Source organism: Macaca nemestrina, chromosome 1, assembly GCF_043159975.1.
Source record: "Macaca nemestrina isolate mMacNem1 chromosome 1, mMacNem.hap1, whole genome shotgun sequence".
Taxonomy (NCBI): Eukaryota; Metazoa; Chordata; class Mammalia; order Primates; family Cercopithecidae; genus Macaca; species Macaca nemestrina.
This window is the reverse complement of record NC_092125.1, coordinates 214064589-214208767: the sequence shown is the minus strand read 5'-3', so window position 1 is coordinate 214208767 and position 144179 is coordinate 214064589. Positions and strand designations below refer to the sequence as shown.

Below are 144179 nucleotides of genomic sequence, written 5' to 3'. Positions count from 1 at the left end.
ACCACGTCCAGCCTAGACTGCTTTCTGCATATACTTTTACAGACTTCCCCCATACACCCCCACTCCCACTAAAATGGTAATCTACTATTTACAATTTATATTTATATTTTTACTTAATAGGTTATCAGCACATCTCTTTACATATTAATAAATACACTTCATTCCTGAAGGTTGTATAGTATTCCATCATGTGAATGTACCATATTTTAATTCATCAATTCCCATAAGTTAAATATTTAGACTGTTTCCATTTTTCACTGTTATCAACAGTCCTTTGACGGGCATCCTTGGACATGCACTTTTCATTTTTGGCCTTTTCAAAATTGTATGATATTACGTTATCTTCTTTCTCTGCCTTTTGGACAGTGGTTCAAGTCTTAAAATTTGGATCTATGCTGACCCGTTTATGAATCTGCTTTAAGCCAGAAGGTTGGAACAATTAGCTAAGCAGCAACAGAAAAGAAAACTTTTGTCCAACTCAGAATTACTACAGTGTACCTACCCCGGAGGTTATAGAAATCAGACAGTGAACCTCTAGGACTACATGTTCTTTGAATCTAGAATAATTCTAGGGTCTGGACCCATTTCCCACTGCTGTCTCTAAACTTTCTATCCCTCCCACCCTTATCTGTGGTTAAGCTCTGGTTCAGACTTCAGATTGGACTTCTTCTTTGACCTCCTTCTGATTGATCTCTTAGTTTCTGACCATCTCCTGGGACACATCTGGCCTGTCTTGAAGATTCCATTCTTAACTGTTCCCTCAATTCTATGATCCTGACACGGACCCTGACCCAGCCCTAACCCCTGGCCCTTCCAACACTGTGATATGTATGTCATCTTCTCTCTCTGTCTTTTCGGCAGTGGTGCAGGTGCCAAACTTGGATCTCAGCTTAAGGCTAAGCTAGTGGGCAAAAGGAATCCCACCTTTGCACTTGGCCCAGGCTCCAGTGGAACACCAGGCTCTCACTTGGCAGAGATGTCTCACCTGTTGTGAGACGTTCTTGTCTTTATCCTCCATAACCTCTTTCCCTCCATCCTTCATTGTTTGGATTAAGAATGTTAATCTTGGAAGAAAAGGGTTTTGGTAAGAGTTGTTATTACTTATTCATGGGAGTAGATGCATGAATAAGATGCATGATATATGTCTTTGGCTGACAAATCAAAACGTCTGAAGTCTGGACCTTGTCAGGCACTACTGCCTTCAACCATAGATGATCAACTCTAATCAAACAACTGGCGGAGAGACATTTTATCTGGAGGAATTGAGCTCATCTGTTCCTCTAGTATTTCTTAAACTGTGGTTCATGCATCTCCAGTTTTCTGTGAGCTTCTAAAAGGTACCTCTGAAAAAATCTGGAGGTGGGTGGAGAAGAGGGTTCCATAGACAAACCAGTTTGAGAAATAATGCATCCTTCACTTGACCTTGGAGATTCACAATGGACATTAGAGCATTAAAAGCTTCAAGAAATCCAGCAGTTAAAACACCTGCTTGATTTTGTTTAATCCTGACTTTAACTTATTTGCCTGTGGAACTCTTTTCATACAAAACACTTTTCAATGCTATATGCAACTCTGGGATTCTGAGAGACACAGTTTAGGAAATGCTGAGGGATCAAGCTAAGCCGTTAGAAAGTTGCATTTGACTCTGGGCTTTCTAAACACTCTCACTGAGTTGTATTTTGGGACTATTCTGCTAGCTTCCTTCAAAGGATGCATCAGGAAATAGGATTAAGAAACTTGTTACTGGCCGGGCGCGGTGGCTCAAGCCTGTAATCCCAGCACTTTGGGAGGCCGAGACGGGCGGATCACGAGGTCAGCAGATCGAGACCATCCTGGCTAACCCGGTGAAACCCCGTCTCTACTAAAAAATACAAAAAACTAGCCGGGCGAGGTGGCGGGCGCCTGTAGTCCCAGCTACTTGGGAGGCTGAGGCAGGAGAATGGCGTAAACCCGGGAGGCGGAGCTTGCAGTGAGCTGAGATCCGGCCACTGCACTCCAGCCTGGGTGACAGAGCGAGACTCCGTCTCAAAAAAAAAAAAAAAAAAAAAAAAGAAACTTGTTACTGCATTTGCATTTGGGTTGTGGCTTGGGACACTATATGACAATATTCAGTGTCACCCATACAGAGCATGTGAAAATTTTCTTTTGGGGCTAAGTATTGGAAAAAGCTTTTTGCTTCCTCTGACAGCAGATTGTGTCTGTCCACACTACTCAGACATTCTGAACTACATAATTGACTCTATTTTCCATTTTTGATTTGGCCACCAGGAAGCTCAACCATAGCTACTGTGAAGTATCACATTTGGCATGTAGTGCTGCATTCCATCTCCATCCTCAGTCTATATTTTCTATCCTACTTTATGGTTTACCCTTTCCTGATGCCTGATGTTTGATTTTTGTATTTGCATTTCACTTGAATATATTTCTTTTTTATTTTTTTTTAAGACAGAGTTTCTCTCTGTCACCCAGGCTGGAGTGCAGTGGCACGATCTCAGCTCACTGTAACCTCCACCTCCTGGGTTCAAGTGATTGTTGCACCTCAGCCTCCCAAGTAGCTGAGATTACAGGTGCCTGTCACCACATTGGGATCATTTTTATATTTCTAGTAGAGATGGGATTTCACTATGTTGGCCAGGCTGATCTCAAGCTCCTGGCTTCAAGTCATCTGCCTACCTTGGCCTCCTAAAGTGCTGGAATTACAGGTGTGAGCCTCTGCACCTGGCCTCACTTGTGTATATTTCTTATAAACAGTTGTGGAAAGAGGAAAGGTAGAAAAAGAAGAAGAAAATAAATAAAGAAGGCCAGGTGCGGTGGCTCACGCCTGTAATCCCAGCACTTCGGGAGGCCAAAGCGGGTGGACTACCTGAGGTTAGGAGTTTGAGACCAGCCTGGCCAACATGGCGAAACCCTGTCTCTACTAAAAATACAAAAATTAGCTGGGTGTAGTGGCGCACACCTGTAATTTCAGGTACTTGGGAGGCTGAGGCAGAAGACTCGCTTGAACCCAGGAGGTGGAGGTTGTAGTAAGCCCAGATAGTGCTACTGAACTCAAGCCTGGGCAACAGAGCAAGACTCAGTCTCAAAAAAAAAAAAAAAAAAAAGAAAAAAGAAACTCGGAGAAAGAATTGGCAAATATAGGAGAGTAGGCAGAGGTAGGGGGAGACTGTAGGTGTGTAACTTGGCATCCTCTGGCTTTCTCAATATTAAACCCCTGGGCCTTTGCCTCCTTCGACCCATGCTGTCCTGGATACCGAAAGCTTGGAGACAGCGTGTGCCTTTCTGAGAACACTTCTCCACCTGTCCTCTGCTCGTCACATTCCAGGGAGCACAGACCTGAGGTCTGGACCACTGGACCGTGTAAAAATTAATCATCCCAAGCATGGTCTGTGATCCATTAAACTGCTATCCCGTGGTGAAATCAGCCCAAATACAGGAGGTTGCCAAACTGGCCCCTCTTTTTTCCCCAAAATGTCCAGTCTTGGCCTTTCCAGAGTCCTCCTGGGAGGAAGACACTCAACTCAAAATAAGAGAGGGTCCTGAGCCCATGGGCTTTGAGTGGAGGTTGGGAGGGTGTTTTTGAATAGACTAGCATGTTGGACAGACCTGTGTTCAAATCTTAGCTGTGTGTCTACCAGCAACCATCTTATTTTGTTTCTTCATCTGCCTAATGGAGATTAAAATAGTGTTTGTGTCAGGAATCTTATTTTGGTTATGAGTTGGAAAATTCCACTCAAGCTGGCAGAACCCACAAAGAAAGGGCATTTCCTGGCTCATGTGACTGAGAAGTCCAGAGGTGGTGTAGCTTTGGGTGGATTTTGACCACATGGCTCTCGCAAGAGCTGCCATTTGTTGAGTGCTTCATGGGTTAGTCATTGACTCCTCCTTGGTGAGAGGCGACTTCCTGTGGCTCTTCTGCTGTTTTCCTTCCTGCCTTGATTTCTTTATCTGTAGAAAGGGGATAGTATTGTCTACTTTATAGAATTGCATGAGGCGTGGTGATAATGTGTGGGAAAAGCACCGAACATAGTGCTTGGCGCGTAAGAGTTTCTCAGTCAATGCAGTTTCTGGATTATTCAGGATCAAGAAGAAAGCTTGAGGGAGGACAGAGACCTCCCTGCCCTATGTCTTCTACCCTTGTTATCTTGGGTGAAGAGGGAGGGGACCATGCTTTGTGTCACAGTGCCTCCCAGAAGCAACATTCTCAATGGGGACCTGCATGGAGAACAGCACCCTAAGCTCACTTCTCCTTTGGCCACAAGCCATGAGTGTGATCATGTCCCCTCAGGGGTAGAGGGAGCCCCAGACACCCAGCCCTTGCTACCTCTAATACTCCTGGCTCACAGTAACCTCAGGACTCCAGACTTCCAGGTCACTCCTCACATCGGGCTTGCGAATCTCCAAAAGGCTCTGTCACGTTCTGTTCGGTCCCCTTCCCCGCCCCTCCCTGCTAACCTTCCATGCTGCCCTCTGCAGTCCACCTCCATTATCAGCAAGAATCCCGACATGCTGACTTCTCCGAGGTCCTTTCACTCTCTGGCTCTCACAGAAGCCCAGCCCCACCAGGACTCTGGCCTGCTGCCCTCTCCAGCAGAGGCTGCTTTTCTCCTCACAGTGCTGGCACTGCAGGTGGGGCAGGTGCCTTCCTTGCTCCCTTACTGCCATGTACAGACCCTTCTCTCTCCCCTTATCCTAAAACCACTCCGCTTGACCCTCGTGTCCTCAGATGACACATTCCCCCACTCCTCCTTGTCCTTGTCTTTTGTTTGTTTGTTTGTTTGTTTGGGACAAAGTCTCACTCTGTCACCCAGGCTGGAGTTCAGTGGTACAATCTCGGCTCATTGCAATCTCCGCCTTCCGGGTTCAGGCGATTCTCCTGCCTCAGTCTCCCGAGTAGCTGGGATTACAGGTCTGTACCACCATGCCCAGCAAATTTTTTTTTTGTATTTTTAGTAGAGACAAGGGCTTCGCCATGTTGGCTAGGCTGGTCTTGAACTCCTGACCGCAAGTGATCTGTCTGCCTTGCCCTCCCAAAGTGCTGGGATTACAGGTGTGAGCCACTGCACCTTGCCTTTGTCCTTGTTTTCTGCTGACTTCTCGCTCATTCTCCCTCATTCTTACATGGTCTGGGTTCCCAGCTAACCGTTGCTTTCTCCCCTGACTCCAGCCTTAATTCATGATGATTTCACATGTGGGTGATCTCCAAACCTCAGGCCCTCAGTTCTTCCCCACTGCTCCCCCAGTGATCTCGACCTCCACTCAACCTCAGCCCCTTGCTCCAATGAGCACATTTTGTTTTCACCAATAAGTCGTAGTATCAGCTTCATGCATCCAGCTCTCTACCTGCCACTTCCTATCTTTCTAGCCCATTCTCTTTTTCCTCAAACTCTGACAGTCCTTGGACATTGGCACCCCCAGTGTTCCTATGAGAGTTTCATGGCCCCTCGACCCTCAATGTCCTCATCCCTTGCCTTCTCCAATATTTAATAATCCCAGTGATTACAATCACCAACTCTTTGATACAAACCAGTTCTCCACACTTTATTTATTATTTTTGAGAGGGGGTTATTTTTATTATATTAGGTATATATATTTTGAGACAATGTCTTGTTCTATTGTCCAGGCTGGAGTGCAGCGGTGGATCATAGCTCACTGCAGCCTCCACTTTCTGGGCTTAAGTGATTCTCCCATCTCAGCCTCCTGAGTAGCTGTGACTGCAGGTATACCTCTGTGCCTAGTTTTTTTTATTTTTATTTTTGTCTTAGAGACCGAGTCTCACTGTGTTGCCCAGGCTGATCTCGAACTGCTGGCCTCCTCCCACCTCTGCCACCCAAAGTTGTAGGATGATAGACATTAACCACTAAGCCCGGCTTGGCCTCACTTTAAAATTTCAACTGGGATCTTCCAATGAGCCTTCAATGCTGCTAGGCAAGTACCCACTCTGTCCCTAGACCATTCACTGTCCCTTCTCCACTTTGTTTTTTCACATCCTCTGCTCTCTCCTCAAAGCCCCAACGCCTGAGAGGTAACCCATGAGATAAGAGAAAAAGATGGTGTTCTGGGAATCAAAGAAAGGAGGGAGTGATCAACCAGGTCAAATGCTGCTTCTATTTCATAAGTAAATCAAGGGCTAAAGATTGCCCATTGAATTTAACATGGAAGTCATTGGTGGAATGGTGGGAATGAAAGCCTGATTTGATAATTTTAAGAGAAGAGGAGTGTATACCCAGCATTTGTACATTTCACTGTATGTAAATTTTGCCTCAAAAGAAAAAAATGTAAACAAACATTGTATAATAGGTAATGACACGCATACTAAATAATTTAAGGAGAAGTATATTGGTATCTGCAATTTACTTTGAATTGCATAAAAAAATAAGATGAGTTGATGAATGGTTAGAAGGATGATTAGATATGCAATAAAGCAAATATAATATAATATTGATGGTAGAATCTGGGTGGTGGATATACTGGTATGAACCATAAACTTCTTTTTTTTTTTCACAGTCTCACTCCATCGAGCAGGCTGGAGTGCTAGTGGTTCCAGGGGTTGGGAGGAGAAGGGAATGGGGAGTTATTGTTTAATGGGTGTAGAGTTTCAGTTTTGCAAGATGAAAAGAGTATGGAGATGGATGGCGGTGAGGGTTGCGCAACATTATGAAAGTATTTAATACCACTGAATTATCCACTTAAAAATGGTTAAAATGGGCTGGGTGCAGTGGCTCACGCCTGTCATCCTAGCACTTTGGGAGGCTGAGATGGGCAGATCACTTGAGGTCGGGAGTTTGAGACCAGCCTGACCAACATGGCGAAACCCCATCTCTACTAAAAATACAAAATTAGCCGAGTGTGGTGGTGCATGCCTGTAATCCCAGCTACTCGGGAGGCCGAGGCAGGAGAATTGCTTGAACCTGGGAGGCAGAGATTCCAGGGAGCCAAGATCACGCCATTGCACTCCAGTCTGGGCAATAAGAGTGAAACTTTAGACTTCAAGACAACAATCGTTACTAGAGACAAAGGACATTTTATAATGAGAAAAGAGTCAATCCATTAAGAAGATCTATCAATTATAAACATATATGCATTAACAATGTAGACCCCAAATATGTGAAGCAACAGTTGCCAGATTGAAGGGAGAAATAGACAATTCAAAAATAGTAGTTGAAGACTTCAAAGCCCCACTTTTAACAATGGATAGAATAATTAGAGGATCAACAAGGGAACAGATGACTTGAATAACACTAAAAAGCAAATTAGACCAAATAGACATCAATAGGAGTCTCCACCCAACAATTGCAGTATATAAATTCTTCTCAAGGGCGCATAAGACACATTCCAGAATAGACCACACGTTAGGCCATAAGACAAGTCACCGCTTTGAGAGGGCAAGGTGGGAGGACTGCTTGAAGCCAGGAATTTGAGACCAGCCTAGGCAACATAGCAAGACCCTATCTACACAAAATTTTTTTTTAAAAATGTAGGCCAGGCATGGTGGCTCATGCCTGTAATCCCAACACTTTGGGAGGCTGAGGCGGGTGGATCACCTGAGGTCAGGAGTTCAAGACCAGCCTGGCCAACATAGTGAAACTTCGTCTCTACTAAAATTACAAAAATTAGCCGGGCTTGGTGGCAGGTGCCTGTAATCCCAGCTACTTGGGAGGCTGAGGCAGGAGAATTGTGTGAACCTGGGAGGCGGAGGTTGCAGTGAGTCAAGATCGTGCTGCTGCATTCCAACCTGGGCAACAAGAGCGAGACTCCATCTCAAAAAAAAAAAAAAAAAATTTAGCCAGGTGTGGTGGTGTGTGCCTGTAATCCTAGACACTCAGGAGGTTGGAACTGCTTAAGCCCAGGAGTTCGAGGCTGTGGTGAGCTATGATCATGCCACTGTACTCTAGCCTGTGCGACAGGGAAAGATCCTGTCTCTAAATCACAAACAAACGAAAAACAAAGAAAAGAAAAGCAAAGAAAAAGCTGGGCGCGGTGGCTCATGCCTGTAATCCCAGCACTTTAGGAGGCCAAGGCGGGCGGATCACGAGGTCAGGAGTTTGAGACCAGCCTGGCCAACACAGTGAAACCCTGCCTCTACTAAAAATACAAAAATTAGCCAGACATTGTGGCATGTGCCTGTAGTCCCAGCTACTCGGGAGGTTGAGGCAGGAGAATTGCTTGAACCCGGGAGGCGGAGGTTGTGGTGAGCCAAGATCATGCCACTGCACTCCAGTCTGGACAATAGAGTGAGACTCTGTATCAAAAAACAAACAAACAAACAAACAATCAAAAGTCACAATAAGTGTAAGAGGATTGAAACCGTAAGTTATGTTCTCTGACCACAATGGAAGAAAACTAAAAATCAATAATAGAAGAAAATTTGGGACATTCACAAATATGTGGTAATTAAGCAATGCATTCTGAAATAGCCAATGAGTCAAAAAAGAAATCACAGAGGAAATTAGGAAATACCTTGAGATGAAAGAAAACAAAATCACAACACACTAAAACTAATAGTATGCAGCTAAAGCAGTTGATTAGAAGGACATTTATAGGTGTAAATGTATACATTAAACACGAAGAAAAATCTCATATCAATAACCTAAACTTCCACTTCAAGAAAACAAAAGAGGTAGAGGAAGAAAGAGAAGGAGGAGGAGAAACTAGATCCAAAGAAAGCAGAAGGAAGGAAGTAATAAAGATTACAGTAGAAATAAGTAAGATTGAGGCTATAAAAATAATAGAGAAAAATTAACAAAATTAAAAGATGCTTCTTTGAAAACATCAACATAATTGACAAACCTTTATCTAGATTGACCAAGAGAAAAAGAAAGAAGACCTAAATTACTAAAACAATGAATGAAAAACACAGCATTAGTAATAAAAGAAATAAAAGTAATATGTGGGAGTATTATGAACAATTGTATACCAACAAATTACATAATCTAAATGAAATGGACAATCTCCTAGGGAGACACACATTACTAAACTGACTCAATAAGAAATAAAAAATCTGAATAGATCTATAACAAGTAAGGAGATTTAATTAATACTTTAAAATATTTCTTATTAAAAAAAATCCAGGAGCAGATGGCTTCCCTGATGAATTCTGTCAAATGTTTAAAGAAGATTTAACACCAATTCTTCACAAACTCTTACAAAAAATAGAAGGGGAGAGAATACTTCCCAACTCATATTTTGAGGCCAGTATTACCCTAATACCGAAACCAGACAAAGATATCACAAGAAAAACGAAACAAAATAGACCAATATTCCTGATGAATATAGATGCAAAGTTCCTGAACAAAGAGCTAGCAAACCAAATCCAGCAATATATAAAAAGGATTATGCACCGTAACCAGGCGGGGTATATTCCAGGAATGCAAAGTTGGTTCAACATATCAAAACTCAATTAATGTGATACACTGTTTTAATAGAAAAAGAAAAAAACTATATGATCATCTCAACAGCTACAGAGAAAGTAGAAAAATCCAACACACTTTCAAGATAAAAACACTCAAGATGCTGGGCACGGTGGCACATGCTTATAGTACCAACTACTCAGGAGGCTGAGATGAGAGGATTGCTTGAGCCCAGGGGTTCAAGTTCAGCTTGGGCAACATATGGAGACCCTGCCTCAACAAAGCAAAAACAAACACAAACAAACAAACAAAACATTCAGGAAACTAGGGAACTAGAAGGGAACTTCCTAAATCTGATAAAGAGCAACTACAAAAAAAAAAAAAAAAAAAAAAAAAGCCAGAGCTAAGATCATAATAATGAAAGACTGAAAGTGTTCTCCCAAAGATGAGGAACAAGACAAGCATGTTCATTATTGCCCACCCCTTCCTTCTCCTTCCTTCCTTTCTTCTTTCCTTCCTTCCTTCCTTCCTTCCTTCCTTCCTTCCTTCCTTCCTTCCTTCCTTCCTTCCTTCTTTCCTCTCTCTTTCTCTCTGTTTCTTTCTTTCTCTTCTTTTTTTTCTACTCTGTCACCCAAGCTAGAGTGCAATGGCATGATCTTGGCTCACTGCAATCTCTACCTCCCAGGTTCAAGCGATTCTCCTGCCTCAGCCTCCCAAGTAGCTGGGATTACAGGCATCCACCACCGTGCCCGGCTAATTTTTGTATTTTTAGTAGAGACAGGGTTTCACCATGTTGGCTAGGCTGGTCTCGAACTCCTGACCTCAAGTGATCCATCTGCCTCGGCTTCCCAAAGTGCTGGGATTACAGGAGTGAGCCACCATGCTCAGCCACATTATTGCCATTTCTATTAACATTATTGTGGAAGTTCTAGAAGAGCAGTTAGGAAAAAGAAAACAAGGAAGAAAGGAAGAGAGGAAAGAGGAAGGAAAGGAAAGGAGAGGAAAGGCAAAGAAAGTCGTGTAGATTGAAAAGGAAGATGTAAAACTATTTCTATTTGCACATTACATGATCTTTTATATAAAATATCCTAAGGAAGACATTCCCAGACACTCCTACATATATATTATTATAGCTAATAAATAGGTTCAGCAAGACAGAGGATATAAGATCAATATACAAGGCCGGGCGCGGTGGCTCAAGCCTGTAATCCCAGCACTTTGGGAGGCCGAGACGGGCGGATCACGAGGCCAGGAGATCGAGAGACGATCCCAGCTAACACGGTGAAACCCCGTCTCTACTAAAAAATACAAAAAAAACTAGCCGGGCGAGGTGGCGGGCGCCTGTAGTCCCAGCTACTCGGGAGGCTGAGGCAGGAGAACGGCGTAAACCCGGGAGGCGGAGCTTGCAGTGAGCTGAGATCCGGCCACTGCACTCCAGCCTGGGTGACAGAGCAAGACTCCGTCTCAAAAAAAAAAAAAAAAAAAGATCAATATACAAAATCAATTATATTTTTATATACTAGAAATTAACAACCTCAAAATGAAATTTTTAAAAAATTCCATTTGTAATAGCATCACAAATATGAAATACAAATACATTTAGCAGAAGAAGTGCAAAATGTATACTCTACAAAACACTGTTGAAGGAAATTAAAGAAAACCTAAATGAATGGAAAGATATCCTATGTTTATGGATTGGAAGACTTAATATTGTTAAAATGTCCACACACCCCAAATTAATCTACCAATTCAATGCAATTCCTATTGAAAACCTAACTGGCTTTATTTTTGCAGAAATTGACAAGCTAATCTTAAAATTTATGTGGAAATTCAAGGGGTCCAGAATAGGAAAAACAATTTTGAAAAAGAAGAATAAAATAGGAGAAGTCCCACTTCCCAATTTCAAAACTTACCACAAGGAGCTGTAGTAGTCAAAACCATGAGGCACCAGTATAAGTATAGACTAACTGAATAGAGTAGGAAGCCCAGAAATAAACTAATACATTTATGGTCAATTGATTTTCAACAATGATGCTAACACAATTCAATGAGGGAAAGAATAGTCTTTTCAACAAATGGTGCTGGAATAACTGGATATCCACATTTAGAAGAAGTAAGTTGGACATAATTTACCAAAATTAGCTCCAAATGGATCAAAGACCTAAACATAAGAGCTAAAAGTATAACATTCTTAGAAGAAAACATAGGTGTAAATCTTTATGACCTTGGAATAATCAATGGCTACTCAGATGTGACATATTAAAAAACAAATGACTTCATGAAGATTAAAAATGTTTTTGGGCTCAGTAGCTCACACCTGTAATCCTAGCACTTTGCGAGGCCGAGGGGGATGGATTGAGTGAGCTCAGGAGTTTGAGACCAGCTGGGGCAAATGGTGAAACCCTGTCTCTACCACAAGAAATACAAAAAATTATCCGGGCATGGTGGCGTGTGCCTGTGGTCCCAGTTACTCAAGGCTAAAGTGGGGGGATGGCTTGCTCCTGGGAGGCAAAGGCTGCAGTAAGCCGTGATCCCACCATTCCCTGCAACCTGAATGACAGAGTGAGACCCTATCTCAAAAAAGAAAAAAACAAAAATTAAAAACGTTTATGTTCCAAAGGCACTATCATAAAAGTGAAAAAATAACCCACAGAATGAAAGAAAATATTTGCAAATTCTATATCTGAAAGTCTAGTATTCAGAATATATAATAAACTCTTACAATTTAACAGTAAAATACAAATAGCTCAATTTAAAAATGGGCAAAGAATTTGAACAGACATTTCTCCCAAGAAGATATGTAAAAGATCAATAAGCAGGTGAAAAGATGCAAACCCAAAACACAATGAGATATCATTTCCCACCCACCTGAATAACTATCATCAGAAGACAGACAATAATAGGTGTCGGGGGAAATGTGGAGAAACTGGAACCCTCATATCATACATTATTGGTGAGAAAGCAAAATAATTCAACCACATGATTTGGAACACATTTTGCCATCTCCTCAAAAAGCTAAAAATGGAATTCCCATATGACTCAGCAATTCCATTCCTAGGTATATACTCAAGAGAATTGAAAACATGTTCATATAAAAACTCGTACCTGAATGCTCATAGTAACATTATTCATAATAGCTGGAAAGAGGGAACAACTCAAATGTCTATCAACTGGTGAATGGATAAGCAAAATAATCATCTATCAATACAATGGAATGTTAATCAGCTATAAAATGAATGAAGTATGGACACGGGCTACAACATGGATAAACCTTGAAAACATTATACTAACTAACGAAGGCAGACACAAAAGACCCACATATATGATCCATTTATAGTGTCCAGAATATGCACCTACATAGAGTCAGGAAGTAGATTGGTGGTTCCTGGGGGATTATTGAATTAGGCTGGAGAGATTTGGGGAGTTATTGCTAATGGGTTTGAGGTTTCTTTTTGGGATGATGGAAACATTCTGGAATTAGATAGTGATGATGGTTGTACAATCTTGCAAATATACTAAAAAACACCATGTGGTATACTTTGAACAGGCGACTTTTATGGTATGTGAATTATGTCTTAATTTTAAAATAAGCCTAATTCTGCGTTATTGGAGAAGGAAGAGACAAGTATGGAAAGGGAGAAATCGCTAAGAAACCCTGGTTCCAATTAAAATTGGAGATTTGTGCGTGAACTCATGGCTTTCAATAGACGTAGATGGATAAATATGGAAATAAAGATAGATTTAAATGTGTGCATGCAAGTGTGTGTGTACATTCCTTATCACTGTCCACAGGGGCCTGGGAACAGTGACATCAGAAATGAGCACAGAACTTGGTTTCTAAATTCCATTCTTGGCTGGGCACAGTGGCTCATGCCTATAATGCCAGCAGTTTGGCAGGCTGAAGCAGGCAGATCACTTGAGGTCAGGAGTTTGAGACCAGCCTGGCCAACATGGCGAAACCTCATTTCTACTAAAAATACAAAAATTAGCCGGACATGGTGGCATGCACCTGTAGTCCCAGCTACTCAGAAGACTGAGCCAGAAGAATCGTTTGAACCCAGGAGGTGGAGGTTGTAGTGAGCCCAGATCACACCACTGCATTCGAGCCTAGGTGACAGAGTGAGACTCCATCTCAATCAATCAATCAATCAATCAATCAATCAATTCCATTTTCTACCGAGGATTCTATCAAGGAGTCCAAGGAACCAGGATAACTCAGAAACATGGCTGATTTCAAGGCTGGAGTGGAGACAGTGCATGATGAATCTGAAACATGTTGTGCTAGAAAGTAAGGAAGTACTGAAAGAATTCCGTCCCACTGTTCAAATCAGAGTCAATTTGGTATCAAAATAAGTAATGATAATAATGGATTCGAACTCGTGGAATAAAGTAGAAAACTATGAGTCTATACACATGTAAGTCAATAAAATAATACATTGAAAATGTCAGGAGGGGCCAGGCGTGGTGGCTCACGTCTGTAATCCCAGCCCTTTGGGAGGCCAAGGTGGCGGATCACCTGAGGTCAGGAGTTTGAGACCAGCCTGACCAACATGGCGAAACCCCGTCTCTACTAAAAATACAAAATTAGCCAGGTGTGGTGGCGCATGCCTCTAATCCCCGCTACTCAGGAGGCCGAGGCAGGAGAATCACTTGAACCTGGGAGATGGAGGTTGCAGTGAGCCAAGACTGTGCCACTGCATTCCAGCCTGGGCAACAAGAGTGAAACTCTGTCTTAAAAAAAAACATTTAAAAATGTCAGGAGAAATAGGGTATTTAGGCAGTTTCAAAGTACTTCTCTACACAATACTTACTTATTACAAAAGGAAAAAGAATAACATCATAGTGGAAAAGTCAGACAGACAGAAACTTAATAATAATGAACATCATAAATAATGGGATGGATCTAAAAGTTACTCTATCTAGGCCAGGCGCAATGGCTCACACTTGTAATCCCAGCACTTTGGGAGGCCAAGGTAGGCAGATCACGAAGTCAGGAGTTCAAGACCACCCTGGCCAACACAGTGAAACCCCGTCTCTACTAAAAATACAAAAATTAGCTGGGCGTGGTGGCAGGCACCTATAATCCCAGCTACTCAGGAGGCTGAGGCAGGAGAATCGCTTGAGCCTGGGAGGCAGAGGTTGCAGTGAGCCGAGATCACACCGCTGCATGCCAGCTTGGGCAACAGAGCTAGACTCCATCTAAAAAAAAAAAAAAAAAAAAAAAAGTTACTTCTTCTAAGAGGATACAAGGATAAGAACTCAACATTGCTTCTGTGGCATTCCTGCCAACGATGCAAAACCTAAATAAAATCATAAGGAAACATCAGTCAAACCCAAATCGAGGGACTTTCTATAAATTAACTGATGTGCCATCTTCAAAAATGTCATGCCCATGCAAGTCAAGGACAAACTGAGGAACCGCTCAGGTTTAAGGGGAATCTAAAGACACTTTACCGCGAAACACAACATGAGATCCTGAACCGGATTTTTTTTACTATCAAGGACATTGTTGGGACAGTTAGTGAAACTTGCATGAGGCCTCCGGATTAGATGGTGTTCATGTCAATTTCCTGATTTTTCAGGGTTCCTTGTGGTTGTAAGGAATTGTGGAATGTCTGTGTTTGTAGGAACTACATCCTCTAGTATTTGGGAGTGATGTATCAGGTTGGTAACCTATTCTCAAATGGTTCAGGGAAGAAAGTTATGTGTGTCAGTAGTGCACTAAAGTCTGTTATGCTCCACATCTTTCCAACTCCACATGCAGTGACCTCATGTTGGCAGCATGAAATTGCCTGTAGTGGGAGTATTTACATCATGGAAATTGGCAAATGTTACAACTCCAGCCTTTTTCCCTCTGGGCTGCCAGTTGTAAACATTCACCAGCACACTGTTCTCTGTACCATCTTTCTAAATTTTTAATTAATTTGTGATTGTTTCAAAAAATTATTAACTTGGCCAAGCATGGTGGCTCATGCCTGTAATCCTAGCATTTTGGAAGGCTGAGGCAGGAGGATTGATTGAGGCCAGGAGATCAAGACCAGCTTGGGCAACACAGTGAGACTCCGTCTCTGTTAAAAATATATTAAACTAAAAAAAGAGAAAGAAGTTAATAAGTACTGCTTTAAACCTTCTTTTGAACAAGGCTTACAATAAATGTATAACAGGCATTTGTATTTTAACCTCTCTCTATGCTTTCACTTGATACCTTTTTTTTTTTTTGAGACCGAGTCTTGCTTTATCGCCCAGGCTGCACAGTGGCACAACCTTGGCTCACCCAACCTAGCCTCCCAGGTTCAATCCATTCTCCTGCCTCAGCCTCTTGAGTAGCTGGGATTACAGGCACATGCCACCATGCCTGGCTAATTTTTTGTATTTTTAGTAGAGACAGGGTTTCACCATGTTGGCCAGGCTACTCTCGAACTCCTGACCTCAAGTGATACACCCACCTTAGCCTCCCAAAGTGCTGGGATTACAGGCGTGAGCCACCACGCCCAGCCCTATTCTTGATAATCCTGTGAAGTTGAAATTATCACACCCATTGTAGAGACAAGTAAATGGAGACTTGGAGAAATTGCCTGGCATATTCCTTGGCATGTAGTAGTTGCTCAATAAATGATGGCTGACCATCTCCAGGTACAAAAGGCAAATCTCATACCAACAATTTACAACTCTAAATCTCATGTACTTGCTTTTTTAAGATAAACTTTTAAACATTAGTTTTAATCACACAAGTACTGCATCTGCATGAATATATATTCAATCGTAAAATTTAACACAGTAGACCAGGTGCAGTGGCTCATGCCTGTAATCCCAGCACTCTGGGAGGCCGAGGTGGGTGGATCATGAGGTCAGGAATTTAAGACCAGCCTGGCCAAGATGATGAAACCCCGTCTCTACTAAAAATTAGCCGGGCATGGTGGCGGGCGCCGGTAATCCCAGCTACTCGGGAGGTTGAGGTAGAGAATTGCTTGAACCTGGGAGGCGGAGGTTGCAATGAGCTGAGATTACGTCACTGCACTCCAGCCTGGGTGACAGAGCAAGACTCTGTCTCAAAAATAAATAAATAAATAAATTTAACACAGTAGGCAATGTGCAGTGGCTCATGCCTATAATCCCAGCACTTTGAGAGGTTTGAGCTCGGGAGTTTGTCTCTCTCTAAAAAAAAAAATCCTGGCCGGGCGCGGTGGCTCAAGCCTGTAATCCCAGCACTTTGGGAGGCTGAGACGGGTGGATCACGAGGTCAGGAGATCGAGACCATCCTGGCTAACACGGTGAAACCCCATCTCTACTAAGAAATACAAAAAAAAAACTAGCCGGGCGAGGTGGCGGGCGCCTGTAGTCCCAGCTACTCGGGAGGCTGAGGCCGGAGAATGGCGTGAACCCGGGAGGTGGAGCTTGCAGTGAGCTGAGATCTGGCCACTGCACTCTAGCCTGGGCTACAGAGTGAGACTCCGTCTCAAAAAAAAAAAAAAAAAAAAAAAAATCCTGAACCCTGTCTCTCTCTTAAAAAAAAATAAAAAAAATTAAAAAATCAATTCACTAAAGAGAAGCCTAACTTATCCTTTATCACATGCACTAACTTCTCCAAGGGCCCAGTCTCAGTTCCCTTTACAGGAGCAGCCTTCCTCATCAGTCCGGTGTTCTCCTCCAGGTCTTTTTCTATGCATTTTTGTTTTGCTCTGAACCACATTGACGGCCGGGTCATGGCCAGCTTTGACAATCTGCAGCATTAGCATTTTCCCTGGGAATGAGCTCTTCCACCTTCTCCCTTTCTTCTATCCTCAGATTGTTGACCTTGATTTTTCTTCCCTCTTTCATAAAAAACACACAAAGTCATTTCACTGGCAATTGAGCCACCCTCCTCTGCACAGAGGCCTCGGGAGATTTATTTCCATCCCAGAGTAAAGTCCTAGGATATAGTCTTGGCTTCAGTCTCGGTCCTGTGTTACAGGAAGAAAAAAAAATACCACAGTTGTTCAGTTTTTCCCTGACAGTGACCTCGTGCTCCAAAACAAACAACCATTGTTATGCCCAGACTGTTTGTTCCCCAAAGAAGACCACCAGAGTCCAGAGTCAAAGCCAAGCGGCAAGGATCTTCACTACAAGTTCGAACCTGGTCCCTCCTTTACACAGTATACAAGAGGGCCCTGAACAATGCGAGCGTTTGCTTTTTATAGCCTGAAAGTTGCAGGGGAACAAAGAAATTCTTTTGGCTCCCGCGCTTTCAGTAACCTTGAACGGCTGTCCCCTTATCGGAGACTTTCCAGGTGGTGTTTGTACTGGGCTCAGGGAGTTTGAGAGATATATGGCGGTATCTGGTGGGATGGGAGGATGGGATGTGTTTGTACTAGGCTCAGGGAGTTTCGAGCCCGGGGGCTGAGGAATGTGCCCAGCTCCTTTCACCATGACTGAAAAGGGGAGGAAAGAAAGACACAATGTTTTCCAAATGTGATACAGAATTCAAGGGGGAGAGGATGAGAGGGTGAGGGAGTGAGGGGTGGAGCTTGGAATATTTTCCTTTCTTTGTTAATCTTTTGTGGGGACTGTCTTTACTCTATAAGGTCAGCATTACCCATTCATCTCCAAGACATTTGTTTCCTAAAATAACTGAGTCAGCAACGGAGCGACCTTCCTCCAGCAAGTGCTGAGGCATAGGTCAGAGCTCGTGGTTGGCAGTATCAGTTTTCTGCCAAAAACGCTATTTGCTTGAAAAACAAATGGGTCTGTTGTTTGTAGTAAGAACATAGAATTAAAATAGGCCAGGCGTGGTGGCTCACGCCTGTAATCCCAGCACTTTGGGAGGCCTAGGCAGGCGGATGACTTGAGCTCAGGAGTTTGAGAGCAGCCTGACCAACATGGAGAAACTCTATCTCTACTAAAAATACAAAATTAGCCAGGCATGGTGGCACATGCCTGTAATCCCAGCAACTCAGGAGGTTAAAGCAGGAGAACCTCTTGAACCCAGGAAGGAGGCAGAGGTCGTGGTGAGCCAAGATCACGCCGTTGCACTCTAGCCTGGGCAACAAGAGTGAAACGCCATCTAAAAAAAGAAAGAAAGAAAGAAAGAGAGAGAGAGAGAGAGAGGGAGGGGGATGGAGGGAGGGACAGATAGAGAGAGAGAGAGAGAGAGAGAAAGAAAGGAAAAGAAAAAAAGAGTGGCAAAAAAAATGGAGAAAAATGATTTAGTTCATTGAGAAGAAAAACCCTTTTTTTCAGAAAAACGAGTTCCAAAAAGAGAAAAACAGAGGCCTTTTAAGTATATGCATAGCTTTTTAATTCCCTTTTAATTAAGCTGACTTTTAACCATAGTGCTCTTTAAAAAATAAATCCTTTTAGATTTCTTCTTACCTGACTTTAGCCATGCCAAGCTGCCAATATTCTTAGCTTTTGAACTTTACCAGAGGTAACCTCCTAGGTGCTTAGAGAAAGGAAAATTTAAGACAGTCCACGGAGAAGAGAATAGACAAGGTCACACAGATATTAAACCAGAAACAACTTGCTTTCTGGGTGGGGAATTGAACCTGACCGCCACTCTGAAAGTGCAAAACCTTGGGTACTGAGTTATAGGATGGGACAGTTTCCATATCATTTTCCAGAAGAGGTCTAGAATACTTAATTTTGAGCTGGCAAAGGCTTTTGACTATTTAATATGATTTTTAGAGCTAAATATGGTATGAACCCTAAAATTATTGTTCCCTGAAGGCAGAGACCAAAAGAAAGTACTGCCATGTGGTTAAAAGGTCAAACTCCCAATGGCATAAAACAACGTGGATATTTCATCCAGTTTCTTGTTTGTTTCAGGGACCTGCAGCCAAGTTTGTTACTGACCAACTTGCTGGGTTGTCTTGAAAAGTGGGCTTACAGATGTTCTAAGCCCATGTTTTATCTTGAAGTACCCCTTGACACTGAAAAATGAATTCATAGCACAAAATACACCGGCTTAAGACTAGCCTTAGAATTCTCTTTTGCATTAATTAAAACTTTACAGGGGAGATAAACACTTATTTATTTATTTATTTATTTTTATTTTTTACCATTCATTCAACCATTTGCCCAGAAAGAAAGAAGCCAGAAATTTAACTGGTGAGAAATTCTTACCCTTTTGCTGGCATTCCAGGGTTCTGTGTTCCCTTTCTTTGAGAGACCTTAGTGATCCAGCTTGCAGCACCATCGCCCTGGGGGCCAAGCCGCGTTATAAAGGAAAAAATTTTTTTTCCTTCTGGCCAGAGCAAAATATGTGTGATAAAATACAGACAGGCCGGGCGCGGTGGCTCAAGCCTGTAATCCCAGCACTTTGGGAGGCCGAGACGGGCGGATCACGAGGTCAGGAGATCGAGACCATCCTGGCGAACACGATGAAACACCGTCTCTACTAAAAAAAAAATACAAAAAAACTAGCCGGGCAAGGTGGTGGGCGCCTGTAGTCCCAGCTACTGGGGAGGCTGAGGCAGAATGGTGTGAACCCGGGAGGCAGAGCTTGCAGTGAGCTGAGATCTGGCCACTGCACTCCAGCCTGGGCGACAGAGTCAGACTCCGTCTCAAAAAAAAAAAAAAAAAAAATACAGACATTAGCCACTTTGCTTAGCACCCAATATTAAACTGGCAAGTCTTACATTTGCCCTCAGATGGGCCCCATCATCTTAAATCCAACCTCCCACTTGGAGTTTCAACACATGGTCTCTGGGCAAGATCGTTGCCCTGAGGAACAGAAAAGATTAAAAAAAAAAAAAAAAAAAAAGGAAAAGAGAGAGAGAAAAGCATTGCCTGAGGCAGGGTGGGGAAGGTGAAATGATCAGGGAGGCCAGAGAAAGACCCACCCATTGCAGCGACAGTTCAGGCGGCTGTGGCTGTAGCAAAGGGATCTTTTCCAGCAGTCCCATTCGCTTTCAAGTTTTTCCTTTCAGGGAGGAAAAATCTCCCCATGCCCCAGATTCTGTACGTTCCTAATCCTGTCACCCACAGCCATTAGCAAAGAGTACAAGGCAGATGAATCCAAAGAGAGTAACAGTTAACACCCTGTAGTGGCAAACCTGTTCTTAAAGGGACTTTACCAAGAGGGACCTCTAATCCCCCAAATTTTAGAAGGGACTCTAACCCTCCTAAGTTGGGTCTTCAACACGAGGTTGGTCACACATTCCTGCCTTTTATTAAGAGGGCCCTCTAACCCATTCTGTCTTAGGAGAGACTCTAACTCCCATAAGTTGGGCCTTTAACCCAATCCCATTTTTCACCCCGGTACCCCATTACTTACCCAAAGTCGTCCAACCAGTGCTCCAGTCTATCTCCTTTGGGTTGGGGGGTCTCCTTAGTATATGTTACAGGACCCCAGCACTTGCCCAAAGGTAGCTGTTGGATCAGGGTTTCTGCACTATAGTTGTGGTGGCCAGAAATATATTACAGGAAAGGGGTCCTGACGCAGACTCCAAGAGAGGGTTCTTGGATCTTGTGCAAGAGAGAATTCAGGGCGAGTCCACAGTGCAAAGTGAAAACAAGTTTATTTAGAAAGTAAAGGAATAAAAGAATGGCTGCTCCATAGACAGAGCAGCCTCGAGAGCTGCTGTTTGCCATTTTTATGGTTATTTTTTGATAATATGCTAAAGAAGAGGTGGATTATTCATGCCTCCCTTTTTGTTTTTGTTTTTTGAGACGGAGGTTTGCTCTTATTGCCCAGGCTGGAGTGCAGTGGTGCAATCTCGGCTCACTGTAACCTCCGCCTTCTGGTTTCAAGCGATTCTCCTGCCTCAGCCTCCCAAGTCGCTGGGATTACAGGTGCCTGCCACCACACCCAGCTAATTTTTTTGTATTTTTAGTAGAGACGGGGGTTTCATCATGTGGGTCAGGCTGGTCTCGAACTGTTGACCTCGTGATCCACCCGCCTCGGCCTCCCAAAGTGCTGGGATTACAGGCGTGAGCCACTGCGCCCGGCATGCCTCCCCTTTTTAGAACGTATAGGGCAACTTCCTGACGTTGCCATGGCATTTGTAAACTGTCATGGCGCTGGTGGGAGTGTAGCAGTGAGGATGACCAGAGGTCACTCTCATCGCCATTTTGGTTTTGATGGGTTTTGGCTGTTTCCTTTACTGTAAGCTGTTTTATCAGCAAGGTCTTTATGACCTGTATTTTGTGGTGACCTCCTGTCTTATTCTGTGACTTAGAATGCCTTGACCGTATGGGAATGCAGCCCAGTAGGTTTCAGCCTCATTTTACCCAGCTCCTATTTAAGATGGAATTGCTCTGGTTCACATGTCTCTGACACTAGTTCTTGCCGCTCAGTCTCCTAAAGTGAGTCCCATGGAACAACCATTGAAGGAGATGTTTTGCAAACAAGAGATTCTGTGGGAAAAGCCCGGGAAATGACCCTGTAACAGGATTTGCTACCACATTTCTTCTTACACGAGTACATGCATTTGAATTGCCAAGGAGCATGTGGGGTCAATGTGTATTATATTGTTTCCCAAACTTATCTGATCATAGAACTTCCTCTTCCCCTTTTAGGCAGAGCATCTTCCATAGCTAAGTGGAAGCAGAAAGTTTTCAGAAACTCATCTGTGGTTTCATCACAGCTGAAGACATTCCAGCTTTTCACCACATGGTTGCAGACCACCACCAGAGTAATCCTGGTCTCTGAAAGCAGCCAAAGGGAAAACCAAGCTGATACACCCTCCCCAGCAGGAAAAGTCCCTTTCTTCATAAGTGGAGATGATGGAGTTAACAGGCTGCCATAGGACAATGCAGCTTCAGGATCCCAAGAGATGGCTGGGGCTTCGTCTAGAAGGGGAAACTGAGCCCAGAGAGAGAAAATGGCTTGTCCTAGTCACCCAGCTAGAGCTACAACCCCTCCTTAAGGCCCAGTACCAAGGGGTTAAGCCTCAGTGAAATCCAGATTTCACTGAAATTTATAAACTTTATCTTGTTTAACTTTTTTTCTTTTTCTTCTTTTTTTTTTTTTTTGTTTTGAGATGGAGTTCTGCTCTGTCACCCAGGCTGGAGTGCAGTGGCACAATCTCAGCTCACTGCAACCTCTGCCTCCTAGGTTTAAGGAATTCTCCTGCCTCAGCCTCCTGAGTAGCTGGGATCATAGGCGTCCGTTACCACACCTGGCTAATTTTTGTATTTTTAGTAGAGACGGGGCTTTGCCATTTTGGTCAGGCTGGTCTCGAATTCCTGACCTCAAGTGATCCACCCGCCTCGGCCTCCCAAAGTGCTAGTGCTGGGATTATAGGCGTGAGCCACCGTGCCCGGCTATCTTGCTTAACTTTTAAGAAATATATATACACAGAGTTTCTGTACTCTTCATTTCATGGCACTAGCAACTGCCTGTAAAAGAAGGGTTGCCAGATGAAATCTACAGTGGCCAGTTAAATTTAAATTTCAGATAAGCAACAAACAATGCTTATACTAAAAAACTATTCATTTCTTTTCTGTATTTTTATTTGCTAAAACTTACAGTCCTACTTGGGTCCGAAGCCCTTAGGAAAAATTTAACCATGGTGTAGTGAAAAGCACGGAAAAGGATTTTTTGTTGTTGTTGTTTTTTGTTTTGTTTTGTTTGAGACAGGATCTCACTTTGTTTCCCAGGCTGGAGTGTAGTGGTTATGATCATGGCTTACTGCAGCCTCTACCTCCCAGGCTCAAGTGATCCTCCCTCCTCAGCCTCCTGAGTAACTAGGACCCCAGGCATGCACCACCACACCAGCTTTTTTTTTTTTTTTTTTTTTTTTTTGTAGAGACAGGGTTTTGCTGTGTTGCCCAGATTGGTCTCGATCTGCTCTCAAGTGATCCTTCCACCTCAGCCTCCCAAAGTGCTGGGATTACAGGTGTGAGCCATGCTCCCAGGCAAGAAGTTTTGATATTAGGTTAACATTCTAATTTGGCCACTTACAGGCTTTGTGACCTTGGACAAGTTACTTAACAACTCTGAGCCACAAAGAGTTGTAATCAAAATTAATTGAAACATATAGAAAAGCTCCTAGCACAGTGTCTGGCATGTAGTTGGCACTCAAAAATGGACAGTTATTATTATTATTATTATTTTCTTAGAATAACACTCCTGGACAGGCCCTTGTCCTGGTCAAAAAGATGTAAATGTAGATCTTAAGGGAATGAGTTGAAAAATGTGCACTTGGCTTGGCAACCTGACCATATACTTCACCTTGTCTCCCATTACAACTGGAAAAATCCATAGCAAAATGAAGAATGTGGGCTTCGGCCTGTGTGGCAGGCACTGCTAGATGCCCACCTGGGGTAAAATCAAGTTTTGTGGAACCTGAAATTTATGCATTTTTGGGTGGGTGGAAGGAGAAAAATAATGTACAACTAAGTATATACAATTAGATATAACGCTGGGCGCGGTGGCTCACGCCTGTAATCCCAGCACTTTGGGAGTCCAAGGCAGGTGGATCACAAGGTCAGGAGTTCAAGACCAGCCTGGCTAACATGGTAAAACCCTGTCTTTACGAAAAAAAATACAAAAATTAGCCAGGTTTGGTGGCGTGCGCCTGTAATCCTAGCTACTCAGGAGGCTGAGGCAGAATTGCTTGAACCTGGGAGGCGGAGGTTGCAGTGAGCTGAGATTGTGCCACAGCACTCCAGCCTGGGCGACAGAGCAAGACTCTGTCTCAAAACAAAAACAAAAACAAAAGCAAAACAAACGAACAGAAAAACCAATTCGATACAAGGCACTGGAAGGGGGCCTGACAAGCAAGATGCCCCGAAGCTTGAGCTTCATTCGCTTTTCAGTAAACCTACTCTAATGCTTACCCGATACCCATTCCCCACTGCTTAATTCTTAGCAGAACACAAATTTTATTTGGGTGGCACTGTTTCCACCTTTAAAATAATAATAAACAGCCCTCCATTTCCCAGGTTCTCTTGCAGTGAGACATGGCCAAATGACCTACTTCTGGCCCACTCAATGTTAATGAAGTCTATTACAACTTATAGAAAAGCAAATGTTTCCCCGATTAAGAGGGACAGGCTTCTCTGGCACTCTCCTTTGTCTTTGCTCTTTCCCTTTCTCCTTTCTCAGAATGACGACAGATTCCAGGAGATGGCAGCCATCTTGGTACCATGAGGACAAAAGCCACAGGTTAATATGGTTTGTCAGAAAGATAGCAGATGCATGGATCCCGGGTGGGTGGCATTATGGGGCCACCATACCTGCAACTGAATGGCCTATCTCCAGAATTCTTGTTATGTGAGAAAAATAAGTCCCTTTGTTCCAACCACTACAGTCTGATTTCTGAAACGTGGAGCCAAGTACAATCTGAACTGGAACAGCATCAGACATACCTGGATTCAAATCATGACTCTAACACTTACTATTTGGGCGACTTTGGGCAAGTTATCCAAATTCTCTGCAATTTAATAGTATTTACAAAACAAGGGTTATTATGATGATTAAATATTAAATTAATATTATAATACATTAATATATTAATATTAATAGAATAAATGCATTAAATATTAAATACAGAACTCAGAAGCAGACTTGTTTCTATGACAGATTGATATATGATAGAAGTGGCTTCAGAAATGAGTATAGAAAGGACAGGTTGGTTATTTAGTAGATGATGCTGGGGAAATCCACTCACTCTGTAAGAGAAAAAGTTGGATGCCTAATTCCTACAATATGAAAAAAAAAGTCCTTAAAGAGCTTAAAGACCTACCCAAGAAAGATAAAAACTATAAAGCTAATAGAAGAAAAATGTAAGATCATATCTTGGACATTTTGACATGAGTATGAATTTTAAGAACAAGAGTCCAAAACACAAATTTTAGGGGAAAAATTAATGGATTCAGCTACACTAAACGTTAGCAATTTTTCTTTTTTTTTTTTGAGGCAGAGTCTCAGTCTGTCACCCCGGCTGGAGTACAATGGCATGATCTCAGCTCACTGTAACCTCTGCCTCCCAGGTTCAAGCAATTCTCCTGGCTCAGCCGGCCGAGTAGCTGCGATTACAGGTGCCTGCCACCACGCCTGGCTAATTTTTTTTTGTATTTTAGTAGAAACGAGGTTTTGCCATGTTGGTCAGTTTCAAACTCCTGAACTCGTGATCCGCCCGCCTCAGCCTCCCAAAGTGCTGAGATTACAGGCATGAACCACCGTACCCAGCCTAAAAATTAACATGTTTTTTAAACAAAGGATACCATAGCAAAATTAACAGATAGGTGGACCAGAGAAGAGATTTTCAACCTAAAACCAATAGGGAATTAGTATCTAGAGTTTAGATTCTAGGCCTGCACTGTTCAATATGGTTGCTACCAGTCATATGTAGTACTGAGCACCTTATAATGACACAGTCAAAATTGAGATGTGCTGAAGTGTGAAACATATAACCATATTTCAATGTCTTAGCATGCACGAAGGACTGTAATGTATCTTAACAATTTTTTGTATTGACTCTATGTTGAAATGATAGATTAGACACATTATGTTAGGTGAAATTATATATGTGTATATATATATTATTTTATTTTATTTTATTTTATTTTTGAGGTAAGTTCTCACTCTGTCACCCAGGCTGGAGTTCAGTGTTGCAATCTCAGCTCACTGCAACCTCCACTTCTTGGGCTCAAGCAATCCTCCTACCTCAGCTCCACTATGTAGCCGGGACTACAGGGACTACAGATGCGAGCCACCATGCCTGGCTAATTTTTGTACTTTTTTGTAGTGACAAGGTTTCACCATGTTGCCCAGGCTGGTCTTGAACTCCTGACCTCAAGCAATCCTCCTGCCTTGAACTCCCAAAGTAATAGGATTACAGGCACGAATCACCATGCCTGGCCAAAATATATTGTTAAAATTAATTGTATGTTTCTTTTTATGTTGTAAATATGGCTATTAGAACATTTTTATTACATATGTGGCTCACATTATATTTCTATTGGACAGCACTGTTCCAGACTATATAAGAAACTCCTAAATATCTGCCAGAAGAAAAAAAATGGAAATGCAAGAGGAAAATGGACAAAATGTATTAACAGATGATTCACAAAAGGGGAAACCTAAATAGCTAATAAATATATGAAAAATATTCAATCTCATAAATAATCAGAGGACTACAAACAAATACAATGATGAGATTTATTTGATAGCCAACACATTGGCAAAACTTAAATATAGTTTCAAATGGTAACAAGTATATGAAAAAAAGAGGATCTTCATGCACTGCAGATGGGAGTCTAGACTGGCAAAGCCATTCCTGAGTAATTCCAGTTGTACTAATGAAACTATGTTTGTGTGTATGCAAGGCAGATATTCAGTAGGTGTGTACCAGTACGGCACACCAGCAATGCCTGTTCCAAGTTGTCAGTGCTGCGCCTTGACAGATGTTAAAATTTTTATTTATTTTTTGAGACAGAGTCTCACTCTTGCTGCCTAGGCTGGAGTGTAGTGGTACGATCTCAGCTCACTGCAACCTCTGCCTCCCAGGTTCAAGCAATTCTCCTGCCTTAGCCTCCTGAGTAGCTGGGATTACAGGCACGCTCCACCACACCTGGCTAATTTTTGTATTTTTAGTAGAGATGGGGTTTTGCCACGTTGGCCAGGCTGGTCTTGAACTCCCGATCTCAGGTGATCCACCCGCCTCGGCCTCCCAAAGTGCTGGGACTGTAGGCGTGAGCCACTACGCCTAGCCAGTTGTCAAATATTTTGACCTATCGCACACATATACCCTATGAAACAGCTATCCCACTTCTGAGAATGTACCCTAGAGGAACTGTCTCACATACATCTGTAAGATAACCAGATAAATATAAATAACTACAATGAGAGATTGACCTGATACCCATCAGATGTGCACACACTTAAACCCAGAATTGTCTGTGGAACAAGAAGACGGAGGTTACCTAGGTGGCTACCACTAGGGGACTGTTCAGTAAAACCTGGCCTATATATTTGATGAACTATTATGTAAAATCTAGAACTCATGATCCAGATTTACATAACACAACATGAATACATATCAAGAAGAAAGTGTTGAGGAAAAAAGTAGGAACAGAATGAGATTTATAGTGTGGTTCTATTTGTGTGAATTAAAAAAACCCAAAAATCAATACCATACAGTAAAAGATTTACACATATATCAAAATAGACAAATGGAAGATGTTAGATGGACTTAGGTTAAACAGAATCCGTTTGAGTATTTATGGTGAGGAAGAAGGACAGAAGTGGAAATGGAGGGTGAAGAGGAAGAGGAAAAAATAAAATAAAATAAAATAAAGCAAAAGGGGGATCGTTTACTCAGGTTGCCATGTTTAGCAAATAAAAATATAGGACTCCCACTTAAATTTGAATATCAGATAAAGAACAGATAGCATTTTAGTATAAGCATGTCACCATACTTAGACATATAAGTATGTCTATAATATTGACAGTGGTTAAACAAGTGACTAAATTCAAATTTAACTGGGAATCCTGGATTTTTTCTGCCAGCCCTAGACTCATGACATTGGCAAGTTCTCTCTGCCTGGCTGAGCTGTCCAGGTGGTCATAAGAGTGATGCTCATCAGATCATAGCTGTTGTCAGTTTGGTCCTGCTTCCCATCACGGCAGCCCTGGATGAACCCTGGCACTGCTCACACCTCTCCGATTGTGTCCCTGGATATCAACAGGCTGTCTCCTCATCAGAAGGGCAGTATGAATCAAGGGTCTCTTGGGCCATTTACAGCAATTACCACACCCTGCCCTGTGTTAAAGACCAGTCTTTAGGATTCCCTGGGAAATGCAGTCCATCACCTGTCACTTACGCGATACACTGAAAAGCACCTGGGGAGAAGGTCGAGAGTAGGTGAGGGGTGAAATCACAGGTATGGCTTTGGTTCAAATCCTAGCTTTGCCATTTATTAGCTATCTGACCTTAGGCAATTTATCTCCTGAGCTTCTGTGTTTTCATCTGTAAAATGGGAGGAAAAAAATCAATATTTTGCAAGTCTGTTGTGAGGATAATCAGAAAAAATAAGAAGAATAAAAAGAAAGTATATGTACAGGGCACAGTAGAACTACTGAATATATATATTTTCTATAATGCTACATATATACACATACATATATGTCTACATACATACATATATACATATATATGTAGCATGTATAAAAAATATATATATGTGGCATGTATAGGAAAAAAAAACCCTGGAAGGAAATCTAAAATGTTGACAGTGGTTACATAAATAGTAAATGACAGAGATCATGTAAAGTGCTTAGTGCCTGATATTCACTCAATAACTGTTAGTTCTCATTTTTTGTTACTGTTTCTTGAGGTGGGATCATGAATAATGGTTATTTTTTCTTTATACTTTTTTTGTATGTCCCCCACATTTTCTAAGATGAAAGCATAATTATGTTTGAACCAACACACATTTGTAGGGCAGCTACCGTGTCCTGGGCACTATGTTGGCTGCTCGGCATTGACCCTGAACAGACAAGACTATAGTAGGAAGTGCAGGTTGAGATGACAAGATGATGTCTTTATGGTCGCTGTTCTTGCTTCTGCTTTCTGTGTTGTAAAATCTGTAGACCTCATACAATACAGGAGATAAGCAAAATAGCCCCCATGGGCTCGGTATCTTCATTTAGGTTTTCAGATTGTTCCTTCCCATCATATGCCCTCTTTCTTTCCTCTTTACTATTCTTCTCTTACAGAGCACTAGAAAGAGGCATTAAAAACCATCTAGCAGGGCTGGGCATGGTAGCTCAAGCCTGTAATCCTAGCACTTTGGGAGGCTGAGGTGGGTAGATCACCTGAGGTCAGGAGTTCAAGACCAGCCTGACCAACATGGAGAAACCCCATCTCTACTAAAAATACAAAATTAGCTGGGCGTGGTGGTGTGTGCCTGTAATCCCAGTTACTTGGGAGGCTGAGGCAGGGGAATCACTTGAACCCAGGAGGCAGAGGTTGCAGTGAGCCGAGATCATGCCATTGCACTCCAGCCTGGGCAACAAGAGTGAAACTCCATCTCAAAAAAAAAAAAAAAAAAAAAGCCATCTAGCAGGCTGAGTGCAGTGGCTCATGCCTGTAATCCCAGCACTCTGGGAGGCCGAGACAGGCAGATCATGAGGTCAGGAGATTGAGGCCATCCTGGCTAACATGGTGAAATCCCATCTTTACTGAAAATACAAAAAATTAGTCGGAAGTGGTGGCACATGCCTGTAGTCCTAGCTACTCGGGAGGCTGAGGCAGGAGAATCACTTGAACCCAGGAGGCAGAGGTTGCAGTGAACCGAGATCGTGCTACTGCACTCCAGCCTGTGACAAAGCAAGACTCCATCTCAAACAAAAACAAAAACAAAACAAAGAACAAGTTAATGCAACGATGTCACATCTGTGTTCAACTCTGTTTAGAAAACACAGGTTAGACTAAGCATGGCTTTCTTTGCATCTGCTCTCTAATCTGCTCTCTCTAATCTGGCTGCTACTTATTTTTGTAGTCCTTTTTGAGCATTCAACAGATATTATAGTTATTGGGGGCTTTTTTATGAGTCAGACTCAGCAGACAGATGGAAGGAAATTCTAAAAGTCTGGGAAAAAACATCTTTATGTGAGAAAAAATTACAATTGACTAACATCAAGTACCCTTTCTGGGAGTGTTTATATTCAGAAAGAGGTTTCATTTCTTTTTACCTGAAAAGAACAGCTATAATAGTGGAATTTCGGCCAGTGTGACTTGTCAGGAGAGGAGGTCTATTTGGGGACAGGTATACCCTCCCAAAGTCACTCAAATCATGCAATGGAGGCAGCGCTTTCCTTGTCCGGGCAGAGTTCTTTCCAAAGGGTAGGCCCCAGTGGCAAGATGCTTTCCAGCTTTATCTTGAGATAAGAAGGAGACGGGACCCCTGATGGGACTTGACCCTTGTGTAACTTTGCAGAAAAGAGAAGAGAGCAACAGTGGGAAGAACTTGACCCATTCATGGCCATCTGGGTGGTGGAGCAGGTGTCTCCAGGTGTGTTCAGGTTGCCACGTCAATAAGCACGTCAGCCTGCACCTACCCTGCTGTTTCCAGAGAAACCCTTTCCTCTTCCTGGTGTCCTTTGCTCTGGGATTCAGCTTCCTCCACCATGACTTTGAGTAAGCACAGATCCCACAGAAATCCTTTGCCCTGGACTCTTTCTCTTAGTGTTTAGAAGCACATGTGTAGGTGGGAAGGAAAGACAGTGGAAAGGAATGTCAGATGACTGACTTCAAAGTGTCAACCCAAAGGCCTGTTTCTTCCTAAGTAGGTGGCCATGGCAAATGCTCTACCTTCCCAGGCTTCAGTTTCTTAATCTGAAAGTGAGGATAACGATAGACTCTTCAGAGGGTTGTAGGAGGATTAAATGAAATCACACATGAAAATGCTTTAGCACAGTGGTAAATGCTTAATTAATAGTAGCTTGGATCATTATTCATGCCCTGAAAATTCAGGATATGAGACCAATCAATTCTTAGGGAGGCTCATGGACCTGGCATGCACCTGTCTCCCACCACTGGCTCCCTGGGAGGCCCAAAGTCTACTTTGCATATTTCCTAGCAGAGAAGTCGCTTTATCTGTGGGGTAAAGTCCCCCACTGCAGGAGGGAATTCAGGAGGCGGAACAGAATGGGTGTTGGATTCCGATCTCTGTGGATGACTCACCTGCTTTGGCTTGGAACTTGCCTATGCAAAATGGGGATAATAAAACATTTCCCCCTTCACTGCCCCACCCTTGTCTCCCAATTTATGAGGCTGGCAGGAACTGATTAGCTTGTAAACTGTTCTGGTCTCCCTTGGAGAGAAACATCTGATGGAGGCAGTGAGGATGGTTACAGTTTTCAGAATTGAAGATTTCAAAGCAACGCTTCCCAATACGTGGAAGTGAAGACTTTGTTATATCTGAACTCAGGCAAGTGTAGGGTACAAATAGTACAGTATTACCTGGGAAGGTCGATCTTGGAGAACCAGTGGTCTTAGGGTTAGTATTTGTGCCTGAATCTATGTGGTAGGATAAACGATTCTCAGACCCTTGGCAACAAGTAACTTTTATTCAAAACTTTGTGGTCAGGGCACAGGCTCTGAGTTGGACTCTCAGGTTTGAATTCCAGCTGAACTGTTGCTAGCTGTGTGATCCTGGGCCAGTGTGCTAATCTTTCTGAACCTCAGTTTCCTCATATGTAAAATAGAAGTAATAACAATATCTAACTCATAGGATTGTTTTCAATATGAAATGAGTTTAAAAAATCCAAAGCTTGAACAGAGTGCCTGACATAGTAAAGGCTTGGTAAGTATTAGCTTTTATCCATCTATACATCAGCCTATCCATCTATATCATCATGATGTGGACTGAGCAGTGCTGTGTAGAAGAATCTGGGATTTGAAACGGTTATACCCTGAGTTCCAATCCTGCCTGACTACTCAGAAGTTTTGTGACCTCTGGGCCTTTGCACATACTGTCCCTCAGTTTCTGTATCTAATGGCCGAAAGATGATCATACCTAAATAAGCTGTATAAAATACAAAAACATCTTTAAAGTGTCAAAGAGCTAACAAGACACTGAGGAAGACTGGCTGAGATCTGGGAAAAGACACGATCTTAGAGAGGTAAGCCCAATATCCCAGGCTGCTTTTGTCCAGAAACGTTGGCTGGTGTTGAATAGGCACTAAATGATTGAGCTGTAATTTTTTTTTTTTTTTTTTTTTTTTTTGAGACGGAGTCTCGCTCTGTCGCCCAGGCTGGAGTGCAGTGGCCGGATCTCAGCTCACTGAAAGCTCCGCCTCCCGAGTTTACGTCATTCTCCTGCCTCAGCCTCCCGAGTAGCTGGGACTACAGGCGCCCGCCACCTCGCCCGGCTAGTTTTTTGTATTTTTTAGTAGAGACGGGGTTTCACCGGGTTAGCCAGGATGGTCTCGATCTCCTGACCTCGTGATCCGCCCGTCTCGGCCTCCCAAAGTGCAAGGATTACAGGCTTGAGCCACCGCGCCCGGCCGATTGAGCTGTAATTTTGTCAGCCTGTAGAGATCTGAGAGGGAACTAGAGTAGGATTTTGAATCGCATAAAAAGTAGAGATTCTGGTAAACCATTCTAATTTTTAGCTGAGATCCAGAAAGCCCATACTTCAGGAAAAAGGGTGAAATGAAAGTAAACCAACTCTAGCTTGAACTGTGGCTGGTCTTTGAGTCATCAGGGTAGCCCAGAAAATCTCAATGTTTTGAATTTGATTAAATCATCTGAGACAGTCAGTGGCCTCAGGTGTTTGACAGAAGCTAATGACAATCTCCTTTGGAAGAACAGAACATCATCCTTAGCCTCAAATTATTTTAATAATTATGTTTTAAAACACAGTATACAATAAGCAATGAAAGATATCTAGGCACGTGAAAAGACAAGACATTGCCTTGTCACGCCTGTAATCCCAGTACTTTGGGAGGCCAAGGTGGGCAGATCACAAGGTCAGAAGTTCAAGACCAGACTGACCAACATGGTGAAACCCCGTCTTTACTAAAAATACAAAAATTAGCCGGGCGTGGTAGCGCATGCCTGTAATCCCAGCTACTGGGGAGGCTGAGGCCAGCGGACCACCTGAGGTCAGGAGTTTGAGACCAGCCTGACCAACATAGTGAAACCCCGTCTTTACTAAAAATCAAAAATTAGCCAGGTGTGGTGGCGCATGGGTGTAATCCCAGCACTCTGGGAGGCTGAGGTGGGCGGATCACCTGAGGTCAGGGGTTTGAGACCAGCCTGGCCAACATGGTGAAACCTGTCTTTACTAAAAATACAAAAATTAGCCAGGGCTGGTGGTGCATGCCTGTATCCCCAGCTACTGGGGAGGCTAAGGCAGGAGAATCACTTGAACCCAGGAGGCAGAGGTTGCAGTGAGCCAAGATCATGCCATTGCACTCCAGCCTGGGCGACAGAGCAAGACTCCATCTCAAAAAAAAAAAAAAAAAAAAAAAAAAAGACGAGACACCATGAGCAAGAGTCAACAGAAACAACTGACAGCAGAAACAGATCCATAGGAACTACTGTTGATGGAATTAACATAGACCAATCAGAAAACAACCATGCTTACTACATTCGAGGAGATACAAGTTGGAAGATGTTGTCAGAAAACGGGAAAGTGATAAAAAGTGTTAGCATATTTGAAAAAGAACCAAAGAGAAATTCCATAACTGAAAAATGTAAGAACCAAAACTAAGAATGCAATGGATGGTTTTAGTGTTAGATTAGACACAGCTAAAGAAAAAATAGCAACGAACAGTAAAGGTCAAAACAAGTCAAAAGACAATCTTTTAAAGTAAAGTATGGGGAATTAAAAAGGCAGGAAATAGAGAAGTAAATGACATGAAATGTCTAACTTAAGATTAATTACAGTCTCAGAAGGAAAAAGACAATGGATTTCAGGTTATGTTTGAAGATAATGACTAAAAAAGGTGCCAGAGGCCAGGTGGAGTGGCTCACACCTGTAATTCCAGCACTGTGGGAGGCCGAGGTGGGCAGATCACCTGAGGTCAGGAGCTCGAGACCAGCCTGGCTAACATGGAGAAACCCTGTGTCTACTGAAAATACAAAATTAGCCAGGCATGGTGGCACATGCCTGTAATCCCAGCTACTCGGGAAGCTGAGGCATGAGAATTGCTTGAACCCAGGAGGTGGAGGTTGCGGTGAGCTGAGATCACACCATTGCACTCCAGCCTGGGCAACAAGAGCGAAACTGTCTCAAAACAAAACAAAACAAAACAACAAAACAGGTGCCAGAGATGAGAATACATTTCTTCACAGACACAAGAAGCCCAACAATTCTCTTTTGTTTAAAGAAGCCCAAGAATAAACAGGAAGAAATCCACACCTACTGATGAAACTGCTCCAGTGATTCCTATTCTTGGAACATTCTTGCACAATGCCCATTCTAGCTGAATCTTATCCAAGGGTACATCTTATCTTACATCTAAAGTAAACTAAAATACTTCACGTTTCTCCTCCTCTCCCCAATTTTGAGTTAGGTGGACCCTCCTCTTTATTCCCAAAACATCCTAGGTTTACTTGGATTTTCTAGCAAATCATACTTTCCTCAATTTTTTTTTTTTTTTTTCCAGAGACATAGTCTTTCTCTGTTGCCCAGGCTAGAGTGCAGTGGCATGATCTTGGCTCACTGCAACCTCTACCTCCCGGGTTCAAGCAATTCTCCTGCCTGAGTTGGTGGGATTACAGGCGCACGACACCACACCTGGCTAATTTTTGTGTTTTTAGTAGAGACGGGGTTTCACCGTGTTGGCCATCTTGGTCTTGACCTCCTGATCTCGTGATCCACCCTCCTCAGTCTCCCAAAGTGCTGGGATTATCGGCATGAGCCACCGTGCCTGGCCTGACATTGCCTGTTTTATCTTGTCTCTTACACCAGACTGAGAGCTCTCGGAGGGTAGGGAATGTGTCTTTATTGTGGTTCCCCAGCATCTCAGCACAGAGCCTGGCGCACAGAAAAGTACTAGAAAATGTCTGTCCAAGAATTAAAGTTGTCTAAATTCTTTGAGCCTCAGTTTTCTCATCCACAAAATGGGGACAACAAAACCAACCTCATGCATTCTCTACACGATTGTGAGAATTAAATCAGAAGAAACTGGTGTACCAGACATTTCTTGACATAGTAATGATATATAGTTGAACTCTCTAAGCCTCTGTTTTTTTGTCAAATGGAGACAATAATACCCATTGGGTCATTTTTATTATGGGCTGAGACAAGCTATCAAGCATGTCATAGTTGACAGCGAGGGTTAAATGAACTAAAAGGATGCCCATTTGTTGAATTCCTCTGATGTGTCATTGGCTGTGTTAGGAGATTTATATTCATTATCTCATTTGCAAGTAGATGAAAACATGAAGCATATAGTTCTTTTCTTCACTCTTAGATGCCTGAGAACTAAAAGTCTTACAGAGACCTCATCATAGAACTGTCCTGGAGGAAGAGGAAGGAGAAAGAGAAAACATGTTTTATATCCTGGGGGAAGCTCTTGATTTTTAAGCTCTGCTCCAAGCTCTGGGCTGAAGTAGAGAGCGATGACTTTGCAGAGCAGGATTACCTCTTGTATGCTCAGTCAATTAAAACATTTTTTTTTGGATGATGCAAAAGTCTGCAAGGCCATAAAGCCAGAGGGATGGTTAGTAATTCTGGCCTAATGTTACTCTTCCTATAATCAGTAACCTTCCCAGAAATAAATATCCAGTTCAATAAAATATCCAGTTCAGTAAAAACCATCCCCTTCTAGAAACAAGAAGGGGTACATGGTCAAAATCTCATGAGGCTGATTTGAAAGAACCCAAAGCCCTGTTCTCCGTTGTTTTAGGCCAGCAACTGCTGGTGCACATTTTGTGTAGGCATTGTGTGGCACACCCATCTGATTTTTACAGCACTTACAGGTTGTATTAATTTGTGTTTTACTAGATGCTAAAGTTTCAGAAATCCTAAAATTTCAGAGGTTTAACACAATAGAAGTTCATTTTTCTCTCACTTTGTCCAATGAAGTTGTTATTAGTCAATGGATAGTTTTCCTCCATACGGTGACTCAGGGATCCAGGCCTGAATGATGACACACATCACTTCTGTTCATGTCCTAGTGGCAGAAGTTGGTCCCATGGCTGCACCTGGGTGCAAGGGGACTGGAAAATGGAACCCAGGTTTGGACAGCTGCTTTTAAGCAACAACTTCATACTATGGAAGGGGAGGCATCCATTTTGGGTAGACAGCAATAACTTTTAGAAATGTATTATCATTATCATCATCATCATCATCATCATCATCATCATCATCATCATCATTATTATTCCCTACCCCCATTTTTGGGTGAGGAAACTGAGATTTCAATGTTTAGGTAACTTACCCAAGATCCATAGCTAGTAAGTGGTAGAAGCAGAATTTGAACTCAGGTAATCTGGTGGAAAATCCCATGTGCTTGGTACTGTAACCTGATAGCACACAATGATGAATAAGATGTAGTCATTCTCCCCAGAGCCCCGCAGGGAAAAGGTTATGTCACACATGCCCGTAAGAAGTGCTTACACAGTCATTCTAAGTCAGAGCTTAGCTTCCACCTTCAAAAAGAAGCTTTCCCTGCTGCCCTTATCTTCTAGCCATGCAGCACCCCCCGACACTCTGTCTCATATACCCCATGTATTTTCTTCATCGTGCTATCACCATCTGAAATCATACACACATTTTTTTCTTTGTGTGTTGACTATCTCCCCAACTATAATATAAACTCCCTGAAAGCAGGGACCTGTCTATCTTGTTAGTATCCCAGTGCCCACCATAGAATCTGGCATAGAGTAAATCTTTGATCAATTTTTGTGAAATAAATGAGCAGATATATCTACCAAGTGCTGCTGAAGCAGATACATTCATTTACTCATTCTCACGTTCATTCTCTCACGTACTTGTGGAGTCACATACTCATTCATTCATTCATCCATTCATCTGTAGACTCTCAAAAGTCAGGGCCTCATCTGGGGATAAAGAGATGATAGTTCTTGGTCTAAGAGTAGCTTGGGAAACCCTGAAAGACCTCCTGTAGGTGGTGATGTTAGAGCTGCAGGGAGTATTTTTGGGTTGGGGAAAGGGGTGTCATATTACTTCTTTGGACACTTACATTTTCACTTGATCTATTCCCAAATGCATTGCTCTCACTACCTTTGTAAACTACCGTTGTTGGGAAGAAGACCAGCCTGGCTACCATTTTATGACTGCAAAGCTCCTGAATGTTACAAAGAATCTAAGGAATACGTAATAGATTCACCATGGCACAAAGTGGGCTGGTCATTTCTGTCTCAGAGGGGAGCAATGGCGGGTTCCAGCTTCATAGCAAAGTGCTGGTAGCTTTTGTTAGTCTATAATTAAGTGACTCAGCCACCCATGTGACGGTCAGCCCATCTCAAATTCCTGATGCTACAGCAATGCCAATGTCACAGCTGTAAGCATGAGTGGAGTGTCCCCAAGGAACAGTACTCAATGTGTTCCTTAAAAATCTGAGTTGCATTCTCCAGTTTTCTTTTTGGACAAGCCAAGCCAATGAGTATGGTAGCGGTAGCTATGCCAATTCCTTGTACCAATAAATGTGCTTATATTATGTCACGAATGACATACCTGACAGAATCAAAGTTAGGTTTGGCTGCTGGAGAATGAAATAGTTGATCTTTTCCCATGAGAGGGTACTCCAGCCCTGGCATTTTTGAGGTCTGTTGCTGATGGAAGCTTAGAGAACAGGCTTAGAGCAAAGAGCCAGGTGTTCCAAAGGTTGTTCACATCTTCTTTGGGATGCTTTTTATTAAAAAAAAAAAAAAAAGAAAAAAAAGAAAAACTTTATAGTAAAATTTCCATGTGTGAAATTTAGAAAAATACAAACATGCAAAAAATGCACACACAAAAAAGTAAAAATCATGCCCATTTCTGAGAGTCCAGAAGTAATCAACTTAATTTGATGCCTATTCTTTCATTCTCTCTCTCTCTCTCTGCATGTATGTATGCGTGTGTCTTTTTCCAAAAATGGGAGCCTCACCTCTTTGCAAACTTCTGTTTTCACCCAATAACACATTGTATACACCATTTCATTTCATTTGATCTGTCATCCTCTATGAGACTATTTTTGTTGGTTACTGATTATTCTATGATACGGAGGCATCCTTGTTTATTTGAAAAAGCCCCTTTGGGGTGGGCATTTAAGTTGCTTATCATCTTTCCCATGAAAACATATGACTGAATGATTATTTATGAGGCTAGGTATTGAGTCAAATGATGTGGAGCTTTAATTTAATTTAATTTTTTTGAGACAGAGTCTTGCTCTGTTGCCCAGGCTGGAATATAATACCATGATCTTGGCTCACTGCAACTTCTGCCTCCCAGGTTCAAGTGATTCTTGTGCCTCAGCAGCCCAAGTAGCTGGCATTACAGGCATGTCCCACTACCCCCAAGTAATTTTTGTATTTTTTGTAGAGATGGGGTTTCACCATGTTGGCCAAGCTGGTCTTGAACTCCTGGCCTCAAGTGATCCACCTACTTTGGCTTCCCAAAGTGCTGGGATTACAGGTGTGAGCCATCATGCCTGGCCTGGTGTGCACCTTTTAAATCATGGCATTTTTTTTTCACCAGCAAAATGGAGAAACTCTAGTAATCTAGCTGTGCAAATTGAAATAAAAGTTAATTTAAAGTGTGTGTGGGTGGAGAGGCTGAGTGTAATCTTATGAGTGTAATCTTATGATTAGCTGTAAATACAAAAATTAAATGCTCTTTTCTTTGAATAGATCTACTGCAAGGGGGTCATTTTGACCGCAATATTTTCTTCTAATGGAAAACAATAGAGATATTCACCTGGGAAGTAGTAGGTAGTGGAAACACCGGATTTTCCCTCCTTTCAGGATGCTTAGGTCTATGCTTTCGCATGTGAACATTTTTGTGAACTTTTAAGTGGGCTTGGAAACCTTCTGCTTTATTTGAGAGATCCTTTCTCTAGGACTGGGTTCTCCTAGACTTTACTGATATAATACATACCCATTTATTCCTTTCATCTTCTCCAAGAAGAGAAATGCACACAAAGGCAAAGGAAGCAGCTTCTTGGGCTATCAGCAGATGTGTCTTCTTCTTTTTTTTTTTTTTGAGATGGACTCTTGCTCTGTCGCCCATGCTGGAGAGCAGTGGCCCAATCTTGGTTCACTGCAATCTCTGCCTCCCAGGTTCAAGTGATTCTCCTGCCTCAGCCTCCCGAGTGGCTGGGATTACAGGCACCTGCCACCATGCCTGGCTAATTTTTGTATTTTTAATAGACATGGTGTTTCGCCATGTTGGCCAGGCTGGTTTCAAACTCCTGACCTTAGGTGATCCACTCACCTTGGCCTCCCAAAGTGGTGGGATTACAGGCATGAGCCACTGCCTCCAGCCCAGATATATCGTCTTCACAGGACATGCGTGTTCTTGAGGAGGGCTGAGAACGATTCCCAGCTACTGTACAGGACCAGTGGCTTGTATCAGCAGTCACAGTGAGATGCAGGGTTTTCATGGCTATGAGGAGTTTACTCTCTCAACAACCATGTCCACCTTCATAGTCAAAGGCAGTTCTTTCCCAACCCAGTCTTATGATAGGATTTCCTCCCATTTATAGGATACACACTATATGCCAGGCAGGTTGCATTCATCAACTTGCAAGGTAGACATTTGTATTTCTATTTTGCAGATGAAGAGAGAGAAACTGAACGAAGTGAATGACTTGCCCAGGGTCACACATTTAGGAAGTGGATGAGCCAGGATTCTGATTCAGCTCCATCTGATTCCAGAGCCCCTAAACGCTCGCCTGTGTGCCTCATTGCCACTGTGACTTGTTACTATTCCTGTAACTTTGAACTCATCAGAGGTGGGTAGATTTTGACAAAGGGATTGTTATTTTTCGTTGTCTGTGTTTTATGGCTCCAGCAATGCCATTTTTCTGCCAATCATATATGTTAATGTTCTGAAAAACTTGGTTTTATGGATATAACCGAAGAATCCTGAGGACATATAAGCAAATCTCTTTATCTAAAAATGTGGGCTGGGGGCGATGACTCACACCTGTAATCCCAGTGCTTTGGGAGGCTGAGGTGGGAGGGTGGCTTGAGGCCAGGTATTTGAGACCAACCTGGGCAACACAGGGAGACCCTGTATGTAAAAATAATTTTAAAAATTAACCAGGCATGATGGTGTATGCCTGTAGTCCCAGCTACTTGGGGGGTTGAAATGGGAGGATTGTTTGAGCCCAGGAATTCAAGGTTATAGTGAGCTATGATCATGCCACTGAACTCCAGCCTGGGTAGCAGAATGAGACCTTGTCTCTCTAAAAAAAAAATAAAAAATAAAAAATAAATTTGGGCTTCTGGTTCTGGTTGCCATGAAGAGAGGGACCTACTCATCCTTCAGGAATGAGCTCTGGGCTCTCTGGAAGCTTTTCCTGATGCTGCCGTCCTCCCCTCCAGTTCTGGATCAGATGCCTTAGAACTCTAAATCTGTCACTTGACAGAGGCATCATAAAGAAATGTTCAGCTTTGACGTCTGCCTCTCCCAGATACAAGGGCCTTCTTATCAGTGCTGTCTGCCTTGAGTGCCCAACAGATGAGTCTGGGCTTATCTGGCACAGTGATTTTCAGCTTTTCACTTCCTGCATCTGTCCATTCCACTCAACGACCATTTCCGGGGCCTCTTGGGTGCCGTAGATAACTAAGACAGAGTCTCCACCGCGGAAGATACCTGTCTAGTGGAGGCAGGCAGATAGTAAATTTGAACATTTAATAGCAAAAAATTGAAAGCGAGTGAACAAAAGCTACATGTATCATCAACATGGATAAGTTTCATAAATATACAATTTGGCCAGGTACGGTGGTTCAGGCCTGTAATCCCAGCACTTTGGGAGGCCAAGGTGGGTGGATCACCTCAGGTTAGGAGTTTGAGACCAGCCTGGCTAACATGGAGAAACACTGTCTCCACTAAAAATACAAAAATTAGCAGGGCGTGGTGGCATGCGCCTGTAATCCCAGCTACTTGGGAGGCTGAGCCAGGAGAATCACTTGAACCTGGCAGGCAGAAGTTGTAGTGAGCTGAGATCACACCACTGTACTCCAGCCTGGGCAACAGAGTAAGACTCTGTCTCAAAAAAAAAATATATATATATATATACACACACACACACACACACACACACACACACATATAATCCTTTATAAACAATAAAAGTCATGTAAGACACATCTCCCTTGGTCTCATTTATATAAAGTTAAAAATGCTAAACAATACTGCATATGATTTAGTGACACAAACCAATGTGTGATAAATACCAGAGTGATGACAGTGGTTACCTCCAGGTGACAGGGAGGAACTCCTGTTGGAGAGTGGTGGATAGTGGGCTTCAATTGTATATGTGACATCTGATTTCTCAGGGGAAGAGTGGGAGACATGTGAGTGGACGTGGCATTATCCTCTTCTTATATTTGTAATTACTAATATTTCACTTTAAAAGGTAGGCTCTAGGCCAGGCACGCTAACACCTGTAATCCCAGCACTTTGGGAGGTTGAGGTGGGTGGGTCACGAGGTCAGGAGTTCAAGACCAGCCTGGCCAACATAGTGAAACCCCGTCTCTACTAAAAATACAAAAAACTAGCCGGGCGGGGTGGCAGGCACCTGTAATCCCAGCTACTCGGGAGGCTGAGGCAGGAGAATCACTTGAACTCGGGAGGCAGAGGTTGTAGTGAGCAGAGATCATGCCACTGCAGCCTGGGTGACAGAGCAAGACTCCATCTCAAAAAAAAAAAAAAAAGGTAAGCTCTAAAGAATTACACACAAATATATACATGTAGTCTCATCCTTGTTTTATATTTTAAAATAGTTTTATGTTTGTCGTGGAGAAAAGGTGGGAGGAAATATTAGGTTAAACCATATGAAATTGTCACTTTTATAGGTTGAAAATGGTCAAATACCAGCAATTTCATATGGTTCAACCTAATACATCAAAATGGCAACAATCATTTTTTCTGAGAGTGCAAGTATGGGTGATTTTGTTTTCTTTTAAATTTTTAAAGTCTTTTTTGGTTTTCTATCATGAACATGTCTTTTTTTTTTTTTTTTTGAGATAGTCTTACTCTGATGCCCGCGCTAGAGGTCAAAGGTCAATGGCGCGATCTCAACTCACTGCAACCTCCGCCTCCCAGGTTTAAGCAATTCTCGTGCTTCAGCTCCCCAGCAGCTGGGACTACAGGTGCGCGCCACAACGCCTGGCTAATTTTTGTATTTTTAGTAGAGACAGGGTTTCACCGTGTTGCCCGGACTGGTCTTGATCTCCTGACCCCAGTTGATCCACCTACCTCGGCCTCCCAAAGTGCTGGGATTATAGGCATGAGCCACCACTCCCGGCCGACATGTATGTTTCATATCAGAAAAATATCCACATATATTGGGAGAAAAGAGAGAAAGTTGTTGGGCCCACCTTGCGGATGGGACTTCATGCCCAGCAGTGTGGGATGATGAGGGGAGAGAGGGCTGTGTTCCAGTTCCTGCTCTGCTAGTAACCAGCTAATGTGACCAACAGAATCACTTTACCTTCTTGGGGCCTCGATCTCTCCATCTATAAAACAGTAGAGTTGGAAAAGGATCATTTTCAATGTGCTTTTCTGTTCTATGAGCCTTTTCTGCTTTATGCCAAGTCTATTCCCTTAGACGTGGGGGAAAGTCGAGTTGAGGGTGGTTCATCTCCACATTACAAAATATGTCTTTCTGCTACCCCTTCATGTGGCCTGTAGAACAGACTTCCACTTCCCATCACCTCCTAGTTAGTTCCTTTGTGCCCCAGGGTGGGGTCCTGGCACAGGTGCCGATGATGCAGTTGTAAGTCATGAGTTTATACAGGATGACGATGACTGCAAATACTGTGGGCCATTAGGATCTCTGGCACAGAGATACCAAACAAAGACATTGCTATGGAGCTGTAAAAGATAAATCCTGCAGCTCGAGGTCCAGCAAGTTCACTGAATGAGCATGAGGAAGAGGAGTCCTCCACTGCCACCCCATGACCGTATTTTCCCCATTAAGGGCCACTGATGAAATGGATCAAGTGAGGGTCACATAAAAACAATAGCTGATGTTTTATTGTCCTTGAGAGAAATGCAGAATGTTCTCCCTCCCTCCCTCCCTCTCTCTCTCTCTCTCTCTTTCTCTCTTTCTTTCTTTCTTGACGGAGTCTTGCTCTGCCGCCCAGGCTGGAGTGCAGTGGTGTGTGATCTCGGCTCTGCCTCCCAGGTTCAAGCAACTCTCTGCCTCAGCCTCCCAAGTATCTGAGATCACAGGCACCTGCCACTATGCCCAGCTAATTTTTGTATTTTAGTAGTGATAGGGTTCCACCATCGTGGCCAGGCTTGTCTTGAACTCCTGACCTCGTGATCCACCTGCTTCAGCCTCCCAAAGTGCTGGGAATACAGGTGTGAGCCACAGCACCTGGCCAGGTTTCTAGCAATTTGTAGTGGCTAGGAAAAGGAATGATGAAGGATATTAAACCCTTCATTTTACACATATGAATAATTTAGTATATGTAATATAGTTTGGTCTTATAGACATTTAGGAGAAAGTAGAGAGAATGGGCAGTGGTGAGGAAGGAAAAAAAAAAGTCCAGAAATTAAGGGAAAGAGGAGGAGGGAAACTAACACTTATGGTGCCAGGGACTTTGCTGGAGTTGTGATATCAATACCTCAGAACAACGGAGAAGAAGCCCCAACTGCTCTCATTTTTCCACAAGAAGAAACTAGAGCTCAGAAAGATTATGGAAAACAATGCTGACCACACAGCTTGTAAGAAGTGGGAAATGGACTCAATTCTGTCTGACCACTCCAAAACTGGTTGTTTTATTTTTTATTTTGGTCCACCCTATGCTAAGTGGGTGAGATAAAAGGAGCACTGGAAATGCAGAGGAAGAGCACTAAGTTGGAGAGGGAAAGTGGGACAGGCAGAAGCACACGGAGGATGACCAAGGGCCATCAAGAACAGGAACTGCAAGCAGAAAGAGACAGGGAAGGCTGGGCACGGTGGTTCATGTCTGTAATCCCAGCACTTTGAGAGGTCAAGGCAAGCGGATCACCTGAGGTCAGGAGTTCAAGACCAGGCTGGCCAACATGGTGAAATTCTGTCTCTACTAAAAATACACACAAATTAGCCAGGCGTGGCGGCACGTGCCTGTAGTCCCAGCTACTCGGGAGGCTGAGGCAGAAGAATCGCTTGAGCCCAGGAGGCGAAGGTTGTGGTGAGTCAAGATCGTGCCACTGCACTCCAGAGTGGGCAACAGAGCAAGACGCCATCTAAAAAAAAAAAAAAAAAAAGGAAAGAAAGAGAGAGAAAGGAGTCAGAGAATTCCACGCGCGCGTGTGTGTATATGCAAACACACACATGCCCTCGACATCACTATCACTATCACCACCACCACCATCACCACCACCACCACCATCATCGCCACCACCGTCACCACCACCACCGTCACCACCACCACCATCTAAGCAGAAGCAGAAACACAGGGTGACTGAAAGAGGGAAAAAAAGTCTTGTTGAGTAACATTCTTCCCTGTGCCCTACTAGGATACTGTCATGGAAGGTAATTGATATGGTTAGGCTCTGTGACCCCACCCAAATATACTTTTGAATTATAATCCCCATAATCCCCACGTGTCGAGAGAGGGACCTGGTGGGAGGTGATTGGATCATGGGGGCTGTGTCTCCCATGCTGTTTTCATGATAGTGAGTGAGTTCTCACAAGATCTAATGGTTTTATAAGGGTCTGATAGTTCCTCCTTTGCACACTTGCTGTCTCTCGCCTACCATCATGTAAGACGTGCCTCTTTCCCTTCTGCCATGATTGTAAGTTTCCTGAGGCCTCCTCAGTCATGCAGAACTGTGGGTCAATTAAACCTCTTTTCTTTATAAATTACCCAGTCTTGGGCAGTTCTTTATAACAGTGTGAGAATGGACTAACACAGTAATCAAACCATGTTGCATTTTCACAACATTAGGAACAAATGAGGAAATGAAAGACCTGGCCTTGGCTGGGGGCGCAGTGGCTCATGCCTGTAATCCCAGTACTTTTGGAGGCCAAGGTGGGAGGATCACTTGAGGCCAGGAGTTTGAGATCAGCCTAGGCAATACAGTGAGACTCCATCTCTACAAAAAATGAAAAAATAAAAAAATCAGTCAGGTGTGGTGATGTGCCCCTGTAATCCCAGCCTCTCAGGAAGCTGAGGTGGGAGTATTGCTTGAGCCCAGGAGGTGGAGGCTGCAGTGAGCCGTAATCACACCACTGCACTCCAGTCTGGGCAACAGAGCAAAATCCTATCTCTAAAATAAAATCAAATGAGGCCGGGCGCGGTGGCTTACACCTGTAATCCCAGCACTTTGGGAGGCTGAGGCGGGCAGATCATGAGGTCAGGAGATCGAGACCATCCTGGCTAACATGATGAAACCCCAACTCTACTAAAAATACAAAAAATTAGCTGGGCGTGGTAGCATGTGCCTGTAGTCCAAGCTACTCAGGAGGCTGAGGCAGGAGAATTGCTTGAACCCCTGAAGCGGAGGTTGCAGTGAGCCGAGATCGTGCCACTGCACTCCAGCCTGGGTGACAGACAGAGCGAGACTCTGTCTCAATAATAATAATGATAATAATAATAATAATAATAATAATAAATAAAATAAAGACCTGGCATTGGTACCAGAGATTGCCCACCTGAATTCATCCTTCTTACAGGTTCTGCCAGCTAACTACTTGTACTGAGCACCCCCAACTGTGCTAAGGCCACTTGTGGAGTGGGTTTGGGTGGCGAGCTGAGGGGATGCTTTTTGTCCTGATTATTTGATGTCTACATGTGTCCCCTGTGCCCATCAAATAGAGTGAAATATTATGAATTCAAATTCTAGTAATCCTGGCTGGGCACTGGGGCTCATGCCTGTAATCCCAGCACTTTGGGAGGCTGAGGTGGGCAGATCACTTGAGGTCAGGAGTTCAAGACCAACCTGGTCAACATGGTGAAATCCTACTGTCTCTACTACAAATACAAAAATCAGCCGGGCGTGGTGGCAGATGCCTGTAATCCCAGCTACTTGGGAGGCTGAGGCAGGAGAATCACTTGAACTGGGAGGTAGAGGTTGTGATGAGCCAAGATCATGCCACTGCACTCCAGCCTGGGCAACAGAGTGAGACTCCAACTGAAAAAACAAGAATAAAAACAAAAAAAAACTCACCAAATTCTAGTAATTCTTAAACTGTGACAGTTTGAACATGGCTGATTTGATATTTAATTTTGCTTAGAGAACCTTGTCCTCAGAAGAAGAGCAAATTAGCAATAAAATCAAGATTGATCAGAGAGCGATATGGTGAGAAGGGCAAGAGAGCAAATGCTAAGAACTGTAAGACTTCAGAAATGCCTGTTTCTAGGGGAAAGCTACATGCTTACTGCAAATTCCTTTTAGCTAATAAAGTAGATCCCAAGATAACGCTATAGGGCTTCAATGTGAGGGAAAGAATGGATTTTGTTAGTCTAGAAAAATAATTTCATTAGCCAGTTGTGGTGGCTGATGCCTATAATCCCAGCACTTTGAGAGGCTGAGGTGGGAGGATTGCTTGAGTCCAGGAGTTTGAGATCAGCCTGGGCAACATAGTGAGACCTCGTCTCAAAAAAAGAAAAAAAGAAAAAGTAATAATTTTATTAATTTTGCAGGGCGCGGTGGCTCACACCTGTAATCCTAGCACGTTGGGAGACCAAGGTGGGCAGACCACCTGAGGTCAGGAGCTCAAGACCAGCCTGGCCAACATGGTGAAACCCCGTCTCTACTAAAAATACAAAAAACTAGCTGGGCGCCGTGGCAGGCGCCTGTAATCCCAGCTACTAGGGGGGCTGAGGCAGGAGAATCGCTTGCACCCGGGAGGCAGAGGTTGCAGTGAGCTGAGATCATGCCATTGCACGCCAACCTGGGCAACAAGAGCAAAACTCCGTCTCAAAAAATAATAATAATAATTTTATTGATTGTAATGATGCACACAATACATGAACCCAATACCCTCATTTAAAAATAGATATGAAACAAGGATAAGGTAGGTTTCACCCTTTCCTCTCTTCTTACTCTGATCCATTTGCTATGTATCTTTCCAGACCACTTCTACATTTCTAAGTATGCAGATAGAGGCAAGAAGATTGCTTGAGTCGAGGTATTGGAGGCTGTAGTGAGCCATAGTTGCCCCACTGCACTCCAGCCTGGGTAACAGAGTGACAGCCTGTCACTAAAAAAGAAAAAAAAAAAAAGTACACACATATACTTGCAGCAAACACTGCACTGAATGGATCATTCGGTCCCATGCTTTTCATTTGACCACATTCCTAGGAGAGCTAACCATGTGAGTTCATCTAGATTGACATCATTTCTCCACCATCTCATTCTTGTTTTGTTTTTATTTTTTAATTTTTTATTTTACTTTAAGTTCTGGGATACATGTGCAGAACGTGCAGGTTTGTTACCTAGGTATACATGTGCCATGGTGGTTTGGTGCACCTAACAACCCGTCATCTATCCACCACCTCATTCCTGTAAGCTGCTGCATTGCATGTAATAAATAGCTGTTCCATAATTTAAGAGGCCATTTTCCTATTGATGGATATTTAGGTTGTTTCTAGTTATTTGTTTTTACATACCATCTTGCCTTAAACACCCTTCTGTTGACTCGTCCTCTTGTTGACGCTCCGCGGGCTCCTTCCGCATCCTTTGCACCCTCTTGGGCCAATGCCTAACCCTTCTGCAAGGGTGCTACAGGATACCAGCCGACCAGATGGTTACAAATTCCTGCTGTCTGTCCCAGACAGCCCGGAAAGCGAACAAAAAGCCGTAATTCTTCTTGTAGCTTCTCCAGTCTCCAGCAAATCAGCTTCAAAAGCACAAGAAGCTATTAGCTACAAATGCCTGCCCCGAGGGAGCTAGGGACTTCTCCGGGGTCCCGCATGTGCAGCTAGGCTCAAGGTTTAGCTTGTAGTGACCTTTTCCTCATTTTAATGGTTAAAAAAAAGGCCAGGCGCAGTGCCTCACGCCTATCTGAGCACATTGGGAAGCTGAGGCGGGAGAAGCCTGAGCAACATAGTAAGACTCCATCTCCATAAAAATTAAACAGAAAATTAGCGGGGCGTGGTGGCTCACGCCTGTAATCCCAGCTACTAGGAAGGTTGAAGCAGGAGGATGACTTGAGCCTGGGAGGTGGAGGTTGCAGTGGGCCGTGATGGCGCCATTGCACACCAACCTGGGAGACAGAGCAAGACTCTGTCTCAAAAAAAAAAAAAAAAATGTAAAAAACACACCCCTAGGTAGTTTTATATGCTAATGATACCTGTGATGCATGTTAGAGCATGTAGATGCTGAGCGCATGTGCCAACTGCAGGCCTATCTTTGCATGTTTGACCTCAGCAGTATTTTATGAATATGCATGTACAGCTCCCATAAAGGCAATTGCCCTTAAGGTACTAGGGGCTGCCTCTCTCTTTTAGCAGCCTGCTTTGCCTCTCAGAGTGTACTTTTGAAGCAGTTACACTGTCTGGGGTATATACCCTGGGGTTCGTCGTCTCGCACCAGGAAAATTTAGGTCACGGACACACCCGAGGAGTTTAGGAGCTGAGGTTTAATGGGCAGAAGAGAAAGGAAAGAGAAACAGCTCTCTCCGGAGAGAGAGGGGTCTCTGAGTGGAAAAGACTGGCTGGTAGTGATGCACTGCATTTTATAGTCCAGCTTGAGGAGGCGGTGTCTGATTTACATAGGGCTCACAGATTGGTTCAATCAGGTGTGACATTTACATAGCAGGGAAGGCTGATTGCCCCACCCTAATCTTATTATGCAAATAAATTGTCCTTGGTGGGCTATCTTATCTGCTCCTCCCTGTACACTTGGCTGGCAGAGAAGAGGTGATGAAGCCGCCATCTTGAACATGTCTAGTCCCTAGTTCCCTGTGGCATTTACCCGTGCAAGCTTCCAGCTTGTTTGTCTATGTCTGCAGCTCCACTTTACAGGCTACTCTTTGTTAGAAAATGATTTGGGGCTGCTTTTCATTAAAAAGAAAAGCCTTACCGAGGACTCCCATGCTCTTACTGTCTGCCTAAGTGATTTCTTCTTAACTCCTGTATCACTTTTGCTTTGCAATAAACTTCTTTGCCTACTCTTTGGAGTACTTTGGACTCACTCTCAAATTCTTTTACGTGGCGAAGTCAAGAACCTGAACCGGCCAACTGACAACACTTGGACATACCTTCTAGTGCACGTGCATCTAATTTGCTTTAGGACTATTTGCATCTCAGAGTGTACTTTTGAAGGAGCTACATTGTCTGGGGTATATACCCTGGGGTTCATCGTCTTGCACCAGGAAAATTTAGGACACAGATAGACACGAGGAGTTTAGGAGGAGATGTAATATTTCTATTTTGAGGACAGATCATGAGATGCAGACACAAGACATTTAAAATGTTACCAGATACAGGCCAGGCACAGTGGCTCACACCTGTAATCCCAGCGCTGTGAGTGGCTGAGGCAGGCGGATCACTTGAGGTCAGGAGTTCGAGACCAGACTGGCCAACATGGTGAAACCTTGCCTCTACTAAAAAAAAGAAAAAAATTAGCTGGGCATGGTGGGATGTGCCTGTATTCCCAGCTGCTCTGGAGGCTGAAGGAGGAGAATCTCTTCAACCCAGGAGGCAGAGGTTGCAGTAAGCCAAGATCATGCCACTGCACTCCAGCCTGGGCAACAGAACAAGACTCCATCTCAAAAAAACAAAACAAAAAACAAACAAACAAAAACAAAGTTACCAGATACAGTCCAAATTGCCCTCCAAAGTGGTTAGATAAATTTACCTCCCGGCCGGGCGCGGTGGCTCAAGCCTGTAATCCCAGCACTTTGGGAGGCCGAGGCGGGCGGATCACGAGGTCAGGAGATCGAGACCATCCTGGCTAACACGGTGAAACCCCGTCTCTACTAAAAATACAAAAAGAAATTAGCCGGGCGTGGTGGCGGGCGCCTGTAGTCCCAGCTACTCCGGAGGCTGAGGCAGGAGAATGGCGTGAACCCGGGAGGCGGAGCTTGCAGTGAGCCGAGATCACGCCACTGCACTCCAGTCTGGGCGACAGAGCGTGACTCCGTCTCAAAAAAAAAAAAAAAAAAAAAAAAAAAAAAAAAAAAAAATTTACCTCCCAACAGCAGTGCACGAGAGTTCTCATTTTCCTATGCCCTTGATGGCATGTTCTTGAAAGTGCTAAAGCTGCATTTCTTCACTAAAATTCTGTTAGTCACACTTTTTACTAATTTATACTTTCATCCAATAAGGTTTGATTATTATTATTATTATTATTGAGGCAGGGTCTTGCTCTGTCACCTAGGCTGGAGTGCAGTGGCACACTCACACCTCACTGCAGCCTCAAACTCCCAGGCTCAAGTGATCCTCCAGTTTCAGCCTCCCGAGTAGCTGGGACTACAGGCATGGATCACCATGTCCAGCTAATTAAAATTTTTTTTTGTAGAGATGGGGAATCTCACTTTGTTGCCCAGGCAGATTTTGAACTCCTGGGCTCAAGCAACAGCCCCACTTCGGCCTCCCAAAGTCCTGGAATTACAGACATGAGCCACTGTGCGGGCCAAAGATTCTTTTAATTAACTCTAGTGAAGTGGGCAGAGCATTCATTTTATTTACAAGTACTATACTCCTTCCCTTTGGCCTTTAAATATAATTTATAGGCAGCATTGATTTGCACTTAGAGACACCGTCTAACACAGGTCTCTGCTGAGAGAAGAGAAATTAGTCCATTCAAAATCTGTGTGTGGGCTAAAGGCTAAGGGCTTATGCAAGAAAAGGTTTTTTTTCGGTTTGTTTTTTTTTTGTTTGTTTGAGACGGAGTTTTATCTTGTTGCCCAGATTGGAGTGCAATGGCGCAATCTTGGCTCACTGCAACCTCCGCCTCCCGGGTTCAAGCAATTCTCCTGCCTCAGCCTCCCCAGTAGCTGGGATTACAGGCTGGCCTCGAACTCCTCACCTCAGGTGATCCGCCCACCTCTGCCTCCCAAAGTGTTGGGATTAAAAGCATTAGCCACCACGCCCAGCCGAAAAGATTTTTACAAGAAGGGCAAGTGTTCGCTTTTCTATCAATATGTTAGCAGTCTGTATTTCCACATGTTTGGTGGTAAGAAACCTTTCTTCCTTGGTTTCTAAAGTTTGGAAGTCTTTGCCCCTGAGTTCATGAGATTGCCAGAGAAATGATTCAAACAACTTCATTAAATACGTACTTACTTCATGCCTGGGGCTTTACGTTTTTATTTAACCTTTACAACTCTCTTTTCCATTCTTATTGTCATCAGAAAAATGCAAATCAAAACCACAATGAAATACCATCTCATGCCAGTTAGAATGGCTTTTGTTAAAAAGAAAAAATAGCAGATGTTGGTGAGGCTGTGGGGAAAAGGGGAACATTTTTACACTGTTGGTGGGAATGTAAATTAGTTCAGCCACTGTGGAGAGCAGTTTGGAGGTTTCTCAAAGAACTAAAAGTTGAACTACCACTCGACCCAGCAATCTCATTACTGGGTATATACCCAAAGGAATATATATTGTTCTATCAAAAAGGCAGATGCACCCGTATGTTCATTGCAGCACTATTCACAATAGCAAAGACATGGAATCAACCTAGGTACCCATCAACAGTGGATACTCGGCAGGCTGAGGCAGGAGAATGGCATGAAACCAGGAGGCGGAGCTTGCAGTGAGCCGAGATCGTGCCGCTGCACTCCAGCCTGGGCGACAGAGCGAGACTGTCTCAACAACAACAACAACAAAAAAAACCGTGGTATCTATACACCATGGAACACTATGCAGCCGTAAAAAAGAACAAAATCCTGCCCTTTGCAGCAACATAGATACAGCTGGAAGCCCATTATCCTAAGTGAACTAACGCAGAAACAGAAAACCAAATACTGTATGTTCTTGTAAGTGGGAGCTAAACATTGGATACACATGGACACAAAGATGGGAACAACAGATTCTGGGGAATGCAAGAGTCGAGAGGCAGTTGGGGGAAAAAGTTAAAAAACTACCTGTTATGTACTTTGCTCACTACCCGGGTGACAGATTCATTTGTAAAACAAACCTCAGCATCATGCAATATAGACAGGGTTTCACCATCTTGGCCAACTGGCCAAGCTGGTCTCGAACTCCTGACCTAAGGCAGTCCCCTGGCCTCGGCCTCCCAAAGTGTTGGGATTACAGGCATGAGCCACTGCGCCTGGCCTCGGTTTTTTTTTTTTTTTTTTGAGACGGAGTCTCGCTCTGTCGCCCAGGCTGGAGTGCAGTGGCGTGATCTCGGCTCACTGCAAGCTCCGCCTCCCGGGTTCACGCCATTCTCCTGCCTCAGCCTCCTGAGTAGCTGGGACTACGGGGGCCCGCCACCTCGCCCGGCTAATTTTTTTGTATAAAGTAGAGACGGGGTTTCACCGTGTTAGCCAGGATGGTCTCGATCTCCTTACCTCATCATCTGCCCGCCTCGGCCTCCCAAAGTGCTGGGATTACAGGCATGAGCCACCGCGCCCGGCTTGGCCTGTCTCAGCTTTAAAACCTAAAGTCCTGCATCCCAAGAAAACCTCTAGTCCAGGCAAACCTAGGTGGTCACTCTTGGATGGAGTTAGGATTTCCAGTGGTCTTGGACAGAAGGGCGACCTCTCCCTTGAGCTACGAAAGAAGGCGGAGAGATGAAGAGCAGGATTAAACAAACAAGTGTGCGGGCTTTGGAGCCAGGGCAAAGCTCTGCCTCTTAGCTGTGTGATCTTCTTGAAATTATTTAACCACTCAGATTCAGTTTCCTGTAACTTGCGGATAATTAAACAAGAATGAGCCGTGTGAAAGTGCCTATCCAACTGTAGTAGGCTCGCAACAAGAGATTAAATCGTTTTTATTCATCCCCGGTCCTAACTGTTGCCGCTGCTCTGTGTTCCACTCTTCTATCATCTTTAATTTCTCTCCTTGACTGGTTTCAGCTTTGTTCTCTCTGGTTCCTGTCGGGTCGCTCCTGCCACTCACGTTGAGTACCATCCACCGCTAGAGGGCGGAATAGAACAAACCAAGATGGGTGCCCCTCTAGCTCTCTATGGCGTCTGCTCGCCGAGCCCCGCGAAGGAGGCGGGGATTCCGTCATGTGACCGGGGTGCCGGGCGCCGGCGCAGGCGCGGTTGCTGCGTCGTCGTCGCCGGGCTCAGTTGCCCGCGCTGTTTTGCCTTCTTGACGCTTGAGGCGGCCGCTGGGGGGTCCTGTGGCTTTCCCTCCTGCCGCTGGGGACTGCAGGCTAAGGCCATGTCCCGAAAGCAGGCGGCGAAGAGCCGGCCGGGCAGCGGCAGCCGGAAAGCCGAGGCCGAGCGCAAGCGGGACGAGCGGGCTGCTCGCCGGGCCCTGGCCAAGGAGCGGCGGAACCGGCCGGAGTCCGGCGGCGGCGGCTGCGAGGAGGAGTTCGTCAGCTTCGCCAACCAGCTGCAGGCCCTGGGGCTGAAGCTGCGGGAGGTGCCGGGGGACGGGTGAGGCGGGCCGGGAGCGAGGGAGGCGGCGCCGGGGGACGCGCCGGGCTCGGCCTGGCGACCGTCACCCGCTCGCGTCCATCCATTCATTCGGGCTGCCCGGGCGCCTCCCGCGAGCCAGCCACGCTCCGAGTGCAGGGCGTCCAGCTGCGAGCGAGGCGGACAAGCCTCTTGCCCCGAGACGCTCGCGGGGATCCCAGAGGGTCCTAACCATGGCAGACGTCGCGAGCGAAATAGAAAGTGGGTCCTGAGACCGTATACGGGAGCAGAGTCACTGGGTTGTGGCCAGGAAGGGCTCTCTGAAAGGTGACATTTAAGCTGAGTTCTGAAGGAATGAGATGGAGCCAGGCATTGGAAAAACAGTCATCATGAGGATAAGACCGATCGAAGGAGTTTGAGTAAGCCCCGCTTGGTAGAACGCTTTGCCTCCTTTGAGTCCTTGGTGGTTGGGTGATGCCCCCATTTACATTTGTGAAATTAGGTCGCCTGTTGTTTACTGAGCTGAAGGCAGCTTCTCTAATTCCTGCTTCCATGGGCCTCAGTTTCTCTGTAAGCAAAGGTGCTTACCCAAGCCTTCTTGGGACTTAGACTGAATCCAGGTCCAGCTTTCTTTAGGGAATGCGGAGGGAGAGAGTGGGGAGGAGGAAGAAAATTACCTTCAAGAAAGAGGATATGCTCCGGGAACATGGATGGAAGAAGGAAAAGGGTCAGGAAGAGAGGAGAACTGTGAGCATCCCCATTGCAGGGGCAGGTAAAAGGTTATCTGGTTGTCAGCTGTGTCACTTTGGAAGACGGAGTGTTAATAACAGCCTGGCTTTTGTTTTTTTCCTCCCAGTATTTGAGTGCTCAGGTCCTGCAGAGGGAAGACTAAAATGAAATTAAAGACCATACGGAATTGCCTTAGTTCATTATTATTGTTGATTTGTAGAGACGGGGATTTTGCTATGTTGCCCAGGCTGGTCTCGAACTCCTGGCTTCAAGCGATCCTCCTGCCTCGGCCTCCCAAAGTGCGGAGATTACAGGCATGAGCTACCACCCCCAGCCAGGAATTGCTTTAGATATTAACTGCAGAAGAAGCTGTTTTAAAAAATTTCACATTACATTGCAGCTTATTGATTAAGACCGAACTGGTCCTATTTCCCTTTCCCACCGTTCCTATATATGCTCATTGCTTCAGGCAAAAAGAGTTCACCACACTTTGCTGCGTTGCTGTTTTTGCTTAAGATGCAGTTGGAACTTGATTACCTTTATTCACCATCATCTGGCATAGTGCTTGGTACATGGAAGGCAGTCAGTACATTTTTGCTGAATGAAATATAAAAATAATAGAGGGAGACCAGCTAGCCTAAGCATAAGCACAAGACACTGTTATAGAAACAAAAATACCATTTGAATACAGTGGAATTGCTGTGGAACATGGGGGCTTTTCCTTGCAAATGATTGAATTGTTTGTGTCTGCTGTGCTGGATGTAGTATTCTCAATGTCAGGGTGCCCGGAAAACTTAAGTACTCAATAGAAGGTTACTTAGGAGGAGGAATCGGCACAAGGAGTTGTAAATTCTTGAGCCGGCTTTCATAAGGTTATGGGAAACTTTGGGGGTATTACTTCTCTCTATCCCCATACCCCCATACACAGCATACTTCTCAAGTTAATTCAGCACGCCTTAAGTAAGGTGCTGGGAATATGTTGATTACTAAGATAGTTAAGGACTTTATAGCCGAAGGTAGAAACATGTAACAGTGGGTCTCAGCTTTTTTGATGTTAAGATCTCTTGGAATGCCGGGCGCGGTGGCTCACGCCTGTAATCCCAGCACTTTGGGAGGCCGAGGCGGGCGGATCACAAGGTCAGGAGATCGAGACCACGGTGAAACCCCGTTTCTACTAAAAATACAAAAAATTAGCCGGTCGCGGTGGCGGGCGCCTGTAGTCCCAGCTACTCAGGAGGCTGAGGCAGGAGAATGGCGTGAACCCGGGAGGCGGAGCTTGCAGTGAGCCGAGATTGCGCCACTGCACTCCAGCCTGGGCGACAGAGCGAGACTCTGTCTCAAAAAAAAAAAAAAAAAAAAAAAAATCTCTTGGAATTCTTAAAAATTATTGAGAAACCCAAATAGCTTCTTTATATGGGTTATAGCTATAAGTATTTACTATATTAGAAAGTAAAACAGTTTTAAAACACAAGAATACACACACATTCCATTAGCGATCGGAGTGATAACTTCATGCATCAGGTAGCCTCTGGAAAACACTGTGCACTTGCGAGAGAATGAGAATGAAAAAGGTACATTACATCTTAGTTTTGAACTCATGGATACTCTGAAAGCATATCAGAGGCCTTCCCACATCTGTCCCTTGGGCCACACTTTGAGAACAGATGATACAAATAATTAAAATATAGTTTGATATATTTTTATTAACAGTGACTGATTATAATGGTACTATTGAGAAGGAAAAGGCAGTAGCCTCTGAATTGGCCAGGAAGGCCTTCTCATTCATTCGGTAAATACTCATTAAATTCACTGCTAGCTGCCTCTCAGAGGGTGTCATAGTCTGGGTCATGAAGGACCAATAGGAGTACACCAAGAGAACATTCCCATCTGAGGAGGAGTGTATACAGAGGCACAAGGACGCGATGTTTTTGGGAGATCTACAGGTTGTTCAGGGTGACAGTAGTGTAGGGCACAAGGGTAGAAGTAACAGGCAATGAAGCTCCAGAGACCAGCTGGACTGGAGTGCTCATGTCTCTCTTCCAAGGTCCCTGTTCTTCGGACAGTGTTGGATAAAATGATCATATTTCCTCTTGTGTGGGCTTCATGGAGCTAAGCACCTTGTGTTCACAAGTCCTTCACATGAATTCCATTAGCTGGACTGTGGTTCAGCCCTCGTCAGTATCATAGTCCCTTCAAATGTGGTGATGACAGATTTTATCACTGCAAGGGATGGTGTTTCCTGTGTATGTGATGGGCTGGCAGGTGTCAACAGATTCTTCTCCCCGCCCCCCAGACAGAGTCTTGCTCTGTCACCCAGGCTGGAGTGCAGTGGCACGATCTCGGTTCATTGCAGTCTCCACCTCCTGGGTTCAAGTAATTCTCCTGCCTCGGCCTCCTGAGTAGCTGGGGTTACAGGCACCCTCCACCACACCCGGCTAATTTGTTTGTATTTTTAGTAGAGATGGGGTTTCACCATGTTGGCCAGGCTGGTCTTGAACTCCTGACCTCATGATCCACCCGCCTCGGCCTCCCAAAGTGCTGGGATTACAGACGTGAGCCACCGCGCCCAGCCAACAGATTGTTTTATTAATATTTATTAAGGACTCAGGGTGAAATACAATGAAGTTAAAGACTATTAAAAAAATAGTTGACATCTCTAGCGTTCCCTCTTTTCATTCAGATGTGATTACAATCTGGAGTAGCCTGATAGAGTATCTGTGGGCATGTTCATTGTTGACAGTATGGTACCTGTAGCATTCTGGAACCCAAGGGGATTTAGGGATGAATTAGCCAATATCCTGTAATATAGCCTTTACATGGGTTGAGTCAGCTTAGCATAGATTAATCAGGGAGCTACTTAGAGGGTTTTGTAGTGCTTCCTGGACCAGCTTCATATCTGGCGTGTTGTCTGAAAGGTGGACCCACATAAATTGGATTCATTTTTCAAAGCAAGAAAGAAGCAGTTTAACCTTGATGTTGTCCTTAAAAACATGATTGGCTGTAGTGTGAAAAGAATGTATAACTCTATTTATTAGGCCACACAGTATTAACATCCCTCTGAACTACATCTAGTTGTGTCTTACTAAATGTAGTTCTGAGTTACGTTACTCATTAGCAGTGTTCTAAAACGGAAACACTGAAGAATCACTAATTTTAGCTATTTATCTGTTACTAACAAGTAGTTTATTTTTTAATTTTAGTTTTGTTTTTAATATTGTAGGATCACAGTAGTAGAAGGGCATTCACACATCATTTCGTCTAGTTAGTGCCTGTGTCACCTGAACGGCACTGCCATCTTTTGTGCCTCAGTGGTTTTCAGTTGGGTGCCATGCTAGAATATCTGGGGAGGAACTTTTGAAACAGTTCAGGGCCTGGGCTCTCCCCTAGATCAACTACATCAGAATCTTAGAGTGGGGCCTGGTTATTGATTTTTTTTTAAAAAAGAATTTTACAGATGATTTTTATATGCATCCATAATTGAGAGTGACTGATTTAGAGTCTAGATTCTTGACTAGTGTTTCTCAAACTTCAGCATGCAACATAACCACCTGGAGTGCTAGGGAAAACACCTGGAAGGGCTACATTGCTGGGCTCCAACCCCAGAATGCCTGATTGAGTAGGCCTGGGTGGGCCCCAGAATTTTCATTTCTAACAAGTGCCCTGGGGATGCTGATGCTCCTAGTCAGGGAACACACTTTGAGAATCAGTGAGCTAGATCAGTGCTGTCTAGTGAAAACAGAATGTGAACCACCTATGTGATATTAAAATTTTTCCAGTAACCACATTAAAAAGAAACAGGTGAAATGAATTTTAGTATATTTTATTTAAGCTATTATATGTAAAATATTACTATTTTGACATACAATTCTATAAAAAATTATTAATGATCTCTCATTTTTTTTTTTTTTTTGGAGACAGAGTTCACTCTTGTTGCCCAGGCTGGAATGCATGATCTCGGCTCACCGCAACCTCTGCCTCCCAGGTTCAAGCTACTCTCCTGCGTGTCAGCCTCCCGAGTAGCTGGGATTACAGGCATGCGCCACCACACCCAGCTAATTTTGTATTTTTAGTAGAGATGGGTTTTTCCATGTTGGTCAGGCTGGTTTCAAACTCCTAACCTCAGGTGATCTGCCCGCCTTGGCCTCCCAAAGTGCTGGGATTACAGGCGTAAGCCACTGTGCCCAGCCAATGATCTCTCATTTTTTTTTTATATGACCTCTTCAGAATCTAGTATTTTACACAGATAGCACACCTCACTGTGGATTAGCCACGGCAGGTGCTCAGTATACGGCAGGTGCTCAGTAGTCACACGCGGTTAGCAACCCCTATTAAAACAACACACATCTAGATAATTGCTGTGTATTGCTAGTTATAGAAATTGGCAAAATCCTGAGTCTATATAGTCTTCCTCTATAGAGCTAAGGTGAAATTACCTTTTATTTGCCAAAATCTATGTCTCTGTAGGAGCTTCCAGGTTTTAGTTTTATTATACAGGTATAATTTTAATTTCACATGACAGTTGGAGGTATTGATCATGTCCCCCTGAGCCTTCTTTAGGCCAAACATCACTAGTCGTTCTTCATATTGTATTTAAAACCACATCATCTTACCTGAACACGTCTCTCTCAAAATACAGTAGCTAGAATGGTACCAGGACCCTAACTGTGGTCTGACCTCAAATAATAAAACCTTCTCCTTTTCCACATATTTACTATTATGACTGCAGCCTAGAGAGCACATTAGGTTTTTTGGTGCTTGTGTTGCAATATCATCTAATACTAAATTATTGCGCACTCAAAACATTTGCATGCTCTTTATGTAATTAGTTGTTTTTGTGAACTCAAATGCAAGACCTGCCTTATATCCCTATAACACAGTGGTTCTCAAACGGGTGGTTTTGCCCTCCAGGGGACATTTGACAATGTCTAGAGACATTTTTGGTTGTCACAGCTGATGGGGAGGGAGGTAGTGATGTTCTACTGGCAGCTAATGGCAGCGGCCAAGTGTTCTCCTAAACTTCCTACAGTGCACAGGAAGCCTCCCACAACAAAAAAATGATCCTGGAATGCCAATAGTGTGGAGATTGAGAAGCCCTGCTGTAGGTAATGGTGAGATTGTGAACTCAGGAAGTGGCCCAGATCTCATAGAGGCCCTTTGGGCAACGGTGCTTTGTTCTCATGAGTTTCTTGAGAGCTCTTGTTGGGCTCCCCTAGGGAAACCCAGGTCACTGCAGTGTTTGTTCATTACCTTGTAATCTTGTCAGAAGAGGAAGTGATTTGTCTATTTTGACTTGTTTTTGGTGAGCTCAAAGAAAGTTTGGTAAGTATAGAAAAGCATGTTAAAAAATGTAACAATTACTCTTAAATATTACCTTTAATTGTACTACCTAGGGGTAACTATGGCTATTATTTTGGTGTTGACATTCAAGTGAGAGCCACGTTATTTGGACTTGGATCCTGGGCCTACCACTTACTAGTTTTGTGACCTTGGGCAGGTTTCCCGTGAGGAACGGTAATAGGACCTTTCTCAGCGTTGTGAGGACTAAACATGTTTAATACATACATTGTGTTTAGAACAGTCCCTGGCACATTGTAAAAACTATTTAAGTGATTGTTTCTGTGTGTTTTCTTGGCATACGTTTGTGTGTGTTTCTGTCTGTGTATGTATATAGTGTACAGATGAGTATGGTTGAGCTCATGTGGCATATACATACAGTTTTACACCTTTTTTGGAGAACATTTGCTCATGTTATTAAAAGTTCTTACCATACGACTGTAGAATACCATGAATTTTGGTACATTAAATGTAAAATAACTACATAAATTTGTGATAAACCACATCTCTTAAACTAAATTCAAGAATAGACTAGTGGTGGCAGATACTGATTAAGAAAAATTGGAGAGAAAAGCTTGACATTTAAATTGTTTTATCGATTAGCTTACTTTTCCCCATGGTTAAAAAAAGACTACCATTGTCAGATTTTAGCAAGACACCTCAGTCTAGCCTATAGAACTCTATATTCCATTCCTTCTGGAATGTCGTTTTAGATTGTTGGAAAGCTTCTTGGTTTTTAATTTATAGAATCTGTCTTAATTCTCCCTTCCCCTGCAAAAAAAAAAAGAAAATATATATATATATATATATTCATATTCTTATACATTAGAAGAGATTCCAGCCTTTCTATAGCTTTCTGTTGAAAATACACTTTTCTGAGTTGAAAAAAAAAAACCCTTTTTTCCTACACATTTAGACATGAAATCTTTCTGAAAGTGATGAGTTTATATTTTGGAATCACAGTGTCATAGTTTTTCATTTGGAAGAGTAAACAGTTGGGTGTAAAACTGGGCAACTGTTTGGCTTCGGAATTGTTTATTTCCATAGTTTTAAGGACACCAGATTGTGTTTGTCTTGTTTGAGTCTCTGTGTATCTAAGCCTCTGTGTTTGTGATAATTTGGAATTTAGAAGCCTTTGAGGGGTTTGAAAGTAAAGATAACTCTTACAGTTTATTACCAGTATTTTAATTTTAGAGAAACAAAATATGGTGTTTAAAGTTTTCATTTGGCAGGAATAACAATGGCATTGTTGCTCCCTGGGTGATCAGTGAGGAGGCGAGGAGGAAGTGTCTTTCCATAGTACAACTGTTTGTTGTCCAAGTGCTTTCCTTCTCATGACTTTCTCCACTGTGTTCTTAGGACTCAAACAGAGTATTGTTCAGTTGTTAGTATCGGGAGCTTGACAAATTGCTATTTTTTGGGTACTGTTTGTTAAATGAATGATTACTTAGCTGGGCAGCTGTAGTGGAACTTGTTTTAGAAAAGAGGCTCTAGATAGGACATCATTTTGGAAGAGGATCTGCAAATCATAGCCCTTAGGCATGGAATGACCTGTAAGGTCTGGACCTTGTAGTCAGGTGGTTAGTGTATCACCAGCTCCACTTGTTGAAGCAGCTGAGGCCCAGGGAAGTTTAATGACTCTCCTGAGTCAGCTAGCTGGTACATGGGGAATAGAATCCTTGTTTGCTGCCTCTTAATAAGGTAATGTGGTTGAATATGCCCTGGTGCTGTCCCCCGTGGTCTTGGAAGAATCCTGGACTGTTAGAGTTGAGTCTTCACTTCTGTGTGCCCAAAATATTTCCATGGATGATCTGGCATGAAGCGTCATTGTTTTAGATGAACTGAGTTCATTTTTGAAAGGTCTTGACTCATGTTGTTGTTTTGACAGCAATTGCTTGTTCAGAGCTCTTGGTGATCAATTGGAGGGACACTCACGAAATCATCTCAAGCACAGACAGGAGACAGTGGACTACATGATAAAGCAACGGGAAGATTTTGAACCCTTTGTAGAAGATGACATTCCTTTTGAGAAGCATGGTAGGTTCACCGTGGAACATTGGGTCCTTCAGGAGTAATGCATTGGGTAATTAAGTCCACTGGCATCCTCCACCCTCCCATCCAAGGGTTTGGTTATATAAATCACGACATTCATTTATTCAGCAAATAATTGTTTGCCTACTTGGTCGGCGGCAGCATGCTAGGTAGCTGGAGATCAGTAGGTTTAGCGGTATATGCCCTTAATAAACATGATGATGTTAATTGACCTGAAAAGCGATTCATGACTTCTTCCTCAGTGGGGTGGGAACAGCAGGCTATGACATAGCTTGTATAGATTGATCCTATTTTTAAAAGGTATACAGACACAGCAGGAAAAGTCTGGAAAGATACTGTTTGTTAATTCTTAGCTTCACTTATTTTTCAGAAATTACTCATTCTCTTTAAACTTCTATAGAAGGGAGATAATAATAGCATCTATCTCATAGGGTTTTTGGTGAAGATTAAATTAGATAACAAAATTAAAATAAGCCCTTAGTAAGCGTTAGCCATCTGGGGATCGTGGGACTATGGTATTTTAAATTGTCTTCTCTAGACTTTTTCTGACTTTTAGATGATCATGTATTACTTTTAAAATTAGAAAAACCAATAAAATCATGTTAATTTCTCACCAAAACCCCAAACACAATCTGTTTTCTTTGAGGCAAATCAGTTAGTGATTTTAGTTGGTTCCTGTTTAATAGGCATAGATCTTACAGAAAATGCATATGAACTTGTAAACTTTAATTTCAACAAATATTTACTGAGAATCTACTGTGCTCGCTGCTGATATGTTTTACAAATGGCATTTTCATCACAGGGCTCATAGTCTTTTCTGTCTGTTGTCAGGAAAGGGGATTGATCCTTTTATTTTAACGAGCTAACTCTGGAGGCCATGCCGAGAATTGATGGGGAGGGAGACTGAGCAGGGAAACTAGTTAGAAGGTCTCCACACTGGCCAGATGAGAGTAGAGGAGGTCTCCCTCACGGCAGCTACTGAGGATAGTGAGTAAGGCCCAAACCAAGCCACACTTTGGCAGTGTAATTGACAGGACACATTGGAGGTGAGGAGGATAGAGGGAGGAGACAAGTGATTCTGAAGTTCCTGCTTAGGGAATGGGTAGATGACTGTACCATTAGCAAGAGAGAGGGCAGCAGGAGGGGAATATTTGGGAGGAAAGCTATCAGTGATCCCAAAACCTTTGCCATTCCTCACTAGGAAAGAACTTACTCAGTAGGCATCAGACACGGAGCAACCAAACTTCCAGTGGGTGGTTTGTACCAGTCACTGAGTTCAGATGGTCTCTCTTCCTGGAATTACTTTTTGGTTATCAGATAGACATAGTTTACTGGATAGTCAGCAGTTTACAAATTAAATGTATGTATATGGGACAAATTTTGTAGTTGAGTGCTGTATGAAATGAATTGTGTCATTAATCCTGTGAAAACATCATTTTGGATGAAATGAGTTTTTAGTTTGTGATGTGAAACTCCACTTTGAACACTGTCAGTGAAGATCACATGGTGGATTTGGGAGTGTTACAGGATAGGGAACTCAGATCTTCAGTTGCCAATGTGATAGTCACTGTAGATGGACAGTGGAAAGGTGTTTTCTTGAAATGGCACTATGCATACCTGTTGCTTGGAGCTGCTTAAGAATTTGAGCATCACAGAAGTAAGACGTCACTTTGACGGCCAGAGCAGAAATGAAAAGAAACGTGGAAGTCTGCACATTGTCGTTGTGTGTCAGTTAAAGGCTTGGCTTATTACATTGATCAGTCTTGAGTCAGCGTTACCTGTTTTTAATGTCAGTATGCCTACCTTGTTGTACTGTGAGATTCTCGAGCAGGGACTGTGTGTCTTTGTTTTGCGGTGTGGCAGTGCCCGGCATCTGGTAGGCATTCATAAAGTATTTGTTGAGTGAATAAATGAATGGTTCACTAGACTATTGAGGACCTCATCACCCTTGCATCTGGCTGTATCTTTAGGCTTATTCTTTTCTTTTAGACTGTGGCTTCAGAGAATCAGCAACATGTTTCCCCCAACTGTACAGATATCCAGATCAGAACCTGAGTATCTTAATGTTTATCTTCCTCCCTCCTCATACCCCTTCATTACATCTTATCACTCTACTTCAGTAGTTTTTCTTTCACTGCTACTGCCCCATAAAATCAGACCTCTGTGGCCATTTGCTTAGATCTCCTGAATACTGTTTGGTATCGTCGTCTCTTGATTCCCTCACTCTGTTTTCTACATAACAGCCAGAGTGAGATCTAAATGTGTTTTTCCTCTGTCTAAAACCTGTTGGTGACTCCCCTGTTGACCTCAGGATAGAGCCCAGACTTTTTAGTTCTTCATGATCTGGGATTTTCTTATTTCTATGTCCTCATCTCTTGCCATTCCCCCCAGCGTTTTCTCACTTCCTCCACCTCTCCATCTCAGCATTCTCAGTTCCTGCCATACTAGAGTTTTCTCTCTCTCTCTCTCTCTCTCTCTCACATCTGTCTCTCCTCTACTTAGAACATCATCCATTTCTCCTGTCTTTTTTTTTTTTTTTTTTTTTGAGATGGAGTCTCGCTCTGTCGCCCAGGCTGGAGTGCAGTGGCGCAATCTCGGCTCACTGCAAGCTCCGCCTCCCGGGTTCACGCCATTCTCCTGCCTCAGCCTCCCGAGTAGCTGGGACTACAGGCGCCCACCCCTGCGCCCGGCTAATTTTTTCTATTTTTAGTAGAGACGGGGTTTCACCATGGTCTCGATCTCCTGACCTTGTGATCCGCCCACCTCGGCCTCCCAAAGTGCTGGGATTACAGGCGTGAGCCACCACGCCCGGCCCATTTCTCCTGTCTTAACTCCTCCTTGTGCTTTGGGTATTAGCTTAGTTGTCTCAGTTGAGAAGCTCCTCTGATACACCTTACCTCCCCCTCCTCAATTCCTCAATTCTTGTATCACCTGGAGTTAGCCAAACTGTAGGGTTTGAGAGCACAGTCCTTGCATGACTTCCCTCAACTTTTGGTACCATCTACAAGTTGGGGTCTCCCAGAACCTCCCTTAGATTCCGTAATATGGTAGTAGGACTCACAGAACTCACTGAAAGCTATCATGCTAACAGTTATGGTTTGTTACAGGGAAAGGATACAGATCAATACTACTAGCCAAAGGAAGAGATGCATAGGGCAATCTGGAAGGGTTCCAGACACGAAGCTTCTGTTGTCCTCAGGGCATATTCTCATGGCGTCTGTGTGTGACAGTACACACAGAATATTGTCACCTGGGGAAGCTTACCCCAACTTTGGTGTTCAGAGGCTTTTGCTTATTGATTTATTGTCTAAGTGGTTGAACTCAGTCTCCCCTCTCACCCTATCACCACCACAAAGGTCTGATGCCGGATGTGGTGGAGGGGCCCATCATGAATAACAGATACTCTCATCACCTTTGGGAATTCCAGAGGTTTAGAAGTGACCTCCCAGGAGCCCAGCATAAAGGCCAGACCTCTCTTTGGGCAAGGCCAAATTCTTACTGTACATGCCCTTCCCGAAGCACTTGTGCATCGTTAGTGCCTGTCTTGTTTGCCCCTCACTGGTTGTGAACTCTGCGAGGGCAAATTGATGGAGTGGCTGAGAGCCAGGACCTTGGCATTGGGCTGCCTAGGTGAAACCTCAGCTCCACTGTGTACCAGCTCTTTGACCTTGGCACAGTTTTCAGCTATTTTGCATCTGAGTTTCGTCATGTATAAAATGGTGTGTATAATAGTAGTTGTCTATGAGACGTGATTAGACCAGTGCTTGACACATAATAACCATTCAGTAATGCAAGCTGCTAAGATTACTGTGTTGATTGGTATGTTCCCAGTGCCTTTTATTGAGTTAGCATATTGGAAGTAATCAGTAAACATTTATTGAAGGAAGAAATAAATGGATCTTTACTTTATGAATGACTAGTGTTCTTCTCAGTAGCAGTCTTTGTATTGTTCAACTAGCTGAATTCCTAGATTCTGACAAAGTTAATGGGCTTTTCCAGATCTATATCCTTGTTTCTCATTATTTGGAACTCAGTAAATACCAAAGCATGTTTGCATTTGGATTTTTCCACTATAAAGACGTCGTTTTTCTCTCCTATTTCCATGCAGTGGCCAGTTTGGCAAAGCCTGGTACTTTTGCTGGCAATGATGCAATTGTAGCCTTTGCAAGAAATCATCAGTTGAATGTAGTGATTCATCAACTTAATGCCCCTTTGTGGCAGGTAGGTCACCTGTTTAAACATTTATCTTAAGCTCTTGTTTCTAAATCAGTTTTGGGAATATCCGAAGATGATGGGGCTTGACCTGTGAACATGGAATTATGCAGAGTGACTGGACTGTGAGCCTAACCAAAGACAATATTGTTGTGGTGGCTCAGAAGTAATCCCTGTGCTATGTACAAATGGAGTCCAGAGTATAATTTAGAAATCTTTTAAAATGCTATACATATTCAACAGTCAGCTAATTGGGCAGGTTGGGGACAGAAAACCTAGTGTGGAAACACAGGCCACCACCCCCTAAAGTCAGTGCTGCTTATTGCTTTGTACCTCAGCTCCTAAAGACTGAGCATGTGGTTTCTGTTAATTCCCCACCCACCCTGCCCTGCTCCACCACTCCCCGATTTCTCACTTTTACTAATTAAAAAGTTAAAATACAGTACTTGTAGAAAAGTTAGAAAATTGAAAAAGCTCATAAAGGGAAAAAATTTTATTAAAAATTACATTTAAAATTTTATTGAATCACCCAGCGAGAGATTGCTGTTAATGTTTTAGTGAGTATTCCTGTCATTCACACGCACTTAGCTATAAAACATTGATACATAACTGGAAAGGAACATACCACGATGTTTTTACACACTTTTAAAACACACACACACGTATCCATATCCACATACATGTGGACACTTCTGTGTTATTAGCATAAAGGTAACAGTGCCCTTTTTTTCATATGATACCTGCATATATTCCTTTGTAAATTGCTCCGTCAGTCTTTGCTGATTAAAAATAGGTTTATAAGGATATAATTTACACGTAGCAAACTTCATCCTCTTCCAAGTGTACAGTTCTGTGTGTTTTGACAAACAGTCATGTAACCACCACTACTATCAACACACAGACTACTGTGGAAAAAGTCACTTCCACGCTCTTTGTACTTTGTAGTCACTGGCCCCCTCCCCCAATACCCAGCCTCTTGTAGCCCATTCTCTGATTTGTCCTTATAGCTTTGCTTTTCCAGAATGTCGTATTAAAGAATGCAGCCTTTTGTCCCTGGCACAGTGTCCTTTTAACAAAATTATGCTACAACAAAATAAGATACTCCAGGGAAGGTGAGAAATTTTACCTTATGGGGATAGAATGAGCAGGAGTGAAACAGTATCTGCTTGTGTTCTTTGGGGCAGTGTTGCGGATGTCCTGACATCAGGATACCAGATAGAGCTATCATATTTTCCATGGGGCTCTCTTTTCTAAGGGTGATGTTTGAGCAAGAATACTGGTTACTCCTTTGTTCTATTTTTTGTCATTAAACTTACACTGTTTTGCAGAAGTTATCAAAACCATTTGAATACCCAGCATAATGACCCTCACCTTGAAGGAGAATACTCAGTACCAACTCCGTAATCAGCTTGCCTTTTCCTCCACTGATGACTTTTTTCCCAAAGTTTCTTAGTTACCTAGGTAGTTGTGGAAGACAATTCTGCATAGGTAAAAATTTTTTTCAAATATATTTCTGTAGTGTTCTGTTTCATAAATTCCTGAACATTGAAAGTACATCTTCTTGAAATAAATTTACTAATATTTCCATTGGATCCCCCTATGTCTTCCTGCCCCAGTGAAGCATCTTGCAAAATTTAAGAACTGAAACTGCATTGGTTGCTACTGTCATGGTTATGAGCTCTTACATTAATAAAGAGTCGGCTTACACTCGTACCATGGAGTTATTGAAACCTACATTTTTTTTCTGGTTATAATTGGAATATGTGTTCCTGTGAACAGTCTAGATGTATGTAACATAGAATGTGAAAGTCCTCTGTAATCTGCCCATGAAAGTCACAGTTAACAATTTGGTGAATATTCTTCCAGTTATGTTTTCTATTCATCTATGCTATTCATGTATATATATCATTATAATTAAGTATGTAAGTGCTTTAGGGATTATGTCATTCCAAGATTCTAATAAACTGTTTGCTTTCACATTGCTCTTCCTGGGAGACAAATGGTGCTCTCTGTTTTGTGTGTGTCTAAACCAGACTCTCTGCATTTGAGATCTACGTATTCTACTGGAAAAACCTTCCACAGTACTGACATCTAGACTTGTGTGCTTCCTGTTTGTTCCATGGCTTTTGCTTTGTTTTTAGACCATGGATACTGTTTAAATTAAGGGTAGTATCTTACTACCTGTGATTTTCAGTAAAAAGAATGTGCTGATGTTTTGGAGTTTAAACAAAGGAACCGTTACTGGGCTTTCTAAGGGACAAAGTCAGAACGAGAGTTTGTGTGGAGGTGGCGAGTTTTATTTGGGGTATGCCCAGACCTTAGGGCTTCTGTTCTGCACGACTCTTGGGAGCCCCATTCTTGTGCTGTGCGTCAGGGGGTTAGTTCACATAGAATACCTTGTGGTGGCACCTCTGGGATTGAGAAGTGCAGGCCATACTACTTCATGTAATTGTGCTTTGAAGTTGATGTAGGTGGGAGGTTTGGGTTTGTTGATAATGTTTCTCACTTAGGTGGTTAACAGAAAATGCTATTTTCATTTTAATGAAAGGGGTGGATTTACCTTGAAGCTAATGAAGTGTCAGGCCACTCATTTCTAGGACTCGCTTTCTAGGTCTTGGGAGAGGTTCTACCAATTTTATATTTATAATTTTGCATTTTTTTTTTCTCAAAGAGAGCCTTCAAATAGTTAGGGCTTCAAGCTCAACAAGTCTGGATCTGCCCCTGGGCTTTCCCCGTGGAAGGGGCTTGTGCATTAGTGGGGCTAAGAGGTAATCAAGCCTCTGAAGCTTAAGCTTATTTAACTTCATTGCAAGTCTGTCCCTGGTTTTTGAATTTCTTACATGGATTTATTTCCATAGAGTTACATATTAAATAAGCGTATAGAAGCATACACGCGTAGGAAGGAGGTAGTTTGGAAATTGCTTGTGACATATCCCAGGCATGTTCCCAATTAGTGTCTGCATAGACCTGCTGACTGGGCTTCCTCAGCAGGCCAGGTGGGTGTTTCTCTCCAGAGGTTGACAGTGTTCAGATCCTCACTAGCGTGGCCCCTTCTTTTGTCTACAGATTCGTGGTACAGATAAAAGCAGCGTAAGGGAGTTACACATCGCATATCGGTATGGAGAGCACTACGACAGTGTTCGGAGGATCAATGACAACTCGGAGGCACCTGCACATCTCCAGACGGATGTGAGTGAGGCCTCGGTTTTCTCTTGTATTCTCAGCCCTGCAGGAAACAGGTTGAGAGCTGGATATTTGGCGCTAAAAACCCGTGATGTTTTTGTGGAAAGTTGGCGTTAAGAGTCTGTGGGCCTGATTTTAAAAATATTTTTTATTTCTTAGTTTAGGTGAGAGTGATAGATAAAATTGCTTATTATTTTGCTTTTTCTGATAGTTGATAGTTATGATTGTGTGTGTATAAGATGTATGGAATTTTCAAATTATTTTTATGTTTTAAAATTAATCTACACTTTTTTTTTTTTGGAGACGGAGTTTCGCTCTTGTTGCCCAGGCTAGAGTGCAGTGGTGCGATCTCGGCTCACCACAACCTCCACCTCCCCGGTTCAAGTGATTCTCCTGCCTCAGCCTCCCGAGTAGCTGGGATTACAGGCATGCGCCACCACACCTGGCTAATTTTGTATATTTAGTAGAGACGAGGTTTCTCCATGTTGGTCAGGCCGGTCTCAAACTCCTGACCTCAGGTGATCTGCCCACCTTGGCCTCCCAAACCACTGGGATTACAGGGGTGAGCCACCGTGCTTGGCCTAATCCATGCTTCTTATCTGAAATCTGAAAACTATAGTAAAGGTAGAGAAGAAAATAAAAAACACATAAAGTCAACTCAGCTACCTGAATGTACATTTTGTTACTGTTTTGGTAGATTTATTTTCAGTCATTTAATGCATTAAAACATGGTTGACTTTGTATTTATATAGCTTTGTTTCCTGTTTTTAAAAATTAACATTATTGCAGAAATCTTTTCTCCTGTTTTTACACATGATCCAAAACCATTGTTTTTTAAACAGTTTTATTTATTTTTTGAGATAAGGTCTCGCTCTGTTGCCCAGGCTGAAGTGCAGTGGCACCATCACAGCTCACAGCAGCAGCCTTGTCCACCTGGACTCCAGCGATCCTGCCACCTCAGCCTCCTGAGTAGCTAGGACTACAGGTGTGCACCACCATGCTTCGTTAATTTTTAAATTTTTTGTAGAGATGAAGTTTCACTATGTTGCCCAGGCTGCCCTCCAACTCCTGGGCTCAAGTGATCCTTGTACCTTGGCCTTCTAATGTGTTGGGATTACAGGTGTGAGCCATGGTGCCTGGCAATTTTAATTCTTGAATAGGTCATATTTGTCCATGGATTAGAATTCAAAATATATAATGGGATATATAGTGAAAGTCACTCTCCTACCCTTGTACTTCAGCCACATTGTTCTCCCTGGATGCAGTCAGTGGTATTAGTATATCATAAAATCTCCTATGGTTTACATATCAAGCAAATATATGTGTATGTGCACATATTCCACTTTTGCCATTTTTATACTCTCCCTACCACTAGTTGTAGCATCCTACACATCCCACACATACATCCTGCACTGTGCTTTTCAAATTCAGTGTGTCTTGGGATTTAGTTCATGTAGTACATAAGGAACTTCCTGTATCCTTTTTAAAGGCCCCGTAGTGTCCTGTTCTATAGATGCATTATAATATTTTTGACCACTCACTTACCAATGGGCTTTTAGGTGGCTTCTAATTCTTTGCTATTACAAGCAATGTGCAGTACCTTTTATGTACCTCATTTCACACATGTATCTGTGGGACATATTCCTAGAAGGTCCTTGCCACATCAGAGGATGTTGATAGGTATTGTCAAATTACTTTCTAACAAGATTTCACCAGTTTAAGCTCCCACCTGCCGTATGTGGCTCTTTTCTTGCACGATGCACTTTGTCAACATAGTGTTAACACATTTTTAAATCCTTTTCATTGTTAAGGGAAAAATTGTTTACTTAACCTAGTTTTAATTTGCGTTTCTCTTATTTATGCATCTTTTCCTGTGTTTAAGACATATTTCTATTTTCTTTTTTGTAAATGGTGTTCATTTTCTTTCCCCATTTTTTCCCTATTATGTTGTCTTAATGATTTTGGGGAGCTTTTTATGTATTAGGGAAATTAGCCTCTGTCTGTGATATGAGTTGCAAATAGGTTTTCGCATTCTGTCATTTGTCTTTTTCTTTCTCCTGTGGTCTTTGCTATGAAAGAATTTTAGATATTTTCATGGTTAAATTTGTTAATGATTTTATTATATGCCCTTTGGATTTTGGGTCGTAACTAGGAAAGTCTTTCCCACTCTGAAGTTAAAAATAATTCTCCCATAGTTTATTCTAGTACTTTAATAGTTTCACTTTATTGATTTATTTTTTGAGACTGGGTCTCACTCTGTCGCTGAGGCTGGAGTGCAGTGCCATGATCATGTTTCACTGCGCCCTCAGCCTCCCAGGCTCAAGCGATCCTCCTGAGTAGTTGGGGCCACAGCTGTGCAACACTATGCCTGGCTAATTTTTTATTTTTTGTAGAGACAGGGTCTCACTTTGTTGCCCAGGCTGGTCTCTAACTCCTGGACTCAAGCAACCCTCCTGCCTCGACCACCCAAAGTGTTGAGATTGCAGGTGTGAGCCACTGCACCCAGCTTATAGTCTGACTTAAAAAAAAAAATTAAATCTTGGCTTCTTTTGGAATTTATATTCATATAAGGGTGTGAGGCTATGGACCCAATTTTATATTTCCCTTGTGATTACCTAGTTGTACTGAAACCATTGATTAATTATACATCTTTTCTGCACTGATTTAAAATGCCACTGTCTTTCCATATACTCAATTCCCGTATGTATTTGGGTCTATTCCTAGACATTTGGTTCTGGTCCACTGATCTCCCTGTTCACATGTTGATGCCTCATGGTTTTAGTTGGTATATTTTAAAATCTGGTAGAATTTTTCACTCATAATTAATTTTCTTTTTTAGCGTTTCCTTATATATTCTTGCCTTTTTTAAAAAAAACAAAATGAGGCCAGGCGTGGTGGTTCACGCCTGTAATCCCAGCACTTTGGGAGGCCGAGGCGGGCAGATCACGAGGTCAGGAGATCAAGACCATCCTGGCTAACATGGTGAAACCTTGTCTCTATTTTATACAAAAAATTAGCTGGGCGAGGTGGTGGGCGCCCGTAGTCCCAGCTACTTGGGAGGCTGAGGCAGGAGAATGGCGTAAACCTGGGAGGCGGAGCTTGCAGTGAGCAGAGTTGGTGCCACTGCACTCCAGCCTAGGTGACAGAACGAGACTCCGTCTCAAAAATAAACAAACAAACAAACAAATAATAAATGTTAGAATCAATGTGTCTAGTTCAAAAGAAATGCTATTAATTTTTTTTTTTTTTTTTTTTGAGACAGTCTCGTTCTGTTGCCCAGGCTGGAGTGCAGTGGTGCAATCTCACCTCACTGCAACCTCCGCCTCCCAGTTTCAAGCAATTCTCCTGCCTCAGCCTCCCAAGTAGCTGGTAGCTCGCCACCACCCTTGGCTAATTTTCATATTTTTAGTAGAGATAGGGTTTCACCACGTTGGCCAGGCTGGTCTTGAACTCCTGACCTCAAGTGATCTGCTCGCCTTGGTCTCCCAAAGTGCTGGGGTTACAGGTGTGAGCCACTGTGCCCGGCCCTATTGAGTTTTTTAAAATTGGAATCTCATTAAGTTAATAGAGTAATTTAAGGAAAAGCTGACATCTTTCTGATGTTGAGTCTTTTATTATTTAATTGACTTTGTGATCCATCGGAACATTTTCTTCATATAGATCTTGCCCATTTTTTGTTGAGTTTATTCTAAGGAGGTGTTTTGTGCTTTTTGTGTATTGTAAAGAGATCTTTTATATTTTCTAGTGGATTATCATTTGTCTATGAGAGCTGTTAATTAAAATGTTAATTACATACTTAGGTATTCCACAGAACCCCTCTCTTTTTAAAAATTAAAGCAAAATTCCCATAACATAAAATTAATCATTTAAAAACATACAGTCCAGTGGTACTCAGTACATCCCCAGTGTTTGTTGTACCACCATGTCCTCCGTCTAGTCCCAAAATATTTTCATCACCCCAAAAAGAAAACCTCATGCCCATTAAGCAGTGACTCCCAATTCCCCCTGTCCCCTAGCAACCACCAGTTTGCCTTTCTTCTCTGCGAATTTGCCTATTCTGGACATTTTATGTAAATGGAATTATATGTGACTTTTTCTTTGTGGCTTCTTTCCTCAGTATGATGTTTTTGAGAGTCATTCATGGTGTAGCATGTATCAGTACTTCATTCTTTTTTTATGGCTGAATAATATTCCATTATATGGAGAGATGATTTTTTGTACATCTATTCATCTGTTAATGAGCGTTTAGGTTGTTCCCACCTTTTGGCTGTAGTGCTGCTGTGCGTATTTGTGTACAGTATTTTTACAAATGCTTATTTTCAGTCTTTTTGTATATACCTCGGAGTGGAATTGCTGGGTCATATGGTAAACGTAAATTGAACTTTTTGAGGAACTGCCAAACTGTTTTCCACAGCAGCTGCACTGTTTTTCTTGCCAGGCTTTGTTTTCTCTTCATCCTAACATTTTAGTTTTTTTCTTAAATGGTCATCCTACTTAGTATCTTAAAGTTTTTGTTTTTTGATACGGAGTCTTGCTCTGTCGCCCAGCCTGGAGTGCAGTGGTGTGATCTCGGCTCACTGCAAGCTCTGCCTCCTGGGTTTACGCCATTCTCCTGCCTCAGCCTCCCGAGTAGCTGGTACTACAGGCACCCGCCACCACGCCCAGCTAATTTTTTGTATTTTTAGTGGAGATGGGGTTTCATCGTGTTAGCCGGGATTTCATCGTGTTAGCCAGGATGGTCTCTATCTCTTTACCTCGTGATCTGCCCACCTCGGCCTCCCAAAGTGCTGGGATTACAGGCGTGAGCCACTGCGCCTGGCCAGTATCTTAAAGTTTGGAATTGCATTTTCTTAATAGCTAATGACATTGAACGTCTTCTCATGTGCTTTTCAGCCATCTGTATATCTTTGGAGAAATGTCTATTCAAGTCTTTTGCCTATTTTTTTTTTTTTTTTTTTTTTTGAGACGGAGTCTCGCTCTGTTGCCCAGGCTGGAGTGCAGTGGCCGGATCTCGGCTCACTGCAAGCTCTGCCTCCCGGGTTCACGCCATTCTCCTGCCTCAGCCTCCCCAGTAGCTGGGACTATAGGCGCCCGCCACCTCGCCCGGCTAGTTTTTTGTATTTTTTAGTAGAGACGGGGTTTCACCGTGTCAGCCAGGATGGTCTCGATCTCCTGACCTCGTGATCCGCCCGCCTCGGCCTCCCAAAGTGCTGGGATTACAGGCTTGAGCCACCGCGCCGGGCCAGTCTTTTGCCTATTTTTTAATTGGTTCTGCCTTTTTGTTTTTGAGTTGTAAGAGTTTTTAATATATGCTAGATGCTAGAGTCTTACCAGGTATATGATTTGCTGTAATTTTTTTGGTTTGCGGTAGTTTTTTTTGTTGATTCTCTTGTTTCAGTTACAGAATTATATCATTTACAAGGACAGATTACTTTTTTCTTTTTAATTTTATAATTTATTTTAGCTAATTGCTTTGGCTGTTACCTCCAAAATATTGTTAAGTAATAACGGTGGGAGTGATGACTGTGTTTCTTCCTTTGGTGGGAATGAAGACATCATTCTGTGGATTTACAGTGGTTATTTAACCATACCCATACTATAAAGCCTTTCGGTGGTTTTGTTATTCACTAGTATAAGTAACACTGTTAGCCCTTTTACCTAAATCTTTTCTTTTCTTTTCTTTTCTTTTCTTTTTTCTTTTTCGAGACAAGGTCTAGCTCTGTTGCCCAGGCTGGAATGCAGTGGTGTGATCTCGGCTCACTGCAGCCTCTACCTCCTGGGCTCAAGCCATCCTCCCACCTCAGCCTCCTGAGTAGCTGGGACTACAGGTGCATGCCACCATGCCCAAAGAATTGTTTGTGTTTTTTTGTAGAGATGGGATGTCACTTTGTTGCCCAGGCTGGTTTTGAACTCCTGAGGTGAAGTGACCCACCCCTATCAGCCCTCCAAAGTGCTGGAATTACAGGTGTGAGCCACTGCACCAGGACCATAAATCTTGTCTCTATTTGATACTATTTCCTTTGGCTAAATTTCAAAACTGAAACTACTGGGTCAAAGACTCCTGTAACTCTTTGTCAAATTCTTAGCGTTTAATTTTATAATAGAATGCTTTGTATTAACATTCCGAGGAATATACTGCACGTTGCTGGAGTCCACTATACTTTTACGTTCAAAAAATAGAGCTGTCTTTGCCCATTACCTATCTCCCTGCATTAATGGGAAGCAGAAGAAGGTGGTTGAGCATCTACAGAGGGATGATTTTAGCTTTTCTGATGTAAGGCCCAGGCTGTAAAGGTCTCATGGATCCCAAGTGAACTGTTCTTTGTGGCTTTAGGATTTGGATTGACAAGTTTCCCTGGGTGCTTTTTGAGATTAGAGTGTCTTTTGTTGAAGATTGTGAACATAATTTGATTCTCAACACAGTTCCCTGATTATTATTTGTTTCCTTTAGTTTCAGATGCTTCATCAAGATGAATCAAATAAAAGAGAAAAGATCAAGACAAAGGGAATGGACTCTGAAGACGACCTGAGAGACGAAGTAGAGGATGCTGTCCAGAAAGTTTGTAATGCAACTGGATGTTCAGTTAGTATTTCTGTCATGCAGGAATGATTTAGAAGCAAGTGTTGCTGTGCCTAGCTTACGTGTTGCTGTGCCTAGCTTATGTCTTAGTTTCATAGGACCTCTCCAGCATATCAGCACCTTGTGGGGCAAAATAGGCCCATGAGATTTATAGTTCGATTAGCATATATGGCTTAATGAGAGCTGTTTATTCATTTCCCTGTTGTTTGCTAGACTTCACCCAGTACTGCTCAAAGTTCTCAGGGAGTATGCGGATTTAATTTTTCCTGACTAGTGTTTACAGTAGTACAAATGTAGTTTTATACAGGGCGTTCATTTATAAATGTACATTAGATGGTTATTTCAAGGGACCAACCTTATTGAAAATTGACATTTTCTAAATGGAAAAGGTCCTGAAACCTTGTCTTAATTCTCACTATTACATCTTTATGTTTATGATTATTAATTCTCACTATTACATCTTTATGTTTATGATTATTGAAGTAGAGCTAGGCAGAAAAATATACTGAGAGTTTTGAAGTGATTTTTTTGTTTGTTTGTTTCTTGGATAGGATTTTAATTTAATAGTCCAGAATCTGGAAGCTGAAAATTATAATATTGAATCTGCAATAATTGCCATGCTTCAGATGAACCAAGGGAAGAGAAATAGTAAGTCCATGACTGATATTTATAGGCCTTCAAAATGGTTGTGTTGGTAATTTTCCAAATATTTATTTTTAACCAAGTCACAGGTGGTAACTGTTCTGTCATTCATTTAGGAGTTGTTTATTGAGCATGTTCTGTATGCAGACATTTTTTACTAGGTCCTGGCCCTGCTTCAGGGGGAGTGTAGTTCAGGCGTGGAGGGTGGATGGTGGAGACAGGTAAACTGGTGTGATAGTACATAATGGGGTGGGAGTACAGGGTGCTGGGGGACGCATCAGGGAAGAATTACCCTGTTTAGAAATAAGATGCCCTTAGAAGACCAAAATGATAACCAGAATTGTTTTCCTGGTGGAAATATTTAGATTTCTATTAACTTGTGATAATTTTGATTTTTTTTTTTTTTTTTAAACATGAACCGAGTTTAATTTTGTGACTCAGAGGAAAGAAACGAGATGTAAAGGCCTGGTGTGGTGGCTCACACCTGTAATCCCAGCACTTCGGGAGGCCAAGGCGGGCGGATCACGAGGTCAGGAGTTCGAGACCAGTCTGACGAACATGGTGAAACCCCGTCTCTACTGAAAATACAAAAATTAGCTGGGTGTGGTGGTGGGTGCCTGTAATCCCAGCTACTCAGGAGACTGAGGCAGGAGAATCGCTTGAACCTGGGAGGTGGCGGTTGCAGTGAGCTGAGGTCACACCACTGCACTCCAGCCTGGGCAACAGAGTGAGACTCTGTCTCAAAAAAAAAAAAAAAAAAAGAAAAGAGATGTAACATCTTATTACCTTCTCAAGTCATTTATTTAAAATGGTATCAATAAATACTGATTGCCAGATGTTACATGTCAGATACTGTTTCTGGCATCATAGTTCTCCATGTGATGAGGTATTTTATTATCCACTATGTATTGGCTGTACTTTTAGAAATCTGTAAGTAACTTGGTCTTTGAGACTTTAAACAGCACCCTCCAGTGATCTGTGCTGTGTACCTGCCACTTGTGCAATGAGACTGGGGAGCTACCTTTTAAATGTTTAATTTTAATTTAAATGTAAATGGCCACATATAGCTAGTGGCTAATACATTGGACAGCACCGCTTTAGAGCCTGTTTATGTTCTCGGTTTTGGGTGCAAATGGAAGACTTTCCCGTAAAAATTCATGTTAAAACATAATTTATCTAAAAAGCACTCTGCTGTTGGGAAGCTGATCAAAAGGCTGGTCAGTGGGTTATTTTAACATTTATCTTCCCACTTTTACCAACTTTTTCTTCCTATGTTTCCCACTGTCTTGACATTAGAATTTGTCTCAAGGAAACTTACTTCCCCTGTGGCCAAAGTAGGGACCCAGGTAATTTTGGAATCATTAATACAGTAATCACCTGTGTAACTCTCTCAGGTTCTCAGTTTTAATGAAATATCTTTCTTTGGAAGATGCAGAAGAGAATCTTGAGCCCACTGGTCGAGTGCTGAAGCAGTGTGGCCCTTTATGGGAGGAGGGTGGCAGTGGTGCCAGAATCTTTGGAAATCAGGGCTTAAATGAAGGCAGCACCGAAAACAATAAGGCACGGGCCAGCCCAAGTGAAGAAAACAAAGCAAATAAAAACCAGCTCGCAAAGGTGTGTAAGATGGGGTTGAAAGGGTAGGTGGTGGGCAGGTGTAATTCTGTGGCAGTGGTGGGAGCTTGAGATAATCTTATTTGTATTTTCCTTCTAATTTATAAGAGTAGTGTGGAAAATCTGGGGAATGCATAAAGATACATCAAGAAGCAGAATGACCTCACTTACCCTGTTTGGTGTATGCAGTGACAATTGGAAGGAAATATACTCTGAAATTGTCCTCAGTGTACAAATGAAAAGCCTCCTTTTCCCACCTACCATTACTGTACGTGTGGGCTCTTCCCATGTTTATCCATGTTTTTTATAAATGCTGTGATCTACAATGAACACCTTTGTGTATAAATCTTTGGGGTTTTGCATAATTATCTTGGATAAAATCCTAGAAGAAGAATGAACAGGTTAAAGGTCATGAATACATGAATCTTTTAAAGGCTTTTGGTAAATTGTCAAGTGCTTTCCAGAAAGGTACATCTCCCTCCCTGCCCTTCACTTCCACAGGTAGTATGTGACATCTTCCATTTCACTGAATTTGGAATCATTTTAAAGATTTTCACCAAGAAGTTCTGAGCTCAAAATGCCACAGTGTACAAAGCCACAGCAGAGGCAAAGATGCAATAAGCTTCTGAGGATTTTGTCAGAATTACCTGGGGCATTAAATTATGTGGGGAAAAGTGTCCTCTGACACGTGTGTGTGTTACCTCTTGCTGGATGAGGGCTGATTTCTTTAAGGGAAGAATGGAATTGATTTTGTTTGCTAGTTCAGCAAGGAAATATGAATTTAAATGTAAATTTGAGCGGCAGTGGACAGTAAATCATCTTTGGCATCTTAGATTGTTTTTCCCTGTTGCTGCTGAAAAGCAATCTGTGCCCTTTGCCACCATCTCCCTTCTAGCAGGTGGCAGCTTGAGCCTCCGTGCTGCCTACTCACCACCGCGGCCTTCTCTCTCAGGTCACAAACAAACAGAGGCGAGAACAGCAATGGCTGGAGAAGAAGAAGCGGCAGGAGGAGAGGCACCGCCACAAAGCCCTGGAGAGCAGAGGTAGCCACAGGGACAACAACAGAAGCGAAGCAGAGGCGAACACACAGGTCACCTTGGTGAAGACCTTTGCTGCTCTCAACATCTGACTCTGGCCTCTTGGGAGTTGTAAGAAGCGGCTGGAAAAGGATTGCTGTGTGCCAGACTTTCCAGCGAGGCCGTCCTTTTATGAAACGAAACACAACCAACAAAGCCCACACATGAGCTCCCACACTGAGTTAGTGTCCTTCGAGCTGCCTCTTTTTTTGTTCAAAGTTTTATTAGTGATATGTTTTGTTTTATGAAAATGCAGTGAGGCCATTCATATTCTGTAATACAAAATTAAAATACTGAGTTTTAGGGGCAGATAGGTCAGAAAAAAACCTGTTAAGTGGTGGCTTTATTTGCCCGAAAATCAGACTTCAGTGACCCTAGGATCTTTCCTTAACATTTGGGGTGAGTTTTGCTGTAATTGTTCATGAGTAGTTTAGAATAATTTTTAGAAATTGAGAATGACAAGTTTCCTTAGTTTCTCTTTCATTTTCAAACAGATACTAACATAGGGTAGCTTATAAATGATCTCCAACTCAGGAATATGCTTTGATTTACTTTCTTCTAATCCAAGTTACTCAGAAAATAATTCAGGAATTGTTTTCCCAAAGTTACATGAGGGTTGTGGCCTGCAATCAGGATGGAAATTAACCGCATTTCTCTCCTTCCTGATTCTGATGTTATTTCAGATGGGATGTAGGTGCTGTTAGTTCATTTGCACTCAAGCCATATGATAAATGCAGCTGACTGTTAATTAGGCCTGGGCCTTGTTGGGAAGTTGACAGTGGTGGTGTTGGGTTTTTGGTATTTGTTTCCTGACATTGGGGAGATGGCATGTTACTACTTGTGATACAGTTCTGGAATTCTGATAGTATGTAGAGCAGGGTCTGTAGTTCTAACAGGAGAAGAAGAACTGGGGTTTTGCCTAAGAGGAGTCTAAATAATTATGTTTTTATAGAAGAAGCCTGGAAGAATAAGGTTTTTCATGTTCGCATTTTAAATGAGGATTTTCTTCCCTTCTGTTGTAGACTTAGATGCCTTCAGAGAGATACATGGTAACTTGACCTTATAGGTTGCTAAACTTAGTATTGTGGAAATTAAATCTTATAAAATGCCACATGTATTTCTTTTTATTTAAGCCCTGTTTGGCATTTAGAAGTTGGGAAACTCCAGCATCTGCTGGGAGTTGTTGGACCAGCAGAGTTGGTTGACTTAGGTTGGACCAGCAGGGAAGAGAATATACTTTGGTTAAGGCCTTCGAATGACTCTTCAGTTCTGAAATAGACAGACTTGAGCAATGGAGAGATGTCATTCCTAAAACTGAGTTGGTGGATGTGAACTTAACCATAACATCTGAGGTGGCCCATCGTGGATAATCTTTGTCTTTTGGGACCTAATACTTGGGCAAATAATTGATGCTGAGTTGAAAGTTAAATATTAGTTATCTTCCCCACCCCTCACATTTCACAATTAGAAAAATTCGGAGGCAAAGTGATAACTAAAAAGTTTGGTAGTTCCTGGAGTCGTCAGATTGTCTTTATCAGCAGGCCATTTGCTTTCTTCAGTTTCACTGCTGTCTTTTGATTTTGTTTTTGACTTTGGTGGCTTTTTGTAGTTGGAGCATCAGTAGTCTCTTGGAATTGCTCCTAGGACATTGTGATTTGGATTCTTCTTGGGTACAGTACATTGTAAAATTTAGCAGATTAAAAGTGCACAGCATTTTTTCTGTGCACATCGCAGAGCCCTGAGCTTGAGGCTGTGTTGCTGTACTCATTCCAAACGAATGAAAGATCTCTGTTGCCTTACTCTATGGGAGTGGGATCGAGAGTGCGTCAGGATCTGTGGTTGTCTTGGTTTTCAACACTGGGCAGACTCCTGACTGGCTGAGTGTTTCTGAAGAAGATGCTTTCCTGTCTGTCTTGTGCTGCTTGAGGTCAGAGGCCAGATCCTCTCAGAAAGACAAGATTGTATGCCAGAAATTCAGATTAGCAGTCAGCTTAAGAGAGACTCATTGTCAGAAGTAGTAGAATTGCTTTATTTACATGGTTAATGAAGGTGGCCTTGGGCCCTGTTGGGTTTTAGAAGTTTTAGAAGCTGCTAAAAAGTTATTAAAGAATATTGGTAACATTTATTTATAAATTACCTAATTCTGATAATAGGCTTCAGCATTTCTGGAGTATAATAACGGTGATTTAAAAAACTAATCAAATGGCTTTAGTAATTTTCTTTTATTACTGTTTCACAGCTTTTCAGTTACAGTTGGTCTGGGGTACATGCATCCAACTTCAGTGATACCTTCTAGCTAATGGTTTCAATTTAGACTTCACTGCCTCAGTCTCATTGGGTACATAAGGTAGTTGGAATCGATATGCTTAGTTGCCTCAGTGGGCACTGGAAAATTACTTCACTGGCAGCCCGAGTGGAGGCCCAGTATGTTTAGTCCTGGGATGACTGTTGTCAGCAGCTATTACTCTAGTACAGGTACTCTGTGAACTCTTTATTAGGAACTGAATGTGTCTTAACCTCTGTGTTATATCTTGTAGACATTTATGTTACATGAGATTGTCTTGGTAGCTTGTAGTTTGGTCAGGAGAAAGGGGATGGAGCAGTGGTACATAGCTGCTTACTGCTCTTAAAACTGTATATAAAGGTTTTATGGATTTTAAAAAGTTTTTTTTAGAGGTCAAAATAAATACAATTTTAGTGGCAACAACTTTGAACTAGAGAGGTAGATGTATTAAAGCAACATAGAACCATAACTTCTAGATAATATAGTTGCCACTAGGAGATATTAGAAAGTTAGAATGTATATGTATATTTAGTTTTTCAATAATAATGAACATACACTTTCAGGAGCAAAGTATGCTTGAGAAATTGTGGCAGAAAGAATTTTAAATGTTAGTTGACGTTGTCTGTAGTTTCTTTATTAAGCTCTGAAAACACTTCCAATGCCAATTTGATTCTGAGGGCTTGGGAAGTGGGGTCTCCCTTGTGGAGCAGCTGGAGCTGACTGGGAGGGAGCCTTTCCATGGGTAATTTATTATGCCTGCCCTGCTTGCCCCAGGGAGCTTCAGTGTGAAATGATGTGATTTTCGGGGGTGGGGGTGGGAGGTGGGGTGGGAGGAGGGCCACCTTCCGTCGGGGAGAGAGTTGCTCACATATTACACAGGTAGCATCAGATGGACTTCGGCGCTGAACTGTACTCGTAGTGAGTCCCCGTAGTCAATGTGCAATTTCTCTAACTCTGAGAAACTCTGTAGACTCTGCCTGGGTTTTACTGGGTCAGCATAGAATGCTATCAGTTTACCTCTGTGAAATATTCAGTCAGTTGAAGGAGACTTGGATTCCTAGTCAGAGGTGACTAAAAATTACCCTGACCAAAAGGATCTTTGCCAGGGGAAGACAATGGAGCTTCCTGATTTTAGTGTGACATGTTAGTGGCCCTGTCCGACTCCCGTTTTGGGTAGATGCGTAGCTCTTCACTTTCTTACCTCAAGGCTCTGTCTAGCCATGTTAAATCTTTAGACTCAGACTCTGATGCAGTTTTTCTGTTTTGCCATTCTCGTTGTTCACAGCTTCATTCATCACAGCTTTCAGAACAAGTGTTGCTAAAACTCTGGGGCCTTTGACAGTTGTTCTGAGGTGATGTAATAATGGCACTTTTTATAAGATGTGTTTTCCTGGCTCTAAAGTAAATTTTTTTTTTTTTTTTTTTTTTTTGAGACAGAATCTTGCTTTGTTGCCCAAACTGGAGTGTAGTGGTGTAATCTCGGCTCACCGCAACCTCCACCTCCTGGGTTCAAGCAATTCTCCTGCCTCAGCCTCCTGAGTAGCTGGGATTACAGGTGCGTGCCACCATGCTTGGCTAATTTTTATATTTTTAGTAGAGATGGGGTTTCACCATGTTAGCCAGGCTGGTCTCGAACTCCTGACCTCGTGATCTGCCCACCTCAGCCTCCCAAAGTGCTGGGATTACAGGCGTGAGCAACCCTGCCCGGCCAGTAAATTGTATTTTTTTTTTTTTTTTTTTTTTTTTGAGACGGAGTCTCGCTCTGTCGCCGGGGCTGGAGCGCAGTGGCCGGATCTCAGCTCACTGCAAGCTCCGCCTCCCGGGTTTACGCCATTCTCCTGCCTCAGCCTCCTGTGTAGCTGGGACTACAGGCGCCCGCCACCTCGCCCGGCTAGTTTTTTGTATTTTTTTAGTAGAGACGGGGTTTCACCGTGTTCGCCAGGATGGTCTCGATCTCCTGACCTCGTGATCCGCCCGTCTCGGCCTCCCAAAGTGCTGGGATTACAGGCTTGAGCCACCGCGCCCGGCCAATTGTATTTTTTTTAATGACATCATTGAAGATCTAGATGGCATAAATTATGACGTCTGCCATCGCATATTAGTAAGGAGACAGTCATTTTTGGAATGTGGAGAGAACACGGAACACCAGTCACCAAGTGTATGGAGGATGCAGAGCTTACCGTTCTCCACTGATGGGGGCCTCCGGAAAGAGCTGTGCCTTGTGGTTGGCCTGGCCGTCTTCCGTCCCGAGGTGAAATTCCTTTAAAACCTCAGACTCTGACCTATGTCTTTGAAGCAGCTGCTTTGTAGCATCCCTCTCTTTACTGTCCTCGTTAGGACTGTTTTGTGGTTCCGTGAAAATGTTTAGCATCCTTGCAGAATTACTTGAGAAGGGGCTGGTACCAGTGTAAAGAGTCTATTTCTGTAAAACTACGAACTTTTGCATAGGGAATTTATTCTAAGCAGGGCATAGCCATGATCCAGAGCTGCTGCTGCTCATTGCCAGTCCTTGTGGGCGGCGGTGATTGCTGGACAGAGCCTCTGTAGCCTGACTCTCATCCTTGGTGTGTCAGCCCGCAGCAGGCTGCCAGCCGTCCATGACAATCATGTGAGCTCAGCCACAGACCTCAGCTGGCGGTTTGATCCCTGGCAGTTCCCTCGAGCAGTACTGGTGAGAAGCTCCCCACATTTTCCCACTCTTAACGGTTCATTTTTCATAGTAGGAAGGGCCCTTGGCCTTCCCAGTGACTCTTCCAGAGTCTCCACCAGCACTGAGCTCAGAGGAAAGAAAAGGGCCAGGAGTCAGACGTCACACCCGGGGGCTCCCCTTTCCCATGCACAAGTGTTGGCGTGCGCCAGTCCCCTTTACAGAGGGGTGGGTGTGTCCGTGGAGAAGGGGCCTTCTCTTTTTCTAATTGCACTATACGTGTTCTAGCTTCAGTCTGGAGAAACTTAAGACCTCCATGGGGTCATGATCCATAGACTTAGCAAGTCTTGCCTTATCTATGGAGCTCGATGGTGAGAATTGTGACCATTGTCTGATGTCCATAGTTCCTTCCCCCTAGATCGTTTCTTTCCACAGATTGTGTTCATCTGAACCATTTTATTTTTTATTTACCAAAGTACTGTACTTGGCTATTTGCAGTGTTTTCAAAACCAAATGTTTCTTTTTTGTGTGTTTTTAATCTTCGATACTTGGTGCAATAGAAGCTGCAAAGATGTGCCACTTTATCTATGAAATGGAGTTTTGTATACCAATAAATTCTAGTTTAAAAACAAAGTTTTAAGTTGTTTTTATCAGTATCTGACCACCGTTTGAGTGGGCAGGGAGACTGAGTGTGCTGGGAATGTCCTTTTTAGAGACGTTGTGTGGAAGGTTTGCGTGTGTGCGTGTGCTGGATTGAGTGTTCTCGGTGTGTAGTCCTTTGGGATCTGACTAAGCTTAGAACAGCTGATTTTTGCTTTAATGCAGCTAAGTGCAGCCACCACACACAATGGCAGGGCCATTCTTAAGGACTACACACTTCAGATTTCTGCCTGATATCTGAGAGCACCTCTTGATAGTTTGAAACTGTTTAAATGTGTAGCAGTTGTCTGTCAGCAGCCACTTTGGGCTCCTCTAGAACTCTCAGTGTTGTTTGACCCCATTCCAGGAGGAGGCTCCCTGCCAAGGCACAGACAGCACCATCTGGGGCACGACTCACCTAGAAGGGTCCACAGGAAACCAGAGCGAGGGGAGTCCTTCAGTGCGTCCAGCCGTGGCCCCATCCACACAAGCGCTCTGGCCAGTCAAGGACTGGCTCTGAAGACCTCACCATATCATGGTTTTGACTTTGAGACTCCCATTCTCCCGTTCATTTTGTATTCAACAAGCAGCCTTCTGAATTGGCTCCCTGATGCCTTGATGTCAAAAAGGACTGTATGGTTTCCTGGATGAAAGGCAAGAATATTCCAGCTCCTGCAAGCAGATTCTCCTACAGTCTCTCAAGCGATCTTCCCTGTGTGGTTCTTCTTCACTCCACAACTGAGAGACCCATCATCTCTGGATAGACAAACACTGTCTGGTTCCTGAGCCCATGAGGCCCAGATTCCAGACCCCGTTAACCTGAGATTCTTCCAGAAAACCTGCTATGGTCCAACGTGATGTCCCAATCTAGGTGCTGCCCGCACATGGAAAAACTTCCATGGCCTCCTTAATCCCATTCCAGGGATTCAGCTGGGGCCAGGTGGCCGCTTCTAGGGATTCGAGGGGCTTCCTGTTTGGGCAACGTTGGACCAGGTGACCTGTAAGATCCTGTGTGGGAGATAGGATGAGTCTTTAAGGACAGAGAAGTGTTCTTGAGCCAGGTAGGGACACGTGGCTGTACCTTTGTCCCTTCTTGGTAACTGCTCATGGTCACCTTGGAGAAAGCCTGCCTGAAAACCTGGGTGTTTAGAGTTGCATCAGCCAGACACCACCCCAGGCTTCTGGCCGTTCCCTTCCTCCAATGCACAGACACAGAGTGTGTGTCTTGAGATACAGTTCATAAAAAGCCCTGCTCCAATATGGTTTTGGCTGGACAGAATGGTTTTTGCTGACGGAATGGGCACTCTCAGACCATTTAGATGCAGAGATTTAGAACTTGGTTGCAAAGGCTTGAGGCCAGTCCTGTCACTTCACAGATTCTGGCTTGGCAGAAGGAAACATGTCCTACCTTCTGGGAGAAACTCGTCCGAACCGCCCTATGGCAGAAGGACTTGGGTATCCCCAGAGGATTGTTTCTATTCAATTTATTCATCCATCCAAACATCCAAGAATCCATCGAGTGAGCCTCTACTCTGTATGGGTCCTTATTTCTGGGCGTTGAAACAGTCATAGATCCTGCCTTCAAAAAGCCTCCAGTCCAGGAGTGAAAGTGGACATGTCACTGACCCAGGAGACAGCATATGCCGTAAAGGAGGCACTGATGAGAGGGCTGTGAGTTCAAAGAATTCGGGAAGGCTTGGTGGAGGAAGTGATATTTGGACGAGGCACGAAAGGGGAGACAGGACGCAGAAATGGGAGCGAAGGCATTTTGGACTGAATGGCCAGTGCAAGCGAAACCTAGGAGTGGGATGCTCCAGTGTTTAGGACAGAGCTTATTAGGGATGCACAATGAGTTTGGAGAAAGACTGGGAACTTCTTCAAACACCTCTCATGTGCCTTTCTCTACTGGAAGAGTAATGCTGTGCTTGCTGAATGGATTCTCAAGATCAGGCCTGGGTGCGGTGGCTCACGTCTGTAATCCCTGCACTTCGGGAGGCTGGGGCAGGAGGCTTGCTCACACCCAGGAGTTCAAGACCAGCCTGGTCAACCTAGCAAGATCCTGTCTCTATGCATGCACGCACAAAATTACTGGGGTCTGGTGCCGGGTGCCTTTCTGTAGACCCACCTACTCAGGAGGCTGAGGCAGGAGGATCACTTGAGCTCAGGAGTCTCAGGCTGCACGGAGCTATATCACACCACCACACTGCAGCCTGGGTGACAGGGTGAGACCCTGTCTCAAAACCCCAAAATAACAAAGATCTGCCTGACTGCTTTGTAGTGTCTGGAGCCGGCCTGCGTGTGCATTCTGACCTGGGAATGTTACAGGTAGCTCTTGCCTGGAAAAATGCTGCACCATCTACCTCTGCCTCTGGGGGACATTAGCGTAGAATTCAACTGAACAGGTACCTGTTTGGCATCTACTGTGTGACAATTGCAATTGGAGAGCAAAAATACAGAAGGTGGCCAAGCACAGATGGAGCAGCTAGTGTGCCCCGGGCCCTCTGGATACATCGTCTCATTTGAACTTGAAAACCACCCTGTGAGGCTGATGGTTCTATTCAGGAATAAATAATGGGCCCAAGATCACAGCTTAGTAGCAGAGACAGGATTTGAACCCAGAGCAGTCTGCCGCCACCATGCAAGGACCCAAATAACGGGGTAAGCAGTTCTAGGAAAGGTATAAACACAGCTTGGCAGTTCAAGGAGGGTGAAATCTGCTCCAGTTGAAACTGCATCATGGAAAAGGTGACATTTGGGACTGGGCAGGGTGGCTTATACTTGTAATCCCAACAGTTTGGGAGGCTGAGGCAGGAGGATCGCTTGAGGCCAGGAGTTTGAGACCAGCCTGGGCAGCATAGCGAGACCCAGTCTCTACCAAAAATAAGTTGGCCAGAGTTGATGGCACACACCTGTTGTCCCAGCTACATGGGAGGCTAAGGTGGGAGGCTTGCTTGAGCCCAGGAGGTTAAGGCTGCAGTGAACTATGATTGTGCCACTGCAGTCCAACCTGGGCAAGAGTGAGACCCTGTCTCTAAAAATAAAGGAAAAGGTGACATTTGGGATTCACTTTAAGCCCATGGATTTTAGCATGGTGATGAGCCTGTGAGCAAGGGAGGCTTTTAGGTTGAGAGAAGCTATTGCACAAGGGTATGAAGGCAGGACAGCAGAGGAGCTTAGTAAATAGATAGGGCTGCATAAAAGAGGCTGGAAAAGCAGATGATACCAAGCCTTGAATACCAGGGGCTGGTGGACAATGGGGAGCCACCGATGGATCAGGAGCAGAGGAGTGACATGATGAAAATCAGGCTCTGGGAAAATGAAGCTGGCACCGGTGGACAGGACGGAGACGTGATGAAGGATGGAGGATTTAAGAACCATTAGTCCTGATACTCTCTTCTTAGGGGTGTCACATTACTTGCTAGTGTAGAATAGTTGCTGTTTTCTGTCTGCTGGTTGACTCTGATTCGTGTCTATCTCCAGCATCCAGCAAAAGACCAGAAGCACAAAAGACCAGAAGTACAAAACTTATTGAAGGAAAGAATTAACTTTAGTATTCAGTTCTCTGGTGGTGACATTGCAAAGAACCCCAGTGAAGCAGACGCATGTCCATGAAATCCTAATCAGACTCTTCATTGAACTTGGGAATTCCACTGTGATTTCTGGTCACTTACTGAGCAAGGTATTTACCTTTGCACTTCATGCGTAGCTTTGGTTAGGTGCTAAATAGGAATAAAAGCTAAACCAATCCAAATCCTGTCATCAAAATTGGAGAGGCAAACTATGAAACATTTAGGTGAGAATGTCCCCTCCCCAGCTTTGACAGTCCCCTTGGCCTAGTTTACTCATCCAATGAATTAGCACACATAAAGCACTTAAAACAGTGCCTGGCAAATGCCAAGTGCTCAGCAAATGTTAGCTATTGTTACGACTATCCATTCATTCATTCATAGAACACGAGTGATTTTTCAGTGCTAGCCATTATTTGTGCATTTTCATGCATGCTAACTCAAACTGTGCCACAACCAGCCTGCTGGGGAGATGTCATACTTCCATTTGACAAATGCAGAGACCGAGGCTGTGACCATTTATCGGCACTTAGATTTTAATGTGCACACGAATCATCAGGGGGGCTTGTTAACTTACAGATTCTGATTTCAGCAGGTCTGGGGTCAGGTTCAAGATTTTGCATTTTGAACAGGATCCCTGCTGCTTTTGCAGCTGCCACTGCCCATGGACCACGCTGAGTAGCAAAGGTCTAAGCAGAGCCACTGCTGCTAAGTGGCAGAACAAAGCGCTCTACCTGGAACCTCTGAGTTCAAGTTCAGGGTTCTTTCCTTTTTTCAGTCCCTTTTGCAAGTCTGCTGCTGGGTATCAAGTGATTGTTCTCTAGATACGCACACATAGGCAAACAGGATTTAGGCAGGCCCCTTGATGCCATCATCAAACATTTATTGAGCCCTGGGAAAGCAAAGGGTAAAGGCTGGTCTGTGGCCAAAAGACTCACAGCCTGGTTTGAGTGGGTGGGGGCAGGGGTCACAGCAGGCTGCGCTGGAGTCTTGCTCCTAAGTTTCAATGTTTATTTGGTCAGAAAGTTATACAACTGTAAGATCATCAGGTAGGTGTCCCATTGGTGCCTTAAATCCATCATGCCCAGGGTGTCACCTCTCTAATCTGCCTGTATCAGCTCCTCCCTGTGTTTCCCGTTTCTACAGTGGCCGTCATCCTCAGATGGTTGTGTGGCCGCCTTTGGCATTTTCTCAGTATATTTATTTATGAAAATGTGAGGGGACCAATTTCACTAGCTCAGAAGCACACTTTGCTCACCTGAGGAAGAGAAATCGAGGTTTAAGCCAGGCGCAGGTTTCTCCCTAGTGGCCTGAATGAAATGGACACCAGAGGGCGCCTCAGAACCACTTTTCCTACAAACCAGGTTTGCACTCTTCCCCCACGCAGGCTGTTTTTGCTTTAAGACATGGTTTTCGGGTGATACTTGGGGAGGATTTGAGTCAGTTACAATAGCAAAGTACACATGCCTGTCCTGTCTGTCTTCTCCTTCCTATTGCTAGCACAGAGCTTGTTCATCTTTTAAAGGTCACAGCGATACATCCCTTTGATTGTCTTTTTTTTCTTTTTGTTTTTGAGACGGAGTTTCACTCTTGTTGCCCAGCCTGGAGTGCAATGGCACGATCTTGGCTCACTGCAACCTCCACCTCCCAGGTTCAACGATTCTCCTGCCTCAGCCTCCTGAGTAGGTGGGATTGCAGGCGTATGCCACCATGCCCGGCTAATTTTCTATTTTTAGTAAAGACTGGGTTTCTCCATGTTGGTCAGGCTGTTCTCAAACTCCCGACCTCAGGTGATCCGCCCACCTTGGCCTCCCAAAGTGCTGGGATTACAGGCGTGAGCCACTGTGACCGACCATCCCTTTGATTTTCTTTGCTCTCCTCCCTGCCCTCAAGGTCCTGAATGCTGTGCACAGGCCCTGGGAAGGGTGAAGGGAATGGACATTTGTTGAGTGTCCACTGTGAGCTTTGCCCTGTGCAATGCATTGGCAGGTGTGCAGTCATTGAGCAGGTGAATTCCTGGTCCTGTAAGATTTCATCAGCATATAATAGATAATTCTATCTTTAGAAGTAACATCTGCTGAAATAGATTGCTTCCAGAATAGGCTGCATTCCTCCTGGTGGGAATCCTTGAGTGCATTACATTCTTCATGGCTTCAGAATTGGGAGCTTGGAGTCGGCCCTCGATGCTGAACCCTTTCCTGCTCCTCTTCCTGTGTCCTCACAGCTGAACTGCCCTGGGCACTCTGGTCTTTCCAAGATGACAACCAGCAGGCCTGGTTAACACGGCCATACCAGAGCGTGGGTGGCTGATGACAACTTCATGAAGAAATGAAGGGCCAGGGAGTGGGGACACCCCCTTGGGTAGAACATCCCCTCTCTGGCCCTCAGGGGCCTATCAAAGAAGGGGTGTGGAAAAGACCATCTAGAGCTGCTTCTCACTCTTAACCAATCTTTGCCAGTGGGGGGGATTTGAGGCCTGATGACACAGTGGGGACAATATTTTTAGGTTGGTATTTTTCATGCTTTTCACATTAAGCCATATGGCCAGAAATATTCCTTCCAGAGATTGCATTATTTTGGATAAGATTGTAGAATGTTAGAAAAAGAGTCATAGGGTGGGGCACGGTGGCTCACGCCTGTAATCCCAGCACTTTGGGAGGCCGAGGCAGGTGGATCATGAGGTTAGGAGATGGAGACCATCCTGGCTGACACGGTGAAACCCCATCTCTACTAAAAATACAAAAAAATTAGCTGGGCATGGTGGCGGGCGCCTGTAGTCCCAGCTACTTGGGAGGCTGAGGCAGGAGAACAGTGTGAACCTGGGAGGCAGAGCTGGCAGTGAGCTGAGATTGCACCACTGCACTCCAGCCTGGGCGACAGAGCGAACTCCGTCTCAAAAACAAAAAAGAGTCACAGAAACTTACTGTCATGGAAAATTAAAAGAATTTAATGCTGGAATTGCTGGCAGGGCCAGCCATGTCAGACTTGTTCCCAAATTATTCCAATGCTTAGCACGTTGTCAGCACAAGGTAGGTGATCAGAAAAATAATGAATGAATGAAACTTTAGTTAATTAAACCCTAGAATGACTGGTAGAATTTGAGACTCAGAATATTAGAATTATGGAAAACATTATTCACTTATTCAGAAGAGGGAGCTGAGATCCCAGAAGTTGCTGACAGTCTTCCGGGTGCTGAAGGATCCATGGCTCCTGGGGCAGGGTTCTTTCTACAGAGAAGGGGTAGCCTGGGAGGCTAGTGATGGTCCAGGACATATCTCTGAGCTCTGAAGCAGGGATGGGTTTGCAGGAAAGGAATTTTCCAGAGGGAGGGCCTTTGGTGCCAATGTTCCCCAGGACTGGGACTACCGCAGCCCGAGGCAGGACCTCGAGGGACAGGGAGGAGGCCGAGCACAGCCTCAGCAGGGCGGGGTGGGTCCGGTACACAGCCTGTTGGGGTAATGGGCATATTTGCGGTTGTAGGTGCCCAGGTTGCGACGAAAGCAGAGGGCAGCCCTCTTGTCACACTCGCAGGTCAGCTGCTGGCAGGTGGTCCTGCCGGCTGGATGGGACAAAGTGAGTCAGGGACCACAGAAGCTCAGGATATGTGTGGGACAGCTCTTGGCTGCTCCTGGGTCCACGTTCTTGACCTGGACCAACTCCATTCTGATGGAAGCCCAAGCTCTCGCGTTGTTTCAGGAATGGGTGAGACAAGAGACAAGGGCGGGGTGCACTGTGGCTCGGGACACCAGGGAAGCTGGAAGCTTGCCCTCGCTGTCCCTCCCTGCTCTCAAGCCCACGCTGACTGCCTTTAGCTCTCTCCTGCCTTAGAGACACCACTTGGCTCGCTCTCACTGCCCCCAGCCAGGGGGATTTCTAGGCAACCCCTGCACCCCTATGTGATGTGTTGCTGATGGCGGATTGTGGCCATCAAGCAGAGAGGACAGCTACGAAAATGACAGCAACTCACTCTGATGGCTATGTGTGCCCCAGAGTGGCGTGGGCCCAGGCTAGAAGCCACTGGGACCAAAGCTGGGGTCTGCTTAGGGCCCTCTGCCTGTCCTCATCAGAGTGGATAGAGCCCAGTTTTCTGCCCATGCCCAGCCTGGGAGTCAGACTTCTGCCATGACCTGCCCTCCCAAGAGCCAGCTGGCATCAGCTCTGTAGGGGCCCAGAAGGCTCCTCCTCTCTCCACTGCAGCTGCCTCTGTCACCTCTGCCTGCAGTGGCTCCAGCTCCCTTTTTTCTCCATGACTGTATCTCACAGCTCAGACCAGGTGCCTCATTTCGCCCCTTGAAGGTGAGCCTTTCTCTGCCGTCAGGGCTCTGCCCACGCCTGCTATGTCAGCAATACTCAGGGTTGGAAGGGACTTAACACCGAGCCGGTCAGCCTCTTTTTGGGGGCTCTTTGCAGGAGCTGGACTGAGCTGGGGAAGTAGGTATAAGCCTCTCCGTTTTATAGATTAGGAAACAGAGGCTTTCCAGGGATTATATCACTTGTCCAAAGTCACAGGCAGGTGGAAGGTGACGCCCTGAGTAGAATCCAGAGCTTGTGTCTCCACCTGCCTGCCTCCTCCTCTAACTCTTCCTCTCAGCCCTGATCCTGGCAGGTGGCTGCTCCTGCCTTTCATGGACTTCCAGCGACAGGGACTCAGTACCTGGCACATTGCCCTGCCAAGTTGATGACTGCAGAGGAAATGGAGCCAGCTCTGCCCCGCCCCCAGGACAGAATTTAGAGACCTGAGCTGAGTCTTCTACGACCTCCCGAATCCTTCCGCGCTGAACCATCCGCCCACCAGGCCCTGCCTTTCTTTCAGGCTGCTCCTGGCTTTATGGCAGGGAGAAAGCTTGGCTCTCCCATGTGGGGTCTCTGCACGCTGTCACTTGGTTTAGGCTGCTTGCCTGGGCCTGGGACTAAAGGAAAGCTAATTGGTCCAAGTGGGCATTGGACATGGCAAAGCTGAGCAAATGGGTCCAGCCTGACAGTCCCAGTGAGGAGTCAGCCTTTGGAAACCACGTCTGCTGTCCCCAAAGCCCCAGCTCGTTCTGTCTTAGGGACTTCACCTTTAGCTCCTGCTGAGGCCCTGGAAGGGTGCCTGAGTCCAGCTCCTCTGGGGCCTGGCTCAGCTCAGCCCCTCCGCTCCTCTTTCCAGAGGCTGGAGCTGGGTGGTGTCTGTGGGTGGGGAGATACCTGGGGCTGAGGGTTGCACTGATGGGGTATGGGCTTCTCTAGCCTGGGTACCCGGTGAACATCTGGGTCTCACTGTTACATGGTGATGGGAAACCCCATGCCTCCAGCCCGGGGTCTGGCTCTGATAAGGCCCAAGGTCACCATCAGGAGGGGCTTCCTGTCTTAAGCTGCCTCCACCCACCTCACCACAGGGTGTCTGTGTCACTTCAGGGCTGTCCACCTACCGCAGAAAATGCCACGTTTGCTGACAGAGAAAAGATACTTTTCCAGTTTGGGCTCACAGCCCAGCTTCTCCAGATGTCCATAGCAGCAGTCATGGGCGTGGCAGCACCTGTAAGGGTCATGGTCAACCTGGGGGGACCTGTGAGCCAGGCTGGGTTGGACCAGGGGCTGCTCGGGGGCCCAGAGCCCAAAGCGGCCCAGAGGAGAGATTGGCCTGAATTTTCCAGGCGCACCCCCTTCTCCCAGGATCCTCCCAGGATCCCCCAGCTCTTCCATCCCCATGGAGGTCCCCCTGCAGGCTGCCTCCTCACCAGTCAGTCTCGTCCACCGGCCAGTGGGAGCCGCCGACGCCGCAGTAACAGCCATAGTCGTTGTACTGCAGGGCAGACTTGCCTGTCATCTTCTCGATCATCACCCCGAACTGGACCAGGTTCCCTGTGACCAGGGCCACTGTGGAGAGGGAGAGGGAGAGAGGGGGAGAGGGGGAGAGGGGGAGGGAGAGGGGGAGAAGGAGAGCCCCACCCTCTGCAGCCAACTTCCTCGATGTCCCCTCAAATCTGATCACAGGCATCTCTCCAGTTGTCCAGTTAAGCTCACCTCCCCAAAGCAACCCATTCTCAACAACAAGCATGGTAATAAGTAACAATATTGCCAATGACAGCCTTTGCACCTTTATCCCCCTGGTCTTCACCTCCAGTGTGTCGGCCCCTCCAATGTCCCCTCCCACTATTATCTTCTATCTACAACACTATCACTCGTTCACCCCTTCCAGGGGCTCCTCACCAGCCACCAGTCCTCCCCAGGTGTCAGCCCTTATCTCACCCAGGAACACTCTGTCCCCTCAAGTCTCATCAGATGGCACTGGACCTGTCTCCTGACCACCTCCGCTGACCTCCCTGAATTCCTCCCGGTGCTCCTGACTCAGCCATGGGGCTGAATCCTGCCCACCTCGGCAGGTTGGAGCTAAACATGCTAGCTAGGGTAGGAGAAGGAGCCCAGGGTGTGCTGTCTAGGATGCTCCAGCCCCTGGCCCATGTCCCTCACCCCTCCTAGCCTGCATTCTCCTCCCCTCAGCTCCAGCCACTGCTGGCTCAGGCAAAACTGGCCTCGGGGTCACCCTGGTGGCAGGAAGGGGGCAGCCTCCACTGTTTGGCATCCACCATGCCCTCTGTAGGGCCAGGCTCAGGGGCATCTAGGGAGCTTGGGGTTGCCAGATGGGGCAGAAGAAGGCTGGAGGTCACAAAGATCACTTACCCAGGAGGCAAAGGAACACCAGCACGTGGGGAGGTTTCATCCCAGGTTATGGAGAAGGGAGGTGCACAAGGAGCACAAAAGGCAGCAGAAGAAAGCAACGGGGGCACCTCTGATCTCAGGGCGCCTCCTAATTAGTTAAATACCCAGGTCCTGTCCACTCCCTGTCATTAACCTGTGAGTGCCCAGTGATGCAACGATTCTTCCAGGTCTGACACTTTGGCCAAGTCCCCGGGGAGGGGCCAGCTGGGGCCTGTCGGCTCTGCTTCCAGGCAGTGTAGGGTATGGCGGGCAATCTCGTGGCTCCTTATACTCACACCCTTCCCGTAGCCCACCCTTTCCAAGAAATCATCCATTGACCAAGCTGCAAGGTGCGGGCTGTGCCGGGTGCTTGTCATTCTTGATATCTTTTCCTCGTCCCCATTTGACCGAGACTCAGAGAGACTGAAAAACTTCAGTTCTCATAGCCCGGAGGTGCCCAGGGCCAAGTCCGTCCTGTTTCCAAGTTTCCACCAAGGCAGAACCGGAGGCAGGAGACCCCCGGCCTGGCCAGGCGCTTCCCCTCCCCGACCCTCCTGCTCTGGTCTGTGACTGGGATCACTGACTGTGCACCTCCGTCACCGTTCAGGGCCTGGCAGTCGCTGGGTCTATGGCCTTGGAGTCCTGGTTCCATTGCATACTAGGCAGCCTTGGGCAGATCCTTTCCCTTGCTTGGAACCTCGGTTTTCCTGCCTGTATTATGGGGATAGAAGGTGTCCCTCTTGCCTCCCGCACAGGAGGATGGAAAACTCACACACAACTAGGCAGCCAGCCCTCACCGAGTACTTGTTATGCACCTGGCACTGTGCCAAGCCCCTTTCAAGCAGGACCACAGCCCCATCATGTGGGCGCTGCAGTCATCCCCATCTTACAGAGGAGGAAACTGACGCACATGTGTAAGTGATGAGCTAGAATTTAAACCCAGGCAACCCAAAGGGCTTCACCTGGGCCAATTCATCCAGCACGAAGTGGAGGCGGTGCCTAGCACCCATGCTACTTTTAGTGGCCCCAACAGAATGTGTTAATTTCTTATCAAAGTAGGAGAAAAACAAGTACCATCACACCTGGATTATATTTGTCTTCAAACCAACACAGTCATAACATTTAATTTAATTTTATTCTTTTATATGGAGGAAGAGCCCACAAAGGCCAGTGTGCCCAGGGCCCATGACAACCGGCGTGCTGCAGCCCTGGGCCTAACCTGAAGCCAGGAGCTGGTCTAGGGCCTGGTGCCAGCCTCCCTTCCAGGAGACGAGACTAAACCCAGTGAATCTGGGTCTCACCCTACAGGCTGGAAGGAATCCCAACACAAATTCCCTGACCCCAACCGGCCGGAGGATAGAGGCCTGGGAAGGTTTCACCTTGGAGTAAGGAGAGGAGGGCTTGAGTGTTAATACTCTTGTGTTAAAAACCTTTTGTTGGCCGGGCGCGGTGGCTCAAGCCTGTAATCCCAGCACTTTGGGAGGCCGAGACGGGCGGATCACGAGGTCAGGAGATGGAGACCATCCTGGCGAACACGGTGAAACCCCGTCTCTACTAAAAAATACAAAAAACTAGCCGGGCGAGGTGGCGGGCGCCTGTAGTCCCAGCTACTCGGGAGGCTGAGGCAGGAGAATGGCGTAAACCCGGGAGGCGGAGCTTGCAGTGAGCTGAGATCCGGCCACTGCACTCCAGCCTGAGCGACAGAGCAAGACTTCGTCTCAAAAAAAAAAAAAAAAAAAACCTTTTGTTGGCCTGGCACGGTGGTTCACGCCTGTTATCACAGCACTTTAGGAGGCCAGGGCAGGTGGACCACTTGAGGTCAGGAGTTCGAGACCAGCCTGGCTAACATGGTGAAAACCCATCTCTACTGAAAATACAAAAATTAGCCAGGTGTGGCAGGCACCTGTAATCCCGGCTACTTAGGAGGCTGAAGCAGGAGAATTGCTTGAACCTGTGAGGCGGAGGGTGCAGTGAGCTGAGATTACGCCACTGCACTCCAGCCTGGGCGATAGAGCGAGACTCAGTCTCAGAAAAATCAATCAATCAATCAATCAATAAGAGTAAAGCCCAGGAAACCCTTGTCTCCTGCCCCTCCCATTTGTTTCCTGCTAATAACTCCTCCTGGGACTCTTTTCCTGCTGGGCTCTTGCCCTGCCTCAGAGAAGACTTCGGGGGAGAGGGTCAGAGAGGTGAGTCCACCTGCCCAGGATCACCTACCAGCTGTGAGTCATGGTCTCCTGAAAAGGAAGACCTTTGTTCACCGTTTCCTTTTGATCTCCTAGCAGCCCCTGGCTCTCCTGGCCTGGGTTACGAGAGCCCAAACAGTGAATCACTGAGGAGTTACCTTCTAAACAACTGAAAATTAGCGTCGATTCCCTGGGAGGTTTGGCCCACAGCCATTCCTGTGGTGGCATAAGGCGTGTTTCCCAGGAAGGGCCAGGTTTCGGAGACGATCCCTTTTGTGACCCATTTTGAATCCGGCCCAGCTAGGACAGGGCTCCTCCAAGTCCCTGCAGGTCTATACCTGTAGCAGAAAAGTAAAGACTATAGGGCCAGAGCCAAGCAGAAAAAGTCAGGCAGGCTTCCAGGTGGAGGTGCTCTCAGTTGAGGTTTGAAGCTGGAGTGTTGGTAGGACTTGGACTTGGAGGGCAGTTCAGACATTTGGGGAAAGGTAATTGATTTTATGGTCTTCACCCATTGGCACAATGCGGTAGAAAGCATCAGCAAGACCAGGGCTTGAGTGATGACCCCTGCACTTAGGGGCTGTGTGAGCTTGGCCAGTCCCATCACTTCTCTGAGCCCAGCTTCATCTTCCATAAAATGGACTGTCCTCTCAAGGTTGTAGACCAGAAGAAAAGGAAATGAAATGAAATATGTAAAGCCTTTGCAGGAGGCCTTGCCCAGGAGCCATAAATACTGGGTCCCTCCTTTTCTCCTTTCCCTGGCCATGGAGGAAGCAGATGCTGTCCCAGGAGCTCAAGGCACTTACTCCCACTGGGGTATAGCATGTGACCTGGCCAGGGCTCCAAGCACTTTGATGGGATTACTGTCCCTACTTGACAGGTTTTAACTTTCACGATGGAGGGTTGTTAGGGTAGAGGTGAGTGGAGGGAACAGGGCCCAGCCTCTCAGTGATATCTTTTTTTCTCTTGATATAAACTTGTCCCTTTTAGCTTAGAAGTCACCATCACCATCATCATCATAATCACTATCAGTATCATCATCATCATCATCAATATTACCATCATCGTCACCATCACCATCACCATCAATATTACCATCATCATCACCATCGCCATCACCATCACCATCATCATCACCATCACCATGAATATCATTAATATGGTTTTTATCTGTGTCCCTACCCAAATATCACATTGAAATGTAATCCCCAGTGCTAGAGGTGGGGCCTGATGGGAGGTGATTGGATCATGGGGTCGGTTTCTAATGGTTTAGTACCATTCCCCTAGTGCTGTTTTCCTGACAGAGTTCTCATGAGATCTGGTTGTTTAAAAGTGTGTAGCATCTTCCCCCTCCCTCTATTCCTCCTGCTCCAGCCAGGTAAGACGTGACTGCTTCCCCTTCACCTTCCACCATGATTGTGTGTTGGCAACCAGCCTCAACACCACCTGTAGGGTACCTGAAGTCTGGTGGCAAAAAGAAATGAGAAAAGACAGGTTAAGAGTTCATAAAGGTGGGAGCCAGGGGGCCAGTTGCAAAACGGAGGCTGCAAAAGGCTCAGAGCTCTGGTATCCACAGTATTTATTGAGTACAATCACTTAGATCTAAGAAGCAGATGTTCAGGGCGGAACAGTGAAAGGATGGCAGTGCGTCGTAGGCGTAATTTATAGCAATAGTAGTTTAAATGAATCTCCTTTATGCTCAAACAGTATATCTTTAACTCATCGGAGAGTAGCTAGTGGGAGTGGGCTTAACTAGGAGCCTGCATGTCTGTCTGCTTTCCAGTGCTTCAAAGGAGTGTCTTTCTCCTTGAACACAGTGTTTACAAATAAGAGAGCGGGTCTCGCTCTGAGCATGGGAACATGACGGCAATTAGGAGGTTTCCTCCTCAGAGGCCTCTTGTGGCTTTCCACAACTTATTGTCCTATATTTTTATGGCCAGTTTATACAGGTACCCCAGAAGCCCTTTTCCCAACATACCCCCCTTTTTTCTTTTTTAAATCCGCCATTGCTATTATGGCTTGTTCGTGGTGTCTTTTTTTTTTTTTTTTTTCAGAGGCATCTTTCACATCTGTAGACTAAAAGCAAACAGTGTAAACAGATACACACTAAAGCACAATTTGCAATTGTTGATCCTCTAATGGTCTTAATTCATTTAAGAGGATTTACCTTTGAAAGTCCATCAGCAGCTCCAGCGAGAGTGTTAGTCATAGGCAGGAGAGTTAAATGAGCCTGAGATGCTTTAAAAACCTGTTCCTTAAATTTGGCTATATTTAATGTTAAATTTTTATTCTTTCCTTCCAGATGATGTCTAACTTTTTTCCTAATGATGTTTAGTAGCATTATATAAATGGGGAGTTATGCAGAAATCAGAAGTATTCCAATTACATTGCATTTGCAAATGATGCTCTAAGCTCATTATACGATCTCCTATCTAAATAATAGTCTAAGGTCATTTGTTTGATTTGCCAATTGTTGGTCTATCCAGGTCTGAGAATTCTACAATTTTGAGGAATTCTTTTGTCAATTATTTACATATTTTGCAGTTTGAACAGAGGAGTGTAAAGCAATTCTAGCAGCTGCAGCAGTAGCTGTGACTGCAGTAAGGCCTATAATGTAAGGGTAAAAATAAATTTTTTTTGTCCTGGTAAACACTCCTTTTAACATTTTTGTGATGATATGAATGGAAGGAGAGGCTTCTTAAAGTCTATTGAGGGAAACCGGTATCCAAACTCCTTCTTTAGCAACACAGATGTTTTTACACCAAACATGGAATCAATACAGGTGAAAAGGCGACAGTTTTGACAAGTAATAGTTTGAGAATTAGGTCGAATATCAATACTTCTGACCATCAACATAAAAGGAGGCTTGACACAACTTTGAATGGGCACCGTTTGGTTGGAAGAAAACTGATACAAGTCTCTCACTTTTTTGGATATAATAGTTTTCTTCCTAAACCTGAATATGAGATTGGGCCATCATTAATGTCCATAATTTGGGATGTTCAGGGTCTATTATTGCATTAATCATTTTCGGATGTGGGCCAGCCGTACCAAAATCGGTCCAAATTATGGGAAACGGGGCACGTTTTTTAGTGTAAATAGTGTCATCTTTTTGACAGTATAGTTTCTGTTTTAGTCCTGTCTTGCATCTATTATTCTGATTGGTACAATTAACTGCAAAGGTCCCCTTAGGGGACCCATCAATGACGATTCCATAGGAATTATTTTGTAGTACCACAGCGTGATCAGAGATGCAATTTTTTCAAATCAATATTTCTAAATTCTTTGAACATTGTTGTGGTTGTTGACACCTCTCTTTTCTGGGCTTGAACTGTTTTAATTGAACTGAACTTTGTGAATGATCCAGGCTCCATCCACAAAATAAATGATAGGATACTGATCTTTGATTATGACCCGGAATTTTAACTAGCCAATGTTGTCGGTAGCCTTTTAAGCAACCGATAGCCGTCCTGATGCAAAGAGGGGGGAAGTGATAACCTGTGGACACATTTATTAACATTCCTTCCTCGTCTGGGTGACAGGGCCCACGAATATCTGTAGACTCAGGCATCTAAACACTATCATTAACATAAACCTTAACTGGGGGTTCAACTTTGTGACAGGCCTAATTAAAGGTGGAAATGGGACATATGCCTAAGAGGTATAATTTTGGTCTGCTGTACCCACAGGGAAACTTACTGCCGTAGTAATTACCACAGTTATAACCACTATCAGGTTACTTGAGGTTAGTGGTTTTTTTGTGCCTTTAGGTTTTTTTCTGCAATCTGGGTCAGCCTCTTGATCTGTCCTCAAATTGGTGGGCTTGCTTGATGGGTTTTGTTGGTCTTTTTTTGTCTTTTTTTTTTTTAAATTATTATTATACTTTAAGTTCTAGGGTACATGTGCACAACGTGCAGGTTTATTACATATGTATACATGTGCCATGTTGGTGTGCTGCACCCGTTAACTCATTTACATTAGGTATATCTCCTAATGCTATCCCTCCCCACTCCCCCCACCCCACGACAGGCCCCGGTGTGTGATGTTCCCCACCCTGTGTCCAAGTGTTCTCATTGTTCAGTTCCCACCTATGAGTGAGAACATGCAGTGTTGATTCTGTCCTTGTGATAGTTTGCTCAGAATGATGGTTTCTAGCTTCATCCATGTCCCTACAAAGGACATGAACTCATCCTTTTTATGGCTGTATAGTATTCCGTGGTGTATATGTGCCACATTTTCTTAATCCAGTCTGTCATTGATGGACAATTGGGTTGGTTCCAAGTCTTTGCCAAGTCTTTGTTTATTGTGCTTCTATAAACATAAGTGTGCATGTGTGTTTATAGCAGCATGATTTATAATCCTTTGGGTATATGCCCAGTAATGGGATGGCTGGGTCAAATGGTGTTTCTAGTTCTAGATCCTTGAGGAATCACCACACTGTCTTCCACAATGGTTGAACTAGTTTACAGTCCCCAACAGTGTAAAAGTGTTCCTATTTCTCCACATCCTGTGCAGCACCTGTTGTTTCCTGACTTTTTAATGATCACCATTCTAACTGGTGGGAGATGGTATCTCATTGTGGTTTTGATTTGCATTTCTCTGATGGCCAGTGATGTTGAGCATTTTTTCATGTGTTGGCTGCATAAATGTCTTCTTTTGAGAAGTGTCTGCTCATATCCTTTGTCCACTTTTTGATGGGGTTGTTTCATTTTTTTCTTGTAAATTTGTTTAAGTTCTTTGTAGATTCTGAATATTAGCCCTTTGACAGATGGGTAGATTGTAAAAATTTTCTCCCATTCTGTAGGTTGCCTGTTTATTCTGATGGTAGTTTCTTTTGCTGTGCAGAAGCTCTTTAGTTTAATTAGATCCTATTTGTCAATTTTGGCTTTTGTTGCCATTGCTTTTGGTGTGTTAGTCATGAAGTCCTTGCCCATGCCTATGGCCTGAATGGTATTGCCTAGGTTTTCTTCTAGGGTTTTTATGGTTTTAGGTCTATCATTTAAGTCTTTAATCCATCTTGAATTACTTTTTGTATAAGGTGTAAGGAAGGGATCCAGTTTCAGCTTTCTACATATGGCTAGCCAGTTTTCCCAGCACCATTTATTAAATAAGGAATCCTTTCCCCATTTCTTGTTTTTATCAGGTTTGTCAAAGAGCAGATGGTTGTACATGTGTGGTATTATTTCCAAGGGCTCTATTCTGTTCCATTGGTCTATATCTCTGTTTTGGTACCAGTACCATGCTGTTTTGATTACTGTAGACTTGTAGTATAGTTTGAAGTCAGGTAGCGTGATGCTTCCAGCTTTGCTCTTTTTGCTTAGGATTGTCTTGGCAATGCGGGCTCTTTTTTGGTTCCATACGAATTTTAAAGTAGTTTTTTCCAATTCTGTGAAGAAAGTCATTAGTAGTTTGATGGGGATGGCATTAAATCTATAAATTACCTTGGGCAGTATGGTCATTTTCACAATATTGATTCTTCCTATCCTTGAGCAGGGAATGTTCTTCCATTTGTTTGTGTCCTCTTTTATTTTGTTGAGCAGTGGTTTGTAGTTCTCCTTGAAGAGATTCTTCACATCTCTTGTAAGTTGGATTCCTAGGTATTTTATTCTCTTTGTAGTAATTGTGATTGGGAGTTCACTCATGATTGGCTCTCTGTTTGCCTGTTATTGGTGTATAGGAATGCTTGTGATTTTCATGCATTGATTTTGTATCCTGAGACTTTGCTGAAGTTGCTTACCAGCTTAAGGAGATTTTGGGCTGAGACAATGGGGTTTTCTAAATATACAATCATGTCATCTGCAAACTAGGACAATTTGACTTCCTCTTTTCCTAGTTGAATATGCTTTATTTCTTTCTCTTGCCTGATTGCCCTGGCCAGAACTTCCAACACTGTGTTGAATAGGAGTGGTGAGAGAGGGCATCCCTGTCTTGTGCCAGTTTTCAAAGGGAATGCTTCCAATTTTTTCCCATTCAGTATGCTATTGGGTGTGGGTTTGTCATAAATAGCTCTTTTTATTTTGAGATACGTTCCATCAATACCTAGTTTATTGAGAGTTTTTAGCATGAAGGGCTGCTGAATTTTGTTGAAGGTCTTTTCTGCATCTATTGAGATAATCATGTGGTTTTTGCCTTTGGTTCTGTTTATATGCTGGATTACGTTTATTGATTTGCATATGTTGAACCAGCCTTGCATCCCAGGGATGAAGCCAACTTGATCATGGTGGATAAGCTTTTTGATGTGCTGCTGGATTTGGTTTGCCAATATTTTATTGAGGATTTTTGCATCGATGTTCATCAGGGATATTGGTCTAAAATTATCTTTTTTTTTGTTTTGTCTCTGCCAGGCTTTGGTATCAGGATGATGTTGGCCTCATAAAATGAATGAGGGAGGATTCCCTTTTTTTCTATTGATTGGAATAGTTTCAGAAGGAATGGTACCAGCTCCTCTTTGTACCTCTGGTAGAATTCGGCTGTGAATCCGTCTGGTCCTGGAGTTTTTTTGGTTGATAGGCTGTTAATTATTGCCTCAATTTCAGAACCTGTTATTGGTCTATTCAGGGATTCAACTTCCTCCTGGTTTAGTCTTGGGGGGTGTATGTGTCCAGGAATTTATCCGTTTCTTCTAGATTTTCTAGTTTATTTGCATAGAGGTGTTTATAGTATTCTCTGATGGTAGTTTGTATTTCTGTGGGATTGGTGGTGATATCCCCTTTACCATTTTTTATTGTGTCTATCTGATTCTTCTCTCTTTTCTTCTTTATTAGTACTACTAGTGGTCTATCAGTTTTGTTGATCTTTTCAAAAAACCAGCTCCTGGATTCATTGATTTTTTGAAGGGTTTTTTGTGTCTCTGTCTCCTTCAGGTCTGCTTTAATCTTAGTTATTTCTTGCCTTCTGCTAGTTTTTCAATGTGTTTGCTCTTGCTTCTCTAGTTCTTTTAATTGTGATGTTAGGATGTCAATTTTAGATCTTTCCTGCTTTCTCTTATGGGCATTTAGTGCTATAAATTTCCTTCTACACACTGCTTAAATGTGTCCCGGAGATTCTGATATGTTGTGTCTTTGTTCTCATTGGTTTCAAAGAATATCTTTATTTCTGCCTTCATTTCTTTATGTACTCAGTAGTCATTCAGGAGCAGGTTGTTCAGTTTCCATGTAGTTGAGCAGTTTTGAGTGAGTTTCTTAATCCTGAGTTCTGGTTTGATTGCACTGTGGTCTGAGAGACAGTTTGTTATAATTTCTGTTCTTTTACATTTGCTGCAGAGTGCTTTACTTCCAAATATGTGGTCAGTTTTGGAATAAGTGTGATGTGGTGCTGAGAAGAATGTATATTCTGTTGACTTGTGGTGGAGAGTTCTGTAGATGTCTATTAGGTCCACTTGGTACAGAGCAGAGTTCAATTCCTGGATATCGTTGTTAACTTTCTGTCTCATTGATCTGTCTAATGTTGATAGTGGGGTGTTAAATTCTCCCATTATTATTGTGTGGGAGTCTAAGTCTCTTTGTAGGTCTCTAAGGACTTGCTTTATGAATCTGGGTGCTCCTGTATTGTGTGCATATATATTTAGGATAGTTAACTCTTCTTATTGAATTGATCCGTTTACCATTATGTAATGGCCTTCTTTGTCTCTTTTGTTCTTTGTTGGTTTAAAGTCTGTTTTATCAGAGACTAGGATTGCAATCCTTGCTTTTTTTACTTTCCATTTGCTTGGTAGATCTTGCTCCATCCCTTTATTTTGAGCCTATGTGTGTCTCTGCACATGAGATGGGTCTCCTGAATACAGCACACAGATGGGTCTTGACTCTTTATCCAATTTGCTAGTATGTGTCTTTTAATTGGAGCATTTAGCCCATTTACATTTAAGGTTAACATTGTTATGTGTGAATTTGATCCTGTCATTATGATGTTAGCTGGTTATTTTGCTTCTTAGTTGATGTAGTTTCTTCCTAGCATTGGTGGTCTTTACAATTTGGCATGTTTTTGCAGTGACTGGTACCGGTTGTTCCTTTCCATGTTTATTGCTTCCTTCAGGAGCTCTTGTAAGGCAGGCCTGGTGGTGACAAAATCTCTCCGCATTTGTTTGTCTGTAAAGGATTTTATTTCTCATTCACTTATGAAGCTTAGTTTGGCTGGATATGAAATTCTGGGTTGAAAATTCTTTTCTTTAAGGACGTTGAATATTGGCCACGACTCTCTTCTGGCTTGTAGAGTCTCTGCCAAGATATCCGCTGTCAGTCTGATGGGCTTCTGTTTGTGGGTAACCCGACCTTTCTCTCTGGCTGCCCTTAACATTTTTTCCTTCGTTTCAACTTTGGTGAATCTGACAATTATGTGTCTTCGAGTTGCTTTTATTGAGGAGTGTCTTAGTGATGTTCTCTGTATTTCCTGAATTTGAATGTTGGCCTGCCTTGCTAGGTTGGGGGTGTTCTCCTGGATAATATGCTAAGGAGTGTTCTCCAACTTGGTTCTATTCTCCCCGTCACTTTCAGGTACACCAAACAGACGTAGATTTCATCTTTTCACATAGTCCCATATTTCCTGGAGGCTTTGTTCATTTCTTTTTACTCTTTTTTTCTCTAAACTTCTCTTCTCACTTCATTTCATTCATTTGATCTTCAATCACTGATACCCTTTCTTCCACTTGATCAAATTGGCTACTGAAGCTTGTGCATGCATCATGTAGTTCTTGTGCTGTGGTTTTCAGCTCCATCAGGTCATTTAAGGACTTCTCTAGACTGTTTATTCTAGTTAGCCGTTCATCTAATCTTTTTTCAAGGTTTTTAGCTTCTTTGCAATGGGTTCGAACATCCTCCTTTAGCTCAGAGAAGTTTGTTATTGCTGATCATCTGAAGCCTTCTTCTCTCAACTTGTCAAAGTTATACTCTGTCCAGCTTTGTTCCATTGCTGGCAAGGAGCTGTGTTCCTTTGGAGGAGAAGAGGTGCTCTGATTTTTAGAATTTTCAACTTTTCTGCTCTGGTTTCTCCCCATCTTTGTGGTCTTATCTACATTTTGTCTTTGATGATGGTGACGTACAGATGGGGTTTTGGTGTGGATGTCCTTTCTGTTTGCTAGTTTTCCTTCTAACAGTCAGGACCCTCACCTGCAGGTCTGTTGGAGTTTGCTAGAGGTCCACTCCAGACCCTGTTTGTCTGGGTATCACCAGCAAAGGCTGCAGAACAGGAGATATTGTAGAATGGCAGATGTTGCTGCCTGATCATTCCTTTGGAAGCTTCATCTCAGAGGGGCACCCGGCTGTATGAGGTGTCAGTTGGCCCCTACTGGGAGGTGTCTCCCAGTTAGGGTACTCAGGGGTCAAGGACCCGCTTGAGGATGCAGTCTGTTCATTCTCAGATCTTAAACTCCATGCTGGGAGAACCACTATTCTCTTCAAAGCTGTCAGACAGGGGCATTTAAGTCTGCAGAAGTTTCTGCTGCCTTTTATTCAACTATATCCTGCCCCCAGAGGTGGAGTCTACAGAGGCAGGCAGTCTTCCTTGCGCTGTGGTGGGCTCCACTCAAGGTTTGAGGTTGCCAGCCACTTTGTTTACCTACTCAAGCCTCAGCAATGGTGGACACCCCTCCCCCAGCCTCTCTGCCACCTTGCAGTTCAACCTCAGACTGCTGTGCTAGCAGTGAGCAAGGCTCCGTGGGCGTGGGACCCTCTGAGCCAGGCGCGGGATATAATATCCTGGTGTGCCATTTGCTAAGGCCATCGGAAAAGCGCAGTATTACGGTGGGAGCATCCTGATTTTCCAGGTACAGTCTGTCACGGCTTCTCTTTGCTAGGAAAGGGAATTCCCAGACCCCTTGCACTTTCTAGGTGATGCAATGCCCTGTCCTGCTCCGTGAGCTGCACCCCCTGTCTGATAAGTCTCAGTGAGATGAACCCGCTACCTCAGTTGGAAATGCAGAAATCACCCGTCTTCTGTGTTGCTCACACTGGGAGCTGCAGACTAGAGCTATTCCTGTTCAGCCATCTTGGAACCTCCCTCCTTGTTGGTCTTCATCTGGTCGGCTGAAATGTTCATTCAAGACATCAGGTGTGCTGGGAGGTGGAGATCTTGGTTCCAAAGTCCTTTTCTCTTTGTTGGAATTTTGCTCATGGTAAAGTTTAAGATGTCTTGTAGGTACCTAAACTGGAAGCTATTTTTCTCTTGGGGAAATAAAAGCAAACCCTCTTCCCCATGTTATAACTCTCCCTTTTTCCTAGGTCTTTGTTTTAAAGTCCTTCCACCACACAGGTTTTCCCTCATGAACATTTATCTTCTGTCCTGTTAAATGTTATTCAGTTGCTGTAGTAACCTGATTCCAGGAGATGTTCAAAAAATGTAAGGTAACAAGAGCCAATTGTAATTGCATATGAGGGGTGGAATATTCCTCATCTCCCTCTATTTTCTATTTATGTAATTGAATTTTTAAGTTTGATTGGCTTGCTGAGCAATCGCTTGCCCTTGAGAATTACAGGGGATACCTGTACTGTGTTCAGTGCTCTACTGTTTTAAAAATGTTTGGAAAGATTTACTACAGTAGCCTGGTCCATTGTTTGTTTTTAATATTTGTGGAATTTCTACGACAGCAAAACGGGAAAGCAAGTGTCTTTTTATATGTGCTGCAGTCTCGCTGGTTTGGCAAGTAGCCCATATAAAATGAGAATATGTATCTGTGGTCACATGGACATAGAAAGTTTGCCAAATGCAGGAACATGGGTGATATCCATTTGTCAGATCATGTTAGGTGTCAACCCTCAAGGGTTTACACCAGTTTCTTGATGCGGTAGTTGCAGTACCTGGCACTGAGGACAATGTTGTGCAATGTCCTTGACCTGTTTCCACGTAATTTGATATTTGTTTTTAAGTCCTGCTGCGCTAAGGTGTGTTAATGAGTGGAAACTTTGGGTATCAGTAAGTATGGGGGAAAGCAACAAGTCAGCTTGCTCATTTAGCCTCAAGCGTCCTCAAGATTGGTATGTGCTCAGGTATGAGTTAAATAGAAAGGAAAATCCTGAGTATGCACAGTTGTTTGTAAAGAGTTGAACAATTGATAAAGCTGTTCATCAATAATATATTTAAGGAAGGCAGTTTCAATATGCTAAGTAGCTTGTACAACATAAGCTGAATCTGAAAGAATATTAACTGGCTGATTAAAATCTTTTAATACTGTAATCACTGCCTGTAATTCAGCTCTTTGGGCAGAGGAAAAGTTATGACGTGTTTTTGTTGTTTTGACCCTTCTTACATTGTTTTTTAGTATGTCCCATTTGTCCACAATTTTAACAGGACCCTGAGAACTTTTGTGTTATTTCTAAACTTTTAAACCTGCCATTGCCTGGGCTAGGAGATTAGCTTTATATACATGTCCTCCAATGCCATCACAGGCTTTAATATATTCACTTAATACCTTGTCTTTTGATGCTTTTCCTTTAACAGGTCTAATGGCTGGCTGGCACTCAGAATTAGCATTCTCAAAGGCCAATAGTTGGACAATTGTCTCTTGGGCGTGTGCATCCAAGATAACCTTTTGAGCTGCATCATGCAGGTGGGCAATGAAGTCCAGATAAGGTTCCTTAGGGCCCTGTCTGACTGAATTAAAGGAGGGATATGTAACACCGGGATCCTGAATCTTCTCCCAGGCCCTCATACACACTGATCTGATTTATGCAATGGCTTCATCATTCATCACTATCTGTTGTTCTATTATACCCCAGGCTTGTACTATTCTAAGCAATTGATCAGAGGTAATGTTAACAGGAGGCTGAGATCTAGCATTTCTATGCATCTGATTAGTGGCCTCATCTGTCCCCAAGCCTTAAATTGTAAAAATTGGGAAGGGGATAAAGTAGACTGAGCTAATGTCTCCCAATCATAGGGGCACAGACATTTGTCATAAGCCACAGCCTGTAATAAAGTCTGAACATAAGGTGAGTTAGGTCCATACTGCCCTATTGCTTGTTTTAGATCTTTTAATATTTTAAAAGGAAAAGGTTCCCAGTGAGCCTAAGCATGCCCCCCAGCCTGCTGAGGTGGTATCATAGTCACCGGAAACTGCCAAGTCTCCAACTCCCCACTTTCTCGTGCCTGACAAATGGAAGCCTGTATGGCCCTTTCTCCATAGTGAACTGCAGGATGAGCCTGAATTGCCCCTCTCCATAATGAACACAGGTCGGGCAATAATGGGCGCAGCGAGCCGAGTCTTGGGCTCCCTCCCCCTGCACTCACTCGGCTGAGGAGGAGGTGGCCGTTCCAGACATTCCTCTGAAGGAGCTTGGGCTGAACAATTTTCTGAGTAGGTTTAGGGAGACTAGGGGGATTGGCAGAAATCACCTCCAGACTTTCTTTTTTGTTGGTACTTGGTGGAGGTGGTTCAGAGTCCTGATCATTAAACTCCTCTCTCACCTCCTCTGACTCAGCCTCATCATCTGTCTGAAAAGGCTCCAGTGCTGCCTGCACCAGTGACCAAACTGACTAAACAGGCAAAGGATTTCCTTTTCCTTTCTATGTTCTCTTTTAAGGTCCTTTCCAATTTTCCCAGTCTTTTAATTCCAAAGTTCCCTGTTTCAGGAACCAAGGACAAAATTGTTCCACAGCATGAAACAAATCCATAAGATTTTCTGTATCAACTTTTATCTCACCACACTTCAAGAGCTGCTGTAGCAAGCTCAAATACATGGTGTACTTACTTTCAGTTTGTCCCATTTGTGTTCCTAGCTTTCTCTGAGTGCCCCGCTTACCTGCAGAGCTTAAAACTTTTTTGTCCTCGGGAGTCCTTTGTCCTTCACTCCTCCATTTCACACACTCAAGTGTTCCTTCACTAGATTCTTTCAGGCCCCATGTTGGGTGCCAGAATGTTGGGGACCAGCCTCAACACCACCCATAGGGTACACAAAGTGTGATGGTGACAAAGGAATGAAAAAAGACAGGTTAAGAGTGGGAGCCAGGGGGCCAGTTGCAAATCTCACTCTGAGCATGGGAATATGATGGCAATTAGGAGGCTTTCCTCCTCAGAGGCCTCTTGTGGCTTTCCACAACTTATTGTCCTATAATTTTATGGCCAGTTTATACAGGCACCCCACAAGCCCTTTTACCAACAATTGTAAGTTTCCTGAGGCCTCCTGAGAAGCAGAAGCCATTATACTTCTTGTACAGCCTACAGAACCTCTTTTCTCTATAAATTACTCAGTTTCAGGTATTCCTTTATAACAATGTGAGAATAGACTAATATGATCACCATCATCATCATCATCATCATTAATATCATGATCCTTATCACCATCATCATTATCAATATCACCATCATTATAGTCACCATCACTATAATTATCACCATCAACATCACCATCGTCACCATCAACATCATCATTATCACCATCACCATCATCCTCATAATCACTATCAACATCACCATGATCATCACCATCACCATTATCATCATTATCACCATCACCGTTATCATCATAATCATCATCAAATTACCATCATCATACTCACCATTATTATCACTGTCATCACCATCACAATCATTACCACTAACATCACCACCATCATCATCATCATCACCACCACCATCATCATCATTATCCTAACAATAAAAATGGCAGAACAAATGAGTCTCATTTGTTAATGCCCTACATGGTAGCACTGTGCTGAGGGCCCTTATCTGCTACATCTCATCACTTGTCACAGCCTTGTGTTGCTTTCCTCAGACCTTTAAGGATTTCTTTTTTTTTTTTTTTTTTTTTTTTGAGACGGAGTCTTGCTCTGCCGCCCAGGCTGGAGTGCAGTGGCCGGATCTCAGCTCACTGCAAGCTCCGCCTCCCGGGTTCACGCCATTCTCCTGCCTCAGCCTCCTGAGTAGTTGGGACTACAGGCGCCCGCCACCTCGCCCGGCTAGTTTTTTGTATTTTTTAGTAGAGACGGGGTTTCACCGTGTTAGCCAGGATGGTCTCGATCTCCTGACCTCGTGATCCACCCGTCTCGGCCTCCCAAAGTGCTGGGATTACAGGCTTGAGCCACCATGCCCGGCACCTTTAAGGATTTCTAAGCAAAATGGGATAACCTTATTCCTGGAAGAATTAATTGCTTCTTCAGTCAGTAAACTATATTGAGGACCTACTATGTGGTTGGCATCCATCAGAGAGCAAAACTAGGTGTGGTTCCTGCCCTCATGGAGCTTACAGTCCACTGGGGAGATAGATATTACTCATTACATACTGAATGGACACTTACAAATAGAGATAAGTAGGTTGATAGAAAGTTCCACGGGGTGGGCCGGGTGTGGTGCCTCACGCCTGTAATTCCAGCACTTTGGGAGGCTGAGGTGGGTAGATCACAAGGTCAGGAGTTTGAGACCAGCCTGGCCAATATGGTGAAACCCCATCTCTACTGAAAATACAAAAATTAGCTGGCTGTGGTGGTGCGGGCCTGTAGTCCCAGCTACTTGGGAGGCTGAGGCAGAAGAATCGCTTAAACCTAGGAGGCAGAGGTTGCAGTTAGCCGAGATTGCACTACTGGACTCCAGCCTGGGTGACAGAGTGAGACTCCATCTCAAAAAAAAAAAAAAAAAAGTTCCATGGGGCTCTGAGAGTATTTTATGGGGCTGTCTCTTCTGGGCAGGGAGTCAGTGAAGGCTTCTCTGTGGAAGAAATGATTGACCAGGGATCTCAAAAAGTTCCCTGGGTAGAGAAAGAAGTAGAGAGAGTTTAAATGGAGGAACAGCCTGTGCAAAGGCCCTGTGGTCCGAGGGAGATGGCACCCAGGAAAGGCTGAAAGGAAGCTAAGGACCTGGGGCTGGTGGTGGGTGGGCCTGGAAGGGCATGATTTGCTGGGAAGCTGACCCTGGGACCTTGACCTCCCATTCCCTCGACAGAAAGGCTTTTGTTTGAGCTGTTTCAAGTGGCCTGGAGCCTGCAGGTAGTGGCGAGGACCAGGGAGTCCCCCAGGAGAATGGGACACTTTTCTGACAAACCCTTTGCTATTTTCATCCTGGTATTGCTCCCCGCAGCAGGGAGCCTCTGTGGGCACCCAAAGGCCTGGGAGGCTTGTCTCTCTAGTAGGAAGAAACTTTGCACAGCTGTCATCACACAGCTGGGCTCCCCTGTCTGTGATGGAAAGTAAAGAATGGGAGTCCATGGCGTGGGGTTGTTGTCATCTTTTAGAAGGTCACCAGCATCTTTGTTAAGTGGCACAGCTGGGCCTGGTTGGTCTTTGTCCAGGGAACAATGGAGCACCAGTGAGGGGACCACTCCTTCAGAATCTAAGGAGTCTGAGACACAGGAAAGAATCTCATACAAGGTAGCAAGAGCTGAGGCTTCTGGCTCTGTCCCTAGCCTTGGGAGGCACCCCCAGGGCCTCTGTTTCCTCATCAGAGAGAAACTGCAGGCGCCCATGCAGTTCTAAATCGTGCCATAGCCTTGGCTCTGGTGGGATCTTTAGTGGGGCATGACAGATGGGAAAGAGGCTGGGTTCCAGTAATCTGTTGCTAGTGACAAGCCACCCCCAAACACAGTGGCTTTTTAAAGCAAGAGCATTTTTTTTTTTTTTTTTTTTTTGAGACAGAGTCTTACTCTGTCACCCAGACTGGAGTGCAGTGGCATGGTCTTGGCTCACTGCAACCTCTGCCTCCCAGGTTCAAGTGATTCTCCTGCCTCACCCTCCCAAGTAGCTGTGATTACAGGTGTGAGCCACCATGTCCGGGCTAATTTTTTTTTTTTTTTTTGTATTTTTAGTAGAGACGGGGTTTCACCGTGTTGGCCAGGCTGGTCTCAAACTCCTGACCTCAAATGATCTGCCTGCCTCAGCCTCCCTCAGTGCTGGGATTATAGGCGTGAGCCACCACACCCAGCCAACAACAGTAATTCTTGGGGTCAGTTGTATTTCTCACAGTTCTTGGGGTCAGTTGTATGGTTCCTTTGTTGGCGTCCCCTGGGCTTGCTCAGATGGCTGTCATCTGCTGGATGGCCAGCTTGGCTGGAAGGTCCAAGATGACCCCACTCCCATGTCTGGTAGCTGGTGCTGGCTGTCAGCTGCGGTACCTCAATGCCCTTCCTCCACTAGGATGAGGGGTGTGCCACTCCTTCATGTGGCTTGATGGGCTTCTAAGAGGGCAAAGGCAGAAGCTGCTTAATCTCTGGAAGCCCAGGCCCGGGGACCCACCTGCAGTAGTGCTTTTGCCATATCCATTTGATCAAAGCAAGTTACAATGCCAGTCCAGATGCAAGGGGCCTGAGAAATAGATGCCACCTCTGAAGATGGGGGGTAATAAAGTCACATTACAAAGAAGCTTACCTGCTGGGATGGGAGGCTTTTTTGGCCGTTAAACAATTTATCACAGACTGATGGGAAAAGCACCATTCTTTGGGATAGCTTCAAAATGACTTATACCAGGCATTGGCAAACTTCTTCTGTAAATGGCCAGAGAATATATATTCTAAGCCTTTGTGGGCCATACGGTCTGTTGCACTACTCAACTCTGTCCTTGTAGCTCAAGAGCAGCCATAGGCAATAGACAATCAAAAGGACATGACCATGTACCAATAAAACTTTATTTACAATAAAAACAGGCTGGATTTGGCTCATGGGCCATAGTTTGCCAATCCCTGACTTACACACACACATTGATGATTACCCTGGGAGCATCTTGAGGGCAGGAACAATATTTCATAGAGATTTTATAGAGATTCATGTCCCTGCTTTTAGACATAATAAGTTCCTAGAGCCCATGATGTTTCAGCTTATTCGTTTTTTCAGTAAATATTATTGGGCACTTACTATGTGAGGTGCTATTCTAGGCACAGGGCAAGGAAAATAGACAGTTCACTTGCTTTCTCAGAGCTTGCATTCCACTGGTTGTAAGGAACAGAAAAAAATGGCTTAACCATTACAGGGAATTTTGGCACAAGTAACTGAAGAGTCCATAGGTAGATCAGCCTTCAGGTTAGGTTTGATCGGGACTCAGGTTCGGTTTCTCTCTGATTTTCCACTTACTTCTGCTTTCCTCCACATATTGGATTTGTCCCCTTTATTCTGAGTTTTATTTTGCCAACAGTAGCGATATGAGCACCAGCCAGTGGCTTCCCGGGGCTACCTGCTTCCCTTGTTCTCATTCAAGAGAGAGACCTCTTCCTCCACCATCAGCAAGAGCTCTAATGGGCTCACCTTAGGTCCTTTGCTGACGGACTCAATTCTTGTGCTTGGGAAAGTGGAAGTAGTAGTTGGCTTAGATTTGGATTACCATGACCAGTGACCCCTGATGGCTTACACTCCTCAGAGCCCACTTCCTGGGACTAAGCCTGGGGCCAGTCCCGTTTCCTGCTGAAACAATGGGTGAAGGACAGGATGTATGTCAGAGAGGCCATCACAGTAAATAGGAGCCATTGCTAAGCAAAAGTCACAATCTATCTTCCAGTTATTCCATAGGAATCAAAGCATGAGGGGTCAAAGCAACAAGCAGTGAAGTACAGGGGGTTATTAGGTGGTGTCAGAGGAGCAGGGCAGTGAGACATGAATGGTCAAAGCTGGAACTGGCTTCTACTTATAGGCCTTGGGTGTATCAGGCCTGAAGAGGCCTTAGAGATTATGTCATCCAAACCTCTCATAGTATATAAGGGGAAACTGAGGCCTAGAGAGGAGTAGGGATTTGCTGAAAGTCACTCAGGGAGTCAGTGGCCAAATTTGAGGTAAAATTTGGGTCTCTTGCCTTTCTGTTTCTTTGTTTCTCCCTCACATTGAGCACAAGCCCCTGCAATTAGTAGGTACTCAGTAAAGATGTTGATTTGCTTTGCTTCCAATTATGGCAAATCCATGCAGGGGAAGGGGGTATATTCACAGTAGATGTATCTCAAGACATTCACGAATCTCCACATTTACAGCTGATAGCAGGCTGCCTATTAACATACCATGATAACATGCATCGACTTTGGACAAACAGACCTGAGTTAAAGTCCCAGTTCTGCCACTTATAAGTTCTGTGACCTTGAATAAGTTACTCAGCCCCTCTGAGAACCTTGCACACCCAGGGCCTGGCAAATTGGACATACATGAGGCATAACTGAAAACCATTAAGTAACCCCTCACAGTGAATAACTGCCCAGGCAAAAGACAAGTAGAGAAGAAAGAGCCACATGGCAGTATAGATGTTGGGGACTGGCTCAGTGGGTTGCCCAGCACAGCCTATGAAACATGATAGTTGTACACACCAGCCTTCTTTTAAATCCTTATCTGCTGGTGGCTCATGCCTGTAATCCCGGCACTTTGGGAGGCTGAGGCAGGTGGATCACTTGAGGTCAGGAGTTCGAGACCAGCCTGACCAACATGGCGAAACCCTGTCTCTACTAAAAATACAGGGCGTGTATTTTATACACGGCTAAATACAGGGCTAATTTTAAAAAATTAGCAGGGGGTGGTGCTGGGTGATGTCACACCAACTACTCGGGAGGCTGAGGCAGGAGAATCGCTTGAACTGGGGAGGCGGAGGTTGCAGTGAGCCAAGATGGCGCCATTGCACTCCAGCCTGGACAACAGTGCTAGAGCTGGACTCCATCTCAAAAAAAAAAAAAAAAAAAAAAATTCCTTATTTGCACCCTGTTCCTTTCTGGCCAGGAACAGTTCCCTGGAATGTTGTGGCTCACACTCTGCTCTTTAACCAGGTAACTCCTTCCTGTCTCAGCACTGACGTCAGTTCACCAAAGAAGCCATATTAGTTAAGATAATGCTAGTGGCTGCGACAAACAACTCCCCAAGTTTCGGTGACTTAACACAAGTTTATTTGTCTTTCATGTAACAGGAGAATGCAGGTTGGCGAGGGTTGAAATGGGGTCACGGGGTGGGGCACTCTGCCTGTGCCGCCTTTCAGGGATCCAGGTTGATGAAGGCTTTTCCGTCTTTGACATGTGGCTTTCAGAGTCATCCTGAGTACTGACATCAGCCAGCAGACAGGGAAGAGAGAAGGTGTGGAACAAAACACCCATTTCTTATTTATTTATTTTAACTTTTAAGTTCAGGGGCATAAGTGCAAGAGGGGCAAGAGTTTATATAGGTAAACTCATGTCATGGGAGTTTGTTGTACAGATTATTTCATCACCCAGGTATTAAGCCTAGTACCCATTAGTTATTTTTCCTGATCCTCTCCCTTCTCCCACTCTCCACCCTTTGGGAGGCCCCAATGTCTATTGTTCCCCTCTGTGTGTCCATGTGTTCTCATCATTTAGCTCTCACTTATAAGTGAGAACATGTGGTATTTGGTTTTCTGTTCCCGTGTTAGTTTGCTAAGGATAATGGCCTCCAGCTCCATCCATGTTCCTGCAAAAGACATGATCTCATTCTTTTTTATGGCTATGCAGTATTTCATAGTGTATATGTACCACATTTTCTTTATCCAGTCTACCATTGATAGGCATTAGTTGATTCCATGTCTTTGCTATTGTGAATAGTGCTGCAATGAACATATGTGAGAAACACCCATTTCTTAACCATTTAGCCTAGAAGCCATAGCCATCACTTCTGTTCACATTCTACTGGTGAGAATAAATCACATGACCTCACTCAGAAGCAAAGGACACTGGGAAATGTAGTCACTGTCCAAGCAGTTGTGTTCATTCCAGTAATAATCTCCCAATGACCAAGGAAGAAGAACCAGAATCTTTGTTGTCTCTGTCACAGAAATCTATTCCATGTTTTTAAGGCATTTGTACTTTTCTGTCATAGCACTCATCATAGTTTATTTAGCATTTAAAAAAATTTGATGACTCTTTGATTCTCTCTTCATTTGCAGTTGCTAAGCTCCATGAGAGTAAGAGATTCATTATATCCTCAGTGCTTCGCACAGAATAAGTGATCAACAAATGCGTGCTAAATGAATAAAAGAAGATGTATATTTATTAAATGACTTTTTATATGACTATATATTTATATATTGGTGCTTTTCATTGCAAGTGACAAAAGAACCAATTTTCCTAAGTTAAACAATAAAATGGCTTATTGACTCAAGTCAGTGAGGATTCCAGAAGTCTGGAAGCTTTCAGGTGTGGCTGGATCATGGTTCTGGCTCTGTTTCTCTTGCAGTTCTTTCTATCTTGCTCTGTCCTAGTGTCATCTTTGTTCTTAAGTTGGTTCTGTCACGGTTGGAAGATGACTGCATGTGCCACCGTGACTGACCTCCTACTTCCTCATGGAGAGAACTGAGGAAGCACAACTTCCCGCAGTCATTGAATAACAGTCTTCAGCTTTGTTCTGATTAAACCTAGCTCAATCTTGGTTGCAAAGGAGTTAAGATGGAAGCTGACTGGGACTTATCCTTTGGGGTCCACCGTTGGATCTGAGGGTGGGGAAATAGTTCACCCAACTGCACAATTGCTGTGCAATAAGGAAGGAGCAGCTCCCCAAATAAAAATAGAGGTTCTGGAAGGAAGGTGTTAAGAGGCAAATGGATGCTGCTGAAATAATCAGAGCATGTCCCTCCCACTACTGTGTTTCTAGAAACAAGGGCATTTCTAGAACCATTTATAGTAAATCCAGAAATGCCTATTACATTGGAAGTGGGTTGAGGAGAAAGGCTCACTGTTTTGAGGTTGAGGAGAAAAAACAAATCCAAACCAATTTAATAAAACTGTGGAGCTGAAACTACTCTCAGAGAAAAATTCAGAAGAACCTCAACTGGATTTGGGCAATTCTGGAGATATTTGCTGTAGGCCCCAGAGTCTTTTTTTTTTTCTTTTCTTTTTTTTTTTTTTTTTTTGAGATGGACTCTCACCCTGTCTCCCAGGCTGGAGTGCAGTGGCCCAATCTCGGCTCACTGCAAGCTCTGCTTCCCGGGTTCAAGCGATTCTCCAACCTCAGCCTCCTGAGTAGCTGGGACTACAGGTGCCTGCCACCACACCCAGCTAATTTTTTTTTTTAATTTTTGTATTTTTAGTAGAAACGGAGTTTCACCGTGTTAGCCAGGATGGTCTCGATCTCCTGACCTTGTGATCCACCCGCCTTGGCCTCCCAGGCGTGAGCCACCGTGCCCGTGCTCTAGGCCCCAGAGTCTTAATCTTGGCATATGAATTTTGTTGTCGTAAGTTTCCAGAAGATACATCATGATATCTAGGAGAGCATACCAAGGCCCAGAGTGTTTTCCTGTCAGCCAGAACACAAAACAAACAATACAAGTCCCTTAAACAAAAATAAATAACAACCAAAGGAAGAAAAACCAGCAAGATTAGATGCAAAACAGAGAGCACGTCTCAAAGACAAAGCAAACCAGCTCTGGTCCTCCCAGCAAATCTTACAACACAAATAGAGACACTGCCAGAAGTCAGAAAGAAATTGCCAGAACAGAAGCAACCACCCCAGTGTTGCCTGGAGATGCTCAAAATAGGTGCAAATTAATGGTTATCAAGTCCTTACAAAGAAAGAAAATAATTGAACACATTCCATATAGCAAACATTTACTTTTCTGACACTCTGCTGATTGAAAAGATGACAAGACTAAGTGCTAATCCCAGTGGACACAGAAAAGCAAATGTGTGAGCATCTGAAACAGAGGTGTGGGCGTCACAGAGGAGGGGACAATTAATTCTGCCTGGAGTCTTTCAAGGAGAGTTGCAGAGATGAGCTGTCACCTGGGCTGACCCCTGAAGGATGAACAGGGTTCAGCTGATGGTCGAGGAGGAGACTCAGTAGGAGCTGTGGGTACAAAGGCCCCGCAAACTCAGAAGCCCTGTGGACATCTTTGCATTTCTCTGCTCAGCATTCATTCTCCCTTCCTTTGATGCCATAATTCCACTTTTCCTTTGGGAAAACCCCTCTCTCATTCTATGTGGTCCTGTTGGAACTGCCTATCACAATGAGGCTCCACCCCCAAAGGCAGGTACATGACCCAAGCCAGCCAATCAGCCTCTCTCTTGGGACTCTGCCTCTTTAGCAGAGTGATCCATTAGCCTAATGCCTCTGTAGCAGAGCCATTCTGTCCTTACTGTCTTCAAGAGACTATCTGTGAGGTCATGTTATTGAGAGTCCCTGGGTTCTGTCCTTCCGAAGGCCTGGTGAATCAGCTCTTGCTTCTATTTCATAAATCATCCAACTTGCTTTCTTTTTGGCTTTGGTTAGCCAGAATAAGTTGTCACAGCTTGCAACCAAAGAACTCTAACTGATATGGAAATTAGTACCAGGATGAGGGTTGCAGACAATAGCCCCTAAGGGAAATAGGGAATCGGGCAGAGAGGAGACTATGATTAGGTGCACTAACTGCCCATGACACCCACAGTCACTAAACAGCCACCTGCTCACCATGGGCAAAGCTTGGGGGACTGGTTGGTTGCTGACATATAACAATGGGGAGGCCTCATGATGGGATGGTTGCCTTGGCAACATTAGGTTAATTAAAGAGGGAAATATTTGTCATCCCTGGCACCACCCAATATATTATGGATAACATTTCTTTGTTTATTTCTTCTGTTTCCGCCCCCCTTAACCCCCCAGTGCCTAGAATGATGCCTGGCACAGAGTAGGCATCTAAGCATTTGGTGAACAAATGTGGGTGTGAATAAACAGCAAGCTCAAACTTAGGATTGCCCGAATCCGAAACAGAAGATTTGTCCCAGAAAGAATGAAAGGAATTTGCTGATTTACATTCTCAAAAATCAAAGGAGAAACTGTGGGAATAGATATTGAGCCTCCCTAATGAAGAATGAAATTTTGGGTCAGGTTGAATTTATTGCTGTGAGTGCCCTGACCTGAGATTCTGCAATTGGATGTGCTGATTTGGACAGCCCCTGTGAGCCTAATGTTGCCTAGGCTGGCGAATTCAAGTGCTGGTTCACATCACATGACATGGAAAGCCAGCCTCGATTGTCTGAACAATGAAGACAATGTAAAGGGAGGAATGAAATGTTTAGGAGACATGAACTCCAGAGGGTATTTATCCCGTGCATCCTGCCTCCTGTGCATCCTCTCACTATCTCCCTGAAATGGTCTAGATTCCACTCCTGTCATCCCTGCTTTGAGAACCAGATTGATGAGGGGAGCATAAGAATGTTTTAAAAAGCTTATTCTTGGCTTCTCTTTCTTGGCCAGGGATGACAGTGGGAAGGGTTGCAGCTGAAATTCTTTCAGTATGCTTGAGGGATGCCAAGATTGGTACAGCCAGGAGGTAACCACAGGGGCAAAATGGGTGTGGTCATCGTGGATGAAGTCATCAGATCTCGGAGCATGGGCTAAGCCACATGGGAGTCCCCAGAAATGAAATGGGTGAGCAACCCACTAAAGTCTTGTTTGATATGGAGGTCAATGATATGAATATACAGGACCTCACCTTCAGTAGAGTTCTTAGAGTTCCTTAGAGTTCAGTAGGCTGTGCTCTGTCTGGATGTCCCCTCTAAATTAAAAGGTAAGACTCAGACTGGTGTTAGATTTCTATTAGGCACAGCTGCCATTCATTCCTTTAATCCTGGAGCTTCTTTTTTAAAAAATTATCTTTGTGGGTTAGATCCAATGTTCTTTGTACTTGATATCTTCACCTTAGCTTACCTTCTTATGTTAATGAATGAACTGTATTGTCAAGTCATTTTCTATGAAAAAAAAAAAAAAAAGCAAAGTTCTAGGTCCTTCCTTGTTCAAAAATATCTTGGTTGCATCATATTTTCACTGGATGTATAATTCTAGACCAGGGCTTGGCAAACTATGGCCCATGGACCAAATTCAGTCTGTCACCTGTTTTTGTAAATAAAGTTTTATTGGAACATAGCCATGAACATTCATGTCTATAAGGTCTATGGCTGCTTTTATACTGTTTTGGCAAAGTGGAGTAGTTGTGACAGAGGCTTTTTACAGAAGAAGTTTGCTGACCCCTGCTTTAGACTAAAAGTAGTTTCTCTTAGGACTTGGGAGGTATTTCTCTGTTGCCTTCTGCTGTCCGGTGCTGATGACAAGGAGTCTGATGCCAATCTGATTCTTATTCCTTTGTAGATATCGTGTTTATTTCCCCTTCTATCTCTGGAAACTTTTAGGGTCCTTTCTTCATCTTTAGTATTCTAACATTAATGTGACTAGGCACAAATTTTTTCCCCATCTATTTTGCCAGACCCTTAGTGGGGTTGTTGGATCTGAGGACTTATTCTTCAGCTCTGGGACACTCTCATGTTTCTTTGATAATTTTTTTGTACTCTTTTTGCTTTTTGGATTTCCTATCAGCTAACTGTTGAACTTCTTGCTCCTCTGAATCTCTTATCTTTTCTTTTTTTATTTGGAGATGGAGTCTTGCTCTGTCACCCAGGCTGGAGTGTAGTGGTGCAATCTTGGCTCGCTGCAAGCTCTGCCTCCTGGGTTCATGCCATTCTCCCGCTTCAGCCTCCTGAGTAGCTGGGACTACAGGCGCCTGCCACCATGCCCGGCTAATTTTTTTGTATTTTTAGTAGAGACAGGGTTTCACCATGTTAGCCAGGATGGTCTCGATCTCCTGACCATGTGATCCACCTGCCTCAGCCTCCCAAAGTGCTGGGATTACAGGCATGAGCCACTGCGCCTGGTCTTATCTTTTCTATTATGTTTTCTCTTTTATTGTCTTTTTCTTCTACTTTCTGAGAGTTTCCTTGACTTTAATCTTTCTACCTTTCCTTGATATTTTTTATTTTTATTTTTTTTGAGATAGGGTTTTGCTCTTGTTGCCCAGGCTGGAGTGTAATGGTGCGATCTTGGCTCATGGCAACCTCCACCTCCTGGGTGGAATCAAGCAATTCTCCTGCCTCAGCCTCCCAAGTAGCTGGGATTACAGGCATGTGCCCAGCTAATTTTGTATTTTCAGGAGAGACGGGGTTTTACCATGTTGGTCATGCTGGTCTCAAACTTCTGACCTCAAGTGATCCACCTGCCTCAACCTCCCAAAGTGCTGGGATTCAGGGGTGGAAGACATCTGGTCCCACTTGTTCTCAGGAGACTCTTGGCTGGGAGCATCTGTGAGAAGCACATGGAAGTGAGGCTGAATTCCTGCGCTGGGCTTTGGGAACTTCATCAAAGACTCCTGGGCCCAACCTTGACTTGAAGAGAGTAGAGCCCCACTCTTCAAACACAGCACGTGATCATCAGGAAAGGCAGCCATGCTGTACAGAGACCCTTTCCCAAATGTTCTCAGCTGGGCAAATCCTCAGGACTCCCACACAACTTCAAGGGAGGAGGAAGTGATTACCCCCAGAACATGATTTAAATTGTCCACCCATCTGGGTTAGGGGAGTCGAACTGATTTTACTTGGAAAGTTAAAGCAATGTGACATTTCTTGTGTTTGAATGTCATGGAAGAAATTCATACTTGTGACTCCTCCTCCTCCTGATCATCACGCTTGTCCTCATCCCCACCATCATCACGTTTCCCAAGGCCAGACTACAGTGTGAATCACACCATGTGTGTGGTATTAACAACTAAGCTCAGGCCTATCTCTTTCTCGTTTCTCCCCACCAAGGGTTAAAACAGCTTGGAGTCTTTTCCTACCCAGGCTCACCTTGTTAAACTTTGATAGACACAGAACATTTTCAGATCAAGCTTTGAAATAATTTGTCAAGTTCTTAGCTGTTGAGAGAACAAAACAAAGGTGATCTGGGAACAGATGAAAACAAATAAGATAAGTGACTTCAAACATTACCAAAAAGCTGGCGGTGAAGTACAGAAGGAAAAAGCAATCAGTCAGTTAGACAACATGGCATGGGATCTGTAAGATAGCGTTTTGGATTTCCAGTGCATGGGAGGGGTTCTTTTTGATCAGAGCGGGCTAGTCCACAGAACTAGGCTCTGTGGCACACCTAGAAGGAAGCGGAAGGATTACTTAATTCATACATAAAATGGACCAAGCAGCATGGACAAAACAGTAATAGTCATTCATTCAAATATTTATTGAGCATCTGTTATATGCAAGGTTTTGTCCAAACATGGAGCCTCTCCTATGCATTTGTTGACCTGGAAAGGAGACAACAGGCACCAAAATAACTTTAACACACAGAAGAAAGTGATAAGGCTTTATCGTATCACTTAGAAGAGCTGAAGATAAAATTCTACAGTATTTGTGTTAAAATGTTTAAAAAAATTAGACAAGTGAGACATAATGTTCTTCTGGATCTAGGTTAACAAGAAATAGAGCCTAAAGTTCATGACAAAAGCTGCCTGAATGAAAAACAAAAGTAGAATACACTAAGAATTTAATTCAATGAGCAGTGGTTGTGGGCAAAGGAAACACAAGATAAATTTGCAGAACAATGCAATATAGCTCAACTCTGTATGTAAACTTTGAAAGTAAACCATCTTCCCTTCAACAAAGGGGGAAAGCAAAGTGAAGTCTAACTGTCCGTGGCTTATAAGAGCCTGATTAAAATAAAAAGCTGTAACTGAAAAGATATTATATGATGAATAAAAAAAGTCTTCAGAACTTTTATGAATGTGAGAAATGGAGAACTTACTACCATTGGTTAAAAAGTCACATAAAAAGCATTAAAGGAGATAAAGTTACTCCATAACGGAGAAAGATACAGAGTAGAGAGCAACCTCCCATGGCTTGGAACGAACTGTGTTGATTTTCCAGAAATTTGCCATGAAATCTGATAATGAAGTACAAATGGATGACTGCCAAGGAAGTAGAGGATACTCATGTCAAAGAAATAGAGAATATGCTCCTAAATATTTTAACAGAAGAAAAAAGAAAAACTGCTGAATATTTTTGATAAAAAGGCACGTGGCACCAGAATCTGGCCTCACTGGAGACTTTCTTTCAAACATTGGAAGGATAAATACTTTTCTCTGCAACCTCAACTTTTTTCTTTTTCTTTTTTCTTTCTTTTTTTTTTTTTTTTGAGACAAAGTTTCACTCTGACACCCAGGCTGAAGTGCAGTAGCATGATCTCAGCTCACTGCAAACTCCGCCTCCTGAATTCAGGCGATTCTCCTGTGTCAGCCTCTCAAGTAGCTGGGGTTACGGGCACGCACCACCACACCCAGCTAACATTTTGTATTTTCAGTAGAGATGGGATTTCACCATGTTGGCCAGGCTGGTCTCGAACTCCTGACCTCAAGTGATCTGCCCTCCTTGGCCTCCCAGTGTGCTGGGATTACAGGCATGAACAACCATGCCCGGCCTTATTTATTTATTTTTATTTATTTATTTATTTATTTATTTATTTATTTATTTATTTTGAGATGGAATATCGCTGTCACCTAGGCTGGAGTGCAGTGGTGTGATATTGGCTCACCGCAACCTCTGCCTCCTGGGTTTAAGTAATTCTCCTGCTTCAGCCTCCTGAGTATCTGGATTACAGGCGTGCGCCATCATGCCTGGCTAATTTTTGTGTTTTTAGTAGAGACAGGATTTTACCATGTTGGTCAGGCTGGTCTTGAACTCCTGACTTCAAGCAATCCACCTGCCTCGGCCTCCCAAAGTGCTGGGATTACAGGTGTGAGCCAACCAGGCTTATTTTTTGACTTTTTGATAATAGCCATTCTATCCGGTGTGAGATGGCATCTCACTGCGGTTTTGATTTGCACTTCTCTAATAATTAGTAATGATGGGTCTTTTTTCATACACTTGCTGGCCACATACATGTCTTCTTTTGAATAGTGTCTTTTCATGTCCTTTGCCCACTTTTTAATGGGGTTGTTTTTATCTTGTACATTTGTTAAAGTTCCTTATAGATGCTGGATAGTAGATGTTTGTCAGATGCAGAGTTTGCGAATATTTTCTCCCATTCTGTAGATTGTCTGTTTACTCTGTTGAAAGTTTCTTTTGCTGTGCTGAAGCTCTTTAATTAGATCCCATTTGTCCAAATGCTGCATGTTCTCATGAGTGGGAGCTGAATGATGAGAACACATGGACCCAAAGAAGGGAACGGCAGATACTGGGGCCTGCTAGGGGTAAAGGATTGGAGGAGGGAGAGGAGCAGAAAAAATAATTATTGGGTACTAGGCTTAGTACCTGGGTGATGGAATAATCTGTACATCAAACCCCTGTGACATGAGTTTACCTATATGATAGACCTGCACACATACCCCTGAACCTAAAATAAAAGTTAAAAAAAAAAAAATTCTGAGTAGATTGTTTCATGTTACAGAAAAGGATGAGCATTCTTACGGGGGAATGTTTATGCCCTATTCCTGCTGTTTCTTTCTGACATACGGAACTTCCATTGTGTAACACTCCTGATCTCCCTCCGCCCATTCCCTCATTCTTCTCTGGAAGAGTCTTCCTGATTGGCAAGTTTAGGAGAAGAAACCGGGCATGTCCAGTTCAGCCCCTCTCTCTCCTTCCTGTTTGAGTGCTGCCTGCCTGCCAAGGGCATGTGCTCTGGTCTGCTTCTGGCTGGGTGGCCAGCTTAGCTGCAAAGGCTCTGGCCCTCTGGTTGTTCAGCATTGCCCATGACTAAGTAGGTTAGTCATCTAATTTTGGGGTGTAGAATTAGGAAGCCCATTGTTTCCATAGTCATAAGCTACATCCTCCAATTTAGCCCTAATCGATGTTTTTAAAAGTCAGAAATAATTTGAGCTCTACCTGATTAATTCTTTTGTCTTTTAATTGGTCAAAAATATGGGCAGGCATAAAAAACAAACAGCCAGGCACAGTGGCTCATGCCTGTAATCCCCGCACTTTGGGAGTGTGAGGTGTGCAGATCACTTGAGACCAGGAGTTTAAGACCAACTTGGCCAACATAGTGAAACCCTCTCTCTACTAAAAATATATAAAAAAAACCAAAACAAAACAAAAAAAAAACTGGGTGTGGTGGCGCACGCCTGTAATTCCAGCTACTCAGGAGGCTGAGGCACGAGAATCACTTAAACCCAGCAGGCTGAGGTTACAGTGGGCCGAGATCACACTACTGCACTCCAGCCTGGGTGACAGAGCAAAACTCTGTCTCAGAAAAAAAGAAAAGAGAAAAAACGAACAAACATAAACTTTTTCAAAAGAGAACAAAGAAAAAGAAAAAGAAAGAAAGAAAAAAAAAACAGAAAAGAGAAAAAAAAAATGGGCAGGGAAAAAAGGTATTTTCTAGTGACCTTGCCTCCAGACCCTGATGTACTGGGTAGGAACTTAAAAAAACGCATGAGTAGAGCTAAGGAAGCAAAATACAAGTGACATTTGAAGTCAGCTGCTGTTCCCATACAGGTGGGGATGCAAGTGACAATCTCATCAGACACAGGCAGCTTCATGGGGAGGGACTTCGCAAAACGTGAGCACCAGGATCCAGCAAATCATGAGCCATGCCGGCCTAAGTTTGTAGGCTGCTGCAAGTTGACCTGGAACTACAAGGGGTTGGCCTTTGCACATCTGCAGGGGATATCTGGGGTGAGCAGACGCCAGAGGGCCATGGAGGCTTCAGGCAGCACGCACAGCAAAGGCAAAGATTCATTATGGGAGGAGAGTGGGACTTCCTCTATGCAAGCCCTGCAGACACTGGGAGCACAACAACGGTTTGCTGCATTTCCTGTTTCTTCAGCCACGTCTGCAGGCCAGGACTTAGGCTTCACCACTGTAAAGGGCAGTGCTTCTCAAACTTTTTTTTTTTTTTTTTTTGAGATGGAGTTTTGCTCTTGTCGCCCAGGCTGGAGTGCATGGGTGTAACCTCGGCACATTGCAACCTCTGCCTCCTGGGTTCAAGCGATTCTCCTGTCTCAGCCTCCTGAGTAGCTGGGATTACAGGCACCTGCCACCATGCCCCACTAATTTTTTGTATTATTAGTAGAGACAGGGTTTCACTATGTTGGTCAGGCTGGTCTCGAACACCTGACCTCTGGTGATCCGTCTGCCTCGGCCTCCCAAAGTGCCGGGATTATACGCGTGAGCCACCATGCCCAGCCTGCTTCTCAAACTTTTTTATTTTGAGACAGAATCTTGCTCTGTCACCCAGGCTAGAGTGCAGTGGCACAATCTCGGCTCACTGCACTCTCTGCCTCCTGGGTTCAAGCAGTTCTTCTGCCTCAGCCTCCCGAGTAGCTAGGATTACAGGCGCCCACCACCGTGCCCGGCTGATTTTTGTATTTTTTTTAGTAGAGATGGGGGTTTCACCATCTTGGCCAGGCTGGTATCGAACTCCTGACCTCATGATGCACCCACCTCGGTCTTCCAAAGTGCTGGGATTACAGGCGTGTGCACTTCTCAAACTTTAATGAGGATTTGTTACATTGCAGATTCTGATTCATTTGATCTGGGTTGGGAAGTAAGATATGGACCACACTTTGAGTACCCAGGTAGGTCCTCCCATAGACCTCCTGAATCAGGAACCTCATTTTAACAAGATTCCCTGGGTGACTTTCTGGCATGTTAAATTTTGAGAAGTGCTGCTCTAGACCCCTGGGGTTTCAGTGTTTAGCATTAAAAGCCTGTGTAGTTGGTACAGAGGAACTGCCCAAATTCCATTTCTTTTACATTGTTTTGAGTGGCGTCAGTCAAGAGACTCAACTGCAGAGCAGTGTTTTCAATCAGGGGTGATTTTGGCCCCCAGAGGACATTAGCAATGTATGGAGATGTATTTGTTGTAACTGGGAGGATACTGCTGACATCCAGTGAGTGCAGGCCAGGATGTTGCAAATCATCCTACAGTGCCCAGGCCAACCACCCCACCATAAGAATGATCAAGCCTCAAATGTCGATAGTGGTGAGGTTGAAAAAGCCAGCTATGGAGGGATCAGCCTTGAGTTTAGATGGCATGTCTACACGTGGTCAGTTCCACTCGAAGTCTCAATTTGGCTCTAGATTTCTTAGTTATAGAAGTCACATCATAGCAAAGTATTGGACTTACTCACGGAAGGATGGTAGATTTTATAACAGAGAAAAAATATAAAAGAAGGCTGGGTGCGGTAGCTCATGCCTGCACTCTTAGCACTTTGGGAGGCCAAGGCGGAAGGATTGCTTGGGCCCAGGAGTTCAAGACCAGCCTAGGCAACATTGCAAGGCCCCATCTCTACAAAAAATAAAAGAAAAATTAGTTGGGCATAGTGATGTGTGTCTATAGTCCCAGCTACTCTGGAGGCTGAGGTGGGAGGATTGCTTGAGCCCAGGAGGTCAAGACTGCAGTGAGCTGTGATTGTAGCTTAGGCAACAAAGTGAGATACTGTTTCAAAAAGGAAAGAAAGAGAGAAAGAGAGAGAGAGAGAAAGAAGGAAGGAAGGAAGGAAAGAAGGAAGGAAAGAGAGAGAGAAAGTAACAAAAAGAAAAAAGGAATGGACACGCTTATTATAACTATAACATGCCATTTACCTATATTCAGGTATAGAAATGATGCAATTCAATTATTGTTGACTGGAGGCTTAAGAAGGCAATTAGAATGGCTTGCATTTTGTAATACAGTACTTTGTCTCTAGGGAGCAAGATTGCATAGGGAATTTAAAAAGGAACCAGGAGACCAAACTATTTCAGAAGTGTGACTCAGTTTTTGTTTTTGTGGTTTTTAGAATCTGAAAAGGAGCAGTGCAAGAAGAAAAACAAAATAAAGGAAGATAGGAAAAGAGATTTCCTTAGAATAGTGGTTCTCAAAATGTAGTCCCCTACCAGTAGTATTGGCATTACCTGGGAACTTGTGAGAATGCAGATTTTCAGGCCCCACCCCACACCTACTGAATCAGAAACTCTAGGAATTGGGCCCTGGAAATATTTTTTACAAGTCTCCACGTAATTCTGATACTTGCTCAAGTTGGAGAACCATTGCCTTAGGAAAAAGGTTGAGACGTTAGGGGACCGATCAGACACATAACATGGAAAAGGAGATCTTGACGATCAGGCATCTATAATCCTCTAGCTGGAATTGAAACTGGGGAGAATAAATTTTGGGTCATAATCCCCTTGGATTTCAGTATGCAAGGTAATATACCCGTTTTCTTTAATCTAATATGCTTTGATGTTGGTTTTTAAAAAATCTTATCTGAAGGGTCAATGGAAGGTTTTTTACAAAACTAGGTCGTGAATGCTACCTGTCTGACTATTGTAAGATGACATCGATTTTAAGATGCATCCAGATTGCAGAGACGTTAAAATGAAGAAAAGATGTGCATTTTAGAATAAATGATTAGAGCAATTCTCAGACTTCCAAGAATTTGGTAATGGGAGAAAGTTTATATTTAAATGCAGGGCACATTGTTGAAATTGGTTTTTGGAGCATTCTTCTGATTCATTTGAACTCATCGCAGAACCTCTGATAGGCTCTACCAGACAATGAGACTGAAATGAAACTGACTGAATTAGAAATTGGAAATAGAATGTGAATTAATTTTCAGCTTTGGTTTGGTGGCAGTATTGTCAGGATTAGGTTCAGCTGTGAATGACAGAAATAAAACATGATGGTGGCTTAAACAAATGGAAGCTTATTTCTCTCTCACAGATATGTGGAAGTAGACAGTCTTGAGTGTAAAGGTGAGTCCACAATCATCAAGAACAGGTGTCCTCTAACTTGCTGCTGTGCTGTTCTGAGTACTGTACCTCATGGTTCAATATAGTTGCTGGAGTGCCAGCCATTGTGTCCACATTCCACCTTGTAAGAGGGCATATTGGGAGAGACTAGGACCAAGGGCCAAGCCTGGGGGATCTGGGGTCAAGTAGAGGAGGAGGCCTGCAGTGGAGACAGAGAAGGAATGGCCAGTGAGTTGGGAGAAAAAACAGGAAAGTGTGGGTCAAATGGGAGGAGGGAGTTTGAGGACAGAGGGTAAAGTCTTCTCTTTCTGGTTGGGGCCACCATGTTCTTTTCTTGTTATACAATTGTTCTTTAGAAAAATTCTGTTGAAAGATTCATCCTATAGAAACAGGTAACATTTCTTATGATCCTATCATTTCCGATTAAAAAATTATTGTTCCTTTCCTTTTCATCATAATTGTATACCTCTTTCTCTTGTAGCCATTGCATATACTGGGCACGGTAAACAGTATTGGTAAAGTGCCTTAAAATTCATCATAATCACCATTCTCTCAAAACTACTCTGTCCCGGATAGCCTCCATTTGGCCTCCCAACTCTGCTCCCCACCCTGCTCCACCTGCCTTATGTGCATCCCAGGAGGCTGACCTGCATCGCTGCATCTACTGGTCCCTTGCCCTCTGGCTTCTGGTTGGGTTTGGCAACAGGAAGGACCAGCAGGGGAATCAGATGGAGGGAGGAGAGTGAGAGTGGGGTATTTATTCCCCTGGACCCCCTCCCACAGGGAGGGGTCTTGCTGTGGGCTGTTTGTGTCCTCCACTCAAAGTCACAGTTCCTGTGTCTGTCCTCACCACTCTCTCTGCATTCCAGTAGCCACTTCTTTCCCTTGACTTTTCAGGCTTGGCAATGGTAACATCTACCACACTGTTACAGATTCTGTTACTGAAACACCAGGGATTCAATGTAGATCCTGCTGCTCCCCAAACAGAAAGCCAATCACTGAGATGACAAGTCTTGCCAAGGAAGGAGGATTTAATCGGGTGCTGCAGTCAAGGAAATGAAAGCTCAGTCTCAAATCCACCTCCCCGACCATCTATAACCAGGAGTCTATGTAGCAGGGAAGAAATGCAACAATGTGTAAGAAAACAGGAACTAGGGAGGGGCAAGGAGGTAGTCATGAGGAATGAGGGGTCCAGAGTCTCATTGTTTGAATGTGGTGATCTGGTTTCAGCTCTCTGATACTTTTTTTCTGAGAGACCTAAAGGTTCTTTCCTGAGGAAGGAACTCAGAAAAAACAAATACAAATTTCCATCTTTAAGATCAGAAAGGTCATGTTTATCTTTTGGATATGTTTATTTGAAAGATCTGTCTATGGGGCTGTTGGGTCAGTTTCAGTTCCTTGGGATTTTCCCTACGCCTGCCCACACCTTTACCAAAAGCCCCTTTATCAAAGTCTCCCTGAGTTACCCAGTTTGAAGGGGCCACCTTTTTTTGATCTAGACCTTCACTGAGACACACACTCCAGTCCTTCAATCTCACTTCCAGAACTTTGCTACGATGGCTCTTCTGAAGATCACCAATGACCACCACATTGTCAGTCCAATGCCTGCCTCTCAAGTCTCATCTTACTGAACCTATCAGCAGTATTGAACGTGCTGCTCCTTCTTCCTCCTTGACCCATTGCCATGACTTGTCTCCACTTCCAGGACCTCTCAATCTTCTGACTTCCCCCTCTTCCTGGCTCCTCCTCTTCCTTCCCAGCCTCTGCCCAGGGTGGTGTCCCAGGGCTGTCCTTGGACCTTTTATCTTCTTCCTACTCTTTTAGTGATGTTGTCAACTCTCATGGCTTTACATACCATCTATTGGCTGATGACGCCTAAGTTAATCCCTGCAGCTCAGCCAACTCAAAATGCACTTTTTCAACTGTCTACCTGATATCCTCATTTGGACGTCTAATAATAAGCATCTCAAACCCAACACAACCAAAAATGAACTCCTGATCTGCCCCTACAGGACTGCTTCACTCCACCTTTCCCATTTCAGTTGATGGTAATTTCTACTTCCACTTGCTCAGGCTAAAAACCTTGGAGTCATCCTCGATTCCTTTCTCTCTCACACACCCTGTATTCAGTATCAGCAGGTCCTGTTGGCTTTCCCATCACATTATATCCAGAAACTGACCACCTCTCCCTGCCTCCACAGCTGCCACCTTGTGAGAGGCTCCACCATCCCTCGCTGGTATTACTGCTATAAGCTACGCATCCCTTGCTTCTGCCTTGGCTTTCTAGCATCTCTTCTCAATGCATCACCCAGTGTGATCACGGTTAGTGTGTCACATCATCTCACTTTGCTCAAAGTGCTGCAGAGGGTCCCATTCTCTCAGAGACAAAAGTCTTCTAGTGATCAATAAGGACCCACATTGTCAGACACCCTGTTTTCTTTCCCTGCTGCATCCTGTTGTTCACCCTGCAGCAGGAGTCTAGTCTCCTGGCTGGTCCTTGAACATGCCAGGCACAGCCCAGCCTTCCTCAGCCCTGGTTGTGAGGCGGAGGGACCCAACTTCAGACCAGACTGAAGACTGGTCAAAACTGGAAAGAGGCATGGACAACACTTCTCTGTAAGACACGCCCACCAGCACCAAGACAATTTGGCAACAACCTGGAAGTTGCCACCCTTTTTCTAGCTAATTCTGAATAACCCACCCCTTAATTAGCATGTCATTCAAAGTGGGTATAAATACGACTGCAAAACTGTCCCGGGGCTGCTCCTCTCCACTCTCCGCCTGTGGGGTAGCCCTGCTGTGGAGCAATTGCAGAGCTGTAACGCTGCTGCCTCAATAAAGTTGTTTTCTTCCACTACCAGCTCGCTCTTTAATTCCTTCCTGAGCAAAGCCAAGAGCCTGCCCTGCATCCGTTGTTGCCTCCTCTTGGCTGGCTCTTCACCCAGATATCTGTGTGGTTGACACCCTCATGTCCTTCAATATTAGTTCAAATGCCACTTTCTCAATAAGGCCTTCCCTAACCACCCTATTTTCAATGAAAACCCCTCCTCCAACTCCCTTTCCTCTTAACCTGCGGTACTTTCCCCATAGCATTTATCACCTTTTAAAGTGCTATATAATTTACTTTTTTGTTATGTGTATTGTTCATTGACTGTCTTCCCCTTCCTCCCCACACCCACCCATCACCCCAGGGCACGAATCTTGGACAGACATCTCTGTTATATTTATATTTATTTATTTTTTATGGAGTTTAGCTCTGTCACCCTGGCTGGGGTGCAGTGGCAGATCTCAGGTCAGTGCAACCTCCACCTCCTGGGTTAAAACAAGCAATTCTTGTGCCACAGCATCCTGAGTTGCTGGCTAATTTTTTTTTTTTTTTTTTTTTAGAGATGGGGTTTCACCATGTTGGCCAGGCTGGTCTGACTGCCTCAGCCTTCCAAAGTGCTGAGATTGAGGTGTGAACCACTGCGCCTGGCCCAGACATCTGAGTTATCTGACATTAATCTGGAACAAGCTGGAACACAATAGGTGCTCAACCTGTGCCCTGTAAATACACGTTAGTCCTTCTAGTCAAATGTGTGTGGAACTCAAAGAAAGAATCAATTTAAAAAAGTAGAAATAATACAGATTTGGTTTATAACACAAGAAGAAACAGTAAAAACTAATGAAAGAAGAAAGGCAATCCCCCAACCTCTTGGGAAAATAATTCTAAACAACTCTCATATAAATGCAGACTTTTTAATACTGCAGAATATTGAAAGTATAATAATGAAAACAACATTTCACACTCACAGGTTATGAATTAAACTGTGCCCCACTGAACACAAAATCTGCCTCCTGTTTTGCTCCTCTTGCCATACTTGCTGTTGTTCTCATTCTGGTCTTGGGCATGGGCTCAAATTAAGGTCTAAGGGAGGGGACTTGCCAATTCCCAGAACTACTGAGCAGGTGCCTTCAGCCCCCAAAGATGTCACTGGGTTCCCACCACAGGTGTTGTGTTCCCCACCACCAGTGTCCCTCTATCCACTCCTACCTCCTTATCCCTGAGTGGTAGGTGGGGGGTCCTCTCTGGCCTGGCTCAGAGCTTGCCTGTTTATTTGGCCCTGGCCCAAGGCAGACCTTGGGGTGGATGGACTTCCCCCAGTTCTTTAAGGAGGTAGTGGAGGGTGAAGTAGCCTGGCTATGTAATGGAAGAGAGGAAACACCTGAGGTGGGAACCCAGCGAGATTCACCATTCCCAAATTTGGGGGATTTCTGGCTCAGCATCCAGTAGAACTCGGTGCAGTTGCAAAGGCACTGGCCAGTTCACCTCCAGTCATGGTTGCAGTACTTCCAAAGTTCTCAGCAAGGCCCAATCTCTGAGCAACCGGTCCAGGAACTTCCCCAGGTGTTAACAACACCTTCCCTTACACATGTTATTCTGAGTGACTGTTCCCAGACACTAAGCTATTAGGAGTCAGCTCAACTGCGCATAGGGAAGGCACCGGTTTTTGAGCTGGTACTTTTCATCCACTTTTCCTGCTCTCCTTGCCCACTTGAATATGAACCTGGTTCCAAATGCCGTCTCAGCACCATGTGCTCTCCTGTTTGCTTTCCTGGATCTGATTCTTGATTACCTTGATTTTCTCTTTTTCCACTGAAATCAACTCCCACAGCACCGAGGTTCTTGTGGACCTTGGACCTCTCGAGGATTTAAGCATGGGGCAGGGACATTCCTGGTCCTGCAGGCTCTCTGTTTGCTTCCCTGGCCTGTCCCCGAATTCCTACCCATCCACCAGGAGGGCCTGGCTTCCACTTCCTTCAGCTTCTCCCTGCCCAAGGCCTGCCTTTGTGCCAGCTGCCAGTCAAGGGCAGGCATCTCCCACCTCCTTCCCGGTCTTCCAGGATCTCCTTAATCCACCTTTGTGTGTCTATCTCTTAGTTGCTCAGGTCTGCAAAACAAACTCCCACAAACTTGGTGGTTTAAAATAACACACATTTATTATCTTATAGCTCTGGAGGTCAGAAATCCAAAAACCAGTTTTGCTGTGTGCAAATCAAGGTATAGGCAGGGTTGCACTCCCTCTGGAGTTTGTGATTACATTTAGGGCCTACCTGGATAACCCAGGATAATCTCCCCATCCTAAATTCCTTGATTTGATCATATCTGCGAAGTCCTTTTGCCACACAAGCTTACCTTCACAGGTTGCAGGGATTAGGAAGTAGGTATATTTGGGATATTCAGTCTACCACAGTCTCCATGGCTGTAGCTTCTCCCAAGGGTGTTCAACCCTTAAGGAGACAAGTTTTTCTTGCCCTGATACCTGCCCTACATGTCCCATGAATCCCCAGTTTTTCAAGCCTAGGGGTGCACAGTGCAGGCTGTACCACTTGTCCTGTTCTTGTCCCGGGCTGTGGGCCCAGGATCTCTGTGTTGGTGGAACCTGGTCTCAGGCTGGTTGACGTTGTCCCACCGACTCTGCTGTATCCCATTCAAGGAACTTTCCTTCTTCCAGCAAGAAGGAAACCTAGTGAGATTCACCACTCCCAACTTCGGGGGAGTTCTGGCTCAGTGTCCAGTTGAACTTGGTACATTGTTCTTCCTCCAGAAAGTCAATCACTGAGATGACAAGTATTGCCAAGGAAGAAGGATTTCATCGGGTGCTTGCAAACACTGCCTCCTTGCACACACTGCCTGCTGCCTGGTGCAGCGGAGAGCACCACTCTCTACCAGTTCTCTTCTGCCCTGAAACTCCATGCAAGGGCCTCCCTGAGTAGGGGTGGGGGACCACCCTTCCACGTCAATTCAGACTGTAAAGTGGAGCCCCTGTTCTTGGTTGAAGCATCCATTTGGGAATCTTCCTTGCTACGAGAGGATCCCTACTGTCACCACACCTGGCCCTCCGCTGTTCTTGTCTGGCTGAGAAGACATTCTAACTCACTGAGGGTTGGGTGGCACTCTTGCCCAGCTGTGGCACCCTCCTGCTAGCAGGTGCCCTGTGAACAGCTCTTGGCTCATGTCTGGTGGTGTTTTGAGTCTAGGGGTGATTTGCTTTGGGCATGGCTGGGCTCCACTCATCAGTTCTGAGGTCTCCTCATGGGTGCCTCCTCTCAGCCTCCCTCCTTCCCTCCCTTTCTACCCAATTCCAGTCGTCCGCTGCCTGTGACATGGCCAGCACAAGGCGTGTCCTTGTGTCTGAGGCTGGCACTGTCTTGGGAGCACAGCAGTGGATGTTTGTATACTTCAGAGCAGACCATCTATGGGACAAATCCATCTCTCTCGTGTCCTCTCATAGCATAATTACATGTTTTGTGCCAAGTATCCACTCTCAAAAAGCCTGAGTAAGAAGGAAACAGAAGGAGGTCCTGCAAGCCCATCCCCTGTCAACCGACGTGCCCTTCAGTCCAACTGCTTTAGAGGTGCCTTCCTTCCCAAGGGAAGGGGTGGTATCCATGTTATTCCCACAAGTCAATTAACTGTTACTGTCTTCTGTTCAGATAGGAAATTGGAGGCTCAGAGAAGTTCAGGAACCTGCTCTGGGTGGCCCAGTGGGTGGGTGGCAGAACTCAGATCGAGAGGTCCATTTGTTCCTCACCACACCAGTCTTACCAGTCTTTGTGAAGTGAGAATAAGTGCGGTGGAGAGGTAGCAGGACGAGCCGCAGACAAAGCCTCTCAGACACTGAGTTATAGAAGGAAGGGCGTTATTCAGCTGGGAGCATCGGCAAGCTGCTGCCCTAAAATCCGAGCTCCCCGAGTGCACAATTTCTGTCCCTTTTAAGGGCTCACAACACTAAAAATTTCACATGAAAGCATCGTGATTGGTTTGAGTAAGCAGGGGGTACGTGACAGTGGCTGCACGCACTGGTGGTCAGAGAGAAACAGAACAGGACAGGGAGTTTCACAGTATTCTTCTATACGATGTCTGGGATCTATGAATAACATCGGTTTCTATGTCATAGGTTGATTTTTAACTACTGGGTTTAGGCCAGGCAGACCCAGGCCTGGTTCCGGGCTTGGTGCCGGGCTGCTTGTCTTTGGTTTTACTTCATTGTTTTTTTCTTAAAACAGGTGCTGAGTATAAAACAATATAAAACAGCATGAGAGTGTCTCTCTCTTTCCTCATTCCCCCCTTTCGAGACTCTCACTTTTTATTAGTGGGAGTTCTCACTCTTATTTTTGCTACTTATGTCTTTTTGTGCAATAGATTGATAGTGATTCATGTAGTACACTTGTGCTAAAGCATTTTGATGAACTAAGGTAGCGATGAAGCTCTTTTATCATTTGAAGAAGTACAGGTAGCAAACAAGGGAGCAGTAAGCAGGTTCTTATTACTATTATAACTTTTATTATAAGAGTTTTAAATCCTCCTAGTGCTGGGAACTAATTTTTAAACATGGCTTCAGGGTCATGAAGGGGTTTGTGATTACCAATTCTAAAGGGTTGCAGCTCCCACTCATGCAGGAGGGGCTGACTTTTCCTTTTTGAAGCCAAACAGGATTAAAAAAAATTTTTTTTTAAGTAGCCCAAATGATACAAGACCAGCATTGACACATTTCACATAAATTTGATTCTTTTTTTTTTTTTTTTTTTTTTTTTTGAGACAGAGTCTCGCTTAGTCGCCCAGGCTGGAGTGCAGTGGCGCGATCTCGGCTCACTGCAAGCTCCACCTCCTGGGTTCACGCCATTCTCCTGCCTCAGCCTCCCGAGTAGCTGGGACTACAGGCACCCGCCGCCTCGCCCAGCTAATTTTTTGCATTTTTAGTAGAGACGGGGTTTCACAGTGTTAGCCAGGATGGTCTCGATCTCCTGACCTCGTGATCCGCCCGCCTCGGCCTCCCAAAGTGCTGGGATTACAGGCGTGAGCCACCGCGCCTGGCCATAAATTTGATTCTTGACAGATATACTTATTTTTTGCTGTGTAACTTTTTTCTCAATCTAGAGAACTGCATCCCATCCCATGCTGCTTACTATTAATCACGGCACAGGTGTCAAATTTTAAGGTTACATTTTTGGGGACCCCTCTTTCTTTTGTTTTAGCTATTACTTTACTTGTGTCACTTAGAAAAGGACCAGTCCTTAATTTTATTTTAAAAACTGTGATCATGGGAGGCTTAAAATGGGTCATAACACGCATCAGGCTGGTTATTTTCTGGGCTACATACCTTGGATAGAATAGCATTATACAGGCCGGGCGCGGTGGCTCAAGCCTGTAATCCCAGCACTTTGGGAGGCCGAGACGGGCGGATCACGAGGTCAGGAGATCGAGACCATCCTGGCTAACACCGTGAAACCCCGTCTCTACTAAAAAAATACAAAAAACTAGCCGGGCGAGGTGGCGGGCGCCTGTAGTCCCAGCTACTCGGGAGGCTGAGGCAGGAGAATGATGTAAACCCGGGAGGCGGAGCTTGCAGTGAGCTGAGATCCAGCCACTGCACTCCAGCCCGGGCGACAGAGTGAGACTCCGTCTCAAAAAAAAAAAAAAGAATAGCATTATACAAACAAGTTTCTTTTAGAGTCCTGGTACACTTATAATAACCATAAAATAATAGGACTGTAGCAATCTTTTGCCCTACAACAGTGACTTGATGTATATACTGGGAACAGTCCTCAGTCTGAGGAAGGTCAGTTGAAGTCCTTACTGTACAAGTCCAAATTTTAAGGAAAATGAGTCCCATGATGAGTTTCCTTATGCTTTGGCTGTGCGTGGACCAGTCAGCTTCTGGGTGTGACTGGAGCAGGGCTTGTCGTCTTTTTCAGAGTCATTTTGCAGGAGTTAGTGAAGCTGCTCCCATCCACGTACAGCTCCCAGTCTACTGATGTTTAAGGATGGTCTCGGAGGTTGTGCCCACTAGAATAAACTGAGTCCAATACTTTTACACAGTTACATTTAATTGGGCTCTCTGATACCAGGAGCAAGATGGCAGGGTTTAGGGTGTTGCAAACTTCAATGGTTATGTGGGGATTTTCACAGAGCAAGCTTTGGTGTCTAGTTAGTCTAGCATTTATTAGCTAATGGTGTCCTTTGGTTTTTTTTTTTTTTTTTTTTTTTTGAGACGGAGTCTCACTCTGCCGCCCAGGCTGGAGTGCAGTGGCCGGATCTCAGCTCACTGCAGGCTCCGCCTCCCAGGTTCACGCAATTCTCCTGCCTCAGCCTCCCCAGTAGCTGGGACTACAGGCACCCGCCACCTCGCCCGGCTAGTTTTTTGTATTTTTTAGTAGAGACGGGGTTTCACCGTGTCAGCCAGGATGGTCTCGATCTCCTGACCTCGTGATCCGCCCGCCTCGGCCTCCCAAAGTGCTGGGATTACAGGCTTGAGCCACCGCGCCCGGCCCCTTTGGTATTTATTAAAATCAGCACAGCATGGGGGGACTTTATGTTCAGATTTTGCCTAAGAGTTAGCTTATCTGCTTCTTGTGCTAACAGGGACGTTGCTGCCAGGGCCCTTGGACATGGGAGCCAGCCCTTGGAAACCCCATCTAGTTGTTTTGAGAGATAGGCCACTGGCCTTGGCCAGGACCCCACGGTCTGAGTTAAAACTCCAACTGCCTTTTTTTTTTTTTGACATATAGAGTGTAAAGAGTTTTGTCAGGTCAGATAGCCCCAGGGCTGGGGCCGACATGAGTTTTTCTTTTTAACTCATGAAAAGCTCATTGCTGTTGGTTGTAATAGATGTAGTTTATCTAATCTACATTTTTATTGACTGTCATCTACCAAAATATTGATTTAAATCCTGTAACTATTTGATTTCAAGCTTTAAATTGATCTGGTATTTCTTGTGGGGCTCCAATTGCATCTAAATAGATGTGAGAGTTGAAAGACCTATAAGGGGCTTCTCTCACTTTATGATGTCTTATTATTATTATTATTATTTGATTCATGAAATGCCAGGGTGAAAGGGATAGCCAAATGGACTAAAGCACAAATGCCACTCTAGTTATTTGGCAGAGTGCCCAGTAAAGGTCCACTACAATACCACCACACATCTGCTCAGGGATGAACAAGGGCTGACTGATTGATAAGCTCTTGAAAATTCTTAAGCTCACTGCATCTCTTCAGGTATCCAAGGGATACTAAGTCTCCTCCTTGCCGTGAGAGACACAAAGTGAACTTAGTGGTAGGAGATGGAAGCTGGATGGCCCTTGGGGGCTGACCCACAGGGACTTTGGGAGATAGCAGAAAGAACTTGGCATGACTTATTACTCCAGGCTGTAGAATCCTGGAAAAGAGCTACCATGCAGCCCACGCCTGGTCGACTGGAGGACCACCTTAGTGGAAGGGGGACAATCAGGGCCTCTGGCCTGCCATGTGCACAAGCATAATAATTGCTTTTGTTTAACATGCAGATGGAATATTTGATCCATTTCAACCAGGCATTTGCATCTTGGTATGCAGTCTTAATTGCCAAAGTTTGTTTTAAGTCTTTAACTTCTATGATCCTCTAGTAAAATGAATGTTTTCTTTAGCACCTATTTTTATTAGTTTTTAGACCAAAAAAAAAGGCTAAACACCATTTTATATTTAATAATGCTTTTTGTATGATTTTTATACCAGATAAGCTAAATTTTACCTTCACATTAGTGTGTTATTAATTTTAATAAAACCTTGTAGACATATTTATCCAATTTTTCATGTTTGACCATAAGGTAAGAGTTTATAGATTCTTTTTAACCTTTTATAATTTTTGTTAAAGAGCAGGTTGATGTTTTAAGAAAAACCTGTTGCATTTTTACTTTAATGTCCAGTACACAGAAAAACTGGATGATACCTTTTTAACTTAAGCTATTATGCTTACACCCAGAATTTTCTTTACAATTAACGTTTTAAAACTTGCCTAAACTTTCAAAACAATAATTTTTTGACCTTTTAATATAGGTAAAAATCCACATTCTTATGCCTGTTTATAATCTTTTTACTAAAGGTATATTATACTTTTTTATACACCTTGCATATAAACTGTTTTTTCAATAGTACTCAGGAGGCCTTATTACTTTTAAATTATATAACATTTTTTACATACAATTTTTTTATAACTTTTTTCTTTTATGACTTTTGCAGACAATTTTTTGAAATGTCTCAACTTTCTGACTTACTACAAACATTTTTTAAAAAAAATAAACCAGTTAATTTATTTCAGGACAAGAATTTACCATATAACATTCTTTTTATATAATTTCTGCTTCCCCCCCGTTTTTCCTTTCTTAAAATTTTTCAACATAGTTTTTAGTGAGGTGGGCTTACTTTGCACCTGACCCATGTTTTCCCAAGACAAACTACCACTCTCTCACCACACACACTCACCACAAAACAAAGAACGGGTAAAGAGGGCACACACACACTTTTATCGTTTATACCAAACCAAAATCAGAATAACCTAAAATTCAAAATCCAAGTACGAAGAGATTTAAGCCAAGTCAAATCCAAATCCAAAGTATCCAGCAATTTAAGTCAAGACAAAACCAGAACAAAAGTGCCAATCCAGGCACACCGTGGGTGATAGGCCACGCTTGCACTCAGATGGAGTGGGGCAAGTTCCAAAGACTAGTCTTACCAAATCAAGTCAAGTCAAAACCAGAAAAAAAGTGCCAATACAAGCACACTGTGAGTGATCAGGCCACGCTTCCACTCAGATGGAGTGGAGCAAGTTCCAAAGACCAGTCTTACCAAGTTTCAGATGTCCGGACTCCAAGTGCCAGTTCCTTCCCAGTGTTCAGCCACTGTGTTAATCCTCTGCGGGGGCCTTCTACGCGCTGCTGTGGTGAGGCGTTCCACGAGGACAATTGCCTATCCGGGAGTGCTCTTTGTATCGCGCCACTCAGGCTGGCCGGAGTCCCCCACAGGGATGCTCCACAGTGCAGGCCTAAGCCGCCTAAGAGGCTGCCTTAGTGGCTGTCCTTAAGTTACCTCACTTCCCGGTGAGGGAACCAAGAAATGTAGCAAGATGAGCCACAGACAAAACCTCTCAGACACCTAGTTGTAGAAGGAAGGGCTTTATTCAGCTGGGAGCATCGGCAAGCTACTGCCTTAAAATCCGAGCTCCCCGAGTGCACAATTTCTGTCCCTTTTAAGGGCTCACAACACTAAAGATTTCACATGAAAGCATCATGATAAGGGAGGAGACCACCCCTCATATTGTCTTATGCCCAATTTCTGCCTCCAAAGAAAGAAGAAGTCAAAACTAAAAGGCAGAAATGAAATCCACAGGCAGACAGCCCGGCGCTGCACCCTGGGCCTGGTAGTTAAAGATCGACCCCTGACCTAACTGGTTGTGTTATCTATAGATTACAGACATTGTATAGGAATACACTGTGAAAATCCCTATCTTGTTTTGTTTGGATCCAATTACCGGTGCGTACAGCCCCCAGTCACGTACCCCCTGCTTGCTCAATCAATCACAACCCTCTCACGCGCACCCCCTTAGAGTTGTGAGCCCTTAAAAGGGACAGGAATTGCTCACTCGGGGAACTCGGCTCTTGAGACTGAAGTCTTGCCGATGTCCCTGGCCGAATAAACCCCTTCCTTCTGTAACTCGGTGTCTGAGGAGTTTTGTCTGCTGCTCGTCCTGCTACAGTGATTGATTTGAGCAAGTGTTATGCCCAGACCGTTTGTTCCCCAAAGAAGACCACCAGAGTCCAGAGTCAGAGCCAAGCGGCAAGGATCTTTACTACAAGTTCGAACTTGGTCCCTCCATTCCACAGCATACAGGAGGGCCTCGAACAATGCGAGCGCTTGCTTTTTATAGCCCGATGTAAACAGGGTATGTAAAGTTATAGGGAACAAGGTAATCCTCTCGGTTACAGCATTACAATTGGTTAACATTCTACATTTAGCATTCCTTATCGGAGATCTCTCAGGTGATGTTTTTCTGAAGTTTGAAAGAAATATGGAGGAATGTGTTTGTGCTGGGCTCAGGAAGTTGGGAGATATATGGGGGATGTGCCTCATTCCTTTCACAAGCAGGGGGTTATGTGACAGGGGCTGCATGCACTGGTGGTCAGAGAGAAACAGAACAGGGCAGGGAGTTTCACGGTATTCTTCTATACAATGTCTGGGATCTATGAATAACATCAGTTTCTACGTCATGGGTTGATTTTTAACTGCTGGGTTTAGGCCAGGCAGACCAGGCCTGGTTCCGGGCTTGGCGCCGGGCTGCCTGTCTTTGGTTTTACTTGTTTTTTTTTTTTCTTAAAACAGGCACTGAGTATAAAACAATATAAAACAATATGAAAGGGTCTCTCTCTTTCCTCAGAGAGACACAAAGGCATGACAACAAAAAGGCCACAATCCCAAAAGCACAGTTCCAAAGTGTTGTAGGAGTTCCTAAGCAATTATTTTAGGGCCGGGCGCGGTGGCTCAAGCCTGTAATCCCAGCACTTTGGGAGGCCGAGACGAGTGGATCACAAGGTCAGGAGATCGAGACCATCCTGGCTAACACGGCGAAACCCCGTCTCTACTAAAAAAAACACAAAAAATTAGCCGGGCGAGGTGGCGGCGCCTGTGGTCCCAGCTACTCGGGAGGCTGAGGCAGGAGAATGGCGGGAACCCGGGAGGCGGAGCTTGCAGTGAGCTGAGATCTGGCCACTGCACTCCAGCCTGGGCGACAGAGCGAGACTCTGTCTCAAAAAAAAAAAAAAAAAAAGAAAGAAATTATTTTAGGCAGATTGAAAGAAAAAATGGTCCTTGGGAAGTTTTCGTTTTCTAAAGCACCTCCAGAAACCTTTCTTGTAAGGCCCCTGCTCTTAGAGCCCAGTCGGCAACTTTTGATATGCAAATGCAGGCCATTAGAAACTTGGTCCACCCAAACATGGTGATTCCAGCCGCAGCCTTCTTGCCCTTGCCCCACACTTGCCTGGCAACATGGCGGCACCCACATATCCCTCCCTGCATGTGTAAAACATCATGGTACACTGCATTTGCATATTAAAAGGCTAGGGTGAGAGGGCCAGTTTTTTCGTGGGCTACGTGCATGACGTGAATGACCTGCCTGGTCAAACCAATCTCTATGCAAACGAGCCCTATGGAAATCAGACACCACCTCCTCCAGCCTCTATATATAACTGGCTGGTTGGGGTTCCCCTCTAGGTTTTGGAGCTCCCCCCTCCCCCCCACCCCGTCTCTGTACAGGGGAGCTGCTTCTTTCTTCTCTCTTCTTTCTTGCCTATTAAACTCTCTGCTCCTTAAAATAACTCCACTAGGGCCTGGTGGGTAATTACGCCTGTAATCCCAACGCTTTGGGAGGCGGACGCGGGCAGATCACGAGGTCAGGAGATAGGGACCATCCTGGCTAACACGTGAAAACCCGTCTCTACTAAAAATACAAAAAATTAGCCTTGTGGTGGCCAGTGCCTGTAGTCTCAGCTACTTGGGAGGCTGAGACAGGAGAATGGTGTGAACCCGAGAGGCAGGGCTTTCAGTCAGCCGAGATCACACCACTGCACTTCAGCCTGGGCGACAGAGCTAGACACTGTCTAAAAAAAAAGAAAAAAAAAAACACAACCCCACGTGTGTCCATGTTGCTTTTTCCAATTTGACTGGAGAGGAAGAACCTGGTGTTCCTCCACTCTTCAGAGTCATATCAAGAGGACAAAGCTCGCTCTCTCTTGAGTGGAGGCAGGAGAGACCCACACGACAGTGGCAGGTCTGAGGGGTCCCTGAGTCTCCATCATTTTGTGAGGTTCCATCAAAAGCCTGTATGAGTTAGGGTTCTTTCAATCCCAAATGACAACAAACCCACTAGGGCTGCCTTAGGTCATAAAAGGGCCTAGACAAGCTTAAGTAGCCCAAAAAAACACCCCCGTCAGTCTCCATTTTCAGCACCGCCTCCTGCTGTTGCTTCTTAGAGAGGTGGCAAGATGGCTATGGCAGGAGGGTGGAGCCCCTGGTACCTCTGCTCCCTCAGAACAAAAGCCCAGGTCTGACAGTCATTGGTCCATACTGGCTCATGTGGTCACTCCTGAGCCAATCACAGGAGCCAGGGGAATGGATCAGCCAATTACCTCAGGCCTGGGGGACAGACTCCTACCACCCCCCCCCCCAGCGGAACTCCACTGAAGCAGTTG

General features: G+C 44.2%; 2 protein-coding genes and 2 long non-coding RNA genes across 5 annotated transcripts in view; 2 read left to right on the top strand and 2 right to left on the bottom strand.

Annotated features, from left to right (window-relative positions):
• Positions 1-30415: 30415 nt before the first annotated feature.
• LOC139356908 (uncharacterized) lies at positions 30416-37493 on the bottom strand. The gene is made up of 3 exons (XR_011609437.1): positions 37434-37493; positions 36175-36259; positions 30416-30613 (listed from the first exon to the last, which is right to left on the bottom strand). It is a non-coding gene; the product is annotated as an uncharacterized lncRNA (long non-coding RNA).
• Positions 37494-52973: 15480 nt separating this feature from the next.
• Positions 52974-82806, top strand: LOC105483103 (OTU deubiquitinase 3). Of its 2 annotated transcripts, none has more exons than XM_011743749.3 (8): positions 52974-53400; positions 61331-61479; positions 65603-65715; positions 68773-68895; positions 75341-75448; positions 76021-76117; positions 77541-77725; positions 78675-82806. In XM_011743749.3, the coding sequence occupies exons 1-8, from the start codon at positions 53183-53185 to the stop codon at positions 78849-78851; spliced, it is 1170 nt and encodes a 389-aa protein (XP_011742051.1). In that variant the 5' UTR covers positions 52974-53182; the 3' UTR covers positions 78852-82806. The 2 variants fall into 2 exon arrangements, with proteins under 2 accessions (XP_011742051.1, XP_011742049.1); XM_011743747.3 differs by having other exon boundaries at positions 52978-53400; positions 75341-75472.
• An 8247-nt stretch (positions 82807-91053) lies between these two features.
• LOC105483102 (phospholipase A2 group IIE) lies at positions 91054-94694 on the bottom strand. Its single transcript, XM_011743746.2, has 4 exons — positions 94598-94694; positions 93655-93793; positions 93346-93452; positions 91054-91493 (listed from the first exon to the last, which is right to left on the bottom strand). The coding sequence occupies exons 1-4, from the start codon at positions 94635-94637 to the stop codon at positions 91351-91353; spliced, it is 429 nt and encodes a 142-aa protein (XP_011742048.2). The 5' UTR covers positions 94638-94694; the 3' UTR covers positions 91054-91350.
• A 49467-nt stretch (positions 94695-144161) lies between these two features.
• LOC105483101 (uncharacterized) overlaps positions 144162-144179 on the top strand; it is a 2639-nt gene continuing 2621 nt past the window's right edge. The window contains exon 1 of the long non-coding RNA XR_988039.3: positions 144162-144179. This exon is cut by the window's right edge and continues 346 nt beyond it. This is a non-coding gene — a long non-coding RNA (uncharacterized lncRNA).

Excerpts from the sequence above, each read along its gene's own strand:
- LOC105483103 (XM_011743747.3), top strand. The coding sequence starts at position 53,183 with ATGTCCCGAAAGCAGGCGGCGAAGAGCCGGCCGGGCAGCGGCAGCCGG. Across the intron at positions 53,401-61,330 it reads CGGGAGGTGCCGGGGGACGG|CAATTGCTTGTTCAGAGCTC; the intron begins GTGAGGCGGGCC and ends TTGTTTTGACAG. Across the intron at positions 61,480-65,602 it reads CATTCCTTTTGAGAAGCATG|TGGCCAGTTTGGCAAAGCCT; the intron begins GTAGGTTCACCG and ends ATTTCCATGCAG.
- LOC105483102 (XM_011743746.2), bottom strand. The coding sequence starts at position 94,637 with ATGAAACCTCCCCACGTGCTGGTGTTCCTTTGCCTCCTGG. Across the intron at positions 93,794-94,597 it reads GGTGTTCCTTTGCCTCCTGG|TGGCCCTGGTCACAGGGAAC; the intron begins GTAAGTGATCTT and ends CCCTCTCCACAG. Across the intron at positions 91,494-93,345 it reads CAAACGTGGCATTTTCTGCG|CCGGCAGGACCACCTGCCAG; the intron begins GTAGGTGGACAG and ends TGTCCCATCCAG.